The 144,179-nt window shown below is 33.8% G+C and overlaps 2 protein-coding genes across 5 annotated transcripts; both read left to right on the top strand.

Moving 5' to 3' along the window:
• Nucleotides 1–5,899: 5,899 nt before the first annotated feature.
• Nucleotides 5,900–6,978, top strand: LOC146532371 (uncharacterized). Its single transcript, XM_085196481.1, has 2 exons — nt 5,900–6,143; nt 6,666–6,978. The coding sequence occupies exons 1-2, from the start codon at nt 5,955–5,957 to the stop codon at nt 6,804–6,806; spliced, it is 330 nt and encodes a 109-aa protein (XP_085052607.1). The 5' UTR covers nt 5,900–5,954; the 3' UTR covers nt 6,807–6,978.
• A 25,640-nt stretch (nt 6,979–32,618) lies between these two features.
• Nucleotides 32,619–102,221, top strand: LOC146532370 (lachesin-like). 4 transcript variants are annotated; one of them, XM_085196413.1, is made up of 11 exons: nt 32,619–32,770; nt 53,003–53,137; nt 61,681–61,787; nt 75,976–76,183; nt 80,102–80,263; nt 88,298–88,420; nt 91,885–92,059; nt 93,767–93,876; nt 94,401–94,463; nt 97,633–97,752; nt 100,536–102,221. In XM_085196413.1, the coding sequence occupies exons 2-11, from the start codon at nt 53,065–53,067 to the stop codon at nt 100,628–100,630; spliced, it is 1,236 nt and encodes a 411-aa protein (XP_085052539.1). In that variant the 5' UTR covers nt 32,619–32,770; nt 53,003–53,064; the 3' UTR covers nt 100,631–102,221. The 4 variants fall into 4 exon arrangements, with proteins under 4 accessions (XP_085052539.1, XP_085052536.1, XP_085052535.1 ...); XM_085196410.1 differs by having other exon boundaries at nt 88,292–88,420; XM_085196409.1 differs by having other exon boundaries at nt 80,102–80,272; nt 88,292–88,420.
• The last annotated feature ends 41,958 nt before the right edge of the window (nt 102,222–144,179 follow it).

Here is a 144,179-nt window from a genome sequence, read left to right as displayed (position 1 = left end):
AGCGACCCGTTCGAGGCTTCGCCCTCTCTGAGTCTAAATTATTTTCGCACAAATTTATTTGTATTGATATAACTTTTTTGTTTATGAACCTATTTAAATAAGACAAACACTAAATGTTAAAAAACAGTTTGCAAAAATATAATAGTGACAACTGCATTTAAATCAGTTGAGCCGTTTCTAAGATTGGTGTGCTCAAACATAGTACAGTAGTCTGTGGTCACGAGTAGACTGGTCCGGTTTCTAAAAATGTATAAATTCATATATTCCCGCTCTGGTAGAGAAATGTCTTGAAAATTGGGCGGAAAATGCGAAAAGGAGAGTCTTCAGTGTTAATTAGGTTCTTTCAGCCCACCTTGAAGTATAGGGTATAATGTGTTATTTTTTATTTATTTTTCTCATGTAGGAAACATGTGTATATTAATAGTGTAAAGATTCAAATGAACAAAACGTTTCAACTATAATTTATCGCCGGAATACATCTCGAAATGAAATCTAGCAATCGCTCCAGCTGAAAGATTTCATCATCATCGCTCATGCCTGGAGGAGTTTCATTAGTAGAACCATATTTTTCTTATTGCTTCGAATCCACTTCAAGTATAGCACTAAATATCGTATATTAGCTTTGGTTTCAAAGTTTAACTTTTAATAGTTGTGAAATTGTATTTTCTTTCTTATCTTCGTTTATTCGCTCTCGTGTCGAAACAAAGTGCGGAGTTGATTTCCGCCATTCCGCCTTCCACACACACACTTAAGACACATTTTTCGCCGAATTCAGGAGGCGGAAAGTGGGAAACAGTGTGTCTTTACACTAGGTTCCCTCTGCCTATCCCGATATGCGCGTGAAATAAACGAACCTTGAGATAAAACGTATAATTATGGATGTATTTTATCTATTTTTTTATTTCCTCTGTTTCTATGCATGAAATGCAATATAATTTATAAATTTTAGTCATATTTTTCATAAATGGTTTAATTTTAAATAATATAAAAAACTGTTTAATAAAAAATGTCTTACTATTCATATTTAATGGACAACAAGCGCCAAACTCAGGTGTTTTTACAGTGAGTGATCGAGTATTCCAATGAGAAATGGTGATTTTTAGCTCAATTCAATCGCAGATTGCCAATTTAAATCTAAAATATTTGTCATTGAAAAAGATTCCCGCCGAGATGATTAGAAGTAAACAACGAGATACCTATCGTTTATCCAAATTTTAATATATTTATTTCAATTTGATTACTTAGTATAAAAATAAAAGAAAGTTTTTGAGAAAATAATAATGTTGCTTCTTTACACTAGTATTTTGGCCACTCGTGACGCAGCGGCATTAGCGTGCGACTGTAAACGCGACATGGTGTGGATTCGATTCCCCCTCAATGATATGAAAAAAAAATTCCAACAGTGCCTCAGTGAATTTGACGGAAAGTATTGAATGGTAGCGTCTTAATGGGTAAACTAGTCTTTAAAATAAGTACAAACTTTATAGCAAGATAGTAGAGAAATTGGGGAAATATTTTATTGTCATCATAACTTTTAGATTCACCTAACATTGTGACAGAAGAGTATTCTTCTCTCCACTTCCAAATAGACTATTATTATCATCTTCATGTGCCTAACATCATCGGCTTCAGTGTTTTTTAGCTTCACGCTGTATGCTGCATATTGTAGGTAGGTAAAGGGAACATGATAATTTAGTGTTAAGACACTCCGTCCCCATTAAGACACTTCATCAGTGTTTAATTTGTCAATAATTATAAACTTGAGTTCACAGTCTGTCAGTAGTATAACTTGAGCAGCACAGAGCCAGGGCTTCGATGTAATTACAAATGGACGCTACAACAATAATATTTGCGAACGTTTCAGATACTTTGGTCTCCGCGGTTGTGGTTGTTTAATTAATGTGATTATTTTGGTGCATTATGTAGTCCTGAATTTATTAGCATATCAAACTCATTGACTGATGTATTACTGAGAATAGTGTTTCGACTGTAAACGTGAGGCCAATGGGTTCGATTCCCTATAGGGGAGTGAGTTGTTTTTCATTTCTTAATTTACCAAAGTAAATTAGATTTGCACTCAATTCAACATTCTATTCTTTTTTTTAATATGTGTACTCTTTTTAGGCACAGACACTTTTTTTACTCTACAGTAGAGAAAAAAAGTATTTACGCATGAATAAGATCGATTTTAATTTTCTACTAAGTAATGACAAATGTTTCTTTAGTAAGATAAACGGTGGCGTAGATCTCCACCACTCAATAATTAATATCACGGAAAATGAAATAGACACTAAGTTCAATTGACTTTAATATGAACACTTTTCATACCTTGCTTTAGTACAGAAAGTGCGGTATGAGTTCAAGCTGTATCTAGGCATGCCATAAAGCAGGGTATGCAGAGGGAACCTGGGAACCTAGTGTTAAGACATTTTCGTTCCTCTTTTGTACTCAATACAGTATATAATAATTTAACCCACTAATTAATTAGGAGGTCCTGAACGTAACAAAGCTGGAAAGCTTTAATTTATCGCTATTACCGCAATTTTCATAAAAGTTTATAATAAATAAGCTTAAAAGGCCTTATCTTAGGGCGCTGTGAATTTATATTAATTATATGAGGTAAGTCTTGTTAAATTTTATTAATATGTAAATTTGTAAATGGTTTGAAGTACCTACGTTTGTTGGTAAAAGGGTAAACTTTGAGAATTTGTGTATTACAAGATATTTTTTATGACAATGTTAGAGATTCCAAATTCATAATTGTATGTTTAACTCATAGGGAGGTTAAGCATAGATAATCTATTACTAATACGAATATATTTTGTTCTATTTTCACCCGTCTGCGGTGGAGCTCAAAAATAGGGTTATGTTTTCAGCGCGCATGTATACCAAGTCTGTTCCTTTGTTTCCTTAACTGTTAAGCCAGTGAACCGATTTTGATAAATGTTACGTTCATTGGATTTGTCTTGATGGAGCTAATGTTACTGAATATACCAACCAACCAACTGGTTTATACAGTCGGGTTTTTATTTTGTTCATCATTCACTTATTAATTAATGTGTACATTCATAGTATTATTGACACCATCGTGGTGACACAATGTTTGGCGGTAGTTGTGGTTTTGATTTCCACTCGGACGAAAGATAACAGATGTTTTTATTTCTATGCAAGAAGACAACGTGTGGCGTTAAGTTCAACTACTCAACAAGCATTGTCGCGAAAAATGGGGAATGTCTTAAAACTAAGTTCCTCCGCTGACCTTGCTACATGCGAGAATGATTATTTACATACAAATAAAAGAAACTCAAAAATACATACCACAACCAACATAGGATCTATCTTAGAAGGTTTAACATTGAAATTTCCACTGGGACATGTCCAGAACTGAGGGAATATTTAATTCTGGCTATGGAACGTAAGCTTATTCCACAGTTCCTAGATGAATACTTAATGGCTCCGGCGGCGTTGTGTTTTGAATAACTGTTTATTAAGCCGAACTGTTATGCAACTAGTGTTCATGAATACCAATTTTTGAATTACTTATTTGTTTTTTTTTAGAATTAATGTTGTAATATAGTTATTGCTTTTTGATTTTGACTTAAACTCGTATTGAATTTAAGTGTTATTGATTTTTAGTTTGTTGGTCAGTTTGGATAGCAAATTTGGTGTATTCTGTGGTTTTCGCTACAGATTTTATTGTTTAAAAAAAAACTATTTTAAATATTTCACTCCCCCAGTCGGAAACAAACTCACAACCGTCGCTTTTACAGTTGTAAGCGTAAACTAGCTATTGCAAAATATGGACATAAATGTAATTTCGATGACTCCTAGAAAATACAATATATATGCATGCAATAAGTAAGCACAAATCCTTTATAGTTGTAATAAATATAGTACATATATTCTTGTTCCGTGTCACCTGTCAGGTTAGCGGTATCTGGATGATCTAGTTGTAATTAATTCGGCTTTATACGGCCCTCTCCTCGAATGCCTAGTTTAGGGATTACATACAAATAATTTATAATTCTAGTATTGAAAATATTTATATTTGATTTGATAATACAAATCTGATGTTAATTTGATTTGCTTCTTATACTATGTAACGATACATAAGGGTTTATCCTATCTTTATATTAAGCTAAAACACAAAACGTGTTATTAATAATATCTTTGAATTTCACGGTAACACAGCCTTATCAAAGTCTTTAACTCCGATGAAGTCCGACGAAGACGAAAACATGGCGACATGCTGGCACGAAAATTTGGCGGTGTAAGAAAAACGGAATGTTATCACACTAGGTTCACTCTGCCTGCCCTGCTAGGCCAGAAAAACTGTTCGCCAATAAATAATCTAGCACATCTATAAATGGGTCATAGTTTCAAAATATCAAGCTGTCTTCTATTCTATTTACAGATTACTCTCAATGTCAAGACCAGACCGTCTCGTCTGCTGGAAGCAAAGTGTGACACAGTTTTGTGTTGTCAAGTACAATTTCTAGCTGGTTATTTGTCACTTTGTATTATACGACAAGTCCGGAACTTTTGTGTGGACTTTAGGATGTAAATCCGAATTCTTCCCCTTCTCATGGTAATTCGAATAAATCCTGTCTAAGTGGTCCCCTTACTTTTTTTTATTCTTCCTTTTTTTTTCGCTTAACGCTGTATCACGCATACAGGTGGGATACGCAGAGGGATAGTGTTACGGCACTCCCTACAGTATCAATATCCTATAATATAAATAATAGAAATAATGTGTGAAACATAAATATCATCAAGTCGCCTCAGATTTTAATGCTTATTTGAACCCTAATATTAAATGAAGTGATTTTAAGAAGATATAATATGCACATTATATTTATTCAAGCTGCCGCGGCGAAGCTTCAGAAACTGAAGCTGAAAAAAAAACTACTTTATTATAAAGAACCCTTCAAAACGGTGAATTCAGGGACCCGTGATCTACAATATTAATGCATGTTCCAAGCCCGCGAAAGCAATAAAAACAAACAAATAGCACGTAAAATAATACTGTGAGCTTTGCTGGGGCCTTCGGGAATTTATTCTGATGCCTTAAATCCTTATTTATATGATATCGCTATAATTCATCCGAATTTCCAGCCTTGGACTCGGCGTCCTCGAAGGTGAAGCTTATCTAAGATTTAATGTGCAGATATTGTTTATTGAATTGTTTTCTTTTTTATATTTTTTTTAGTTAATGTCGTTTTCTATTTTAATTATTATGTTTATATTTGTTTTTTTGAATACAACCGAATATATGTAACACTTACATGTATGTAGATGGCACGGGAAAGTTATTGTAATATAAGGTTATGAAAACATATTCTTATGCGCTTATGTCTCAAAACGGGAAACTACAAAGTAGCCATAATCGTATATTCCAGGCAGGGGAAACCACGAGAGATATACTAGTATCTATTAAAATTGAGCAACGATTTCTCAGCTTCCACTAAATAATGGAGTGACTCACATGACACTCTCTGCCTACTCACGTCAACGTTGTGGCGCAGGAGTACAAGCGTGCGTCTGTAAACGTGACAAGTATCGATCCCCACTCGAAGAAATCTACTTTTTAATATTTTCATTTCCTCGCTCTTGTAAAGAAGCGAGTGTTAACTTTATAGGAACGAAGTATCACTCTGTGTTAACACTAGCTTTCAAGGTGCCATTTGCCTACCCTGCTGTGTGCGGGATACAGCGTGAAGCTAAAAAAATTAATAATTGCTCAATATTACTTATCTTTGTTTACATTAAAGTAGGTATGCATCATACTTACTAGAATGTACCAACATATCCGTTCATATCAACTCCCAAGATAAATCTCAAGAGTCTGAATCACCTTAATCTTAAGATAAAACTTTTAACTATAAAGAAGATAAAATGAGGTAAATCCATCAGTTTTGCCAGAAATCTTCTATATTCCATTTGGTATCATAAAAATGGCTGCGTTCATAAAATTAGTATTGTTTTTAACAGTGTTTTTTGTTATAGATTATTGTCATTCTGATAGTTTGATAATAGGTAATGTAACGGGGCGGCTAGTTTATGTGGATAATATTAAACGTTCGTCTATACCTATGAAAGTTCGCAGTAAAAGCGTTTTCTACAACGGGGACCAACCAATAAAGGTATGTCTTTTATTCCCATTCATCCCATTCATTTGGTAAGGTGAAGGAAACTCATATCTCCCTTGGTTCTATGTTCTGTCCATTTATACGGTTGGCGTTCTGTATGATTAAGACGAACAAATTTAATAGGAACAACTTTAAAACAAAATATTTCTTAAGTGTGGATTAACATTTTAAAAATGTAAAAAACAAGAAATATATTTCCTAGCCCTCAGGTTATCGACAGAATCATGTTGCTTATTATATATTTTATATTATATTTTTTTCCGCATAGCTCGGTGGGCAGAAGGAATTTACTATTCAGACACTGTTATCCATTTTCTGCTCAAATTAAAGACAGTTAATGTTGAGTGGAAGAGTTAATTGTCGCCTTTGACTAACCAACAGGGTAAAATGAAACAAATAAATCCACTTATTGTAAATCTGATGGTGTTCCTTGATGATATATATTTTATAATTACTCCACAATGCTGCCGGTGTCCTATATACAAAATAATTTTAATATTTTTTTTACAACTACAGGGTATATCTGTAATTGATAAGACGTCGACAAAAGCAAAGGCGTCAGTGACGTCCGGAGGAGTGGGATTCACATCAGTCAATATAAAAATGAAGAGCGTACGCGGTGAAGGACTTAATTACCAAATACAAATATTTGTGTAAATAATAATATTATTATGTCATTATTAATAATAATATTATTTCAAAATGTAAAATTGATTTACTAATTTAATAAAAGTATATGTGAATTATTAAGTCTATATATATTTGTGTGAAAATATTTTTAAAGATGTGGAATTAAATTATTTTATAATAAAAACATTGAAATTGATAACATTTTATAGTTTTATTGAACTGTTCAGTTTATGTATTTTTATTAGCATCACGCTGTCTCTAGCATGTAGTAGGGGAGGAGAGGGTGATTGAGATACTAATGTTAATGTACCCCGTACCACAATGCGTGTTGAGTAGCGGAACTCAAAACCAGTTTTCATCTTGTTACATATAATATGTATTACTTTATGAGCACATTCAGTTCACGGATATGAATTTTGTTTTTTAGTAAAATTTCCTTATTTCCCTATTTTGTACAATAAAATAACATAACATATAAAGTAAGACTTCTAAATATTATCCAGTAGTTATCTATCTAATTTGGATTCAAATCGTTTGTAAATATTTTTTGTTGTGTAGTTAGTTATGTTGCCTCATGGTGTGAGAACGGTACCGGTAAACGCCTAATCAGCGTTCGGCGTATGTAACGCGAATCCCCTCATGCCATGGGAAACAAACGTAGTGTTTTAGTTTTAATTATTATATATTTTATTCCTTAGTCGATTAGAGCATGCACTTCTGCTCGGTCGATTCACTAGTTAAGTTAATTTTAAGTTAGTTATAAGAACAAATACCTCTGTTCTTATTTTAATTAAAGTAAATTTAAATTTAATTTTCTTAGTTATTTTTAAAAGCCCACTCGCGCTCCCGTAAACATGTCTAGTTATTAGGTCTGGGCAGTAAAAAGACATTATTTCATTTTGAAGACGTCCACCGGAGTCACCGGAGCTGCTATAATATAACTGAGTTGACTCTCTACTCTATCGAGCTCATCTCAAATATAAGTAATAAATTAATCTATATTATTATTTTCCATTGTTTCTTAATAAGTAAGTATTTTAACGTTTAATAAAGAAGATATTTACGAATTGCAAAACTATATGATATACCTATCAAAATCGTGATGAGTCAGTTTTGTGCATTTAGCCTTTTGTTTTATAATAAAGTGAGTAGAGGTTGTTGTTTCGAGCACAATATACGCTAAGCTAACACAAAAGTAATTGCCTGTATCGATATTATTGAAAAGCTATGAAGATTGAATGGAAATTCACGTTAGTCGTCGCATATTGGTCAGCGGCGGCGATGCGTAAAACGTGTAGTCCAGGGGACTGATGCTTACTTTTTGTGTTGTAGTTTTAATATCGCTTCGCATATAGTAGAGAAGTTCGTTCTCCACTTACCGCCAAATATTCGAGACAAGACGAGGTGGAATTCAATGCCGCGCTCTTTTTGTACCAGACCGAGGAAGTGGTTGAATACAGTCTCGAATAGAAATCGAATCTTCAACCATTGCGCTTACATAATATTGTGACGCTGCGCTACGATGGTCTGGAAATAAATATAAATATTAGTACAAAATGTCTATCATACAATTCTTCTTACGGCTTTTATTTATTTTTGTCTTAACGAATATTTATTGTACTATGTATAAAAAAAAATCAGCTTCACGCTGTATCCCGCACACAGCGTTGTAGGCAGAGAGACCCTACTAGGGTCTTAAGACACTCCGTTCCCCACTTTCCGCCGAATTCTGGAGGCATTGTGTGTAGAGTAGCGGAACCCAACATCATGTTTTGTTTGGTTACCAGGACCAGATATTGATAACAATTTATTCCCCCGATTGGAAATTGAACCCACAATCGTCGAGTTTACAATCAGACACTGCAGCAGCGCCACAGCACCTATCATTTATTTTTTAAATATATATACATATATCTTAAAAAGTATTTTAGCCTTTCATCTAATTTCAATATTATACATATCATGAATGTACTACCGCCAAACACTTATATTATTATTCAGTCCCCAGGACTACGCTGTTGACTTTGCCCCTACATTGAATATGCGATATGGGCGTGTCTAAAACTCTTGTAAACCTTTGTTTAGCGCCGATATTGGATCTATCGGTTACTTTGTAGTAAATATACTGTTTATACTGGCGAATGATACCGTCACTTCTACGGACTTTAATTATTTCAGGGAAGTTTGGAGCCATACAAAGTGGTTTCAATATTTAGATTATTATTTGAAGTTTACCTCTTCTACCTCTGATAGGTGAACTGTATAGTTGCCGAACTTCATTCTTACTATTTTGGTGTAGATGTAAGCCGTGATTATGTAAGTTTTCGTTATTTGCTTTGTGAAACTAGAGATTAAATGGCTAAACTTATAATTTTCTTATTTATTTTATATCTCAATTATATTTAAATTAAAAAAAAATATAAGTAAAACTATTATGGTTCTAGCGGCCTGCTAGTAACATTTTTTACATTCATTTCATTTTGATAATGTTTTTTTGGATTATCTATATATATAAAAGGACTCGTCCTCACTGACTGAGGTAAGACGGACGCACAGCCGTAACCGCTATGCGTAGAAACGTTAAATTTGGACAAAAGTTTACTTTCGTAATCTGGACATCCAAAAAGAAGGGAATTTGAAAAATTTTAATCCTAAAGGGGTGAAATAGGGGTTCAAAGATTGTATGGAAAAAAAAATAAATCGGCACCGATTTTTATAAAATTTGAAATTTAGATCTTTAAAAGTATTTAATTGAACACGTGTTTCATGGTTTTCTAGAATTCACCCCCTAAGGGTGCAAATAAGTGGTTGAAAGTTTGTATGGAAAAATCTTTAAATCGCTACCGATTTTTATAAAATTTGAAATTTAGACTCTTAAAAATATTTCATTGAACACATGTTTCATGGGTTATTAGAATTCACCCTTAATACGCAAGCGAAGCTGCGCGCGTCCGCTAGTATGATATAATATTTTTTTCTATAATTACTGTTCTTTCTTAAATAATAGTAAATTAGACTAAAACTGGGACTTCTATCTCCAAATATCAGTTTCCTGTAACGACTGAACGCTTGATAGTTACCGATAGGGTTGCCTCAGTCGATTTGTTACTGTGTAATATAACATACAATGTCTATTGATTTTCTTTAAAAAATTATATATATTGACGAATCCTTTTTAAACTATCTAAATAAAATGTACGAAACCCAGCAATGTACAATTTACAATTTGGGAAAAACATTACACAGAACTAGCGTTTACCTGATGGAGTGTTAATAGTTTAGTTTTCTGTCCTTGTCGCACTTACAATAAAGAAATATGTAAGAGAGAGATGAAATAGTGTTGAAAAGTTAGTTCATTGGAGCATCTTCAGAGGACATTAATCGCCTCTTAGCGACTAATTTGTTGTTCAGTCACGACTTCCAAAGGGTTTTTGGTGCAGGTGTATATCACCGATCTGGTGGTGAAGAGGGATAACCAATGTATTACACATTTCAAGACAATACAATATTTTTCTATAGAATTTTGCCAGTATATAACCACGTTGAATGCATTATCTGTTGCCTTAGTCAAATTATCGTATGAGCATGTTAACTGATACATGAGGCAAGTACGCGATGGTAGTCTACTAGACTAGTGCCAAAGTCATAGTTCGTTTGACTCTTCAGAGCGTATCCTGTGCAATCCTTTCACTGAACTGGAATTGGAATAATACAGTGAAGGATTAAAATAAAAGAAAAATTGTCTACAAATATATAATTTCTAAATCATAAATAAAATTATTTTGTATCCAAATTTGTAAGATAAGGGTTGACTGCCTTTACTAGGGAACTGACGATATATATGTACCTTGTAACCTTTATGGTGAAAATTTCAGTTACTGAAGGAAAGTGATGAGAACGTTGTACAAACAAAGGCGAGTAATCACTTGTGTATACTAAATTTAAGTTTGAAATTAGTTTATGTTGTCATAATAATTAAAAGTACCTTTCTAAGATATACATTTTATAATAAGTTACTTTTTAGACAGAGTCACACAACATAGTGTTAAAAAATTCCGTTCATCATTGAGACACATCCGTTCTCCACTTTCCGTCAAAATCTTGAGACATTGCAAATTGAGTAGCGAAATCAACGAAATGAAAATATTCAATATTTAATTCCTCTTAGTAGGAATCGAATCCCCAAATTTGTGCCCCTGCCAAACCAGTCGTGGGGCTGGCGCCTCACGCCTATATTGAACAGATATGCTATAGATATTATAGGTAAACAAAATGACTATTCAAATACAACAATACTGAGGTGTCAAAGCCTATTGTAGCCGCGGGATTAAATATATCTGAACGCCACAGCGGACGGGAATTTAAGATTTACGATCCCAAAGACACCGGAAGTTGCTTACATTTACAGTATTCACGTTCTGTAACGTGACCAGACTGTGTCGAAATGCATTCATAGTTAATGTCTCGACACATTGTCGGTTTTACTAAATATTAGTAGTTATAAAACAAAGAGAGTCTAGTGTTAAAGCACTCTGTTCTCCGTTTTCTTTGCGTATTGAATCAAAAATCCCCATCGTCACACGTTACAACTATGTTATGAAAGGAAGAAAATTAATATTAATAAAAAAACACTCAAAACTTATAAAACATTTAAAACAAATAAAAGATTTTAATTAAAATTTTCGCAATTCATCGATAATTCCAATTGTAATTGTAATATACACAATAAGACTTTCATAGAAGTCGGTAGTGCTCGGTAGGTATCGGTACTTCAGGAATCGTTACCAATATCTCCAATAGACGTTCACGTTATTCAGTGTTCATTTCTACTTTATTTCTTTCGAGTTTTACTCGTCACTTTTATTCCACACTTTAGCTTCTACCTCAATTCAGCCACTCTCATCTTTCCCTGCATCAGAATTTGCTAAAGCTCACCGGCAGGCAGCTTTAAGTTCTATATAGCAGAGCTTAAAGTTCGTTTCAAAATGGCACCGTTTCGTATCTGCAATGTTTTTACTTTTCATAGCGACGACAGAATATGATGCAGAAATGTAAAATGTAAGGACAATTGAGTGGAGTGGGAGCGCAAATGTGTAGGAGCGCTGGTCTTTGTCTCAGCCATGAAATGACATTTTTTTACTATATAGTGCTCTTTTTTTTAATTTGCTTGAGGAAATATGGGATTTTCATTCAGTTCTAATTAGAAAATTTTCTCTGTAAGAGTGTGTGTGTGCAGTGAGTACACGTTTTGATATTCCTTCGTTAGTGTATATTTTTTTTCTATTATTATTTATTGTCACAGTACAGCTTACATATTGTAATGTTGACTTGTATGGGAGCAAAATCAATTATCAATGGTATCTTTTGCATATTTTGTTTCTTTACAATTTCTGTTTCAGCTTCATTCGGTTTTCCGCATATAGCCGAAGTAGTGTACGCAGACAGAATTTAGTTTTAAAATACAAAATATATGTTGAGTGGCAGAACTCTATGCCCTACTTTGTCTATAATAGTATATAAAAATGGCTGGAAAATGTAGCTGGTGGTGAATCTAATCCAGTGTTGCTACCCTTCACAATCATAATTAGAAGACTTCAGTACTGCAGTAATATGATAACAATGGCTAATAAATCTGCATATTCATGAACTTCTGAATAGACTGTAAAATATTTTGAAAAATGTATACATTTCTTTTACATAGCATAATAGGAATTCATTTTTTTATATGGTTTTATTTTTCTATTCTTATTGTGGAATAAAATTAAAAACACATCTAAGAAATAACAAATAAAATTAAAATAATCCCAAACTAAAATAACCAGAAATCCTCTCAACCTCTTCATTTAACAAAATATAGTAGCTCTATACCCTTTTTTAGTTTCACCTTGCGTCCCGCCTAACGCACGGCGGGCAGAGGGAACACTTCATGTGAATGTGGCGTAACTCAACGGCGCACTTTGTCTTGTTGCCAGAGAAGAAGAGATATTAATTAATTCACTCATAATTCATTCCCCCGGATGTGAACCGACACCGTTTGCGCCACTGTGCCGCGACGGCTTTACATTTTACCAAATATATGATATTCTTAAAATATAACCAGTAGCATCCGGAGCATCGCTAGTAGAAGATTAATTTTTAATCGTTTAAAACGTACGAACCGAAGTCGGTCGGTTTAGCGATACCAAGTCACGTATCCTTTTTACAACCGCCTCAGCTGCGGACGAGCCAATTGGGAAAAAACGCGTATACTTCACCCATTTACGATGCTTGTGTAATGAAAATATATTTTAAATTGCAATTTCTAAGTTTTGTTTTATAATTTTTTGTTACAATTTTTTTTGTACAGCGTTGAATTCAATAGGCAATTCAATATGCAATGTCCCGAAAATTGGTTATAAAAAGGAGTATCTTAACAATAAGAATCCTCTGATAGGTATATCTACTCTGTTGTATGTGAGATGCATCGTAAATCTGAAATAAATATATTTTTTTAGTTTCACACTGTATACAGTACATACCAGTATTGGCAGAGGGCACGTGGGAACCTAGTGTTAAGACACTTCGACTCAGAATACCTTAGTTGCCATAATAAAAACACTTAAGTTTCCCACTCTCTGCTGCACGGCGTTGAATGATGGAACTCAACGCGACACGATTAGAATTTTATTACAAAACAATACATCGTTTAAAAAATATGTTTTAAAAATTATATTATCTCATAATTCAGATATTGCGACATATTAACATTTGAATGATTTATTTAAATCTTCAATTAATACATGCACAAACAAAAAGCATAGAACGAAGTGACTCAACACTCTGATCTCATCTCTAGCATAGTGACTTAACACTAAATTCTCTTCATATATTCCGCATCGGAATTTTAGAACAATAACGGCTAACTGGAGGATAGTTATCCGAGTGAGCGGTTCCGAGCGCACGTTGTGGCAGTGTTGTTGCAAGCACGGTCGGACGAACACGCTCATTTGGTATTCACGCACGCATCGACTGTACGTTTAACTGTCTGATAAGCGAACTGAGCTAAATCTCAGCTATATGGACAGTTCTTAATATGTTCGATGTCACTTAATGTCATGTAAAAGCGTAAAACTGTTTTAAAAAAGTTTTTATTTTCAGGTACGGTACCAGTGTCGGTACGGTCTTGGAGCCAAAAAAAATTAAACCTCAAAGACAACGCAATGAAGAGATCAAGCGTTATTTTTGCCCCATCTTGTATTAAATTCTCACCTTAGAGTTCCACCAATCAGCACACAATGTTTCCAAAATGTTGCGTAAAGTGGAGAACGGAGTTTCTTAACACTAGGTTTCCTCTGAAAACGGTAAATCTGCTTTATTATTTTCATAACATCCGCTATATAAAGTATAATTAATTTATATTATCTGTATGTACTTGGTTATAATATAGCCTGCATACAGCACCTGGCCCCCGGTATAGAATGTCGCAAGTACGCTCTAGTGCACGCATTTGTTTGACATTTACGCATCGGCTCTAGTCTAACTGAATGTTTAAAACTATTGTGTTATCATTTATATGTGTCCATATGTATGATTTATTATTATTAGTGAACATAATATTATTTTTATATTTTTGTAGTAAGAAAATTGTAAGTGCATCAGAATCAGAAATCACTTGGAATGAGTAGACCCTATGACAACCATTATATAATTATTAAAGTAATATAACTCACTATTTCACCCCTTCAAGTAAGATAATATGTTGCAAAATCCTTTCTAAGTGGTGATCGTATTATGAAAATCAGTCAGTGGCAACTCTCCGTTTTCCAGAAATCAGTTCCGGAATATGTCATTTGTCTCGTAGACTGTCATTAACCTCTTCTTACTTCTCTGGAGAATTTTCACACTTTTTACGTGACCTACCTCCAATATTATCAATCAATTAATAAAAATTGTACTGCAGTACAGTCTAGTCTGAGTAGAATCTAGACAAAGCGAATCTAGAGAACCTTTTTTGAATGGTGACGACCACTCCAAGAACAGAACAGTTGAAAAGTGAAATCTGACAGCAGTTGCCATTCTCAATGCAAAGGTCACAATTTTGATTCTTAACCATAACACAATGGCAGCTGCCCTGCATGAAATTCTACTAATATTAATTCAAAATTAAACCAAATCCCTTCACTTAAGGAAGGCGTTCTGCATAAGCCAGGCCAAATCTAAAATTCCACACCTATATACATAATAATTATACAAAAGACTATAATAATTATACAAAAGACTATAATAATTATACAAAAGACTCTAATAATTATAATTTTTAATCTAATAATTTCTCTAATAATTATAATATATATTTTTAAAATTAAAAAAAAAAAAAAAAAAAAAAAAGAAAAAAAAAAAATTGTCGGTAGGGGTCTCATCCAACCCCTCTAGTATAAGCTCTAGATATAAGTACAGTTTAAATTGTCCCAAAATTAAGTACGCCACATTAAAAGAACTTTCTTAAAATAAAAAAAGGCACGGGCAACTATGAGCCCGTGGATGTAGTTTTTTAAAATAAAAAAAAAAAAAAAAAACCAAATCCCTTCAAAATCCGAACCAAATCAAACTAGCCAACAAATATGATACATAAAAAACATTTAATTGCAATTCAAATGCATCTTTAAGTCTATTGCTACACTGGGATTACATACAAGTATAATACATACATACATACGAGTATGTCTGGAACGCCACAAAGATTTACGATTCCCCAGTTCATAAGAAGCTTGCACAGCGCTCCGTGACCGGACTGAGAATGCCTCGTGTCTAGTTAAAGTAAAGAACTGAAATTTAAGATGACTGTCTATTTTAAAATACCTGTAGGTTAGGTAGACATGTTGACATAAACAAAAAAAATGTTTGTGTATTCGATCAAATTTCTATAGTATAGGAATGCTTTGCGTTCATTTCGTGGTGCTATTTTATTTTGTTTTGTTTTATAATTTTAGTAGTGCCTCTGGAACTCCTATGGAACTTACTACTATTATATGTTTTTAATAGGCGAACAGATCTGCTACTATTTGCAGAATACCTAGTGTTAAAACAACTTGATAGCTATATACATATTAAATATATAACACAATCTTGATGATAATACCTGTTGGATGAGGTTATAGGACGATCACTAACACGATTTTTGTATAAAATAAGTTTGCTATTTTATTTTACTTCATCTCTTGCATTTTAAAGGAAAAAAGCGCAGAGAGCTTTGATTTTTTTGTAGCTTCACGCTGTATCCTGCATAGGGTGGGCGGAGGTAACCTGAGAACTTAAGGCTAGCACACTTCATGCCCCACTTTCCGGCAAATTCTTGAAGCATTGTGTGTTGAGTAGCGGAACTTAACGCCACACTTTACCACGTTACAGAGCGAAGGAATATAATTGTTAAATATTTCGGTTTTTCGAATGAATGAAGATGAATGAAAATCGAGCTCACAATTATCGCACTTACAGTCGCATGCTTGTGCCCCTCTACCACGACAGCCACAATATAAAAAAATATTTGTACAAAAATATATATGTCATATAAAACCTTTAAACTATATTTATATAGATAGTAGGTTTATAATCGAATAAAATACCATCCACCAGTAAAGTTCCGCTCACGTAAATTGTAAAATACAGCGAAGCCTTATTTCAAACTCAAGGTGGATTATTGCGGTAACTGGAAATTTCTAACAGATGCACGTTGTGATCCAGATGCACTTAGTTCTTGCGGTGCCTTGTATTGGTTTGTACAATAAATTTGTTATTATATTGCACTAGCGACCCACCCACGGCTTCGCTCGCTTTAATTTATTGGTATATTATAGTCAAATTATATAAATTATCTTTAAATAAACTGTAGTCTGTCTGTAGCTTTTGTGTTATTCTGATGTATAAGACATATTTGTGTAAATCTGTTCATGATTTTTTTCGTGAAAGTGGAACAGGCCTCTATCCTCACAAATTTGCACATGTTTAATATTATTAGGACACTAGCGACTGGCTCGCGGGATCACCAGCTTGGCCATTTTAAGGACTATATGTTACTTTGATAATACAGTGATCAGCAAACTTGTTACATGTACAATAATATATTTTATGTTACCTTGCTGTTAAACTAATCGTTTGTTTTGTATGCAGATTATTACTTCTTGGTATACATATACAGTAAATCACTGAGTGCTATCCTGTGTAAGCTTGGGTTGTTTTTGTACTGTGATGATGAAAACGACGTACGACTTCAAGGTGCATACATATAAACGCTATAATTACAATATCACTTAAGTACTTGAAGAAGTACCTAAAAATTAGAATTAAATGATTTCAGAATTAAAATAAATATATATAAGAAATCAGTTAAATTAAGAAAAATAATTTCAAATTTAATATATTTATCTTAATGCGATTATAATTAATACGAAAGTACAAAAAATAAATTAAATAAAACTTGAATCTGCTTCCTTCATCCACATAATATTTTCTATTAAAAGTAAATATTGTTTCACAAAATATAGCTGCTAATATATTGATAAACGACGCCGTCAATACGTCGCTGAGAATAATAGCACCTCACTAAGAAGTGTAGCTTGGAAACTAAAATGTCACTGTATGGAAGTTTATAACTTTGGAAATTTTTATTATTTTTCAATATAATAATAATTTGTTAATATCAATTTAAAGAACTTTTGAATCTGAAGTATGTCTTTTGACAACAATGTCTTTCTCTAAGTCTTACGCTGTACCCACATATGTAGCAATATATACAGGAAGGTATTTGGTACTAAAACATTTTCTGCCCTATTTTCGTGTTGAATGGTAAGAAATAAACAATTGCTAGTTCTAGTTCATGAAATAATCAATATATTTTTAAAATTCATATCAAGTTTTCAAAATTGCATCTGTTTTTAATACATGAAACAGCACCGGCCATGGTGTGAAGTCATACCGTCATGTAAATATTTTACATTATCAACTTTTAAAATTACCAACGCAAAGTTTGTTCATAGATAATTTTTCAACTACTTCAAATATTTCTTATTTATTTACAACACCTATTACATACCAACTCTTTTTCTGAAAATTGCGTAATATTTGAAAATTTACGCGTAAATTTAATGTCACCTATCAATTAAACACACCTTAGAATGGAATTGAGATACTTTAAAAATGAGTAACATTTCATTGAGGCACAATACTGCACCGCATTTAGCGAACAAGAATAGATAAAAGTATGCAACTTTGTAACCTTTTCCAAACCGAGCTCCCACCTCCACCTAAACCTCCAACTAACATATGACAGCTATAAAGGCATCTATTTCTGGATGAATCGCTCATCAAAATTTATTCATCTCATAATTCCGAGCGAGGGCACTGGGTCGCCAGTTATTTCATTTAACGTTCCACAAGCACTTGTACTTAGCATTCCTCTTTTTTTGTACGTAACACTTATAATTTTCTCATTAAAACACATTCTGAACTGCTGCCAAGAGAACTGAACGCGAAATGTCAAAGCAAAACTGAACAAGCAGGTTTGTAGGGTACATTTGCGGGTAGTTTTTAAAGATTTTTTTTCTATAATAATTATACTTTAAGTGGATATTGATTTATATTACTAGTAAACTTTAGTTACAATGATAATTTAGAGCTATTATGTACATATAAATATAGCTTATTAAACTATGACAAAATACCGTACATACTCATTTACTACTCATGGAAGGATGATCGAGTTGGAATTGAACTGACAACAATCAGCCTGATGATTTCTGTTTTCAAAATCTCATAACATTATTACGAAGTAAACACTATTTTTTATTTATACAAAGACCAATATTTTCACCTACAAATAACTATAGATCCACCAACACGTCGCGTCGTACCAAAGACAGTTTCGAAAATTCAAGTCACGTATCGTTTACAATTACACCAGCTGGAGCCAATTGCAAAGAAACGCTAATATTTCATCTCTCTGTCCCCGTTCATAAGGGAATCAATATATTTTAAATTCCAATTGAACTGAATACTCACGAAGACTTTTACAGCGGCGTTCGACTGTCTGAATATAAAGTTGTTCAAGATTGATCCCAAGGCATTTGTAAGGGGAGCTTGATTTAGTTAGTTTTTTATTTAATAGTGAGGGATTTTGTTGAGATTTTTTTAGGAATATAGTTTATTTTCTTGGCATATTCGCTTTGCTACGTAAATAGAATACAATGAAGACGCAATTTAATGGCATCTGCCTTTGAGCCTAAAGTTAAGATATTCCATTTCCAACTTTACGAGGGATTTAGTAGAGTGTATCAATATTCCCACAAAATGTAATCTTTCCTTCAAGTGAGGATCGAACCTACAATAATTGTGTCTATATACTCGTATATCATATAAATACAGTTAAAAAAAGTTAAATCAGATTCAACTTCACGCCCGCACACAGCAATGCAGGTAGAGGGGACCTAGTGTTAAGACTCTAAATTCCCCATTTAGCATTGAATTTGAAATTTAGCGTTGAGTAGCGGAACTCAACGCCCCGTTATGCCTTGACACTAGAGTGAAGAAATGAAAATATAAACGTAAATAAATATTTTTTTTCGTTCGTCGAGGGTATTGAACCCACAACCAGTCGCGTTTACAGTTACACATTTGTACCCCAGCGCGACAACTGGCCTCAAACACCTATAAATCAAAAACATATTTTATATTTTGTACCGTGATTTGGAAATGTAGTTTAAATATAACGCCATCTTTAAGATGCTGCGTTGGTAAAATCAGTTTCCAGAAGTCAAATAACTTTTAAATTCTTATGTTGAGCATTTTGCTGTTAAAGAAGTTGATATGGTTTATAATTGGAAGATTGGCACCAAATTTATGATATTTAAAATAAATTATAGAAATTTTTATATGATATATGATATGATATATATGATATGATATGATATGATATATCATATACCAATTTTCTAATTATAATGGATAAATAATTTGAAACACAACATAAAAATAAATACAAAAAAACTCAAGGATTTTATCTAAAAAACTATAAATTAGTAGTAGGAACACACAAAATACAACTGATGGTATACAGGTACTTGCCGTACCTACGAGTACGCGCAATGCTCTGGTTGTGCAGGTAATACTCATAAAACTGTGTACAGTGGGACCAAGTCTGATTGGAATATTGACCCAATTAATGGTATAATTGGCTAGTCAGTAGCCAGGCTCCGAGGCCTCGCATTATTGAGCCCTAAACGAATTTTGTGAAATATCCATGTATAATTAACGAAACAAAAGGCAAAGGATTCTACTTAATGTCTGGTATATATTATTTTGAATAGAAATTGTACCGCGGTGTTAGAAGCTTAAGTTGTGTGATTTAAAGGAAGTGATATTTTAAAAGGTATTGTTTTATAAAGTTTTGTTTATGGATGGGGTTCAAGTTTTCTGCATCTTCACGGTGTAGGATAGACAGAGGATAAGACCTGAGGCCTTGACTTTAGTATCGGAATAAGGCTTGAGTAACGGAATCCAAAGTCATGCTTTGATTTGAGGAAATAATTTGTTCCTCCGAAGAATCGAACCCACAACTGTCGTTTTTACAGTTAGTGATTACGCAATGAATGTTTATGATAACACTTGGGCTTCTCCCTCTTAATTAACACTTATTAATTGAGGAAGCAGCGGTATGTTAGCGTGGAAGTGGAATTAATTATTTTCACTTCTTCAATGTGTTAACAAAATATATATATATATTCTTTATATATGTTTTACTGTAGCCAAACTAGAAATAAAGTAAACAAGTAGTTCTCGTCATCCTTACTTCTATAACGATGAAGGTAGATTAACAAATGCTCTATTTACATTAGTTTCCTAAACTTTAAGACTTCACAACTAAAACTACACTAACTCTAAAGACTACAAATATTAGACTAATAAACTGTACAATCGGCTTATACAAGATAAATAATTTATAGCAAAATACCTAAACTGGGTAAAATATAAAAAATAATTAAAATTTCAATGACTGTCAAGGCTCTCTCTTTCCCACTTCCCGCTCAAATGGGAGATAATATGTATTGATTGGCGAAACTCCACGCAGCCAATTGTTCGAAGTGTTTTAATTTACACAATCACAAGCAAATAACAGGAAATAAAATAATACGTATCTTCGCTCTCTTTTTTACTGATATAACAAGATAATACTAAAAAAAAAATTACATTTTACACTCTTACGGTGCAGCCTGTATATATCAGGGCAGGCAGAGGGAACTTAATATTAAGACACTCCGCTTGTGAATTTCCGCTTAATTTTCGAGACATTACATTTTGGTTGGCGGTAAACCACGCCATGCTCTGTCTGCTACAAGAACCAGAATTAAAACACTTCATTCCCCTAAGTGAGAATCGAATTCAATATCACCAATTTCCAGCTCTTCGTTGGGCCATGCGGCCTCAAATATTACCTACAGAATAATAACCAAGCCATATTACATTTATTCCATAGTAAACACCCAAAATGAATTTTAACGCGTGCAAAATCACGTTACGGCCATAAATAAAGACCGATCGCGTCAATCACACTCATTAAGTATTAAACTTGCAGTCTACGTACTATACGTATATACCACCTGTATACTGCGTTTTACGTGTACTGTGCTCGATTTTCAGATAATTTTGTGATGATTGTATTGAAAATTTGATATACATTGCTGGTATTTCATGAAAATTGTGTTTATACATAAAATAATACTTTTGTTTCTTTAAGCATTAAGACATGGCGCGGGGTAGAGCTCCGATGATACTGTACATTTTTTTATTATGCTTAAGCAATATATAAATCAATGTATAAATATTATAATAAATGATATCTAGGTAAGTGGTGCTGTAAATTGGTAGTGGTCAGGAACTGCTACCGATTCATTGCGCGGAAGCTGGCGCTGCGCTGGGCTTAAGTCATCAATATCGTTTTATACTAGATATTACTTGTTGTATATACTCGTATTATTGTAGGTTTGTTAAAATGTATGCCTTTTGAAACGTTCTTTATTGCATTTTGTAGCCGACTTACCAAAAATTGAGTTGATCAGCGTGCGTTTCGTTATTTTTAGAAAACGTATAAAAAAATTAACATACTGGGATTTGAAACAATGTCTCTTGAAAACTGTCCAACCGCTCTGACCGCTGTTCTTTCAATTGGTTAATATTTGAATATATCCATTCACTTAATCAGTTTCACGCTGTATCACGCACACAGCAGGGTAAGCGGAGAGAACGTAGTATTAAGACATTCCGTTCCCCACTTTCCTCCAAAATCTGGAGGCATTACGTATTGAGTGGAGAACTCAACGCCACGCTTTGCCTCGACATCAGATCGAGGAAAAGAAAATATAAAGTATTTCATTCCCTCGAGTGGAAATCAAACTTACAATTCCGCCACTGCACCACGACGGCCTGTAAAAGAAAATTGTATAACCCTCATTTTAAAGGCAGCTTAGTAATAGCCATAGCGTAGATAAATCCCCCCGAGCCGGTGGATCATCGGCTTCATATAGATAAATAGTCGGCGTCGTGTCGGCGGATGTGTGATGTATTATTTTCAATTTCCAGTGTACAGTGGGCTGCGACACTGACGGCCGGTTTGTTACCTGCTTCATACTTATTGATACGATTTAGCTTCATGTCACTTGGGAAGCCATTTTTTTGGTAGTTTTGAAACGTTACATATATTATAGTGATCAAATATTTTGGTTTTATGTAATATGGCAATATATTCTCTTTAGGTGGAACGTCTTATATTGCATTATTAACTAGCTTCTGTTTGCGGTTTCACTCGCGTGGTGAAGTGGAAATAACTGAGAGTAGTGTTTGACACATTACGTAGAGTTATATCGCAATGTATTGACTACAGCGTTATTCTATTATTGAGTTATGCAACATGAAAACATTATTTGAACAATGAGTTCTTGGCGCATTTGGATACGACTTCGAAACTTCTCAGTGATTGCCGATACAGATTGCAGTGTAACTGGTCTACTGGATATTTTTTAGCGTTTTTCACTCTATCCTGGAGTGAGATAGCATCACAGCTTTACTATAACTAAGTGCGTGCGAGGTGTGTTATGAGGTTAATCGAATATGAGACCCTAGTTGATACTCAGGTCTTCGTCATCGTATCGCCGTCTACTGTGAAAAAAGTATGCGAAGAGCATCTGACTCAGACTCAGGTATTAATAATATTTAAATTGTTTCCCCGTTTTGTTAGTCAAAGTGTGGCGTTGAATTACACCCTCAACACACAATGTCTTAAAAATGGTGCAGGAAAGGGGAAATTATTGCCTCAATACTACGCTCACTCCTCCTTAAAATATCCGCATTAAAAATGAAGTAAACAAACGTACGCTTAACATGAAATTACAAAATTCGTTTCTGATTGACGCTTGGTCTTTATATGCATATAAGGTGCGATTTCTGAGCGAAAATTATTTTGGGGCGTTCGTGTAATGAATGTTGTAGAGTGCTGAATAACGCTTAAAAATATTTAATTATTCCACGTAAAACTGCACGTTCACTGCAGTTATTTACGTAGTTTTAAACGCATAATTACTTTTACTGTTCGAATTAACTTTACTGTTAAATAATAAACAAAATAATGGTAAGTGAAAATTTAAAGGCATGCTATGTGGGGCTGTCAGTCTGGGAAATACTATACACATGTTTGCGTATACTGTGTATGTATACTATACAGATATTTATTTTACAATAAGATATTTTTGCATTACTGTTTTATAATAATCAGTCCCACAGCGGGGTAGACAGTGAGAACCTAGTATTAAGACACTCTCTTCACACTAGTTTCAATCTGCCTACCTTGCTCTATGCACTATACAGCGTGAAGGTAATAAAAAAATCAAATAATATAAAAAAATAATATTTTAGGTAAATATAAGGTACCTATAAAATATACCTTTATTTAGTGTTTTCTATTAAAAGGTACACAAGCGTTATAATGTAAATGCACTGTTTTATATAACAACAATGCCCCGCTATATTACTAAGTCTGATTGGAAAATTGACCTAATTATCGACGTAATTGGTTAGTTAGCTTTTGAGGTTTCTACGTTATTAAAGTGTAACAAAAATATATTTAAAAACATTAAATATATATAGTATATACAAAAACATTTAGAATACATATGAGTATATAAGAGGCCGCCGAGTAGTGAATTCGATTAAGTAGAGATCACGTGGAGGTATCAAACTGAAATAGTAATATCCTGATCCTGTTGATGTTATAAATTAAGAAATACAAAAGATAATTTTCTAATATTGCATAGGACATTATTATAAAATTCCTCGCTTATACCACGAAACATACTACGAAATCGAAAACCAACGACTGTTCCACTTAAACGATCATTGCTCTATTTTCAAAGATACTTAAACTAAAATAAATATAGAAAACGCAATGTATACCATCCAATAGTAAGTAGCTATTTGAATCCTAGTTTAAATGGCATTATAGTAAACAAGTAAGGGCAAGTATAGACATGCATAATGCAACTAACCAAGATAGAATTACAGCTCCATAGCTTGCATCATCATAAAGTTAGCTTATCTTACACTTAGAGAATTGGTTGCGAGTTTGAACTTGGCTACTTTGTTACTTAGTTTATGTTTTGCTATGAAAATGTTGCCACAAAGTTTTGAATCTACAAATTTGTTTTTAGAGAAATTTATAATTAATCCTAAAAAAAGTCTGCGTAAAATTGACGCATATGTATTATAAATATTGGTATCTCTTTATAAATATCGAGAAACCCTCGTTGTGCTATTAGGGCATATCCTTGCTCGGTACGAACTTTCGTGTAGCGTGTGCGTCATTAAGACAAGTCTCTTCGACTTTGAAATACAAATACCAACGTGAGTCAAATGAGTGAGGCATTTTGTTTAAAAAATTATTGTATTACAAAAAGATACAATAATCTTTTTAAGTGTGCAATAAAGATTTTTATTTATTTATCTGTCTATCAAAACTTTACATGGCTATCTTTTACGTAACTTCTAATATTTTAATTCATGGAGTATGTTTTATTAGTTTTTAAATAATATTTATGTAAATTTTGACCATTAAGCTACTTTACTTAGCTTAATGGGACACAAACATAAATATAAATTATATCTAAAATTACCATGTTTACTCCACAATTTGCAAACTATTTATTAATATTTATATATTCTATACGTCGTATTCAATATTTGAACGATTGCGTTGACTTGATTGAATTTTCTACATGGAACTATGAAACTACTAAATATATTGTACATGGGATATGACAAATGTTTACTACTTTTTTAGAAAACTTATAAAGTAATGTAAAACCGAGGGATTAGAAAGGAGCAGGTTCAAATCCTTCAATTATTTTTTTAGCTTCACATAGCCGGGTAGGCAGAGGAAACCTAGGAGTTGGTACTCCTCGGGTGGGAATCGAGCCCACAACCTGTCGCACATTCGTGACCCTGCACCACGACTGGACTTAACTTACACTATTTAACATTAAATATTAACACATCTGAACATTCCTCGCAACGTAAGTCACGGCATAATTAAGATTAGTTTACGTAACATCAATCCGGGGATTTCTGATAGTAAATCAATGTATATGATTGACTCTCGATATATATTCTACATCAGTGTTAATTTAACTTAGCGTCAAAGTACAGCCTGGAGATACGAATGTATGAGGAACTTAAGTTAACCTTCTAATGTTTGTAGTTATTTAATTTGTTAGCATATTTAGAATTACACATTATTTTAGTATAAAAAAATACATTATTTAATATAATATAAGGTGCACATGATTCTTACTCAACAATAATTGAGTAAGTCTCTTACTATTATACTCGTATAATATTTTTAGGAAAACAAAGCTTTCTAAAATTGTTTCTATAGAAATGTTTCAATCTAAACTTATACAATCGCATAAGAAAAATATTTTAGAAAACGTATAAAACTTTGAACGTGGCAGGATTCAAACCAGTACCTCTTGGAAGCAAGCTTGTCCAAGTGTTTTGACCACTAAGCCATAAGCTGGGTAGGCAGATAGTCAATCGATAGATTTTGATGCGCAACAAAGCGCCACGTAGAGTTCTGCCACGCAACACGCAATGTCTCGGACACTCTGTAGAGAGCGGAGAAAGGAGTGTCTCAGTACTTCGATTTAGCGCGAGCTGGGACTTATCTATATCTAATTTAATTTATTGATTTTCTGAGAAAGAGCTTAATTTTAGGCTCACGCATTTGAGTTCCGGCAAATTGTGGTGTAGGTTGAAACAATTCTAATCAGCGTCGTCCTCAGCCGCATATCGCCGATAAAATAATTCATTTTGGCGCACATTGGAGTCCACAGCCACGTACAATTAATTGAAATGAGCAGTTTCTTCATTTATAGTTCATATTAGACTTTATGTATCGATAACTTGTTATAAAATAATAACAAAAAATGTTTTATCCACTCATTTAGTCATTTTGTACTGAATGTTGGAATACTATACCGAAATTTACCTATATAAGAAGAATATAAGAGAGTCCTATCGATATTATGTTCCACCACCCAGACATACTTGCTATTTGAAATGTGGAACGAAATGTTTTAACAATAAATTAATTTTTAACAAAAACAAAAACCGACTTCTAACAATGAACTAAAAAGTGAAAAATAATTTTACAAAGATTTTATAATTTTGAAGTCGGTGCTCAGTAGAACAAACAGGCTTAGTAATTAAATAGTGTAGTAAAGGTGTTGTAGCATTAGTTTGACACCGACTTCAAAATTATAAAATCTTTGTCAAATTATTTTTCACTTTTTAGTTCATTGTTAGAAGTCGGTTTTTGTTTTTGTTAAAAATTAATTTATTTTACGATTTTAAGTGATGGGTAGATCTTAAAATGATGCTTCTTAAACGAGTGGTGATAGTGGTGGTAGTGGTTTGTCAACGAGTGGTTGTGGTTGTCCCATGTAAAACTTCATTTAATTAGGTATTATTTTTGTGCAAAGTAACATTTTGGTATATTGACAAGAACATACATAAAAAGTATTCGGGCGAATTGGGAATCTCCCTTTTTTGAAGTTGGTTGAAAATGAGAACATCCTCTTTTTTGAGATTGGTTGAAAAGAAATGCAACGATCAGGAATCTCACTTCTGACATCAATTTAAAAAGTTTTTGCTTGTAACTATTACAGTATAATCAATTTTTTACCAAAAAAACAAACTTTCTCAGTTTTCTCCGGATTCCATAATCGAAACCTAATCAAACTTTCACCAAATTATCCTTGAAGTGTATCCTTTCAAATAAAAAAAGAATCATCAAAATCGGTTGGCGCGACATTGAGTTATTCGGCTATTAGTCGCGCACATGCCTAATGCAAATTTAAGACTTTTGTGATTTTCTCATGGATACCATTGTCAGACATGGACAAAAAAAAATGGGACCATTCGGGAAGCTATACCTTTCAAATAAAAAAAAATTTATCAAAATCGGTTCACCCAGTTAAAAGTTATGAGGTAACAAACGTAAAAAAAAAAAAAATACAAACGAATTGATAACCTCCTTTTCTTACAGAAGTCGGTTAAAAAACATCGAAACAGCTTAAAAAAAAAACACGTTTTTATTTTCAACCAAAAATAATAAAGACCAAGAGCCATAGAATGTGCTCATAGCTATTAATTATATGAATCTAAGCTCGAGTGGTTTGCTAGTAACCTCGGATGAGTTATACAATACGGGTCCTAGTTGCATCATCACACCGGCTTGATGATACCATATTATTATATTATCATTCACATATTCATCCAAATTTCATGATAATACAATTATTGTAAGTGAGTTAATATCAATTTTAAGATTTTATTACAAAGTTGATCTAATAATAAAAAAATGTAAAATAATTACATATTGTATAATATATAAGATTATGTATAATTACAACGCCGCAGTGCAACTAGGCGTGGGTAGGCTCCTACAAAGCGGCGTCTCTCGGGACCACGCTGTGCAGATATTCTGCCCCATAATATTAAATAATGCTTCACAAAGCTTCCATAGATGCAATTAGATATGCGGCAGTTTAGAATATTCTTTAACATTTTTACAAATATTAAGTGGTTCTTGAGCATGCCTAGTGCCTACTATACTACACTATAGTGGCTTAGTTTGCCAGAGCCTCAATGAATGCGGTGGTCGTGAGTTGAAATCTTCCTTCAGAAGATGCTTTCTTGGCTTGAGGCCAGTCGTGGTGCCAGGGCACAAACGTGTGAATTTACACGCGTGAAGTAGATGATAGAGTCGATTACCAGTTCGGATTATTCTCATTAAGATTTTTATTTCCTTGCTCTGGTGACGAGAAAATCGCTGGGTTGAGTTTCACCACTCAACACGCCTCCGAAACTAGTGTTAAGATAATTCGTTCCTCACTTTCCATTAAATTTTCTAGTTGAGTTTTCCGTGAATATTAGTTTCCCTTTGCCTATCCTGCTATATGCGGAATACAATGTAAATATAAATCTGTTATTATTTAAATAGCTTAATTAGGCAGTCCAGCTAGTCAATAATGTTAAGAATTTAAGAAGTCTAGGTCTGATGGTAATAGGTACATAGCCGTATATAGTCATAGCGGACTGACGCGGGCAACTAGACGCGGTCCTTAGGGAGTGCCTTGTACAGAAACGTATGCAATTTTGGTAGATAGATAAACAATTGCTAAATTGTATAATTACAGGTCTACGGGAAATACCCAAGAGATTTTGATAACGCAGCGACTAAAGTTGATAGGCTTAAGTTTGCAAGTGTATAAACTCATTTTGCGTGAAATTAACTAAAATAAAAGTTTTTATTATTTCTTTGATGAAATACGTATAATTTTTCACTTTTAAGATTTTACCCAATATTATATTGTAAGTTTTCACTTCGTAGCAAGGTAGGTCCACGGGAAGTAATCTGTAGAATTTAATTATGCAGCTAATCTCATACAAGGGAAAGTACAAATATCGCTGCTATCTTTTGATTCCGTAGACTTAGAAATCTGTACTCCGATGGAACCATAGACACCTACACGCAATATATAAAATAAATGGTTTTGACAGACGAACAACAAGGTGATCCATTAAGAGTTTCGTTTTTTCCTATTTAGATACGGAACGAAACTCTAAAAAAATGGCAAATAGTCCGCAGATAAAAAGAAGACAGAGAGTTTTTTAATCGAAAATCCAACGTTCCATGCCAAAATCAACCATTCCTGAATAATATTTATCTGGTATCAACTGCACAAAAGTTTACAGAATGCGAACTATCCTCCTCGTGTTTGATATACCAAAGGTATCTCTATATAAAACGCTATAAGGTGTAACTTTTGGAACTTGAACTTTTTTGTTATCTATACTCTTGTAAAATATCTATACGCTTGCCAAACGACTTTCAACTCTGTGACTAAAATTCAAGGTTCAATTCTATCTGAAACTTTGATGAATTTCATGAATTTCTCCGGTGTCGGAAGGGTTTACAGAGTTCACTCCTCAGCTGGCTTTATGTTGCTTTTTGCACTTTTGTTTTTATTTAGGCGGTATATTGTTGCTTTGACAATCGAATTCTAATGGACTCATTCTATGAAGCGTTTCATATATATGTTTCTGTTAAGGTACTTTATTATTAACTTTCAGGTGTTTTAGAAATATTTCAAATTAAATTAAGATATATTGTACGTTGTTTAATGAGATCGAGAAATCATAAAAATATTTTAAACTAGATTTTCCTTGCGGCTTTATATACGTTTGGGCATGACCCATGACACTTTATGTGCCCATAATATAGTCTATAGCCTTACTAAATAAATAAATAAAGTTGAACAAACTTTTTTTAAATTTAATGAAACAAACTCTTCAGCTTTTTGAAGATATAATATATGCATATATTATATCAGCAAAGGATATCATTGAGTTATAATAATAAAAAAATATATATTACACCAAAAATATTATAACCTGTACTCTTTATATTATAAATTTTTTTGTATATTCCATACTGAAGATTACCTAAAGAAATTGATATACCTATACTTATACAATGAAATACAAAAACTACTTTCAATGGTCGACCCTTAAGCGTTCAAGTTTTTCTAAACAGGATACCTTTTGGAATATCAAACAGTTCTATAGCGAGGTCTATAGGATAGGACTATAGAAGTGCACTGAAGCTTGCTTATCTCACCCCTATTATATACTGAATAGATAATACGTGTATGTATGAGAAAATGCGTAAGCAATTTTCCTAAATATACCTTTAGGTTTGAAGAAGATGATTGATTTAAGCGGTTAAAATATTAAGTGTGGATTATGGGTTGGATTTGTAGGGTTACCGTACCTTAAAAGAAAAGTATATTATTATTATTATTCAGATTTAATACCTGTATTATTTAGTATTAATAATTACATATTTTTAATTTTTTAATATATCAATTGGGAACAAATTTTATTGGAATCCTATATAAAAGAAAAAATACACTAAAGTTACTTAATAAAAAACTAAATTTATACATTTTTAAAAAATATTCTCTAAAAGGATATTCTCTAAAAAATATTCTCTATATTAAAATTTATTTAATACATAACAAAGTATTTCTTATTTATATATAGAAATTTATATAAGAAGGTCGATTCGAACCTATTTCAATCCTTTAATATGAAGTTTACCACCACTGCACATATATTTATACATATGTATAAATTTAAAATTAAAGTTTTAAAAATCAGTTTCACGCTATATCCCGCACACAGGAATCCCTGGGTTTCTGATCCCCGCTTTTTCGAGGCACTGCATGTTGAGTACCTTGGTGCCAGAGCGAAGAAACGAAAATATTAATAAATAATAATTCATTCCCTGGAGTGGGGATCGAACCCACAACCGTCGCGTTACAGTCACACCCTTGTGCCCCTGCGCCACGAGGGCCTGTAAACTTATTACGTACATAACTAGATCTAGTCTAATATACCTACATTATTGGTATCCCGAGCACGTATTAACGCTCACAATGAAATCGATTATTTGCAGTTGAAATTTCAATTAGACTGCTATAATCAGTAGTAATTTCCGCAATATTAATATAGCGGATAATCGATTTAGCTAACGCCGACTAGCTCTCATTAAGATATAGCACCTCCCGCATACCCAGGGTAAAATAAAAGGACCTCGTGAAGAACAGAATGTCTCAAACATTCTGTTCTTTTTCTCCCGGATTTCGGGAAGTATTTTCATTTCAAGAATTTCTCACAAGAGACTGTATATTCCAAAGACATAATAATTTAATGCCGTCTTGGACGTAGAGGCATGGCGGATGATACAGTCACACAGAACGATTGCAGGTTTGATTCCCACTGGGGTTAACGGAATCATTTTAATTTCTTCATTCTGACGAAGGACGTCATTTAACACTCAATGTCACAAAAATTGGGCGGTAATTGGGCAATGGAGTGTGATAACACTAGTTTTGCTCTGCCTACCCTGCCTACCCTGCCTACGGGAGAAGTGAATACAGTGTGAAGCGAAAAACATAGATTTTTAAACATTAATATAGAATTTAAATTACGTCGATTTTATAATTTGTTGGCAGAACAGCAAGCTTTTGTATAAGCGGCCGTTAGAGAGAAATTCATTAACATGAACAATGTAACGTAATTACAGCATTAACGATTAGACAGATTGTGGCGCGGTCTTGATTGAGCATGCCTCACGCGGATTTATGTTATTATAATATGTGTTCATTTTGATTGGATAGGTAGTCGCGGGTTCAAGTGTTTAATTGCTAAATTATTTATTTAATAGTTCTGTTTCTTTTAGCTTTACGATGTACGCAGAGGGTACCTGGTAAACTAGTGTTAAAACACTCCGTTTACCAATTTCCGTTGAATTCCGGAGGCAGTGGGTGTTGAATGGCGGATCCCAACTTCAGAATCGGAGAGTTACCAGAGTAACACAATGTTGTATTTTGTTTAACTTCCCGCTGTATCCCGGGATTGGCAGAGAAAACACTCTGGACCCAACTATCAGCAGAATTTCTGACACATTGCATGCTGAGTAGCGGTATCCGCAGTGCGTTTAAATTATTTTATTTCCCCGAGGAGAATCAAACTCTAAATCACAAGTAAACATTTTAATCTATACAAACATATGAATTTTCTTATTTCTGTTGTGTTCCGTCGAGTCGAGTCGTACGAACAAAAATAAGAAAATTTGAAGTGATTTGTATGAGACTTTCACTAAAAGATTGTGGAGCAATATATCGATTAATTTGATCCCAGAATTCCCATGATATTAGGATTTACATAGTCATAGGCCGTGCACGGAACCCAACCGCCTAAATAGATAAATAACAATTGTTAATTTAAAAAAAATAATTAAATCAGCTTCACGCTGTACATAGCAGAGTGCCACAGAGAACCTAGTGTTAAGACAAATCAAATCAAATTGTTGATATAAATACACTTAATTCATATTAAATATATCTAGTTCAGGACGAAGCCGCACGGGCGTCGATAGTAATTAATAAAAAAGTGAAAAACAGAGTGTCTAATCACTAACTCTCATTATAATCCGCGTTAGATGAGAAAAGATAAAATTATAACACCATAAAGATACATAGCTTATTAGTGAAAACTTGAAAAGATGCAGTTTCTGTGACGCATGCGTTGCCCGAGGCTGAACAGCCAACGACCTCCTTACATCCTAACTGCGATCAAATTTCGATCTTACCATGTAACGAAATAGATCCTTTTAGGGAAACTTTGGAAGCTTTCGTTGGGCAGCCAGTAGCTCGCCGCCCGCCGCAGAGAGTGCTCGTGCCCGCCGTACAGACACATACGAGACGGGCAAAGTTTATAACTTCACGTGTTTAGTTGTCGTGATCTGAGGATTGCTAGTGAGTGGAGTGTTTGGGATGTGATGGAAGGTAGGTTTGGTTCCCGAGGGGGTTTTTTTTAATGATTTGCTTTTTGGTTTATTTCTTTTTGTATAATAATTACAACTGATTTATAAATTCCTTAATTGTGTTAATTTAATAAAAAAGAAAAAAAGCTTATTATTATAAAAAACGAATTGTTAAAAATAAAAATAATTAATCGGGAATTATAAATGGTAAAATTCCGTTATTTCCCGTTCATTTAAAAAATTTGAGAAATCCTCTCCCGTTGCCTCCAATATTCTGTAAGTCTCTACATGCTTTCAGCGCTTTACTCCGTCTAATGATAATTGTGTACTATAGATTTTTTTTATAAAAAACTATTAATTGATTTAAGAAGCCCAATATATTTCAAAATATTATACTTATTTTTGTCTAAAATATATACTATATGTTTTAATGTTGCTTCAAAAATAATATTTTTTAATTCCAGTTTCAACTGCACACATAATAATTACATAAATTGTACTACAATATCTATTTATATAATAATGAAAGTATTTCATTCAAATTATTGAAAATATTATAAAATGTGAATTAATTTCAATGAAAAATACTATAAAATAAAAAAAAATTAAAATATTTATTTCAGTTTCACAACTATTAGTCTAAACAAATAATAATCTAAGAATAATAAATAATAATTTAAGAAATAATTGCACACACACCTAATAACTCTGAGCACAGGTCCAGTGAGTTACATTCTGTCACATTTTTAACGATAGACGTTACATAGCCTTTAGCCTTCCTCGAAAAGCAGAGAGAGAACTTATATTTGTCATGTTTTTTATTCGTACCAGTAGCACCTTCCGAGTAGCGCCCTCAACCAAGCAACTCTTTAACTCTTCAATATTTCTTTACATAAAATATTCCCATGAATAAATAGATACCCTCGTGGCACTAAGCAGGTAACGTAAATACAACAATTTTAGGTTCGATTTTAGGATGAAGGAAATGTTCAATATTTTAATTTTATAAAGCGCCTAAGATCTAATTAAAATTGACTTTTCTATTACTTAAATTACTATTAATTAAATTGATCTGCTACGCAACGAGTAATGTGCTTAAATATACGATTGTATTCTTTTTCGCGATGAATCCTGCATAAAGAAGTGTTTGTAAGAAGGCTTTATTTAGAATTTGAGACATTGTTGGTTGACTGGCGAAACTCAACACCGCAATAAGCTCTACCATAGATATTTCATTTCTGTCCTCTAATACGGCCGTAGAAAACTCACTATCTACAATAATTGCAATCAAAAAATTGAGCAGTTACAAATAGGAATAGTCAAAAAATATTATATGCATAATCCTAATATAATATATAAAATATAAATACACATATGAAAATAGCATTTACACGTATCTACTCAAGTCGCGATATGTTTTTGGGGCGTGCTTTTAATGTTTTACTCCTCCTTCGATAGCTCCTCCCTAGAACAAAATATGACGCAGGAAATTATATATTAAGTATCTTTTTTGGCTTCACGCCGTATCACATATATTGTAGAGTAGAACGTATAGATAAGTTGTAGAGAGAACATTTAAGACACTTCGTTCCCTACGCACTGCCCTACCTTTAAGACATTTGTGTTGGGCGGTAGAATTCAACGCTGCGCTTTGTCTCGTTACCACAGCGAGGAAATAAAAATATTTCTTTCCACTATCTGGGAATCATACCCCAACCGTTACGTATATAGGCCTCCATGTAAAATACTTTTTAAAACAATTTTATTCTAATGTCGAGATACAGATCATCTAATAATATTTTTTCCTAGACTAATTCATTAATTTATTTAAAGTTTTCAGTTTTCAGTTTTCAAATCATTAGTTTAATTAAAGTTCATCACATAACATCACACACTTAACGCCAAGTGGAGAACGCAGAGTCTCAAACTAGGTTTGGTCTAGCTACTCTACTGTACGGAATAAGACGTGATCCAAAATACACAAAACATTTATTTATATACACACACATTGCACATACACAAGTAGGGGACGTCAAGCCCAGGATGATTCGTACAACAATAATACAATAGTCGCATGTGGCGCTATACAAGATTGATTGAAATACGGTACCGATTAATTTCAGCATGCGTATTGAGGAATAGTTTGTACCTTTCAGTTTTGGGGTTATTTGTAACACACAGACAGTGTTTTGGTCAAAATTGTGGTAGCTTAAATTAAATTTATGAGCTTGAGATTTTTGTAATAAATAAATAAAAATATATTAAGCTCATGAATATTCATATTTATTGTTTTATTCAGCTTAAACATGTGAGTAGTGGGAATAGAGGAAACCTGGAAACCTGGTCTAGTTAAAACATCCGTTTCCGATTAGGACACGTCGCTCAAGTTCATGTTTTCCACTTTTAACTGAATTCTGGAGACACTGGGTTTTGATTTACTGAACTTTATGCCACGTTCTGCCTTGACGCTAGTAAGGACTATATGTACTTTTAAGTATTTAATTTCCTAGAGTGGAAATCAAATCCACAACCTGTCGCGTGTACACTTATACTTACTTATACTTGTGCCTCAAATAACGTAACTACAATAATAACATTTACTTTAACCTGCTCATTAGCAATGCACTTAGATTATATTCTAAAACCTAATTAATCAACATTAGTTACTAATTAACATAAGTCTAGTTAACGTGTCGGCTTTCTAGAATTTATATGAGAAGCTGAACACTTCAGAGGTTTCACTCTTATATATCTTATATCTACGTGGTTGAAATTAATTATTTTTCTTTGCTAAAAATAAACATATAGTTATTTTTGTTATAAGGATAAAGAAGCAACACACCTTTTCCTCAAAGTGGGAAGTTGGTAGAGGGAACCTAACTTTAAAATACTCTGTTCACTTTCCGCCACTTAATAATAATAAAATTTATTTTTCGGTTCATACAAAAAGATTAAATGTTATCATGACTTATTTATATTATATTAAAAATATTGTCTTATATAGTATAGTCTATATACCCGTAATAATTATATTATTGTTAGTACCTTAACCACTTGAGTTTACAACTTGGACTAAACTATCAGAATATTAACACTATATTCTTAATTTTAAATATTTAACTCAATTGTGGCTGCAATAAGAGAGAAAATGCTAATTGTTACTTTAGCCCGAGTTCTGATTCGTAGTCGGTTTTACTATCCACCATCGTTTGTTTGAAACCTATTTGAATAAAATATAGCGCTGCATAGATCGAAATAATTTATTAAAATAAATACTTGCCTTGAAGTGATTTTAAAGGAGATGGGAAACGAGTCTCAAATGGAATTGAACTATGAATTATTAATTGGGCAAGTTCTGAATGTAGTACTAGACTTTGTGTTAGAGATGACACTTCATCAATAAGTCAATTTGAATAGCTGTAATGGCTACGCGGTGGCCTTTTTGAGATGAATGCAGTGGAACGTTAAGCTGTGTTGTAAAATAATAGTTTGAACAACTCGAATAATTTCATGTTTGTACTATCAGTACTGGTTCCCTCGTTATGCGTTATGAAATATAATTCGTTAAAGATGTGTTGTCAGAGACCAATTGAGGTACAGGGTCACAAGCGTGTGATTTTAACAGGTTTCGATTCATTGTAACTTAAAATATACATATTTAAGTTGTAATATTCCAATAATAAGCAAATTTAATACACCGCTCGTTTTATTATCAGATTTCAAACCACTTGCAGAACATGGGTTACATTTTGTTATTTCAACGAACTTTTAATGACAAATGTTCGCTTGTTTAGCTTCTGTATTCCGCATGTAAGCATTGAGTAACTCTTATGAAGACACTCCGTTCCCCTCGCATTGCCCGATTTTCAAGAAATTGCGTTAAGTTACGAAGTACCTTGATAATACGTTATTTTTGCCTACAGAGTCCTATGAGTATAATTAAAATGTATTAAAACTTGGCTATAACAATTTAACATATAACGTAGATTATAATTATTTAAAAACTCCCCAGAAATGTGTCATCCATAGAAAATTACAAAGCCGACTGACTGAGACTCACTAGCTGGCTAGCAGGTACATAAATGCCTGAAATCGCTATTTAAGCCGTCATTTTGTCTCATACTCGCACAAAAAAGTTCACAAACAAAGATTTATCTCATGCTGTACAGTATGTACGTAGTTATGTAGGAGGCTGTATCTACCCTCCCAGCGTTTAATCAAGTCGAGTTACCTCTACGGCTAATAAGTCGCCTTAGGGGTTTGTATATGGGAGAGGTACGCAAATTATGTTGGCATATAATGCAATTACAAATATATGTGGGTAGTTCGTATTTTATTTTTAAATTATACTTGTTAAATATTTGTTTGGTAGTGATGATTGGTGATTCTGAGACAGACGTTCAATTAGGGGTAAAGTCGTGTGTTGTAAAGGGTTTTAAATAGCATATAGTGTAAAAATGTCAGGTGGTAAGTATAAGAAAATACTTAATAACCATAATTTATTGTTCCTCTTTCACATATACACACTTCTAACACTTTACACAGCACACTTAACACTGTTTCTATATAACACTTTACACTTATACACGTTTTAAAACGCATAGTTCCAACAATGACACTGATTTTAAATACTTGAACACTGTCACAATTTTACACCTTACGACAGGCAGTTTAACGACGTACTGACTCAATCCTTCAAAAACGTCACTTTTTATAGCCGTTCCCTTCCTCTTTTATAAATAATTCTGTGGGTATTATTATTTTAAATTCTGTAAAATACCCTCACACTGACAATTGTCTTACAATAGGTAAGTATCAATAACTTTATTTATTATTTTTCAATTTTCTTTGTTTTGAAGTACGTACAATATTATTTTCTACATTATAGTTTTTAAGTTTCTACATATAAGTATACTTTTGAAATTGCTATTTTTTAATAAGTTCGTGACAAAGCTCTTATTTAATAATTATCTCCAGTATTTAAGCACCGTATAATATTACAGTAGTAATATTGCTGCTGGAACTTGTAGAAAGCGTTGGTGTAAATGTGAAGTACTTATGTTAATGCTCCTATATATAGGATTTTGATTTAGTTATAACCTAAGTATGTAACTATACTAGCGCGGCAGTATGATACAGATTGTAAAACATTACACAGATGTCTGTTCTGGACTATTATTCATAAAATATAACATATTTAGGATTTCGTACCTTTTAATGAAAAAATGAACCTTTATAAGATCACTTTGTTGTCCGTCTGTCTGTATCTGTGTCTGTCAAGAGCTTTTATTTCAAGAACGCCTGGAGATATCGAGTTGAAATTCAAACCATATACCTGGATATACAGTCCTATCGCAACTTCCTGGAAGAAAGATGTATTTCTATCATAATTTTTTTTTTAAAATATGGCCTTTTATATAGCAAAAAACGTGTATTTTGACGTTAACCTAGAGTAATGAAATTTAGCAACTCTACATTTGCTGTTAAATCCTAAAAAATAATATACTTAATAGAAGGCAAAATTTGGTACTAAAGCCGCTACTTCAAGTAAGGTATCAGATGAACGGACTCTGGCTAAGCTAAGCCTGAGTTTGAGAAAAAGCTCCAGAAACCAATTATAGTAGTGAACCCCCGGTGTGCAAGCCCGACTCGCACTTGTCCGGTTTTTTTTATTTATTGATATCTAAAAAACTTTTTATTATGAAATGTATTATATCATTTATAAATAGACATTCTACACTATATTTTTTGTGCATAAAAAATGATTCACTTTTACCAGGTTACGTACCTCAAAAAAGGAATATTTTTAATACTTTATATATTAAGTTTATGTAAATCTGTCTGTCTGTTCATTTATTTAATACTAGCTGACCCGGCGAACTTCGTACCGCCTAACAGTCAATCTTTATTTTTTGTTTTTTAATACTTATTCTGCTATTCGGGACACCGGGTCAGCTATTATATAATAATTATACTTTATTGCACTAAAAAACAAAGAAACAATACAGTAACAATATTTACAAAAAGACAATAAAAAAGTGCAATGGAGGGCCTTATCACTAAAAGCGCTTTCTTACATGCAACCATTTGAAAGAAAAAAAGATAGCAGAAAGGTGTAAATAGTAATATTAAATATGATATGATATTATTAAATATAAATAAGTTATTTATCATATAAACATACATACACTGATAAAGACACAACATGCATACATACTATATATATTTTGGTAGAGTAAAGTGATTGCAATTAAACAAACTAAACTAAAAAAAAGTAAATATTACCCTAAATTACGCACTATTTTTATGTGTAAAAGTTATGTAGGTACATTAGTTTTGTACTTTTTACACAATAATTGATTATGTAAATAGAAAAACAGATAAAAATTTTCAAATTATTTTACATAGATTTAAGCATCCTTTAACGCCCTGGCATTTCTTTTTCTAATATTTTCAACAGAAATTGTTCCTCTACAGATTCATTATTTGGGTAAATTAACTAAAACACTTAACATTCAATTATGGTAATCGAAAATATGATGTATTACTAAAGTATTGAGATGATTACTATTCTATTCCGATGTAATAATTTTTTAACAAATAATAATTAATAACGCAACAATATGTTTAGAATTCTGTTTCTATTTTCTCAAATATAAATTTCTTGATATCTTTAAATACATGTTATGTACAATATAGTTAAACGGTCACCGTTCGATCATAGTTAAAACATACCGTTTTCTCAGTATAAATAATCAATAACTATATTTTGCTAGTTTTAAAATTAATAATATTTCTCTCGAAGTAATTAATGCTTAACAAATAATAACTTGTTGAGATATGTTTTATTCGTTATCAAGATTCGTTAGTACTTACTATTTGTTGTCAATAGATCTCCAATATTAACTTCTTGAAAACATTAAATACTTACATCTTTTGATAGAGTGAAGCGATTACAATGAAATAAAAACTAAAACCTGCTCTGATTTACTTGTAATTTTTATATATAAAAGTTGCTTAAATTTGTTATGTACTTTTTACGTGATACCTGTTTACATAAACAGACAAACAGACAAACAGATAAACAGACAAACAGACAAAAATTCCAAAAATGCTGGAAATGGATTCTGTTAATTGTCCTTTAACACTCTAGCTATTTTTTTTTTAAATATTTTCAATGTACAGAAATGACTTCTCTACAGATTTATTATAAGTATAGATAAATGCAACTTCTATTTCGTATTCTAGTCTTCTAGTAGATAAGCGTACACAAACAATTCCTTTTCAATGTTTTATTATGGTATAGATTTTCTACAAAGTTAACTTTAAAAATAAGTATTTAGGAGGTTACACTACAAGGTTCAATTAACTTTTTAGAACACGTGTTTGAAAGTCAAAATTGTCAGATCACCTACATCCATGCTTTGAAATCGGTTTAATTTTTATTTCATTGTGTTCTGATATTCTGTCACAATAGGGTAAAACCGGGATAGATGCCCTACTTTTTGAAATATCCACCTAATTAGATAAAATATATTTTTTATAGGAATAATTTTTATTTATTTAGCTAGCTCAATCCTTTGTGATGAATTACTTATATATTTTTTTAACAAATCAAATATAGATTTTGCAAAAAATAGCTTTTCGTGAAACACTAATTTTGAGGATAGATGCCCACCTATATGGATAGTTGCCCCACTATGAAAATGCTGGGGAGGATAGATGCCTGCAGAGTAAGGTAGGTGCACTTTATACCGATTAAATGAAAAAACCAAACCAATTGTTAAATAATTCTAATTTTAAAACAGCAATTTTGTTTCCAACAAACATAATCATAATAATGAAAAGTATATAGTGTTTTTTAAAATCTTATAATTGCTATTAAATTGTAATATCATAAAAATAGGTAACCATTATTAAAATTTTAAAACATTTGTGTAACTAAAATATTAATTCTTTCAACATCCATTATCATATTTTTTAAGTTAAATTTTACAACAAAATTACAATTCTTAATATTTTTTCCACATTGCACAATTATACATTTTTATATTAAAAAGAACAAAATATAATTTTTAGTTATCTATTCTAATCATCTATTCTAATTCTCTAATTATCTCAAATAATAATTATTCGTTATTCCAATTTAATTAAAATTTAGCCAGATAGCGTTTTTATTTTTCCACATCTTGCGCTATAATTTCTGAAAAGTGTACAGGTTTCATGTAGCCAGTTCTGACATATTACACACTGAATCCAGTCGGATTGCGACTTCGTATTTTCTTCGAATACTTCATTCTAATGAAACAGTCTAACTTAGTTTTCAATTGTTTTTGCTTTCTCTTAGCTATATCTTTCTTGTGTTTAAAAAATGCTAATTTAATAAATACTTTAAAAAATATTTTAAAAATATATACCTAACTCCATATACTGAGTATAAAGGGATAGATGCCCGCCCCTAAGGGCACCTATACCTCGAAAAATCAGGGCAACTATCCTTTGGGATAGAGATAGATGCCAAGGAATTTTTTTAGTAAATTATAAACAAAATAGAATCTATAAGCACCTAGATACAGTCTTAATGAACCAGTACATCAACGTAATAAAAAATATAGCGTAATTGATTACAAATTATAAAGTTATACAACGCAAAATATTAACCTTTAAATCTTTGACGCGTTCACGAATTTCGCCGCGGAGATATTTACTAAAATGTGCTAAACGCGTCCTCATTGCACAAATGTCCGTGAATAACTTTGGTGCGGGAAGACTGTGGCTCCTGCTTGTACAATTATTTTTTTGTCACGAGTTCGGGAAGTTAGGTGTTTTAAAAATGGGGCATCTATCCCACTGCGGCATCTATCCCGGTTTTACCCTATATTATAATAGTAATCATTGATCGTTGAATTTACTTTTTAAAAATATCAACGAATTACATAATAAGCAAAATCTTAATCTAAAATAAACGGTATTCGTTATTTTTTAAATTATTTAAATGGGAATTCACAGCTTTAGTAGAATTGTTGATTTGAATAATTATTCTAGTGACAGTGACTGGGCTAAAGTTAGGCGAGACGTCGAGTTTGACAGTCACTTCCAAACAGACGATTGTATTCAACAAGAAATACTGTATTGTTATTCTATTGTGTTTATATATTCCAGGTATATACAGTATACAAATAGCTTATAACTATATACGGTGTGGAAGTGTATCCTGCAAGGCATAATAAAAGGGAGAATAGGGGAACCTAGGGAGACTAAGACTAACTTAAGAGTTAAAATTTTCGAAAGCCAATATGTGTTACTAGCGGACGCGCGCAGCTTCGCTTGTTTATTGCTTAGGGGTGAATTCTAATAAACTTTGAAACACGTGTTCAATAAAATATTTTTAAGACGCTCAATTTCAAATTTTGTAAAAATCAGTGGCGATTTAAAGATTTTTCTATATAAAATTTTAACCCCTTATTTACACTCCTAGGGGATGAATTAAAATAAACTGCGAAACTTATGTTCAATGAAATATTTTTAAGAGTCTAAATTTCAAATTTTATAAAATTCGGTGGCGTTTTAAAGATTTTTCCATACAAACTTTCAACCCCTTATTTGCACCCTTAGGGGAAGAATTCTAGAAAACCATGAAACATGTGTTCAATTAAATACTTTTAAGAGTCTGAATTTCAAATTTTATAGAAATTGGTGCCGATTTAATTTTTTTTCCATACAAACTTTGAACCCCTATTTCACCCCTTTAGGGTAAAAATTTTTCAAAATCCCTTCTTAGTGGATGTCCAGATTACGAAACTAAATATCTGTCCAAATTTCACGTTTCTACGCACAGCGGTTACGGCTGTGCGTGCGTCTTACCTCAGTCAGTGAGGACAAGTCCTTTTATATATATAGATTACAAGAACAAAAACATAAAAATAATCAGTTGATGGACAGACACTGCTTCACTACGACGATCTTAAATAGGTACATGTAGGGTTATATAATACATTCCATTATTATCATGAATTCTTCTGCAGATATAAAATCAGAGCGGTAACATAATAATTATTTTTTATATCTAATTTTTTTCCAAATAATCAGGATAGAACCCACAATTACCAAGTGTTCAAAGGCTTAGACTTCCCGCTGTCCCGCATACTAACCTACTATGCCTATAGTGTTGATACTTTCCCCACTTTCTACCTGATTTTTGATATATTGTCGTATCTCAATACCGCCACTCAACATGACAATGTCTCAAAAATCAATCAATATATCTGTAGTAGAGCAGAAAAATGAAAATAAATTTAGTATACAAAGGTTTTATGGCGTATTATTTTGTAATTTTTATGTGAAGATATTTTACTATCTGAAGTATCAAATAAAATTACACTAGTAAGATTGCTGCTGGAATTTGCTGCACCTTGCTGCTGACCACGGTCACGTATGAGCACGCGTGAATTAACCAAATTATGCGCAATTAAAACCGTGCAGAATAATTTAATTTAATATGTATAGTAATGATGGAAAATCGGGAAATTATTCAGTATTTATAATTATGACGAACAGGCTTACGCTTTAAAGCTTAGCAGAGTAGGCGGAGAGAACCTATTGTCATGACACTCCGTGGACTCATATCCACATGTGGTATTACGTTCATGAACAAATTACAAAAGTCGAACGTTTAGCAAACTTTAAATAGAAATATGAGATCGAAAATCCTCGACTATCTTAATGGGAATTTCTAGTTGAACCTGATTCACATAAAATTCTCCAAAATTGAAACAGTGAACGTGTTAAATATCTTAATTATTTCTTTGAGTAAGAATGAAACTCAAGAAATTGTCTTTACAATGAGTCGTTATCGCTCGCTGCCGTGATAACTTTAACATACTCGTATAACATATATATATAGTCCAATAATGTCCAATAAATTAATCTTAATATTTCTGTCACTCGTACCGAATAGCGATACGGTCGATGTCTCTATGCGACTACGCACATCACATTCATCTTTCGAAAGCTCTATTACAATAAATGATTAGTTTTATTAAGTCTCGTCCGCACGTTCACGAGCTTCTATGTTTTAGTACCATTATCTTAGTTATTTATTGCCCAACTTGTAACATTGAAACTACAAACTAAATTATAAATATATACTTTAAAATATTCTTGGGAAAAGTTTTGTATTTATATGAAATGTTCCAGCTTTCGGTATTTCAATATTTCATAATAGTCTCTTCGTTTTGGAAAATAAAGTTTAAATTACGACTGCTTTTCGTAAAAATAATCAAAATAATGTGCCTACAGATTAATTCGTTAAAAAGATTAATCTTCAAAAGGTATAAATTCAAATTTTGGTGTATAATTTTGTTGAATAAAATTTTAATAATGTTAAAACATGGCAAAATAATTTAGTACTCTATGAATTTACCATGCAAGTGCCCATCGTGTACACAATGATGAGCCTGGCGCAGTGCCTGAAACTTTGATTTAAATAAAACTCTATATTGTAAAATAGTTGAAAGTAATTAAATTTAATTGAAAGTAATAAATTATTTAAGAAATAAGAGTTATCAATTACTTTATTTTTGGCTTTCACAACTATTGTACTTAAAAAAACACTCGCCAAGTACAAGTTGAATTCGCGCACAAAGGATTTAGTACCATTGTCTGTAAAAACGCCAAAAAAAATATGTTTGTTCTATGGAAGCCCCTTTTGTATTATTCGATTTGTAGTATTAGTTGTTATGGAAAAATCAGTAATACATAATTTGTTAAAATGTCAGCTGTCCGCTTTTCCATATGGGGACGGAACTCTAAAAAATAGCTCTATTGTGAAGGAGTGTCTCTACACTACATTTTCCACTTTCCGGCTGAATACGGGAGAGCGTGTTCCTAGGGAATTTTAAGGTTTCTCTTGTTGCAACGAGGAAACAATAATCTTAATATAATCTTATACCCCCGAATGGGGATCGCACCATGGCGCGATGGGTTTACGTACCATTACCACTCAGGAAATGTAAAATAATGATATTTTCATGTTTCCACTCTGATAACAAAGCAAAGCGTGATGTTGAGTTTCACTACTCAACACGCAATACCTCGAGTGACGGAAAGTAGGGAAAGGAATGTCTTAATATTATATTGCCTCAGCTTACCCACACTTTTTAGGGGATAGAGCGTGTAGCTATTAAATTTAAATATAATTACATCATTCCAACGCTCGCCCACGAAATATACATAAATATCAAATTTTCGCTACTCACCTCCTTAGTCATAAGGAATTGCTAATGTAATTTAACAAAACGAAAGGAAATCTTTGCTCGTTTAATAATAAATAAATATATATATATAATAAAATTTATATAACTGATTACCAATAAATATTGAATTTAAAATATATTATGACGATAGAGAACCTGGTGATGTGAGTCTTTTTTTATTTCACCTCTAGCTTATTTTTTCACTCCTGCCACGTCATTGTGATGATACTCCTTTGTCAGTGTGAGGCCGCACAATTTGTAATTTCATATACCTATTATCATATTAAAATAGCAAATCTGATTTTGAACGTATTTTAATTTTTAGATTGAAATACCCTATCATGCAATTTAGTACCCCTCCCCAATTCCCTCTCATCAAGGAGAAGACTGAGAACAGTGTCACTTATCACCAGGTTTCTCATGCCTACTTTGCAATATGGGGATCTGTATCCCCATATTGCGACTTGAGGCTTTAAAAAATATAAGCATATAATATGTACATAATTAATCCATTTAAGTTAAAATAACAATTCAAAACCAACCGTTTTCAATTACAAAAACAAAAGAATTGACAAACGCAACGGCTAGTGAAAAATTGAACAATCTTATTACGGAAGGAATTGCGAGTAGAAAAGACGAAAAAAAGGGCAGAGCAGATCAAAAGTAAACAAAGTGGTTATACTTTGCAAACGTGATTACACCGTCCCGCAATTACGTTGTAAATAGAGACATTCGATGGGGTGGCCATAACAAATAATCACTCGTCGGCACGTTTAGAGGAAGATGGTTATTTCGTAAGCATATAAAAAGAAATTAAGGGAAAGGATTTAATAATTAAAATATAATTATTTAGAGGCCAGTCGTGGCGCAGGGGCACCTTCACACTGTATCCCACACACAGCAGGGTAGGCAGAGAGTATCTGTTGAGTGGCGGAACTCAACGCCGAGCTTTGCCTCGACCCGGGAGCGAAGAAATGAAAATGTAAAGTTAAATAAATATTTAATTTCCTCCAGCGGAGATCGAACCTTCAACCAATTGCGTTTACAATCACACATATGTGCCCCTGCGCAACGTCCGACCTTAATATATTAGATGTGTATATTAAGATATTACTAAGATATTCTTATTAACATCGGATCGATGAAGTAGCCAAGTTGGCCGATCTTCGTCGGCAAAGAAAATCTCCTAAAATGGAGATATGCTCTGGAGGATCAAGCAACCCACAAACAATGGCACACTTCCTTTCCTGCCCAGACTGTCTGTCTGCTTGCTCATTTGTCGATCGGACTAAGGCAACGGATAATACAATTAGTGTGGCTAAACATTGGCAAACCACAATTTGGGCATCCAATGATATGACACGAAGAAGAAGAATTAACATCAAAATAAAATAAAGTGGAGAAAGAAATGATATATCCCTCCTCTCTCTTCTTACACATTCCACAAAAAGCAAAAACTCAATTTAAACTTCATACTCATAAAAAAACACACACGAACATAAAATAACATTCACACACACTCCGCCAAAGCAATTACGTTGCAAATAGAGCCGTCATTTGGGAACATAAAAAATTATCGCCCCATCCTTCTTCTAAATAAAAGAAGTCTCAAGTAATTTTTCTACAAGCTATACACATAGCGGCAATAAAAACGCGTCGAGTTGAGGACAACCTCGTATATATCATTCCGTTTTCGGACGTTGCGTCTGACGTTGCCGGGAGAAAGTTTTAACGTGGGAAGTACTGGGTATGATGGAGTACAAGTGTTAGACAAAACTTTAGATACACAACTTTTAAAATTTAAATTCTTCTACTATATAGTTACGCTATTTCGTTGTTATTGAGGTATGTATGTTTTTGAGGGTACTGTACCTCCAAAGGTAAAAACGGATCCCTTATAAGATTACTGTGTTGTCAGTCTGTCAACACCGTTTATCTCAACATCGTGTGGAGGTATCAAGCTGAAGTTAATACTAAATAGTCCAGTCTATGGTTCCTTGAAGCACGATAAAATCCAGCTTCTAAGTCAACGCAATAAAAAGATACGAGCATTTATGCATCGATTTTGCTGCATTTTGTATTATGAAATTTGGCATGAAGTGAAATAAATGAGACAACTAATAAAAAAACCTAAAAGTGAAAATTTATAGATATTTCCAGAAAAAAATCATTACAAACTTATATTAGTAGTAATTTCATACACAATGAGTGCATATACCCAAAACCTAAACTTAAATTTGTGTTTTATTTTTTGCTTATAGTACTTTGACCTGGAATTAGTACGGAAACCTCTGTGGGCGCGAGTCCGACTTGCACTAAACCGTTTTTTTTTTATCTTCAGGCTTTATCCCTAGTGGGTTGGGCAGATACCCCAAGTCTCTACGTTCGCCTCGTCTAACCTCTTCATACGTTTCCTACTGGGGATAAGCATATGTTAGAACGGATTCTCTTAACACTAAGTATCCTCTGCCTACCCTGCTACAGTCGAAGTCAAAAATAAAATTCAAATAATTTTATTCAAAATAAGAAGTTACATGCTTGATTTTTTTGAACGTCAAACAATTTACCACCAGTTGACTTAAGTTAATTGAGAACTTGAGAAAAACCAGACCATATAATAAAAAATATATCCATTACATATCTGCAAGACCCATTTAAACAGCTCTAAAACGTTTAATATGGGAAGATGAGGTAAAATTGTCCATAGTCACGCTTCTTATTACCCTCCTAAGGTTGAGATTTTCACTCTAATAGCATTATAGCCTTAGAGCGTTTCATATATTGCCAAAAAAATTGAAAGGCGATATGCGAGGCCCGATTTGGAAAGTAATTTTAAATTATGGCACGGGTTAGGGCGTCTTCTCCTTTTTTATGTGCCAGCGACCCATTCGATAGATAATTTTCAAAATATGGTAATCGTAACTTGCTGATTAGATGTTGAAGACTGTAGATTTGATTTTTTTAAGCAATTATTATTATTTAAGTAGAATTCATTCCCAATTCGGGTGCATCAAAATACTCTTTTAGTCTTAACCTTATGATGGAAAAAATGAGACGTTGACTCCGTCAATCCGTATAGTAAACAACTTTAAGCATTATTCCGGAACATTAGAGCAGAAAATAAGAACTCGTTGTGTTAACACTAGTTCCCTTTGACTGTTTTTTGAGGAATATATATTTTTTAGCTCCACGCTGTATTCCACACATAGCACCTGAGACACTCCATTCTCATTAAAATATTTCCGTTTCCCACTTTCCACCCAATTCTGGAGGCTTTGCGTGTTGAGTCAACTCAACGTCAAATCAGCTTTACCTTGTTACCAAAGCGAGGGCATGATAATATTAAATATTTAATTTCCGGGACTGGGAATTGAACCCACAGCATATTGCGTTTTTGTTCTACGCCCCTGTCACAACTCTTCGGGTTGAAATAATTACTACCCTTACTTTTTGGAAAAAAAGAAAAAAACATTTTAAAATTGTTATAAATAACTACCCTTATCTTTATCAAATTATATAAAATACAAGCTAAAATCACTTATATTTGCATAATATTTAATTATTTATACGCTGTCATTCCTAACGTCAAATTGAAACTTGAACTTACCAACAAATCACCGAGGTGTATTGACCGCGACCGCGACCGCTCGTTACCCGGAAGTGACAAGGAATCATTTGATTCATTAAAGTGAGCCGAACTAAAGTTTACCAGTTTATTATAACTTACAGCTATTCTATTCTATATTTGGATGACTAACTCTGATTCGTAGTTAAGTGTCTGGTTGTGTCATTATTTTGAATTGGATTTGTGGATTTTTAGTCAAATAATAAAACTTCGGGCAAGTGCGAGTCGGTCTTGCCGATGGTACGATGTATGATATACAGGATACAGTCTCCCTGAAGGACCCGGATCTTAAAAAAATCTCTTGAAATTATAAGATGGACAGATAAACAAAAGATTGCATTTTGTTTAGATACGGAACCCTGAAATCGTCATATTTTTTAATAATATTTGCATTTAGCGCAAAATATATATATATTTTATATACAATTGCAAATTGAAAATTCACTGCAAGTGATTTTTTTTACCAATTTCGGTTGTTGGTTTCGATCTGCTAACATGACAAAATGCATTGTTGAGTTTCGTCGTTCAACACGTGATAACGAATTTGGGCGAAACTAAGGAACGGAGTGCCTAGACACTAGATTCCCTTTGCCTACCTTGCTTCGCGCGAGTTGCGGCGTAGTAAATATCAGCTACAATGTTTCGTTATGTATGCGTTTATAATAGACTGGAAATGAGTGCTTTTCTGAAGGATCTTGAATCACATCTTGAAACTTGAATATCACACAACTTTATATCACAATTACAGAAGTACACTCGATGCTGAGCGTCGAAACTCTTATGTAAATAATGTGGAGGACTGTACAAAAATTCAACATTTATAGTTTGAATATTGAAAATATTTGAAACTCTCAGAGTTCGCAACTTCGTTCGTATGAGTAGGATTTTTGCTTACTTACAACTCACTTATAATAGACTAAAAGTAAGATTAAGCCGTAACTTATCATCGAGCTACGGCGAGCTAGAGGGCTTGTATATTACCTACCTTAAAAAATAATATTTTTTTGATAAAAGAAAATTATTCAGGATATAGGTCTCAAAATATAGGTATGTTTTTTTATAAAAAACTTTTGTAGGAACTCTAGTTTATTTTGATATTTCCTTTAGAACTTCCACAAATTTTCCACTTCAAACCACTTTATACTAAACCCACAATCTCTTGCAAGATAAACATAAATTACAAACAACGTCTCACGGACGGTTTGTTTATTTGTTCACAGAAAAACCGACGATTTATTATTCCATATAGCAAAGTAAACGGCCGCCCAACACAAAGCCCGAATTATCCAGAAACATTGACAATTCCGCCGGCGGTGGCGGCCGGGCCAATGTTGAACATCAGATCTAATATAATTCCGAGCATTGAACAAACAACGATATCGTCGACGATAAAAACAATTTTTTTTTGCTAATATTTTGTAAAATTTACCCATTTGTTCCAGATCCGCAAAGGAAATGGAAACGTGGTGCTGCGTAATAGAATTGTAAATGGACGGCCGCCGTGGCTCGCCCCGAGGCGGACGATGTCCGGCTCTAATTCATCTTTATACTGTTATACTTTCGGCCTTTTTTGGACTTTTTGAGTTTAAGTAGCTCCGAAAAGACCCATTTTGTTAAAAGTCCACGTTGGGAACTCCCGTTTCTTTAATACTTACACGACATTGAGCTTTATTGTTATAAAAAAAGGATTGCTTTTTGCGTAACACTCTATACTCTAATATCCCACGTTTAAGTTTAAATTTGTTTTTTCAAGTAATTAAGCCATTTCGCTCGTCTATTTGGCGTTTAAATATTGTAAAATTAGTGAGTTGCAAGCTTTTATGTAAATAGATTTATTTATAAGCGTTACCTGCAGCGTTGTATTTTTAAAATGTTTTAATTGAGACCATTAAGCATTACATAGAAGAAATTAATTTTTAATGATATGAAATTTCATTTCACCATTTGATTTCTATTAAAAATTGATATAAATGAATGTCCTTTTACGTTCACACATGTTTTTATTTAGTAAGCGCGATATTCTACTAATTTAAGCTGGCCTTAAGCTGTAGTGTGTGACTGTAAGCAAGAGGATAATGGGGCAGTCCCCAATTGAGGGAATTAGGTATGTTAGAATAATTATCATATCCCAGCGTAAACAGACTAAAGGTGGCATTGAGTTACGTCTCTCAACACGCAGTGTCTGGAATATGAAGCTATATTAATATTCGAGACACTGCGGTATAGGTCCTAAAATATTGAAAATATTATATACATTTTTAAATATAATATACATTTACCATTGGGATTAGCAGAGTTATTAAAAAAAATCCAAAAAAAACATTCACATCCCCAACAGCTGTAAATTTAAATAAAATCACAGTGGCTACAGTTGAATTTTTAGTCAATTTCTCGTTTGACACAATTGAATTTGATCTTGGGGTAAATCAAGTTTCAAGGCACGGAGAGTGGTCGCCTTTGGACGTATTCTTCGTTAAGTGATAGAAGCTAGCGTGTTTCAAAAGCTTGCTTTATTTATTAAGCTTTTAGACTAAGCTTTCGCTATGTATATGTGTGTTTTATTGTGGCTATATACATTTTGTGGATTTTTGTGGGTGTTAGGAAAATGACTACGTGTTTTATTTGCATTCGGAAATATTTACGAAATTTATGGAAAGAAAAATACATTTTATAGAAACGTATAAAAAATAATGTAACAGGTTTTAAACGCAGCATCTCTCAGGTATAACATAAAAAAGTTGTTTCAAGTATATGTAAATTTTAATGTAATTTGATAAGAACGTATGGTTTAGTGGTCATAATTCCTAGACGATTAAAAAAAACGCGGGTTCAAATCCCGCTACATTCAAATTCTTCTACTACTGTTAAATGGCACGCGCAGTCACACGCTAGTACCCCTGCGCAACGACAGTCACACATAATATAAAAAAGAAGATAAAGCACATATTCATTATTGACATTTCTCCACTTGCACCATCTAACACGGCTTTGTGCCGTCGTCCGTCGCGGGTTCTGATGAATCGTTTGAGGCTACTTAACAAGTCTTTGTACCGAGTTCTGGCGGTCGGAGGCCAATCGGTGCCGCAAATTGACTGCCTCCTGCCTGGTATTCACTTGTTAGTGTCATAACTGGGCTGAAGCGGAACAACTTTTGTTGTTACTATGGACGTTGTAAAGGAATTGTCTTTTTGTTTGTATAGACAGTTTTTAAAATCGAGATACAGTCAATTTCTTTGTTCAAAATTAATGAAGGTACCACAAAGTTCTTGACTATGTAAATGCATTTTGCTTTTTCAATTACTCAGTAGGTTTATTTCTAAAAAATATGGACAATGGAGCGATTTTTACCAAACCACACACTCAATCCTACAAAATTGAGTGAAAACATTTTTTTTGTTTCACAGTGTACCCCTACATGACAGGGAGGCAAAGGGAACTTGGGAATCTATTAGAAGATACTCATTAAAACATTTACATTTTCCACTTTCCACCAAATTATCCAGACTGTACCTGTTGAGTTAGGGAATTCAATGCCGCGCTTTACCTTATTACCAAAGCAAATAAATGACAATAATAAATAGTTCATTTACCGAGAGGGAATAGAACCCACAGCAGTGGGACGCACTGATGCTCGTGCAGCTGCGCCACCGCGTATATAAATGTATTATTTTCTATTTGCACCTACATCGAGTCCTTGAAGTGGATTCCAACAGACTGGTATAGAGCTCCATAAATTCATTTGCCGAAGCTAATTACGAAATTAGAACATTAGTAGCATCTTGTGCTCGTATCTAAATAACGATTATTATTATATTAGGAAGGACAGTCGAGAGAATTTGGGGATTATTAATATGAAGTAACTGCTGGGAAATTTATTCAGTGTTATATTACTTGTAGCAGTAGCAGTGAAGTTGAGAAATATTTCAATATACGTGATGGGTGTGGGTGGGTAATAGTAAATATAGATCTTAATATTTAAAATTATTTTCAATTTCCCACTGTGACATGAATTCACTTGACACATAACACACATTTAACACATAATGTCGGTTTGTGTGTTGAGTGATAGAACTCTCCGTCGCCAACTTTACTACCAAATTCGGGATTTTATTTTAGCTTCAAGTCCCTAGCGGCGTAGGTAGAGAGTACGGAGCTCCAAACGCTAAGATCTCCGCATATCTTTTTCGCCTTGTCCACTGTCATCACCTCTTCATGCGTGCCCTCCGGTTCTTATGTTTTTTACTATGGAATTCAGGACATCAATCGTAAAATTGGGACTAGGTTGTCGCCAAACGGAAAATAAGCCAATATGCGGAAAAGAAAAGTGACATACAACAAGATTTTTTATAATAATATCTCTTCTATATTGTTACAGATGAACTCACATGAAGACATGATTCGATGGGACCTCTGTAAGTGAGAAGACCAGATGTCACCATGAGCGGGAAACGCGGACCGTTCAGGAGTTTTGCTATCAGCCTCATACAGATCATTACTATTATATGCCAAGGTATGATGTACTTATAAATTGATCACAGATCAAGATTTTTTTCAAGATTTTTTTTTTATATATTATAATAATAATAATAATAATAATAATAATAATAAGCCCCCTAAAATCCAACCACACGTCCTGATCGACCACCTGATCACGTAGGGGGCGGACACACGATGAATAAATTACTGGCGTGGCCAACGTGGCGATGGTAACCCATCAAATATGGAGACCAGATTAAGAAAGAAACTGAGAGGGCCGCTTCCCGAGGGCAATCGTCCGGGCGCACCTGGAGCTGACGCTGGGTGTTTCAGCATACGGACCGTCAGTGGTGAGGAGCTGAACAGGCGGGCTCCCACCGGGGATTTACAACCCGAAGAATCGACAGCCGAACACTTACACACATACACAAGTAGAGTCAATAGCCCAAGTGAACCGTACAGTCCGAGTACCGCATCGTATAACCCTTCGGTACATTCATCACCAACATCTTCGGTCTGTAGTAGAGGTTCACCTACACCGCTTTTGGATGTTGCGCAGGAGGCAAATGCCTTTTTACCCGCGTCCACCAAAGCTGGTAAACCTAGAGTGCGTATGCAATGGAGCAAAGATACCTATTTATCATACAGAAAAAAATTACACTAACAATTCTTACTAAATTACCCCCAAATTAAAGTATCAGAACAAAGAATTTCAGATCAAAGAAGAACAATAGAAAGAAATAAATTACTATCTCAAGAAATACTGAATCGATTAAAAGAAGAAGTAAGGATACAACTACAGGAAGAAGAAACAAATAATGTAAATATTACAGAAATATCAAATCACACATATATACAAACAAGAACTTCCTCGCCAACCACATTTCAATATAACGCAAATAGCCAACAAACACAAACTTCTCATAGTTTTACACAAACTGAAACGATAACACAGCTATTAGAGAACGACATTGAAGGCTTTGTAAATGTGCAACCACCTAATGAAGAATACATACGCATCATAATAGACAAATTCCGTACTAATTTGACCTTATACGCAGGCATGGATCCAAAGATGAGACCAAAACTACCAAAGCTCAGATACTGTCGCAAACTTTATCAACTTTCGAACTTATTTAATGAAAATATTCTTATAGAATACATTTCTCCAGATACAAAACTTATAGACCTACATACATTAATATACTGCACTGCGCTAACTATAACAGAAGAATTGAACTACAAAATTACAGGACACTCAAGAATTAATAGTAAAAGCAACAAATATAAACCAGCCTGGCAATATAGATTAGAAAAGGATATACAAAAACTGAGAGCAGATATAGGAAAATTAACACAATTCATCAATAATAATAGATCTAAAAAAATAATAGAAAGAGTAGAATTTTTACTAAAAACTACAAAGGTACATACAAAACATGAAAAGAATAATAAAAGACCGGAAGAAGTTTTAGATACTTTAAAGCAGAAATTAGCACTTAAGTCACATAGATTAAAGAGGTATAATAAAGCGCAAGAGCGAAAAGCTCAAAATAATACATTTGTCAGAAATGAAAAACAATTCTATAGAAATTTACTTAAACCACAAAATTTGATTCAAGATAAAGTAGAAACACCAACTAAAGAAGAACTAGAAAAATATTGGTCAGGTATTTGGGAAGAGCAAACATATCATAATAATCAAGCAGATTGGATAACAAAGGAAGAACAAAGATGGCGTGACCTAGAAGTTATGGATTACAATAAAATAGTAAAAGAAGATATTAAAGAAATTACAGATAAGTTACATAATTGGAAATCACCAGGAATAGATAAAATTCATAACTTTTGGTTTAAAAAACTTACTTTCCTTCATAGTTCATTAGCTAAGAATATATCAGAAATCATCTCTGGACAACAAAACATACCCGAATTTTTAGCTACCGGAATAACTTATATGCTACCCAAAAACAATTTCTCTACACAACCGTCTCAATATCGGCCAATTACGTGTTTACCTACTTTATATAAAATTATCACTTCACTTATTACACAGAAAATTAATAAACATATAGGAGAACAACAACATTATAGCAGAAGAACAAAAAGGCTGTAGGCGGGGCCACGTGGGATGTAGGGAACAACTTATCATAGACTCCACCGTAATCCGGCCCGGCGATTACGTGATTAATGAAATAGATAAAATTACTGCAATGGAACCCAACGAATTTTATAAATACCTAGGACTTCAGCAACTGAAAGGATTAAACCACACAGCTATCAAAGAAACAATAACGAATGAATATAAAAAGAGAATTAACGCCATTTGTAAAAGTCAACTATCAAGTAAACTGTCTAATAAAAGCCTTAAATACATACGCAATACCAATTTTAACCTACACATTTGGAATCGTAAAATGGTCAAATAGTAATATCGAACAAATAGAACGCTTAACACGCACTACACTCACTAAACACAACAATCTACATCCTAAATCCGCAATTGAAAGATTAACTATAAAACGAAAACATGGAGGAAGAGGTCTAATAGATATAAAACATTTATGGCAGAAACAATTACATAATTTATCAAATTTTTTTTATACAAAAGCTCAGTCAAGTGACATACATAAATCAATAGTCCAAAATGATTATAAATATAAAAATAAAATAAAATAAAATCACTCATCGACATAATCAACTAGTAAATATAATACATCAAATCTTAGCACACAAACACAAACTTATACAAGACACAAATATCCCTTATTATAAATATACCCCCCAATCTGTTCTGGAGAATACCTCCCATAAAATATATTATGATCGCGCAATACTCACTGACAAAACCATACACTTCAATAGACCAGATATAACACTAAAAGATAAAATTAATAAAACTGTTTACCTGATAGACGTCGCAGTTCCTAATACTCACAACATTCAAAAAACAATAATTGAAAAAAATTATAAATATGCAGATCTTAAAGAAGAAGTCACTCGTATTTGGAAACAAAACAAAGTCTACGTCGTCCCAATTGTTATATCCACCACTGGCGTCGTACCAAAAGCCATTCACCATTATTTAAAGATAATAGACTTAGAAGACAGTATAATATACACCCTACAAAAAGCTGCTATTTTAAATACGTGTAGGATGGTGAGGAAGTTCTTGCAGATAGAGGAAAATAATATTAACACACAAAATTGAACACACTGCACTCCATAATTACTTGGCGCATGCCCGTTTTTATGGTTCTTTGCCAGTTAAAAGCTGAGAAATTAAAATAAAAAACATAATAATAATATACTTCATTTATTTAAGTGACCAGAGACTCATTATGGTTAGTAAACAATATTTCTTACAGACTAGGTTAGTTACAATTATAATTATATTTTAAACAAATGTTACAATACACATGTATCATCGCTGCACCGTCCCGTTCGCAACGGAACAGCAATGATTCATGTATATACAATCCAGTCTACTGGATGTCATGTTTAGTATTTTGTTGGCACTACCCCGTACCCTACGCACCAGAGACCCGCATCTTTTTCTCATGAGGGCGTAAAAACAGTCAACACGCGAACATGCCTGAGGCACTGCAGTATCGAGGTAGCCTCAACAGCACCCTGAACGCGTTATTGTACTGAATGCGGAGAGCGCTATAAGATTTTTGGGTATATCCTGCCCACAGGCTGCACGTGTAAAAAGATGTACAAAATGCTCTAAATAATGTTATTTTAACATTGGGTGAACTACGTGCAAACCTACGAGCAAGCATATTCGCCCTCACCGACAACGCTCTCCGCTCCCGTTCAATATCAGTATCGTCTTTTAAATCAGAGGTCAAGTAGTGGCCAAGATATTTAAAACTATCCACCCTACCTAAGCTACAATTATTTAGAAAAACTGGTGGTAGTTCTCTCCTACACTTGCCTCTGACATTGAACATCATTATTTGACTCTTATTTACATTATACATTAGTCCATGTGACTTAGCATACGACTCACATAAAGATACTAATTTTCTTATGCCACAGACAGATGCACTCAGCAGCACCATATCGTCAGCATAGCTAATATTGTTAAAACATACATCTTCTATATGACAGCCAACTCTGGTGCTGCTGAGTTCAGCTATCAATTCATTCACATAAATGTTAAAAAGAGTTGGCGAAGTCAAACCCCCTTGTCTCACGCCACACTCCAAGCCGTACGGGCGAGACAACCCGTACGACAATATTAAACTTCATGAACAATTTTTAGGTTTTTTTTTATTTTTTGTTTATTTTTATCTATACTTATATTAAATCTAAAAGAAAAGTCATTTCTGTACATTGCAAATATTTAAAAAAAAATTGCCAGGGTGTTAAAGGATAACTAACAAAATCCATTTCCAGCATTTTAGGAATTTTTGTCAGTTTGTCTGTTTGTAGGTTTGTCTGTTTGTCTGTTTATATGAGCATAAATCACGTAAAAAGTACATAACAAATTTAAGCAACGTTTATACATGAAAATTATAAGTAACTCAGAGAAGGTTTTAGTTTTTATTTCATTGTAATCGCTTCACTCTGTCAAAAGATATAAGTATTTAAGTTTTTAAGAAGTTCATATTTGAGATAGTAGAAACAGACACATGTAACGCTATATATTGTCAACAAACTATTAGTAGGTACTAAAGTATCTTGATAACGCATAAAACATACTGTTGAATTAAACATTAATTTCGTCAGGAGGACTTTTAAACATTCTCATACTTTAGTACAACATAAATCCTCGGGCGAAGCCGTGGGCAGGCCGCTTGTATATAATATAAAAGAAATTTTGAGATAATATTTCATTTCCTCGAGTGGGGATCAAACTCACAACCTGTCACGTTTACATACTTGACGAAGGCCTCTTACGGCATATAAATAGATATAATTTTGTGTATCATTTGCTTAGCAGTAAAAATAGTTAATTTTAATCATAACTCTATGTCGAAAGAATTAAGTAAATAAATCTATTTAAGACATAAGCTAAATTTGACTCTCACATTCGAGAAGACACCGAAACTGAGCTTCAAAATGAAATATTTTGAGACAAACAATAATCTAGAGACCGACACCCCCCGACCCGCCAACCCGCGCACCGACGTGAGCTGACGATCATAAATGTAACTGTTAATGGGCTAACTAACTTTTCCAAATTACATTGAAACTTTTCAAATAAAACGGCTCAAAGTCTTCGGGCGAGATCTTGATGAAGACAATATTTAAAGGGTACCAACTTCGGTAATTAAATCTTACTTCATATCATGTCTTTGATACATCTGTGTTAGATGTGGTGTCAATCAATTTGACTGTAGTTCAGTTTAGTTAAGTTAGTTTATAACTTCGTAGCTTTCTATATTTCTTGTAAACTTCGCTTTGTTTAACACTACAGCGTATGCGAGAAAATTTAATATTTCTTCTATTGTCGCTAGTGTGTTAGTTAGTTCTGAGATACCATTCTGTTTCGAATACAAGTCTGCCTGCTTATTGTATATACGAGTAATAATAAAGTGAAAATAAATATGTTATTAGCTTTACACTCTATAAATGATTTAGATTCAGCAGCAGCATCCCGCATATTCTCGCAGGGTACGCAGATGGGTTCCCTCTAGTGCTAAGATGTCCCGTTCCCCATTTTGCGACATTACGTAGCGTATGATGAAGATAAATATGAATGATGTTGTCACGTGAATTTTATGTTAAATACTGTTAAGCAAATAAATTGACTAGGTTGTGGGTTCAATTCGTATGCGGGGGAGTGAAATACCTATTTAATATTATGATATCTCCGCTCTGGTAAAGAGAAAAAGTGTGGCTTTGAGCTCCGCCAATCAACGGGCAATGTCTCAAGAATTCGGCGGAAAGCGGGCAATCGAAGTGTCTTAGTGTCTTACCACTATTTTCCCCGGTTCCGCTTGCTCTCGTATGCGCTGTGTAAAACCGTAACAAAAGTTATACATATAATATATGCCTATAGAATTTTGTCATTTTAATATGAGGTGGAGTTATAATGTTATTTGATCACGAGCAAAAAGCATTCCTCCGCACATCGATACTTCAATGTGCACAAGAATGCTTTGTTTAGAACTTTTGTATGTGAAATTTTATCAAACCAAGCTACAACGTGATAGCTGCGGTGCGCCAATTAAATTTGATAACTACAGCGTGTTCATAAAAGTTTAAAAGCTACACCTAAATAGCTTATTTTGTGCTCAAATTTTGTGTTTGCCGTTATAAAATACTAGGCTGTGGTATTTGTACTAAGATTTCTCTGCTTATCTTGCTCGACTTGATGGCAGTCGTGGCGTAGGAGTGCTCCTACAAACGTGACAAGTTATAAGTTCATTTACCACTCGAACAAATGAAATATTTAATATTTTCATTTGTGGTGCTGCTGTGTTAATGAGGCAAAGCGCGGCGTTTAATTACACAACTCAATACGCAATGACTTCAGAATTTCTATGGGGGACGAAAGAGTTTTAATGGTAATGAAGTGTCCTAACATTAGGTAAGTCCTAACACATAGTAGACAGAGGGAATCTCTGAGGTTCCTTTACTTATTAAGTTATTAGGTTACCGACCGTAGTATGAAAAATGCATGAGACTAGAAAAACAGATAATAGTTACTTTCTTTAATGTATATAATATTATGAACTAGCTTTATCAGCTACGCGATCTATAGGGAATACAAGGAATCAACTTGTACAAGTCCATACATAATTAAGTATCTGTTTTAACAAAGTTATTAAGATTAAAGTAATCAAAGTTGAGATTTATCCGGGATCAGGAGAGGCGGGCACTTAATTTTTCATTGTTTAATTTCCGTACGGAAAACTGCGATCATTAACAGTGGGTCCTATCTATACCTATCTCTTACAAAGCGCTTATTATCGGCCTATCCGAACTTAATGAAGAATGTCTCGCCTGTCAACTTGGATTATTGTTACGAAAAACCTTGTAATATTACATTTTTAAATTAAATTTGAGGCTGTTATAGCGCAGTGGTGTGAGTGGAAAAGATTGAAAATGATTCATTAACAACGTAAACATCTAGTAATAAGTAATTGTCGATTTCATTGTCGACGTTCTTATAATTAGTTTAAAGCCTAACTCCAAATATTTTCCCTAGCGTGGTCTAATCAAACTATATAATATATGATAATAGAAAATATTTTTACTGTTTCTCCGGATAGCACGGCTATTACGGCGGATAGTTAGAAAATTTTAAAATGTATTATACTATATAATACATTTTAAATTTTAAAAATAATACTCACGCAGATTTTTTAGCTTTACGCTTAATTCTTATTCCTCATAATATGGCAGGGTAGGCAGAGGGACTCTAGTGCTAGGTCACTCAGTAAAGTGGGGAAAAATGCAAAATTTGCAAAATTCATCCTTGAAGAAAGGAACTAATAAAATAGTATACATAAATAACGTCTCTCATTTATACCATTGATAGAAAAAAATACGAAATTAAGCAAAATTGTGCAGCTAAAGTGTGTTTTAAATTTTAAGTTTACTGCAATGCGTTCGTGCTATTGCTTTTTTCTATTAAAATGTACATTTTATATCTGTATTCACCGTGAATGGAGGCATGATAATTATGTATTTATTTAGTACTAGCGACCCTCTTGCGGCTTCGCCCGCTTTATTGGATTATTCATATAATGTATGTTTGCAAAGCACTTAAGATAATGTGAAAATTAATTAAACCCTAATGCAACCCGTATTTTCGTAGTTTCAATAAGGATTTTCCAATTGTTTTACACAGCAAGGATTTTTTAGTAGGTACCGTAATTTTAAATCTGTGCTACTAATCTTTTCAACTACTTATTAAAATATATTTAAATGACTATTTTTAAACGGAAAAAATTATAGACAAAAACCTACCTAATAATAACTACTACAAAAAATATGAAATATGAAATTATCCAATACGTGAAACGCATCTAAATCTTCTTTGCTATAGAGGCAGGCGGGTTTTTTTTTCAAGCTTGTGGTTAATGCTGTTAAAACAGCGACACCGGTTGGGTATGGAAGAGGGCACTCTGTCCCTCATGAAAAGCAAGCACTACGTGGCTGCCTGTGAGGAGAATTAAATAGAATGCATCGGCCAGGAATCGAACCCGGGCCGCCCGCGTGCCTTCTACCACTGAACCACCGATGCGTGTAAGGCAGGCGGGTGCGGCGGACGCATGGAGAGTGGCGAGCCGTTTCGCAGCAAGGATTTTTTGATATTGTAACAACTTCTAAAGTACTTATTAAAATGAAACACAGTAATAAATAAATATGCTGAGAGTAAGGGATAAGTAAAACAGGACTCGATACAGCTGAGGTGTCAACGGCGTGATGTGTCAACAATTAAATGCGTTTTTCTCTAAAACTATTCGCAATTTCGAAATAGTGTAAAAAGCAAATTTTATCTTCCTTTAACGTAGAAAATTAATAAAGTATTTTAAAGGATAAGGACTAATACTTTTTTTCCATAATTTTTTATTCCATTATTTCTAATACATTCAATTATTTTCATTGTTACAGTACTAACGGAGGAGCCGAGGTTTGCGGAGCCGATACCCAATGTGACGGTAGCGCTGGGCCGCGACGCCAGCCTGCCGTGCGTTGTACAGCATCTTGGCACTTACAAGGTTATATTTAGTATATTTTTTAAGTTTTATACAGCTACCGCGTAGAACAAGAAACAACCTCGTATTAAAACGCACCGTTGTCTACTTTCTGTTTAACTTAAAGCAATTGCATTCTAAGTAGCGGAGCGCAGCCACGCTTTATCTTATTGGATCTGAAGAATTATTTAAATAGATAGCACATTCGTGAGTAAGGATCGAATCTACAATGACACAGATTATAGTTAGTACTGTCCTACTGCACTATAATAACTTCATATCTCTATAGCTTTAAAAATTAAACATTGCCATGCATTCATATCCAATAATAAAAAAATAATATGAACACACCAAAGTAGCTATATTATTCTAAAATTGCAACGAACAAAGAAAACACGCTTCTAAAATTCAGTAGGTATTCGACTTCCAGCATATGCATTTTAAATGTAAAAAGTTACCCCTCGTTTATTCGGACGAAAAATGGAGACAAGAGTACTATATCGGTATTTCGAGCTGCAAATTTCCTCGACAAAAAAATATAAAGTGCCGGCACTGTATCTTTCTAATCTCGAGCGAGTGTTTCGGCGTAAGTTACGAGTGGTTTCGAATATAAAGGCGTTTTTATAGAAAATGTATAGAGTACAGAGTTGGATATTGGTAAAGGATGGAGGACAGGAAACAATAGAGAAAAGTCATTAACTCTTCTGTTCGTGTTTTTAGATTTTCACTGTAGCATACAGTGCCTCAGAAAAAATCAGCTTTACGCTTTTTTGTGCACAACAGGATAGTTAGGGAAAACCTAGTTTCAAACACTCCGTTCCCAATTTTCCGCTGAATTTTCTAGACATTGCATGTTGAGTGGCGGAACTCAACGCCGCGTTATATTTATCAGACCAGAGAAATGTAGACAGATCTACAGAGCGCTTACAGCCATAAGCTGCCCCACTGTGCCACACTTGTGACGAAAAGAAAAGGAGATTGAAAAAATCCACTAGGTACATTTTCTCTATCACTTTAACTACTACTACTTTTATTTCCATTCATTATATACTCGTAATACTGTTTGATTTGTGAAACTAAAAATGTACATATAATAAAAAAAATATTTTCTAATTATAAGCCACTCATTTATCCTTTTCGCATAGTAATAGAATTCCCATTAAACTTTCATCTGCATTCCCGCGGGATACGTAGCTTGTTGAGATAAAGTAGTCTATAATACAAAACCATTTTTAAGCTATTATTATACTATTAATAATCTATTAAATTTTCTGATCTGTACATAGATAAAGAGAGGTGCTTTTATATGTACATAAAAAAATGAGCATATCATTTTTTTTAGCTTCACGCTGTATCCTGTACATAGCAGGGTTGTCAGCGGAAACCAGAGAATCCATTATTAAGTCAATCCGTTCCCGTTCCGTATCCGTTAAGACAATTTCGTTCCTCATTTTCTGCCAAATTCTGGAGGCGTAAGGAATGGTGGAATTTAACGGTGGCGGTCTCAAATGAAAATTATTAAAATTTAATTTCCTCGAGTGGGAATCGATCCCTGTTCAAAATCTGTTGCGAGAACTCAAGAAAAAAATCTTCTAAGACACCGAATTATATTAAATTTCAGGAAAGACCAAATTGTCTTAATAAAATTGTCGTAACCTCACATTAGGGAGGTTTCCAGATAAGAAAATTACATTATATTTTAGATTCACATCAACCTATTTCGTTATAGCTTCAGTAGATAGAGGGAACCTGGGGACCTAGTGTAACCTAGTGTTGAGACATTCCGTTTCCATTAAGACATATTCGTTCCCCATTACTCGGTGTTTTTCCGAAGCACTGCATGTTGAGTAGTGGAACTCAACGCCGCGTTTTGAAATAATTTAAATATATCACAACTCATATAGCAAATATATCATAGTTAACTTAGATATAATTTGAACTACATGCATTTTCCCAGTTAGAAATGGTCACGATCTGCCAACAGCGTCTCTTTCACAACTCGGACTACTCCTCCGCACACCTGCGCCCCTATTACTATGAAATATCACACGAGATTGATCGTTCTGCTACTTTCAAATGTCGCTATGAGCTGTAATAAATAGTGGGTAATTTACTAAATTGTAATCATTAATTGAAGCTCTCCTTTGTAAACGTGAGGATTGTGGGTTCGATTTTCACTTGGAGAAATCAATTATTTTAATTTCCGTAGTCTAGGAACAAGTCAAAGCGGCGTTGACATCCGAAACACGTAATGTCTCCATAATTGGGTGGACAGCAACACTAAGTTCTCTGTGCTGTTAGCAGATTACAGTGAGATTATAATTATTGGAAAAATTAATAAAGTAATACTTTGGTTAGAATATTGGCCTTGATTAATTTAATGTAACGTATGTGAGTATAATATAAACATTTTATAAAACATTTTAGAAAAAAATAATAGTAACGGGATTTGAATTCCCGCCTTAACGCGCTCTTAGATCTCGCCTAAGGGCTCTAGCTACTGGCAATAACGCAAAGCGCGGCGTCGAGTTTCACGACGCAATGTCTCGAGAATCGGTTGAAAATTTGGGAAATAGTGTCTTAACACTATATCCAAGTTACATACTGTTACAACGCAAACAACAGGCTACAAATACTCGCACGCTAATTACTTCGCTGCTTTGCGTTCAAAGGGAAAGTACTATAAGTCAGTTTTCAAAATGCTATTTCGTCTATAAGAGAAGATTTCCCGCGGGGCGGCACTTCTCGGCAATTGGTTGAAGATCGACGCAAACTGTAGCTCTGTGCTTATTTTTAACCGTTTGCCGGTTGACATTTTTATTGATTATGTGTATATACTGTTTAGATATTGCCCTGGATTTAACTTGATTGAATGTTAATATAGTATTGTCTCGTTATCATACTGTTTTAGTTTACGAAATTTAATAAGATTTATTTTGTTATGTTCCGCCACTCAAAACGTTAAATCCAAAATTACTTAAAAAATTTGGGGGAAAATGGGGAATGGAAATATCTTAATGAGAACGAAATGTAAACCTTAAATTTTCAGGATACCTCTGCCTACCCTGCTATGTATGGAATATAGCGTAAAGCTAAAAACAAGACACACTTTTGTAGCTTCACGCTGTCTTCTATGAAGCAGACTAGACACAATGAAAATGTTATGACACTCCGTTCCCCACCCACCGTCTACTTTTGTAAGACATTGACATTATAGAGTGTTTACTTATTTATTTAAACCTTGTTGCTAGAAATTAAAAATAATGCACGTCCCGAATGGAAATCGAAAATAAAACGATGTTTTTATTAACTCCAGAAATAATTCCAAAAAACCATGTAAATTTATATTAAATAAGTACCGTCCAGAGGGACCAGGTCAACGATATCCGCGAAATATTCTCAAACGATCCCAAAAGGCGCAACGCAACCTTCTCAAAAGCAAATTAATGTCGTTTAATTAATTATTACCTAATTTGGACCCGTTACGAATTATTAAATTTTAACCCTTATATTATATTATATATTTTGTCGCTTACTTTTATTTAAATGTAGATTTTATTGGGCAAGGCTTTATGTGTCAAAGGTAATAAAGTTTTCAGGGTGTTTACCATTAGGTCTCCAGGTACCCTCTACCCACTCTGCTATGTGTGGGATAGGGCGTGAAAAATGAATATGCGGTCGTCTGAATAGTGATCAAATGGAAACACTCCACACAAGAAGTGATAAACTACACTACACTCCTACCGGCTATGGGTGGCATTCAGTGCCACCTCTCAACACGCGATGTCTACAATCTGTCTTATCATATTTCCGTTACCTACTGCTATACAAAAACAACATATGCAGTTGTAAAAAGAAATGTAAAGTCAAAACAAATTTACTTATATAAGGGCAATGGATTAATTTATTTTCAGTGTACTTTGTCCACGGTGTGGTGTGACGTACGCCGCCCGTTAACCCGTGGACTGCATGCCAATTAAATTATTCATGAGGCAGCTCTCTGTTGTCGTTTAGATAATAATTAGAGATTCTGAGCTTATCTTGCTGTTATAATTTGTGTAACTTCTATTAATACATACGTATAGTTGTAAGTTTAGATTCAGTCTTGATTTAATGTTGTACTTCTCCCTCATATATTTGAATAGGCTGATGAGGCCTAACGTGGAGAACTGAATGTTTACACTAGGATGTCATATGGTGAAACTTAACACCGTGTCTCCTTACCGTAGCGAAGAAATGAAAATAAGATAATTCCACTGAATACATAATGGAACCTATAACTCTAAAGTTTGCAGTCGGATTCGAATCTACCCATATATTCCACATAAAATTGCAAAATTTATATGTATGTCTAACTTAAATGATTTAAATATTTCTCATAGAAAATTCTCAAAGTTTAATAACTTGAAACTATAAAAAATATTAGAACAAATTTATGTTCCGATTTTATAACAAGAGTGTACTTAGCAATCAATACTGCGGTTCTGCAATTGACTCTTTAATTTACTTTAAACAAAAGGAGGCAGTGCTCGAAAAATTCAGCGGAAATTGATGAAAACCGCACAAAGGGTGAATTAAACTTACATTCGTTGCTCTTTGATTTTTTGGTCTGTTCTTAATAAGAGGTCTTTAAATTTTACAGTTAACCTTTTTAGCTTTTCAACAAGGTTTTATTATTGAACACACATATCAGGTCAGGTTCCCAGGTTAATTCAGAAGGTGTATATACTTGACGATTTAAAAGTTCATTTTGATATTATATCAGGTCGACTTGTTATTGTGTATCTACGTAATAAAATCTAATATTATCATTAAAGTTGGCAGTTACATTTAGCTAACGTGGTCACGTTAGCTAATGTATGGTCATACCATATGGTCCAATGACCATATGGTATGGTCACGTTACGTCTTACGTCTTACGTCTACGTTACGTCTTTCAGCACATCAGCTCAATAGCTGATGTGAAAGAGCCATAACCTAAATTGTGGAACTCTTTGGAAAATTCTCCTAAGTCTCTCGAGTGTAGGCTCATATTACTTATATCCCCGAGAATATTTTACTAGTTGTTTTTTTATCTAGTTTTTAACCGACTTCTGTAAGAAAAGGAGGTTATCAATACGACTGTATTTTTTTTATTGTTTGTTATCTGTTATCTCATAATTTTAAACTACATATTCATACATAAAAAATGTGTTAAGACTCGCTTTTCACTTCAAATCTTAAACCCACGCATATAAAGTTGAGAGTGATGATTAGTATAGTATTTAATTAAAATGTATGCAATTAAAATATTTTTATTAGGTTCAGTTAATTCCAATTTGATTGTTGGAATTTGTAATATTTGAATCGCTTATAATGGCGTTTTGATGAGCGTTTTATTTGTAAGTATTGAATGTACACTCAAGTTCATTTCGATTAAATTTTTAATTTTTAAAAACATGAGTCCTATATATTACAAAACACTTTCGTTACTGTATTTGCGAGACAAACCTACGTGGTGCAAAACGTTGAAATTTTACTAATAAAATGTCCCGAACATCAGAAACAATAGGATTTTACACAGCGTAGTTTACGCAAATGAAATGCTGATCATTCCGGTCACTAATTAATGATTATTTTGGAAACGTATCGAAAACAGAATTAATACTTGGAATAAAAATTATCGGTAAATAACCGTTTTTTTTTTCAATTATATATAATCATTTACACGATACCAAAATACGAACAAGTTATATTTTTTTGTCTCTTTTGTCCGCGATTGCCTCCGGAATAGCTGAACAGATTTTTATGGAGCTCTTACTGATTGATAGATGTGGTTATTTGGTAACCTATAAATGGACAAATCACGTTTGCCGCTTGCACCTTTGTTAGTAAAATGAAATAAAATTCATAAAGATTTAAGTAAATATTTATTTTATGTATAACAATATGATAGACATACTAAAATAACCAACCAATTTTCTTTAAATATATTAAACAAAAAATAAGCGAGCGATAATACACAGAGACGAAACTACTAGACTTAGATTAGAAAGTTGAAATTTAGCTTTTACCTAGCTTTCGACTTCCAACTCTCGCGCACTTATACGGGATCACTGAGAGAGATTTTCCCAAAATCCTACGGGAATTGGAGGAGCAGAGGTATTTTATTTTACATCCAAGTCCACGCAAACAAAATCATGAGTGATAATTTCTAAATTCTAAATTTTTCAAAGTTAAATAAAATTAAGAAATATATTCCGTCTTATAAAATTAAATTTTATGTACAAAATTTCGATAACTAACCATTAATTAAAATATTTTAATAGATATTAGTTATACAAATATAATAAGAATTTCTAACCATTTCTGATTAGGCAAACTCGTAACCGCATTTCGCGTTTCGAGCGATGCCATAGCTTTGGTGAATAAACAGCGTGTCAAAATTCAACCCTGCCGTGATTAAACAAGGGTGAGTAAGGCAGCTAAGGGATGATACACACTCGTTTCAGTCATTTTTCAGTGTAAGTTTCAAATTGGGTGCTGTAATCTTTTGTTTTGGATCGTTATTTATATTTACTTAATTAATTATAAAGAAAATAGAATGAGGGAAATAAATTTATCTATAAAAGTGACTCTAAAACAGACCAAGCGGTTTGACACGAAGCCACACGTTACAAATTAGTTACGGTGTTAGTACTTTATATTTAGGGATTTTTACAAAATTTCACTATCCAAACACAATTACATTAAAAGAAATAAAAATAGTAACCAAAATGAGAAACTCTCAATCAAGATTACTATCTTTATGCATTCAAAGACTTCGTATTATCTATAATAAAATCTTTTATTTAACATACTGGCTAATAGCTTTTAGTAGTAGAAATATTATTTCAGATCTAGGCTTTGTAACGCAAAACCTAACCTAACCTAGGTAGACAAATGCAAGATATTCCGTCTCCACTTACCACCTAAATCTAAGACCGAAACCGTTAATGCCAAAACAGTATATTTATCTAGCTAAGCAAGAGAAATGAAAGTAATTTATTGCCCCGAGTGGACATCAAGCCCACGTTTACCAACAGACGCTGTCCCAATAGGCCATGATGGCATTTACTCGTAGCATTCTTAACTACAAAATGTACCTACTTATGCTTTTTATTTTATTTACACACATTTTTTGATGTTTTTTTTACTTATTTAACTTAAAAAAAATCATTTTTATGTCTAAAAATCTTTAACCAAAAGTCATCAGGTTCATTGCCTACAATTTGGCGTCCTTCAAGTTCCCTAGTAGGTAATGTAAAAAATGTTATTGTACAAAAATTTACAAAATATTTAGCTAAATTAATATTCAAACAACGTATTCAGCATACATTAGGCCGACACGACGTGGCCATATGTAATCGTTGTAACCTAACAAGCGGTTGGAACAGATGTGTTGTTATTATGTTATTTATCTATGTGGTTATCTTCACGCATCTCCTGGTTGATTTATAGTACTTTATGCTGATAATAGTGTTGAGACACTCTGTTTTTCATAAAAAAAATAAGAGATATTGCGTTTCTTGAGGTTTCAGAAGATCTGTACTATCTATATTAATATTATTATTTAATTGAATTATAAAATGTAAAATCGTGTTAAATAGTTCATTTATTGAGGTTGGCTAAGGGTTGTAATAAACCATATCGATGTAATCTACTTCTGCCAGTGTGATAAAAACTATTAGTTATTTCCATTTGACGACTCGGGCGAAACCACAGTTAAATACGACTTTGAATATAAATGTGGGTGTCTGGGCATCGAATCCACAACTATCACATTTAAAGTCGGACCCTGTCTGTGTCACGGTCACGTCGTTTATCTGTTTTCTGGTAAAAATTTGATCAAGTAAGAAAAGGAAGGAAGGTGGCTTTTATTTCTGTAATAGCATCGTGTTTTCGTTTCCAATTTGTAAAAGGAATGTAGGTGGCACGGTCATACTTTTATAGCTACCTTTTTCCCTTATGTATACTATTTATTGTTTTTTGATATTTCTTATTTTAAAAGAGGCAAGAAGAGGGAACCTAATGTCTGATCTCTCTGTTCCATACTTTTCACCAATTTTTTGAGATATGACGTGTTTAGTAACAAACTTCAATGCCGACTTTTATCTGGTTAGCAGAGAACTGAAAATTAATACTTATCCCCGAGTGAAAATTGAACCCACAGCCGTCACGATTACAGTCAAACGCTGCGTTGCTACGCAACGACGTTATATTTAAATAATATATATCTGATAAATTTATCACATAACTAATAGCAACAGCTTATAAAAAAATCCTACAAATCTTTTAATATAAAAACCAATGAATTCCAAACAACACCGAACAGAGGCCACTCTCTCTGTAAAGTCTAGCACCAAATTAGTAATTCATGAATTTGCCACGAGTCTAATTATTTATTTCATTTTACGAGACCTATTATCGCGACACTGCCGCCCGTAAATACTTAAGGAGAAGTGGCTCGAATTTTAAAGTAATTTGATGGGTTTTTCTTTTCTAGGTTATGTTTTTTTTAATTATACAGTTTTTATAGAAAAAGAGTTAGTTGTTGTCTATAGAGTGGATGAATCCTTTACCAGATCAGTTACCAGAGAGAGAGTTAAATGAAACTAATTCACTCCCCCGAGTAGATATCGAACTCACAACCGTTTCTTAACAACTAGACACCGTGCCACTGCGCCAAGACACTTACACCTAAATGAAAAAAAAAAACTCAAAGGTACTCAACCCTCCGCCCTCATATTTGCAAATATTGTATGCTCACTCGATCTTATTTATTAAGTAATCATGCAATTGTATAAAGCTTGAAGTACTAAAAGCCAGAACCGTCTGGGCCATTTGAAATAGATTTCATAAAACAAATAAATATGAGCACATGTGGGACTGGGGCGGTGACCCTAATCAAATATACTTTACTCGGTCTCAACCAATTGCTATAGCATGTAATATTATATAATAACTAGGTTATACCTGCGGCTTCGTCCGCGTAGTCGAATAGAAATAACTAAGAATTAAGAATTGTACCAGTATGACACATTCTAGCCACTGGCTATCCAGTATATTTTATTCAATTCGTATCATTAGTTGAGTGGTGGAAATCAACGCCAGACTTTGTCTTGTTACCGGAGCAACGGAATCCAAATAATAAGTTCTCCTGAATAAGACTCGAACCCACAACCGTTACAATTTAACAATCAAATGCAATTGTATCCTATTTTTACATAACAATATTATCCTTGTACCACATTTATGATGCTCAGTGAAAACTCTTTCGGGAACTGGACAATTGTACCACCTGACTGATATTTATTTAGCTGTGTTTTGCCATTTCAAAAGAGCTTACATAATTTTAATCGTATTTAATCCAAATTAAGAAGTGAAACTGCAGAGTTTATACTTTTTATATGAAAAGTATAAACTCGGCAGTTTCAGTCGCACACTTTTGCGCCCGCCAACGACTGGTCTCCCTTTCCTGGATTTAAGTATTTTATATCTATATTTAATATAACAAAACTGGAGTGTTTATTTGATTGAAAACGCTAACCTTAGAAACTTTTGGCTATTTTTGATTAGGTTAATCAATGTTTAGAAAACTTTATAATATCCCATTTATCGTTTCATTTTCATTGACCGCAAGTAAAAGCTAGTTTAGAATATAAAATAATAAGCGATCCGCGTTATTATGGTTATTATTTCAATGATTTTTTATATAAAAATAAAATGTTTCACAATCAAAGAGCAGAACAATCTCTTTTATTATATTAGCTATACGGGCGCAGTCGACGTTGGCGCCCACGTGGTACTTACAAAGCTACAGCGCGCGTAATTGCTTTACGTTCAATAACTTAAACGGGCTGCATACAAATATTGAAAATGGCGCATTCTAGTAGATAGTATCAGAGTTTTATAAAAATAAATATATGACATTGGCTATATCATTTTGCGGAGATTTGCGGAGCACCTTATATAAAAAAAATTGTTACTTGATAATTTACATTAATTTCATATAAAAAATGATCGGTAAATAATTTTTCTTAATTCGTAAAGATAATGATAAAACATTTTTTTTTAAAAATAAAAATCCTCCTCCATATAAAAAATATTAGTGTATTATTATTTCCACCTATCTATTACTATGTTTTTAATCTAGAGTCCTATTTTTTAGCCAATACTTCCATCAACACATTCACATACAGAAAACACTCAGTAAAAGTTCCTACAAATCACTTAATCAGCTTGCAAATATCTAATACAAACAGAAAGAATCGCACGAAACTTGTCTCTCAAAGCCACTAAGCTCCTACCCACCCCCTTCTACGTACTTAACGGCAATTTCGAGTAAACCGCGCGTTATCTTACATATTATTTCAACTTCGCACGAATTTGTTTATTTTATATGCGCGTGCTATGTACGAACATTACGTGGATATTGAGTTAAAAGTTTTCATATAAAATGCGGCGGTAGCTACTAATTTTTGGAAGGCTGATGTATGAAGTCGAGCAAAATAATAGATATTGTTTTGTAAGACAAATTAAAGTTCTTTGTTGGAATGTTGAATTATATTCTGGTTATAAAAAGTTTTATATGAATAATGAACTGTTTTTATTACTTTCATATATTTATGCAATATGTGTGAAGTATAGCGTGGGGGAAGCTCTGATAAGGTAGTCAGAGTTTAGTTTTTTAGCATTTAATGCTAAATAGCGGCATCTGTGGCAGGATACGTTCTGGTAAGGAGACAACATACGGCGTTGAGTTCCGTTACTCAATACCTATTGTCTCGAGAATTCGGCTTAAATTAGGAAACAGGAGTATCTTAATGGGGAAGGGCTGTCTTGATACTAGGTTCCCAGGTTCCTCTGTTCTACTCTGCTATATGCGGATATAGCGTGAACCTATAAAAAGCTAATTCTTAACTTCTCCAGGCAAGTTACATAATAATATTTTAGTTACCTTAATGAAACGTACTAAAATGTAAATTCTTATAAGTAGTTATAAATTCCTGTCTTACACTACTCGGAGATGTTTAATTTTCTTAAAATTCATACTTAAAGTTTGAAAGATGTACAGATTTATTCAAAATTAACTATGCAATGTTAACAGAGAGTATTATGTTATAAAATTTTAATTTTAATATTTACTAAAAATCTGTAGACTTCAATTTCTACTCTACAGAAAGTGAAATTATTATTACTATTTCACTTCAATTTCGTTACTACAATAATTTTGAGAAGTTCTATCTTAGTGCTAAGAAACCGACACGTCCTATTTCAGTGTTCTGTCGCTCAGCTACGGAAGAGCTTTATATATTATACCTACTACTATAGATTGAGTCATTTTCAATTTCATTTTAAAATGTGAATTATACTATTATTGACGTTAACCCTCAGTATAAATGATGAACCCTCACAATACCAACAAAACAGACGGATACTTCATAAATAAAACTATAAAGGGACTTTACTCAATATTTAAAGGTCCAGGTGATGCTAATGGCCCCATAATCGACGGCAAAGCCATTAATACTGTTTCCTGACGTCATAACTCATCTCGTTTGATACCAAAATTTCCGCTTCGGATCTACGAACTTGAGATGGCAGGAGTAAATTAATTTTGAATGGGTACTAAATTTAATAGAAAGTGTATAACTTTAAATGTATTTTGTTTTCTACACTTAGTTAGGTATATTCACATTCAAAATAAAATAATAATACTTAAAAAATCGTGTATATACCGAGTGTACATACGTATATCATTATTATATATTGTAATATTTAAGGCGGTCCAGTGAGGCCGTCGTAGTGCGGGGGCAGAAGTATATGACTGTTATTACGACGATTGCGGGTTCGATTCTCACTCGAGGGAATGAAATATTTACTATTTTCATATCCTCGCTCTAAATACGCTCATAAAATTAAGCAAAATCTAAAGAAATGTAAAGAAGTCTTTTGTGAACATGTTTAAGCTATGCAAGCTAAAATAAAATATCGAACTTTCAAACTAAAAAGAATATTTTCACGTTTAAGGTTAAGTTATATTTTAGTAAAGCTATGAAACAACGTGCTTTATTTCTTTTTTATATTTCTAGTGTTATTAGTCTTTCTAAAATAATAACATTTGAAATTTAAAGATAAAGCACTTGAAGTTGGTAGAGTCTACCATCTATCTACATCTTATTTCAGAAGGAAGCAAAACAAACATGATTAACCTATTTCTTGCATATCCGACTCTACATATGCAGTATGTACAGTAGAGAGTACAGTAGTACTGTATACAGTGCATTTGTACAGTTCTAAAGTAGAGTTAAGTTGAGAACTCATAAAATATGCAACCTATTGACTGCACTGCGCACTGCGGCACCGTACGTCGCGGTCTCCGATACAGTTAACGTGGCTGTGACTCCGTCAAAGTAAACAACGATGCGTGCTCAGTTCAGTTTAAGCTAGTTTTCGAGCTTAACGTTACATACATACTAACATGTACGAATGTACGTTTGTGTGTTTGTTTGTGTTGAGCTTTCCACATTTTGAAATCTCTGTTAATGTTTCAAATAGCTATTTATACGACGTATGCGATTGTTTTGGTTGTAGAGTTTGGAGCTTTGCGGCTGTAATTTGAGCTTTAAGTAGTTGTTAGTTTATTGGATAATGTTAAGTTTGGAGGTACGACGGTAAGGTTTCGATATATATTATAGTAGTATCGGGTTGTACACATTCAGTTACAAAATTAAAATCATAACATTTAAAATTGCCTTAAATGTAGGGTAGAGTGGCTACATTATAAAGCATTAATTTCTAAAAATGATCTTATTAATAATGTAATTTGGCCGTGAAATCAAAAATGCATAAAATATAAACACCCTCATAGTCAGGGGCAGTCAGAGAGAACGGTGCGCCAAACGCTACGTACGTAGCTATTTGTAGCTCCGTCCTCCACCTCCCGCCGTTGATCCCGCAAGGGATACAGCGTGAAGCTATGCATGTGTGTATTACCCTTATAGAAATTGAACCAATAAATAACCATTATATTTATAGTCAACACCTTATAATGGGAATAATTATTACTATTAGTAAAAACAAACACAACTTTCGACTAAATTTTAGAGACACTGCATGTTAGTGAAGTTCAAAGCCACAGAACAGGCAAATGAAAATTAACAAATAATATTTTTTCCCGCACATAACAGAGTAAGCAGAGAAAACCTGTGAACCTAGAACACTAGGTAACAAACACACTCTGTTTCCCATTAAGACATATACTTTCTGCCGAATTCTTAAATTGGTTTCGTGACTTCAAATTATATAAAAAGAATACAATTATTGAAAGAGACACTATCTTTGAATAAAGTTGATATTAGGACGAGGCACAGTTTGCGGAGGCCGTAATGGGACGGCACAATATGTGGTTGAGATTCAATTTCCTATCGAGTTACAACTAAATTTACTGTGGCTCGCTTCATTTCACTTCAATAACTTTAATTTTGATATTTAACGTATTTCGGTATAAATGAGTACGGTAGTTGCGGATTCGAATCTAGGTTGCGAGAATGTCCATCCATATTTTTTTATTTATACGCATAAAAGAAGAGGCAAAGAGAAATGGGTATTAATAAAATCCAGTCCTCAATTTCCGTGTATTTCTGGGGCACTACGTACTGGAATTCAATGCTGCGTTCGATCAAATTAAAATAATTTAATTTTAATAATTAGATTATAAATCTAATTTTGTACAAAATGACGTTCATAATTAGATCCTTTCATTATATACTCTATATACACGAAAGTAAAGTAACCAAATAATTATATAGTTCAAGTGGGCGAAGCCGCGAGCGTATCGCTGTTTCGATGTAAGCACGAATCTGTAAGGAAATTGATAGCAGGTCATTGCCATGATTTATCAACAAATTAAAATCTCATTAGAAAAAATATTATAAAAATGCTTTGTTAGATATTAATAAAAATAAAATTTTGCTCCACTTTGTTTGTATCAAGTAAATGTTGTTGAACAAAAAGTAAATAACGTTTTCTATTAGTTCTGTGAAATAACTTAATAAAGCATCGTTTACATTAAAGAATCCATCGGTAAAATTTAATAACATTAAGCATATACTAATAAAAAAAAATTGCCTACTTTGTTATAGGAGGAAAAGAAGAAGCTACTTTTTTAAACACATAATGTTTTGTACAGGTAGCATGGATACACATTGACAGACAAATGATCCTGACAATCCATCGTCATGTCATCACACGTCTGGCCAGGTTCAGCGTGTCACACGACAACGCGATGACTTGGCTACTCCATGTTAGCCAAGTACAGCAGGAGGACCGAGGGTACTACATGTGCCAAGTTAACACCAACCCTATGATTAGCCAAGTCGGGTATCTACAAGTAGTAGGTGAGTTTCTAGTATAAGTTACATTCTAGTTGTATAATATTTTGTGATGAATGAATATTTCTTGAGTAGGACTTAAGTTATACGGTTAAAACGAAATGTTAATAGCATTATGTAAACATTTTTTTCATTATTATATTTTAGGTGCACACTTTAGCCAAGATGGGCGTAGAGTAGAGAACCCAGTGTTATAACATTCCCTCATCCATTTCTTGACCAGCTTTCGAGACATTTTGTATTCATTAGATATGTCCATGTTGATTAAATCCTTTACGATGTGTGTACTTATTAACGGACATTAATATCTTGTATGAAGGATTTTAGAATAATCTTTTAAAATGATTTTAATCAAAACAATATAGATCAATCAGCTTCACGCTGTGTCCGCAAATAACAACGTAGGCAGAGGGAGTATCTTAACACTAAACCTAATGTTAAGATACTCCCTTCTCCACTTAAAATAATATAGATTAAAGTAAATATTTTTTTATGATCTTAGTTTACATTGTTTTAAAAAAATGGAGGCTGTCAGCTTGACACTTGGTTAGCACGTTACTATTCATAAGAAAAAAGCTTTTCGATAAAAGTCCCAAGAGTTTAAAAAAAATGTATTTTATTATTGGAAATATGTAGATATTTCTATATTGAATGTTAATAGAAACAGTGTTATGTGATACTTTATGAGAGAAACAAAATGCCGACGTGTCAAAAAAACCTTCACATTTGACAAAAAATATATACCCGTCGTGGCGCAGTGGGACAGCGTGGTTGTCTGTAACCACAGTGGTTGTGGCTTCGATCCCGACTTGGACGAATTATGATGATTTGAACCGTTTAAATTACAAAACAAAATTTTTTCTCATTTAGCGGAACAATTTTATTTATAATTTTCTTTTAACTATAAAAGAGCAATATTCGCGGTCATTCAGAAAGTACAGCGTATTCCAAAAACGTAGGCGCTCCCAAGCCGGCGATTTAAAACGTCTTTTTATACGACGAAAGTTTTAAGTGGAAATAAAAAAGGAGGATACCGTTGTCACTCCTTAACCGCAGCACGTCGCAGATACTTTACATCCATTTGGTTACAAAAAGTTGCCGAGCGATTGGGCTTCCGTAAATTATTTATTAACTCGCAAAAGCTTACTCCTTAAATGCTTTGAGAAATATCCTCCAGAATTCAAAAAATTGTCTCATGATTTTTGTTATTAAGTTAGGAACGAGCGCTACTAGTTAGCTGATTTCTTGTTTATTTTAATATCCTATTAAGTTCTATGCTTTTAAAACAGATATGAAAGTAGCGATCTTCTTTTTTAATACATTTTATTTATTGTAAATAATAAAAAAAGTAACATGTAACGTGAATAATATGCGATCGTCCTTAGAACGTTCTATACAAAATAATATTTATAGCAACCAAACTCAAAGTAACTATGCACAAACGCAAAAATTTCAAAAACAAAGTTGTACAAATTGGTACAGAATTCAAAGGTACAAAGTGTACAAGGGTACTTAGACTCACGTTTTAAATTCACCCATTCTTTAGAAATGTACGGCGCCGCAAACTTGCACGACAGTGAGTGCAGTTACGTACGTAGCTACGGTAGTGTAGTACAGTAGTGTAGTACAGTAACTGCTGAAATATCACGTCTCACTGGAATTTAAACTTCTTGAGATTTTCATCCGTAAAACTTTAAGCGGCTATGTAAAGGGAATAAAGGCAAGATTTTATCAACTTTAAAATTTTTCCTGCGCAGCTAGATAGTTCGTGGGTGCATCAAATTGGAATTTATCTGCAGTGGGAGCTCCATTTTGTATCACTTTTGTCTGTATCCTGTTACTGAGCTGAACTAAGCATAATATTGTTTTAATGTACAAAGGAACGAAGTAAGAATTGCATTCGGCCTTCGACGTTATATTTATAATATTTTACAGTTAGTATAATATGTTTATGCTTATTGTTATTGTTAATAGGAAAATTTTACTTAAAGAACTAAAAAGTGTTGAGCGGAGTACCGTACAATGCTCTATTTTTTATTGGCATTCTATACAATAGAATAAAACACGTTACTATTACAAACAATAGTATTTTAAAACTACTTTATGAAAAAGTCAACACTAAATAAAAAAATTTTAAGTTAAACGGTTTTATATTGCAGATAAATGTACTAAAAGCTAAAAAATAATTTCATAGAAATTATGATTACTAAAATTTAATCGTGGGGCACGTCCAATATCTACAATCGAAAGACATAGCGTGAGACTTCACCCACCTAGTGGTAAGTAGCAAGTGTCCCCACGATTTTATTTTAGTAATCATAATTTCTATGAAATTATTTTTTAGCTTTTAGTACATTTATCTGCAATATAAAACCGTTTAACTTAAAATTTTTTTTTTACTTTTTTATTTTTAAGTTTTTAGTTTTTATTTCTCATGCTATTCAATTCGTTGAAATGAGGCTCGATGCCTCATTATTGCAAGGTTAATGGAGAATGTTACGAACGACCCCCCCAGAGGTCCAATAGAGGGACAAGGCTATGTACAACAAGATGTGCCTGAATCTTGAGGGGAAAACGCTAACGACATATCATTTTTATCCACCTAGTGCCATACAGTTCTCGGCGCGCTTTTACCTTTTACCTTGGGTGGTACCCCTAGCGACGTATCATTTTTAGGCACCCTATAGCCACACAGTCCTCGACAGGATACCAGATTTTGACTTAGGTGGGAGATTCATATTGTAATTGTGTATAGTATACTGTATTATACTTACCAAGCCCTTTATTTTGATACCCATATTGATGGGATTGAAAACTACATTATCCGCCATTTTGTAGCAGTGGCCATCTTTGATTTTGATTTTGTATAGTGCACTGAATTCTACTTGACAAGCCCTTTCATTTGATACCCATATTGATGGGATCGAAAAAACTAACTTGTACGCCATCTTGTAGCGGCGGCCATCTTGGATTTTGATTTTGTATAGTCCACTGAATTCTGCTTGACAAGCCCTTTCATTTGATACCCGTATTGATAGGATTGAAAAAAACTAACTTGTCCGCCATCTTATAGTGGCGGCCATCTTGGATTTTGATTTTGTATAGTCCACTGAATTCTACTTGACAAGCCCTTTCATTTGATATCCATATTGATGGGATTGAAAAAAACTAAGTTGTCCGCCATCTTGTAGCGGCGGCCATCTTGGATTCACAATAATATTGAATATGGATAATTGTATTGTCACCAGAATCAAAGGCGTATACCAAATTTCAGATCAATCGGTTAACGGGAAGAGGGTTAAATTTCAATTACTAAATTTGACCCAAACAAACAAACGGGGTGAGCTAAATAAAACCGTTTAATATCCATTAAATACAACTTATAAATAAAATTTATTTTTATTTCCACACACACCTCTCTTTATGAAAGTACTGAATATTGATGGCGCGTCCGCGAGGTTAATCTGAATATTGATGACTAATTTACTAAAATAATTTGGTGCAGTGTTGGAGCGAAGCGCAACTAAAGAGAAGTGGCGCGGGATATGGAGGCCGTAGTAGAGCACATTGGTATAGGATCTAATTGTAAACGATTAATAGTTGTGGTTTCCATTTAAATTTCATTTTCGCGCTCGGATTGATATACTGCGGCGTTGAGTTTCGCCTCTCAACGCGCAATGTCTTGAAAATGGGCAGCGCATGGGGAACAAAGTGTCTTAACAGTAAAAATCTGAAGGTGGTTTATTTAAAATATTATATTGTCTTTACTTTGACTGCTGAATAAGTTGGAGGGTTTGAATCCATTTCAGGGTAATCTTTTTTTAAATGACAAAATCCAGCTGCAGACAAACAAACTCTCCACCTTTATAATATTAACAGTAGATGTAAACTATAAATAATATTAAACATTTCTTTTGTCAACAGTACCACCAAACATATTAGATGAAGACAGTACTCAATCAGCGGTCGCCGTACGCGAGAACCAGAATATAAGCCTAGTATGCAAAGCTGATGGGTTCCCCACACCAAAGATCATGTGGAGACGGGAGGACGGCCAGCCTATCTCTGTTGATAGGAGAAAAAAAGGTAATAATGGTAATATTGACTTTTCTTTACTTATTTTTGGAAGTTCTGTAGCTTAACAACGTAGCGCTTTGTTAAATAAAATAATATTAGTATAATAATAGTAGTTTACATATTCATAATCAATCATTCGAAGTATTTCAAAGCCGTAATTGTATATAAGATTTTACCAAAATTGTATTCTCACTTCCTTTCGTCTTTACTTTCCGCAACTCAACGCCGCGCTTTCTTTTACTAGAAAGACAAAATAATAGTAGCTTGTAAAGTATTATCATTCCCTAATTGTTATTTGTTTATACTCAGTGAAGTAACACATATAAGCGTATGGTATTTTCCAAAATTATACACCTAAAAAATTCATTCAAAAATATTCATTCAATTATACACCTCCAAAATTAATAACATGTACGAAATGAAATATCAAATATTTGCATCATAATTTCTTTGATGCATATTGCCCTAGTATACTCGTAAAACTAAACGCACAGAACCCACTCTCATTATATTACCCATTTAAAGGGGACTCCACCGGCAAATTGCTATTAGAATTGAATTTGTATGAGAATGTTGTTGACACACTAATTAGGTTGAGCGATTTTAAGCCTTAGAAAAGATTTAATATGATAAAATTCGAAGCAGCTGTTGTGGCGCGGGACAGTGATAGTGGGTTCGATTCCATTTGTCGGAATAATATATTATTTATCATCTTTATTACTTTGCCATGAAAAAAGAGCCGAGGCGTTGAGTTCAATTCAATTTCTATATATCCTGCCGTAAACAAGATTTCCCCCCATTATAAAATCAGGACAGTTATGGCGCAAAGGCACAAAGTGTGCTGCAAAATCGACTGGTCGTGGTTCCACTCGAGGAAAGGAAATATTAATGTTCTGATGTCGAGACAAGGCGCGGCGTTGAGTTCCGCCACTCAACACGCAATGTTTCCAGAATTCGGCGAAATGCGGAGAACGGAGTGTCTTAACACGAGGCTTTGCCTACCCCATTGTGTGCGGGATACAACGCGAAGCAATTAATTTGATTGTAAATGAGACGCTTGTAGGTTCAAGTTCTGCTCGGGGGAATTATTTTCATTTCCACGCTCTGCTAATAAGACAATACGCGGTGTTGAGCTCAGTCACTGAACAGGCAATGCCTCGAAAAACAAGGCGGTGCGACGGAATCTTAACACTGAATACCCCCTACCTACCCTGCTATTTCCAGCTATAGCGTGAAGCTCAAAGGACAAAAAATACCCGAAAATTTTCAAAAATTAATTATAATTGAAGTGCCGATCTCCTGGTCGGAATCAACCGGAGCACTTTACTGTATGACCTCTGCCCTCGGACGTCACACGCACCGTTCCCCTCCCCTCCCCCCAATGTTTTAATTACGCGTCCAAAACTGTTCTGTTATCCATTTCAATTCTCAGCGTTAAACCCATTGTTTGTGTTTTAATCGGCGCCGCGGTGGAAAAGGATTGGGTAAAGCGTTTAACTATACGGCACATACCTACATATGTACGAGTATATGTACATGCAAGGCAGAGTGATTTTTATTTTTTGTTTGCAAAAGCTTATGCTAAAACCGTATTGTGAGTGGATATTATGAAGCTTTTAAAACAGTACAGTATTAATTACTTGTATACGGAGGAGGGGTGTTATTAATTAGTTCCTTTCTTATATAGAATACGAGGAATTGATAATTAGAAATAGTTTTTATAAAGAAGAAGGGAAATAAAATATTATTAGATCTTGAACGATAATTAAAAGGTGAAGTATTCTTACAATGAATTCTGTTGCAGAAATAAACACAGGGTTATATTACCGTTCATATAATAAAATTAACATTGAGACAAGTGTATAGCAAAATAGAAATAAAATGAATTAGCTTAAAGTTTTAAACGTTTTATAAAAAAATGTCAAACAAATGAACATCCCATCGCTCGAAGAATCGACCAAATCGTAGACGAAAAGCGAAGCGAAAATAAATAGAACATTTCAACGTGTTGATTCTTTGTAATACTCTACCAGTTTTTTATTGGGAGCGTTAATGGAAACAGTTGGTTCGGAATGTATGGAAAGTGTTTGCGATTTAAGGCACGCCGCGTTTGACGCTGTATCGCTTGGAACAGTCAAGTGTCTGTGCATTTATTTTGGTTTAAAAGTTTTATGTACGTGATATCTTTTATATCATTAGTTTTTTTTTGTTATTATTATTATAATTTTTAATATAATTGGAATTTTAAGTTAGTGGGCAAGTAGAGGGGAACTAGTGTAAAGAAACTCCATTCTTCAATTTCCATCAATATTTGGAGACATTGCATGTTAAGTGGCAGAACTCAACGCCACACTTTGTCTTTTTACTGCAGAGAGGAAAAAACGAATTATAATTAAAATGATATATATAAACTAATTTATCCCTCTGAGCGAGGATCGAACGTACAGCCATCTCGATGCTGTCCCACTTCGCCATTATTGAAACATTTCTAAATAAACAAACAATTAAATCGTATTCCATAAAAAAGTAAAATAAAAACTGCAATATGTTATACATTACGTTTATATTACAAAGCTGCATTCTTCGTTCTCATAAATCTATTGAACTGCAATCTGTCACGAAAGGAAAGAGATCGATGAGCTTGAACTCATTCATGATACGAATGAAAATATTAATAAAATTGTACTCCTACGAAATGCGTGATAAATGGAGAGATTTATCACTTCTTTGTTTAATTTATACGCCCATTGTGGCGCAGTGGGTGCACTCTGAATATATTATATACAGGGTGTCCCAGGCGTCAACGATAAAACGAAACCAGGTGATAGAACAAGTTGTGACAGTTATGGGAAAAATATGAAAAAAAATCTTTGTCATATATTTTTCATATTATATTGATTTTAAAAAATATTGGAAAAACCGACACCCTGTGATGATTTTTAAGGTCCTAAGACTACAAATATTACTCTTTCTTCATTTTTTTTTCTGTAATGTAATCATGAGTAACCCTTCTGTGAATTACAGTTTAAGATTGAAATGCACCTGCATCAGTTTTAAATAAAATGTGGTGTTTTTGCCAAACATTAAATTCAAAATATTTATTACACCCAACTTTAACCGACCGTACTGTAAAAAAAATGTACTACACTGTTTTTGCAAGTAACTTTAAAAGTTGGCGCATTTAATCTGGATTCCGAAATGGTACGACACTTGCTGGATTACTTCTTTGTTGAAGAGAGAAAAATCGAAATACACGATAATCGGGATGAAGTCCAGCGTTTTGGTATCTTTTCCGATACATTCTAGCTGCAGCATTTGCGTTACATAACCACTTTCCATGAATGAAATGCATATTGGCAATGTGTCAAAGACCGAGTATAAGGCCTGCGAGAGCCCGAACTCGAGCACTATCCTTATAAGTCCTGGGCCAGCTCCTAAGTTGGAAAAGTTCAGGTACCTTGGATCCGTCATGCACGAGTCTGGAAGCATCGATTACGATCTCCTTGGCCGGATAAGAATTTGGACGATATCCTGTGATCACAGACCACACCAGTGACCTCCCGCCACTTAGTCCAGGCAACGCTTATCCGACTTAGGGGCTGGCCCAGGACTTATAAGGATTTTTCTCTCTTCAACAAAGAAGTAATCCAGCAAGTGTCGTACCATTTCGGAATCCAGATTAAATGCGCCAACTTTTAAAGTTACTTGCAAAAACAGTGTAGTACATTTTTTTTACAGTACGGTCGGGTAAAGTTGGGTGTAGTAATTATTTTGAATTTAATGTTTGGCAAAAATACGACATTTTATTTAAAACTGATGCAGGTGCGTTTCAATCTTAAACTGTAATTCACAGAAGGGTTACTCATGATTACATTACAGAAAAAAAAATGAAGAAAGAGTAATATTTGTAGTCTTAGGACCTTAAAAATAATCACAGGGTGTCGGCTTTTCCAATATTTTTTAAAATCAATATAATATGAAAAATATATGACAAAGATTTGTTTTCATATTTTTCCCATAACTGTCACGACTTGGTCTATCACCTGGTTTCGTTTTATCGTTGACTCCTGGGACACCCTGTATATATTTTTATTTTCTTCACTCTACTTACAAACATCGGTCGGTCATCGAGGTGGTAAAATCCGTCACTCAGAACGCCATGTCTTAAATATTGGGCTGAAAGCTAGAAGCGAAGTAGCCTAATGTTAAGTCCCTTCTGCCTATGCATGCATACGAGTATACCGACATTTGAAGAATGAACAATGTTTGTAGAAAGAATGTTTTCAAAAAAATTTTTTTAATGACTATTTAATATCAGGAACGGAGTTTTAGGGAACGGAGTGTCTTATACCCCTGTGCGCGGGATACAAAAATACAATCTTATGATTATATTTTCACAATTACTTATATTTAAATACATTTAATATTTTTCTAATTATTTACATTAGACTGTATCTTACTACACTTCGCTACTCTAGTTATATATACAATCATACGATAAGCCATTTAAATGTTTAAATAATTCCGATTATATGGTTAGAGCTAATGGCTTGAAAATGTAGCGTCTAATTCTAAAATAAATAATGGTATGCAAAGCCAACGTAGCTTTGTAATTGCCCTATATATTTAGGGCAGTGGAGGCTTGCTTTACACATCTAATATTAGCTTACCAACTATATAGTCAAGAATGACTATTTCATATGAATTTGATGAATGATTATATATTATTAAAATCATTAAATGTGTGTAAAATAATGACCGTATATTGATGAGTATGTTCAAAGATTTATTAAATCTTTGTTATCAAAAATGTCTTAGAACATGTTCTGGTGAATCATAAAAAACAAAATGGATTTATGTTGAGTTCGGCCACTTAACATATGTGTTAAGTGGTGGGTAGTACCACAAATTCGGACAGAAAAAAGAATCTCTTGATGCACGTTGGAGAAAGCGAAAAAAAGATAAGAGGAAGCAGACCTTCATAAAAAGTACTATTATTCTTTTATTATAAAAAATAAATAGTATTATAAATGAAATCTACGACCACCGTCTTACTACTACGAGTAGGTACTCTCAGTAACACGCTCGGCGCCCTAATATATAACTTACCGCATTTCCGCAGCTATATTCGGTATACTCTGTGTTATGATAGTGTTAGTTAATATTAACTTGCTAATTACTCGTCTTATATACAGATTAATCATTCGAGGCTTTGATTTTCGTCTCACCTTCTAGTTCGTTCAATTCAATTTTACCATAAATTCAAATGTGTTCAAAATTTCAATTTTCTTTTAGCCTTATGTTGTATCCTGCAATAAGTAGGTTACCCACGCATGCCCAATTTTCAGACATTGCGTGTGGAATGTCTGAACTCAATTCTGCCCTTTGTTTCATTACGAGAGACGAAATGAAAATAATTCTTTCCTCCGAGTGAAAGTTAAACCCACAACCGTCGCGTTGTCACGGCACACACTGCGCCAGTGCTGGGGCACTACTACCTCGACCTAATTCACTGAATAAATATAACAAAAAAATTAAGCATTGAGTTATCCAAAGTGCTTTTGACTTAGACTTAAAATATTTCAAATGTTATTCTTACATTTGCAAACATATTGGAATCTTTACGACGCGCATACATCGAAGTCGCTCCCGCGATGCACGTTTGTCTCTCAACACTACGTCACTGGTTTTAGCGTGTTTCATTGTTACATCACATTATGATTAAAGAATCGTTATAAAGAAGGTATATTTGTAAATAATATTGGAGTTGAATAGTTGGAAACATTCCTTCCGTACTATAAATATATTGTATCTCAACACAATCTTCAAATATTAAAAAGGACCGAAAAAAAAAAATACCGAGTGATAGAAAAACAAATTACCCGCGTGTTTACCAAAATGGAAAATAACTAAATAAAAGTTCTTTGTGAATTAAAATTCACAGAACATTTTTAAATCCTACTAAATTCATATTTTTGTACGAATTTTCAATATGAAAGCAAATTGATTTAAATTCCTACACTCTATATTCATATAGACTGTTCAGTGATTTTATAACACTTTTAAAGTGAAATCCTTGAAAGTTTTAGTTTCAGCTTTGTAAAAATTTTCCTTCAGACAGCGTTGAGCAATACGAATTATAACAAGCATATTAAAACTTTGTAATTCTTAAATTGTTAGTATTTGAATGTGAACGCAATTGTTATGGGTTCTGTAAAAATACGGACTCATTTAAGAAATATAATATATTGGTTAATAATTTTGAATAAGTTGAAAAAAAAAATGCACAAATAATGTTTTAAAAAGTTAAAAGAAAAAACCGTTTAAAAAGACTTCATCATCTCTACCTACCTTTCTATCCGACGTAAAGCAGTCCATTATTGCTATAGTTTTGCTTTGTTTTATAATGACTAGAGACTGATGATATCTGGAGAGGAAGTTTATGTTCATAATTTTATGGTTTACGGTGTTAGATTCCGCCACTCAGCACGCCTCGTCGCCACGTCTCTAACATAGACTGCTATAATTTGCGACTTTACTTACTATAAAATTAAGATTAATTGTATGTTAAACGTTAAATAAGATCTCAGAGCGGTTATAAGTAATATATTTTACTGATTGATGTCAATTAATCATGTGGTCGAAATACTACATGGCGTGCGAAGTGAGGTATAATAATTAAGTACAATATTTCAAACGATTATTAACGATTCAAGACGTTAAATGTATGGCACATACATACTTGTATATGTTAATCTCTTTATGGCATGACTGGGTTGAAATGAAATATCCTATTGCATTTTAGTTAACAGTATTTTAAAAAGGACTTTTGAGGTCATCGTGGGACGTTACTCGACACGCAATGTCTTTAAAATTAGACGGAAAATGGAGGACGGAGTGTGTTAACACTATTTCTCTAGGCCGACCCTGCTATATAAGGGATACAGCGTAAGCCTTAATAAAAAATTACTAGTTATTTTTTTTACTAGTTATTTTTTTACTATTTATTTTTATTATACTATTATAAGAGCTTCTTTAGATAATGATGCTGAAATAACTAGTGGAATCAATTAAATTAAATTAATATTTTTAATGTAACTATATTAAATATAATTTTTAATTTATAATATTTTTTCTTATGTCTACGTAGCTCAGTAGAACAGCGTCTGTACACCCGATGAGTGTGTTTTCGATCATCTCACGGGGGTAAAAATTATGCAGACGATAAGAGGGAAAGAAATGAATTAACATTGGGTCCTCTCGGTCTCCTTTGATATGCGGGACCCTGTAGAGTGAGACTCAAATAATATTATAATATTTGGAGTGCTTGAAGAATCCACAACTGTCACGCTTACGGTCACAGGCTGTGCCGCTGCGTCAAGATGACCTCAATTATCCTTACATATGGTCAAAAATCAAAGCAACCTACATATTTTACGGGGTAACTCTGTAAACTCCTTCCGGGAATATCTAGTTTAGCATCGTTGTCTTATTTTCCCGTTCATTTACACGTATTCCCGTTCCCCGGACGCTCCCCGAGCTACTTTAGACATGTTAAGGCTTACTTACCTTCATGGGCAAATAATCGGTCGTAATGTAAAAGTACATTTTGTATTATTTTGCATGTTGCCTTACTTACTTGAGGCAATCATTATATCTAAATACTTTTTTCTACATTCTGGTCAGGTGAAGCGCATTTTTTTTATTAGCTTCACGCTGTTTTTCAAAATTAGCAGGAACCTAGTACTAAAACACTCCGTTCCCATGAAGATATCTGCGTTCCCCACTTTCGGCCGAATTCTGAAGGTATTGTGTTGAGTGGCGGAACAACGATGCGAAAAATAAACATAAAATAAATTCAATATAAAACGTCCCCAATTTAAATGTGGGCTAATAAACATCATACGAGTATTTGCAGTCAGTCAAAAGTATAAATCCCACCATTAATATTATAAGTGTAAAAGTTTGTGAGGATGGATGTTGGTTCCTCTATCCTGGGAACCTATAAGATATATACATAATGAACGTTTGTTTTAGTAACAGTCTACGAAGGAGACTCGCTGAGCTTGCAGCGCATCAGCCGCACTGAGATGGGGGCGTACCTCTGCATCGCGACGAACGCCGTCCCGCCGTCTGTGTCTAAGAGGATCATTGTTGATGTCGAATGTATGTATATAATATACTTTTTAAGTGCAAGATACTATAGCGAAAAGAGAGAACCTGGAAACCCAATGTTAAGACACTTCCCATCCACTACGACACTTCTGTCCCTCACTTTCCGCCGAATTTTAAAGACATAGCATGTTAAGTGGCGAAACTCAACGCCGTACTTTGCTTTTGCTTTATTAGAGCGAAAAAATGAAAATATTTAATATTTCATTTCCTCGTGCGGGAATCAAACCCACAAGCTGTTAGGTTTACAGCTGCAAGCTTGTGCCCCTGGGACACTTATTAACTATTTTTTTTTTGTTGAAAAAATAATTTTGTCTGATTAAGGTGGCTATTAAAGAAAGTTTTTGTAAAAATATATATGAATGTATATTTGAAAGAATTAAATAATTTAAAAGGGCTATCATACTTTTCAAGTTTTATAAAAGGATTCATTATGAAAAATCACTTTTAAATATACAAAATAACAAACTTGTTTTCATTAAAATAATAATCTAAATCTCAGAAAGCGAAATCAAAATTGTATCTAAAAATCATAATAGCAATTCAACGCCATTGAAGCGTCATCATTCTATTAAACTTTTTCAGTCTGTAAGACGGTTATTTCAGTGAGTCCAAGATTCCCCTTTATTTTCGCTTTCTTATTACGACCAGCTGGCTAAATAAGATCGTAGCGAGTGATAATTGAAAGATATTTTTTTAAAAAAGGTGCACGTCGCATGCACGCTGCTGTCGATCTTAGAAAGTTTTTATGCAAAGTCTGTGGATTAAGAAAATAATTTCATTTGTAACTATTACATGTGGATTTATGTTGAGTATACTAGTTGATAATTATATTCTGAATAGACTTATTTGTATGTAATAGCTTTCTTTGGTTTTTAACTATATTAATAAGCCTGTTTAAGATTGGTATCCCATTTGAATAAAACATTAAATTTACAGTAAAAAATGTGAACTTACTAATTAATATTAAACAATTACTCCAATAATCTCAAAAGTATGCTTATAAAATATTTTAATTAAATATCCACACACAAAAAATATATAGGTATTATACCTTGAAATTATGAGAGAATTCAGGAATCCACAAGCTTGATATCAGTCAGCCAGAGCGCTCTTAGGGACAGCCGGAGGAGACTTATCTTTTCTAGCTGAGCTTTTTATTTCTAGATCATTTGCATTTCATAGAATTCGCTTTACGTTCCAAGAGATATATGTATAATCGTATCATATCGTATAAGCTAAAAATACAATAAAATATTTTTAACATTTAAAAAGTATACATACTTAGGAAAAAAAATACTTTCTGAAAAAAACGGATGGACTTGGGTGGTTTCCAAGAGGCGCTGGTTCAAACCCTCCTACGTTCATATTCTTATTTTAGTAATTATATTAAGTTTCGAATTATTATACAAGTTGTGAATCGTTAAAAGTAATACAATAATATACCATGTTTGATAATACCTTTATAACTTAGGAAGCTGTGAAACCACCTTTAATATATCTTTCACAAAATTAAAACGAAACTCAAAGCTCCATAAAATATATTGAAGCAATAAAAAGATGTTATCACGAAAAAAAGCACGAATTTAAAGGAGAAAGCTCAAACTGGTCGGAATAATGGCATCATCTTCCGCGCACATAAAGTAAGAACTTAATAAATATTTTAAAAACATGATAGAATATTAAAACATATCACGAAGCTCGAAGTAATATTCGTCGTGAAAATTGCCGCCATAAAGTTTGGGCAATGTGAGTTATTCTCTCAAAGTGTGGACTTTATTATCCAAGGGAGATGTGACAAATAGTCGGCCTCGTTTGGATGAAGTCAAAATCTATCTATCATTACGAGTACTTATTATAAATAGTTCCGGTTACCAAATAGTTTAATACTTCAATGCACGCGTATACTTTTGCTTTGGATTGACGTGATTTATGTTCGGGCTGTTCGAGCTCAAATTTAGAGTTTGATATAACTTGGCGATATAGGGGATATATAGTAACAAAAGTGAACAAAAATATATGACGAAATAGATTTAAAATCAAACATTATATTTTAACTTAAAAAAAAAATGAAATGTCCTGTTATTTCAAAATAACACTTGGAAGTACCAAGTGCATATAGGTATTTACACAATACAAAAACACAGACAAACAATTTTGAATTTTTTGTCTGTTTGTCTTGGCTAATCTCCAGAACAATTGAATCCGTTTCTATGGGACTACCATTAAAAAGTAGGGGAGGTGTGTAGCAATATGACGTGTGACTACTGGACTTAGAACAATGATATTTAGTATCGAGTATACTCGTGGGTGTGCTCTAAGCAAAGATTTTTAGAAATTCCTACAGGAATGGTACGTACAAGATTTTCCATTTTACGTGTTAAAGTCCACGCAACGTTGAAGTCGACGGCAGGTACTCAGTAAGTAAATAATTTTAAAATCTTCGGATACTTCTATTCTAAATGACTACGTATGGAGCAAAAACATAGTTACAATTTATATTTTTTACACCGCAAATATAAAACAAAAGACGAAAATAATAACTGCTGAAACAAGTAAAATGTTTCCAACAGTGTATTATACTACATGGAGATACTACATCGTAGTAGCTAATAACATGATTGAGACGAGACGAGCTTTGTAGTAAAAGGGAATATTTATTTCCTCTAAAAGCACTATTTATTTTTAATAGTTACAATTTAGAGTACCTATTTTTTTTGTAGCAGGCAGAGGGAACCTAGTAACCTACCGCCAAATTCTGGTCAGCGCAATCTTACACTGCAATATGGAAAATAAACCGAAACATTTTCAATATGTATCTTCCAAAGAACCGAACTTATAACCATCGCTTTAACAAGACTAACAATAACGAATATATAGCGTGATTATTTTATAACTATTGAGATCGTCGTCCGACTGTAAACGCGATGGTTGTATGTTTGATTCTCTCTGTTACTAAAGCGCAGCGTTCAATTGCACCGCATGTCTTGATAACTGGGCAGTGCGTGGGGAACGGAGTGTCGTAGCATTAGCTTCCGTCTGCCTACTCTGCTATACGGGAAAAAACTGTTTTTATATATACACAATGGCTAAATATCTTTGTAGATAGATAGATAGTTTAACGTCAGTGCCTTGCATCTTCACTCGGGTGAGATGACACACTTCCTACCCGATGACTCCGTTGACTTAAATGCCAACGTTTATTCTGATCGAGAAGTCATTATTAATACACTAGCCTGTTAGATCTATCTATTTATGTCTGTTTATAGTTATTTATATTTTCTTTCATGTTATTGTGGTGTATGTGTATTGTCTACAGATATATAGTGTATCTGACTGTATAAATGACGATTGTGGGTTTGGTGGGGCTTGGATGTTTTCCAACAGGCGCAGGTTCAAGTCCCCATAAGAATACACGATAATCAATATTAGAATTACAATCAACATTTTCTTTCCAGTTTCACCCATGATTTGGGTACCAAACCAGCTGGTTGGAGCACCAGCAGGCACTGACGTGACCGTCGACTGTCACACTGAAGCTCATCCCCGAGCTATCTCGTACTGGGTGTATGACAACGTGATGGTACTGCCGACTAAGAAATACGCTATAAATACTGAGGAGAATTCGTACAGGTATTTTTTTTTCATTACATTAATATGTGGGTAGTAATGAAAAAACTATACAGCTTCAACATATAGTAAGGTAGATAGAGGAAATCTGGAAACTAGTGTTAAGAAACTCCGTTCTTCAGTAAGACACTTCCGTTCCCCACTTACCGCCAAATTCTTGAGGCATTGCGAAAATATCTTAATGAGAACAGAGTGTTTTAACACCAGGTTCCTGTAATATGAAAGATGCAGCGTAAAGTTACATTTAAAGATTTTAATTTGGCAGAACATTCACCTATTACTGGAAGTATTAATATGTGAGTTGAGTGTAAGACACAATAACATGGTTCAAGCCTACAGACTTCTAAAATGGACATTGTTAGATACATTCAAATGGAACCACGATGGTACTAAATCCAGCAAAATATATATTCCCCATATTAACTGGTAACCTTCCAGCAGACGTCGCGATATCTGTTATATTAAATTTTCATCTCCAAGAGGATTTTAGAGTAAAATATATTTTATAGTCTCAACCTACTTGTGCAAGAGCGTAACGTATATTGCTGTTAGGAAAGATAATCTTTTCCTTAAACCAAACCTGGATCACTTGGAGTTTTATTATGAAAATTAGCTTTGATGTAAAATTATGTCTATGTACAGACCTTAATATTATTTATATGATTTCTTCACGCTGTAACCAGTAATAAGGATAGTAGGACAGGGAAACCAATTTCATGAAAATTGCTTGTTGATGAAATGAAAATAATTAATTTCCCCAAATCAGAATTGAACCCACAACCAAACGTCATTTACAAGCAAACGCTGTTCCGCTGCGCCATTGTGGCTTCAATGACGGGCTCATTTTATGCTTTTATATAACAATTAATAGATATAAGAATTAATAGATATAAGAATACCTAAGAAATATTTAATATACAAAGAGACAGATAAATAAAATCACATATTATGTTATATGACGTCACACATGTCATGTAAATTAGCTTAACAAGGAGTCGTACTTATATGAGGAAGTTGTGTTACAGGTAATTAATAATAGATCCTGAGCACTCTACGCTTCGTCTGTTTAAGCCTGCGCCTGTATTATGCATTGGCTATTATATAATGGAGCTTTGAACAGAGTAATATGTTTAATGTATCAAATTATTAGGCATAAATATATGTATGTTCGTGTATGGCTCATCTATGTCACTTTAGTTGAATTGTAGTTTGATTAGAAATTTGTTCTAGGTTGAACTAGCTTTCATGTCTAAAGTAAATGGTAAATTTTATGATTATACATAAAAATATATTATTTAAATAATTCATACATTTTTGCTTTTTTAAGTAGATAAAGAGCAACGTCTAACTCTGGGACTCAAATGGATTGTTTCGAAATTCTGGCGGTGCTTGGAGAACGGAAAGTCATTGGACAGTTTCGGACGATGCGGGTTCAAATCCTGCTACATTCAAATTTATATACGTTTTTTAAATAAGTATTTATTATTAAGCTCCCTCTGTTCACCCTTAAGCGACCCTTAAAATGTGTCTAAACATCTATTAATCAGAAAATGCTGCGGTTTATCAGAACTATTCCAAATCTTGATCTTTATATAGAAAAAACATGTTTGCAATTCAAGGAAATTAATTAAATGTTCTTGTTTTAATCCTAGATATTCTATACATAAGTTAGGCTTCATTATAAACAATCTCAAATGTTTTCGTTAACAGAGCACACATGAAGTTAACGGTCCGGAGTCTCCAGACGGGCGACTTTGGCAACTATAGATGTATCTCGAAGAACTCCCTCGGCGAGACTGAAGGCTCTATTAGATTGTACGGTAAGTTATCATACTGTAATAGATGGGAGAGAGAACGAAAAGAGACTTCCGTACATATTTGTCCATTATTTATTTAAATTTATTAAAAACTGTTAAAATTATCAAAATATATACTTTACTATTTAAGAGATAAGATATTTTTTGTTTAAAATGAAGAAAAATATTTTTATTAAAATAAACAATTCTCTTTGGGCTGCCGTACAAGAGTTCAGGCTTTCAGTGGTTAAAGCTCCATATTGAGGACACCTCACAATACGCGCTGGTTCCAGTAACACTTCGTTCTGCATCTAAGCCATAAACTGGAATCACTATCGACACAGTGACAGTCGCTACATGGCAGTTACCTCATGGACTTAATCCAAATATTTTCATGTGTTATTCTATTGAACTAATAAGTACTTAGCAGTGTACACGATGAAATTTGTATAAGTCGAGATAAATTAAAATACTAAACGATATTTTTTTCCATATTACCTACTTAAAAGTGTAAAATTATTTTTTTAAATAATTCTGTTTTTGCACAGAAATTCCAATGCCTTCGACATCACCGAAAGCGACTGAAATGAAAAGTAATGCCCACAAAGAAAGTGAGTATACAATATATTTATTTAATTTTATACATTTTATATGTTATTTATTTAAATTTTAACAGTTATAGAGGACGTGTTCTAGACCTTCACAGCTTATCACGCGTATAGCAGGGTAGGCAGAGAGAGCGTGAAGGTATTTTATTTTTATTTATTGAATTCTAATCTTTATAATATAATCTATAGCTACATAATGGCGTATGTAGCTTTAGATTATTATAATAATAACAATACTTTATTGCACTAAAAACAATAAAGCAACAATATTTACAAAATAACAATAAAAAGTGCAATGGCGGCCTTATCACTATAGGCGATTTCTTACAGACAACCATTTGAAAGGTTTTATTACAGAAAAGATAGCAGAAAGGTGCAAAAGTAATAATCGTTTTATTTTATCTTATAAATATTAATAAAATTTAACTTCGATGGGTAAAGATTGGCGTCTTTAATAAAAGAAATATAAAAAAAAAACATAAAATAACAAGAATATTCGTAATTACAATATTGTAAATATTTCATCTACAAGTCCAATATATTATTTCTTGTAAATACATTTTTTCTTTTTTATTTTAATTATTTTTATATGAAAAATATATAATGATAGTGCCTGACTGTACCTGTACCTTAACAGAAATTACTAAAAATGAACGGTGGAGTGATTTAGCAGTTAATTCTCTCTGCCCATCTTCTTGATATTATGAAAAAAACATAATATAATATTTAGAAACAATAACATTTTAAAAAATATTGAGGTTGTCGGGGCCCAGCGACACAGCGTCAGATTGTAAACGTGATGGTCATAGGTTCGATTTCCACTTGTACGAAATAAATTATTTTAATTTCCTTGCTATATTTAGCAATTCGCGGCGTTGAATTGCGCCACTCGACACGTATTGTCTCGCAAACTGAACGGAAGGCGAGGAACTGAGGAACGTCGTTTCTTCTCCTCTTATATATGGGATACACTTATATTTTTGTACTACACTCATGCATACGTATACTACATACTCGTATCTATAATTGTGTCTCTGACAGATGAATAATTAATTATAATTTTTTTATCCTCGCACATGGTTCTTGACGGGGCGCCATATATAGCTCTTTTTTTTTATTAGACGAACTCATTGCTTTTTAAGTGACTTCTATTATTAAAATTCACTCTGACATGACATTTAAAAATATATATTGCAGAAAAAAAACGACCTCGTTAATTTAACTAATTAAAATATAGGAACTGATAATATTTTAAATTCAAACATTTTCACATATTGATACCACTATTGTGATCTACATATTATAAATATATAATGTGGTTGGTGTTTAGAAATTCAAAATTAAATTATATTTTAGTAGAACTTTACTGGGTATCCACTTAGGCGACTGTACCTCTTAGTCCTAATTATTTATGTATGACTTGGCGAGAACATAACGCTGGGTTACAGTAATATTACTATGTCATATTTATATTTAACAAGTGATAAATATATTAAGCCCGTCGGTTGTGGGTTTCGATTCCCACTCGGAGAATGATATAATTAATGTTTTCAATTCCTCGCTCTAGAAACAATTTACAGCGCGGCGTTAAGTACTGCCTACCCTACTGTGTGCGGGATAAAGCGTCAAGCTGATTTCATTTTAAATAGTCCTATCATTTACTTTGGTGCAAATAAATCTTTATTGGAATATCAATATTCTCTATACAATGTTCCACAACGTTCAAAGATGAACTTCTCTGATTCGCCGATAGATGCTAAACCAGGCCGCGCTTACACTGCAACGCACACACACTTGAGAAGAGCTGCCTCTAATTGCAGCGTCTTGTGGCCTTACATAAACATATAAAACTATTTGTATTAACTTAATTGTAAGAGACTCCGTTTTCCCTTTTTCGACGAACTTAGCATATTGCAGACAGCTTTTTTGGAATTTAACCCAATGTTGTTACTACAGCACGGAAATTAATATGAATATATAAGGTCAGATGATATCGCACTACACCAACCGACCTTAATAAACAATGCCATTTCATTCTCATTGAAATGAAAACGACGCTAATCGCAGCGGCACTCGATGCCTCCAAACTTCGGCGGAATGTGGAGCATGGAGTGTTTTAACACTAGGTTCCTGTGCCTACCCTGCTGTGTGCGGGATACAGCGTAAAGCTGATTATTTGAAATTTTTTTGGAATTTAGTATCTACATACAGACTAAATATAAACTAAATGTGATGTAGCTACGGAACGGAAAACAATACCGTATCGCTAAATTGTAATACGGTAACTACTACGTTAGGCTTAATTTGCACTATTACTTGGTAATTATTCCTCTAAATGCTAACAATAACACGATAGAAATTGAATAAAACCGCGTAATAACCAAAATATTTTTACAAAATATTTTTACAAAATTGTATTTTATAATCACGTCGGTTTACCGAGCGACACCGCGCGCCGCCCTCGTGGTAACATGAACTTGTGTGTGTGTCACATTACTCATTCTGAGTGTCCAAGATAAGAGTCCAAGATAAGATCTCTAACGGAGTACAAGGAAAAATGTAACCAACAAGGGAACCTGATCAACCTGTCGCGTTTCCAGTCGCGCACTCGTGCTCCTGCGCCACAGCTGGTTTCATTTTTGTACCTTAAATACGAATGAACTATAAATATACTTTTTCTGTGGTATGCCGATAAACTTCTAATGTAATATTTATATGAGTGGAAGTTCCCACTGTTTGTTAATTTTCGTAATTTTATGCCAACAGAAAGTACCCCGTAGTCTTTTATTACGCGGCGAATTTCATACAATATACGGTAAAACCGAAACAGGAGCTATTAATAAAAAATGATTACAGCAATATTTTCTGATAATAATTGTATATATGCTAATTTATTTTATTCAGGAAAGATCGATTTCAAAAACATAATATCGATTTTATAATCGATTTTGCTAACATCCTATTACGCAACCTTGTGTTCACAGCGACGCTCGTTCGTGCGGAACGTAACCGCGAACGTACAACTGAGAGAGCTTATAACGTTTTCCTCAAAATATCAAATTATAATTTACTATTAATTTATTATAACAATCTTAGATGCCTGTTAATCATATTTTGGTCTAAAAAAGATTGATATTTTTTCCTATTACACCAACTGCCCGGTCGTTCGCAGCGACGCTACGCGCAAACGTAACGCGCGCAACCGAGCGGCCGAGCGTGGTGCGCGCGCAGCTGGACCGCGCGCCCGACCGCGCGCACGTGTACCGGGCGCCGCACCCGCACCACGCCTCAGGTACGCTACTAATTCATCACTTTTACTTTTTTTTTTACAATTTATGTATGTATATACATTATATTTGTATATATTTGGATAACTTATTAAATCTGACAGTACGCACACTGTTGTGTTAGACCTGTAGAAAATTGTGTATTGTATTCGTAAAGCACATAGAACTTAATTATACATATAATTATAATTGGTTTTTTTATTAACAATCAGTAAGAAATGCTATTTTTAAACTCGTTTGAAAGTAAAAGTATTTTATTAGTAATGTAGAATATCAAATATACAGAGAATATTACTTATCTGTAGGTATGCACATTGTACATATATGACTTCACAGAGTCAGACAACGCACTTATATGGTTGAAATGTAGACACTTAAATAAAATAATGTTGGAGCACTTGCAATAAAAAAAGTATTTTTTATGTCTATTACTATTTGCTTGAAAGAGTGAAATATCTGCACAAGAAATAAAATACCTTCATGTCACCTACTTTCAGTCCCATGTAAGTGACATGTTCATATCATGCAGTGCAGTTGCATCATTAGAATTCCAAATTCCCAATTTCCTAGGCTGAATAAATACAAAGCACTACACATTGTGCTTAACCAAACCTGCAAGTCGAAAACTGTAATAATACCAAAACTATTACAGTCAAAAACTATCCATCTTTACAAATTTCAATAAAACAGGAGACCAATGCAAATACAATACAAATACAAAAGAAAACAAATAATAAAAGGTTAAAAAGAAGTATAACATGCAACTTTAAACAAACGTACGGGTAATACAGCCGCGTTGCCAATTACCAAAGGTAGAGGGAACAACCTCTACATTCTCAATCCCATAGCCGAAGCCAAACCTCGATCCGTAAGGGCTTTACCGCTTTGTATTCTTTGTAACAATATACTGCATTATTAACAGCATCTTCCCCTTGCCGCGTAAAAAATGAACGCGTTGAAAAGTCCAACACCTCAACGCTACTAGATAGGTCGACCGGAATAATATGATTGTACGAAATGCCTTATAAGGATTTGCATTCATTAAAAAATGTATACAATTAACCATTGTTTATTTTCATTATGTGTTATTATCATTATTGATAATATTTGTTCCAAATATATTTAATGCCCCAGCTAGCATTTATGCTTTTTATTTTTAAATGAACATAATATTTTTGTAAAAAAACAGTTGTTTTTTTTATGATTATTTATGTATATATACAAGCAAATATAATATAGAAAAGAAACATCCCAACTTCTAATAAGGAGTTTAAGATGCAATATCTTCCTTTTGGAAATATACGATTGGCGTCTGTGAAACATGAAACAAAACAGGTTCAGGTGAGAGAAGTTCCATTTGATCTAGGCATGCGGTGAGCCTGGGTCGCACTCCTACCGCCAAATACAGATTAAACATTCAACGAGTTCGCATACACACTTAACCCTCATAAATATTCAGTCGAGACCGCGTACAATCAATTCTTTCAGTTCCCAAGCTTGAGGAAAAAATGTTTGAACAGCCAAATAATATGATATCAAATAGAGAAACGTCTTTGAATAAAATATAAGGGAGCTCCATTGTTGAAATTAACTATACCCGTAGTAGTATTATGTAGATTGTATGGAACTACTTTTTTGTTATAACGAAATAAAACGATTAGTGGAATCATTTATACTACCTTTAAATTAAATAAACTAACAAAGTTGAATATATTTTCCAGAATAAATAATATTATCTCAACCAACTCAGAAAGTATTCTTAAAAATATAACTTTATCTAGTTAAAACATAACATTTCTCTTTTAGTAAATATCTAAATTCGAAGATGCGGTCCTTTCTTGGTTTTCCGCACGCTTAAATGCACAAAGCGTTACTTTTGTATTTTATTTCATGTTTCGTTGCTCAGACTCATTTACCTTTCTTACTTTTTGTTTCCCGTTGGCTTTCCCGTTTTGACTTTTATTTTGTTTTCATTTTTACACCTTTTTAGGAATTGTTCAGTTATTTTAAGTTATGCCTCAATTATTGAAATAATATATTTAACGTTGACAATCGTATATTTTATATTAGCATTATGAGCCGTATATTGTATTGTAATCGAATATACACCCATATAATGACCCCAGAGCCAAACCAATTCAGACCTTCGTTATTTTATAAATTGCATCTTATTTACCTGATAACTGCCAAAATATCCACCACCGAAGATCCATATTTCCTAATAGTACTTACCGGTGTTTGGCGAAAGCGCACAGAAACTTTCATATTTTATAAAATAACGAAGGTCTGATTACTATTTGCTCTTTATATAAAGACTAGCGGACGCGCGCAGCTTCGCTTGCTAGCTAACTTAGGGGTGAATTCTAATAACCATGAAACATGTGTTCAATGAAATATTTTTAAGAGTCTAAATTTCAAATTTTATAAAAATCGGTGGCGATTTAAAAAAAATTCCATACAAACTTTGAACCCTTATTTCACCCCTTTAGGGTTAAAATTTTTTAAAATCCCTTCTTAGTGGATGTCCAGATTACGAAAGTAAACATCTGACCAAATTTCACGTTTCTACGCACAGCGGTTACGGCTGTGCGTGCGTCTTACCTCAGTCAGTGAGGACAAGTCCTTTTATATATATAGATTTGATTTTAAAAAAATGTGTTGTTATACAAAAGGGAGAACTGAAACTCGAAGTACATATAACACATTTTTTTAAAAAATCAGAAGCTGCATTGAAATAAAATAAATTAATAGTGAGATAAGTATTTCAAAATGTTTTCTTTTGTTTCAGGCACAAGATCTCTCCAATGCTGGCGTCAATCATTCCTGGCTATAGTAGTGTTAGTTCACATAGATTTCTTATCGGACCTGTTCATTTGTTTCTGAACGTCTAACAAATTGTAATAATGATTTGCAGTTAAATGTTCAAAATTTACAGGTTATTTAAATAATAACATATCATAAAAATATGTAACAACACCATATCCATCGTTAAAAATGAGAGTGAGAATTTTATATTTTAAAGCCCTGGTCAAAGTAAAATACGATAGCTTGTAAGTCTCAACTTGAACTTCCACGTTTTCTTCCTTATTGTTAATGTTTTGGATTCATTATTTTGTATGATTACTCTTTACAAGTTTTCAATGTATGTTATGTTTATTTATTGTTGCATAAGTTTTTTAATCTTAAACATGAAAAATCTAGTGAATATATCACTAATGTTACGACGACTATCTCTGATGTGCAACGGAACCCAATGCCGCACAGTATCGATAAAAATCGAGGAAACTGAGTTACTTATAAATGACCTCTAGTCAAAAGCTATAAATATATATTTGCCATTATGTTTGTATTAAAATTAATTTCATAGTTTTAAGCTCCATATTATTAACGATTCGGGCCCCGAATTTACATTTTACAGCCGATGTACCTACTGTATGATGTTTCAGAGGGTAGAGTAGATGAACTTATATTGTACTATTGTGTCGCCACGCTTCGCATAATATTGTCGTTCTGAAGTGCCAAAACTTTTCACTGTCAATTTATTAATTTACTTGAGGATTATTCGTTTTGATCACTTCACCCAATCGAATTAAAATCATTTTGAATTTAAAATATTCATAATGTTTAGTGAAATTGTTTGATTTAGTTAAATTGTTATCGTCGTTTGGACGAGTGTTCGAACACACAGTGAGGTGGACTTGTTAATTCTTTCACCGTAAATTTGAAGTTAAATATGAGTGGCAGGTCTGAATGTGGTAAGATAAAGTTTAATGTACAATTCCATTTAAAAATGAAGGCCTATTTGATATTATAACGGATATCATAACTACAACATATCAAAAAATTGATTATAAAACTAACCGCTGAGGAGAACAAAATCTGAAAACAGAAGGATTTAAAATTAATATTTTATTTATATTTATTATTTAATTTAAATTAAATATTTAATGTCTTAATTTTCTCGCTCTGGTAACGTAATGCCTGCAAAATTCAGCTGAAAGTGGAGAACGGAAGTGTTTTATTGGGAACGGAGTAACGGAGTAACTCAACACTAGTTTCCCAGGTTCCCCTGCCTACCCTGCTATTTGCGGGATACAGCATCAAGAAAGAACAAAGTAATAAATCATTCCACCCTAACCCACAGTCAACTTGCCACTCTGTACATACAATTAGGAAGCTAGAGACAGCACTTGTAGTAAATGATAACCCAGCTTGCCCTTCACGCTTCTATGTAAATATATATCTAAACAATTATTGCACATAACATTACTTACATTCTAACAAAAAATGTTTATTATGGAAATTGTTAGCCTAAATAGATTATATATCTACGAATGAATGTATAAAATATATCTTTTATTATGAATAAGAGATACGGTTAGAATAAATTTACCTTTACAAAACCTTTATTGTACAGATCATTGTGCGATTTTGATGATGTAAATAAATATGAAAATAAATTAGTATAAAATTATTTTGTTGTTTTATTTATAAAATTCTTTTGAATGTTCTTTCTTAGATTCGATTATACCAAAAACATTACATAAATTTAGTACAATGTACAATTTCCTATGTGAGTGTCTTGTCACTAGATATGCTCCGCCAATCCTCCTTTAACGTCCGATTACGAGACTTAAAAATATGTAAAACGAGAGTGTTATATATAAAGTACCTCTTTCTGTCTACACTTATATAATTTAATAAAAGTTATATTATACTAGAACAATATTTTTTAGTAATATACACGTAAAATTTTATCACTAGCCCTTTATGTTATGGCTGGTGACTAAGACCAGAGGTCTTGAATTTGAATTTGAATATGACTCCTCTCCCGTAGGTATTAAATACAATTATGAGTTGACAATAATATATTGAATTAAATGTCACGGCTGCGTTTAGTTGTATTTCTCAATCTCATTCATTTGATTGGAGTGTATCGACACTCGTTTTCTTCTCTACCCTGCAGTGTGAATTGAAAATTGAAAATTTCCTGTTCTGCTAAAATAAATAGCACATTGGGTTTCGCCTTTTAATCAGTTGTCTTGAATTTTTGAGGAAAATGAAAAACACACAAATAGAAGTACTCTACAATAAACTATATACATATATAGAACAACTATATATATAATTTTAAAAATGACATACAACCCAAACATACACCATAGAAACAATATAGACACAAAGAAAAGCAACGCGTACAACGTATACGAGCGTATATTTAAAAATATTGCCAAAACCGAACATATGAAAAAAAGGAAACACTGTTCGCTGTATATCGAAACAAGTCCGACCAAACGAAATGCTAGAACAAATAAAATTCCCGTTAAAAGTCTAAGTAAACATTTGAAATAGTGGTGGAAATGTTTTTATCAGAGCTCGGTGTAAGCCTCCATAAATAATTATAAAGCTTCCAGTTTCGCGGCCATTTAAAGGCTATTTATTCTTTCACTTTTATCGGATATTCTTTTGAGAAAATTCGTTAGCGCCGTACTGGAACTGAATTTCGATTAGAAAAAGACAAAGGAGCCTGCGAAGGAAATCAATTAAAGCCCATTGATTCAGGAGAACCGATAACGTCTGTCAGTGAGTGAAAATGGCCACTTGATAAAAGCTTGCCCTATCGAAGATCTATTTTTAATTATTTCAAACGACGCGACGCGACAGTGTCCGCTTTCTTTCAATATTGAGCTACTTCATATTTTTCTTGTCGTATTTGATATATTACTTTTCTTCAACGATGGCTAGCCAATAATTTAGTATGGTAGAACTCTTTGGCTCTATCTGAATTTTTTCCCGAATAACGAATATGCTTTAGTAAGTTACACTAGCTAAAATAATTGCACAATAAACACACACGTCAGCACACACTCACAAACACAAATGTACATATACACATATATATAAGTTTGGGATGCATGTTGTACTTTATTAATTAAAATATGAATATGAATCTGAACTAAAATTGGAAATAGGACAGTATATAATACACAACATGCAGGTGCAGATAAAATAATAATGTCCACAAAACTAATTGCAGAATGCTTTGTTTAACAATCACTATCACTGATGAGTGGTATAGATCAGCCTGGCCGATGAGAATCTTCCCCATGCATAGATAAGACGAATCAGATATCAATGTAAAATGACGATATCAACCCTTTGAATGTATGAATTCGAAACGTTTGCATATTGTTTAATTATTATCACCATATTTGTATCGAGTGTATTGGAAGTTCAAATTGGATGACTATTGTTCTCTCCTAGCTTGTGTTGGCGAACTTGGATAAATTTGATTTTGATATAGAATTTATATTTGTTTTAAATATTTATAAAAGTTATAATTCGTAAAAATAAATCAGAAATAAATTCAGCATAATTGGATAAATCTTAATCAAAATCCATAACCTTTTAAATATTGCCAGTTCCACCAGAGCTTGGCGCGTTACCAACTTTTATGTCAGTATGTTTGTGTGGAGCTGAGTATCTCAAATATTTATATTATAAAAGCCTAACGCGAACCGAGAGGAGACGATCCCCATTTTATCTTCACCTAATTCTTGATTCAAATTAAATTTCCTCCCATTAGGTAAACTAATATTTGACACTTCGGAAATTGTAACCTCGATAACAAGTTGGAATTAATGCTCAACTCAATTTACTTTTCCCAATAAAGAAATTTTGTAATGAATTTCTTGAGAGGTCCCCCAATTGTTTGTTTTGTCGTATCGTGGCTGCGTTGTTAACCAATTTTAGAATTCTTCTGTCTTTCAGATGTTGACTGTTCCTTTTTGTTTGGTTTTCTTAGTTTACTTGATAATATGAATGTTTTTACTATAGATAAAATTTCATAGAAAAAAAAAGATATTTTTTACCCTACTTTTGCATATTGGTTCAACTTCCGCTACGTTAATTTTTTTGTACGTTTTCCAAAAAAATAGTATTCTTAATAATTATCGTCGTTTTGTGTAAGAACAGGATTAATCTGTGCAAAATAATGATTATTTATAACTTTCTTTTTTTTTCGACCAATTACAAAATGATGCTGTTGATTTTTTTTATTTACATATTTTTTTATATCATTTATATTGTGCTCAAACTTTTTTTAAAAACAATATTTTTTTATTGATCTATTGTAGCTAGTGTACTTATTGGCGTACCTATTAAATCAGGTACGCCAATAAGATATTCATAATCAAACCCAGGTTGACGTATAGATAAAAATAGTCATCTAACATAATGTATCCTGGAAAACAAAAACAACGCATAAAACTGTCAGCCAGTGCCATAAACAATATTATGCGGAAAGCTAACGCAATTTCACACGCGGGTATTATAAACTCGCACATATTTGATATTTCGTATTGTTGTAACTCACGTCATGGCGGCGCGGTGGGACAGTGTTGTCAGTATATTCAAATCTATATAATTGTGGTTATGGGTTCGATATCCAATCCGGAAAATATTTTTATTTCTTTGGTGTGATACAAAAAATAGCGTCGGTGGGTGCCACTAATGAAATCGCAATTTCTCAATTGTTTTAATAATTAGTTTCGTCACTTTTGTAATTATGAAAATACATATGTAAGCATAAATAACCCTTTAATAATAATATAAGTAAAGTAAAAAAATAATTAAGATTATGTAAGAAATAAAACTCGGTTTCGCACTCAAGATTAGGACTAAACCTTAGTTTTAGAGTGAATATTTAAAATTGTACAATGCTGTAAAATAGAAAATAGCACTATAAAGAAAATATGTCGATAAAAAATAGCAGTAAAAGATCTTAAATAAATATAAAACATTAAATTCTTCCTAGTTCTTATTTACTTTGGTAGCTGTAGTATATAAGAAAGTTGCGTGAAACTACAAATTAAATATGTAATTTACCACAAAGATACTAACATAGGCTTTTAAGAGCTATAAGTCGTCCAGTTCCGCAGTAAATTTGGCACAGACATCGGAAGCGAAACCGCATCTCCAGTACAAGTTTAATTGACAGGAGCTGCCGCAGTCCTCCTCTGTGAATAGTTCAGGCTGCAGCTTGCTACTAAATGTTTTATTGTTATGTCGAACGCTAATTAATTATAGATGGAGTGCTGGAATCCAGACGTATGAGAACGAATAAGTCTTAATTTCCAGAGTAAAAGTTCCAATTAGTAAATATTGATTAATATTTACTGTCATACACTATTCACTTCTGTTCTTTAGCCTCACATTACGCTTCGCCTCCTTACCAGAGCAAGGAAAAGTAAAATATAATGAATATTGTAATGCTATTGTGGATATTTTTCCAGTCTGACCTATATAATAATAGCTTCACGTATAGCAGCAACAGTACCACATATAGCAGGGTTAGCGGATGGTGTCTAGAGTCAAACACTCACCTATATTCCGCCCAATTTTTAAGATAATGCGTGTTGAGTGCAGAAAATAAGAATAATCATCCTATAAGGTAAAATAATAATAAGTAATAAATCTACACTACACTAACATTTTACGGCTAAGTTTAATTTTATAAATTAGGCATCCTTTTAAGTAATTTACATGTAATGTAATGTTAAACTTCAAGAATTTTCAAATGCATGATGGTAAAGTGCCTTTACTCTTTATCTCATCATCGATTTTCAAACTTGATATGCCTCGAGCTGGGTTTTAAATTGAGGCACTATTTTATTTTAAAAAGCTTCCTGATGTCGTCGAATAGATTGAATATATCACCAGTATCTAGTTTAAACTAAAACAAAAATTTCAATCGGAGGAAATAATTATTATTTATTGATATTTTCATTTATTTGCTCTGCCAAGATACCAAGGCAGAAGCGCGGCGTTGAGTTTCGCCCCTGAGAGGTAAGGCCTTGTAAACTCTGCGGAGTGTCTTAACACTAGGTTCCTCCTGCCTACCCTGCTATATGCCGGATACAGCGGAAGCTGAAAAAATACACACAAGAAAATTTTATACAAAGCATCTATAAGCTGTTGAATTTTTACAAAGAACAATTTAGAGAGATCAAGTATGGTCAGTAAAGAAAATTCATAATATGACCGTCCATTCCACACAAATTGGAAAGCATCGATGCGAGCGAATATATAAAAATCTACTTTACCTTCTTTATTTTATAGTTGAATTTACATTGAAAAACTATTTACAAAACTTTTTTAATAATATTACTTAAATTTAGACCTTAAGCATTTTATATTTTGGATTCAAACTTCTATGTTTTTAGTTTGTTAGCATTCATCGGCGTTCTCTAGAGGCGGATGGTCGGAGCCCGTCGACACTTGTAAAATTTCACGCGCAGTTACCCTATATCTGAGATATAATATGAGATAAGGAAGGCCATCGGGTTTCAAGTGTCATATTTTTAGAGCACATTCGTCACGCCTTCACACAGCGAGTGAGAGGTGTCGAGGTACCCTGCCCGGTAAGCTTTCTGATCACGTGGGAGGTGATCTTTCATATAAGTACATAACTAAAATCGAATATTTTGAAGTCGTCATGGTCGAGTAGACAACATGTGACTGTAAGTGGCGGTTGCGTGTGGGATTTCCATTTTGATAAATAAATTAGTGTTTATTAGTGGAAATTGCGGAACGAAGTGTCTTAATATTAGGTTCCGTCTGCGTATCCTAATATGTGGGATACGTAGGCTATGCTACATCGAGGTAAAAAAATATTTTATTTCCTCGACCTAGTGACGACAAGGCGCGGCTTAACGCAACGTTTTATCTACGAAAGAAATAATCGTTATTCCTCCCATTGGGAGTCGAACTCACAACCGTCCCATTAACAAACAGATACACTCCCACTGCGCTACGTTGTATAATGTACCATTTACTGACGTTTAAATATAACAGAATAACGAAAATATTTAAAGAGCGCTGAAACTTAAAGAACAGCAAATATTCATAATTATTAAATTAAGCATTTTAATTTCAGCTCTCACGCTTGAGCTTGTATGAGATGTACTTACTGTGGAAATAAATAAATGTAAAAAAAATTTTTTGTGTTTCACGTAACTAAAGATGAAAGGACTGAAACAATTGAAAAATGTTTCACGCAGATAGTAGACAGAGAGATCTAGTGTATTAACATTCCGTTCTCCGTTTTAAACCCGATTTCGAGTCATTATGTGTTGACTAACGGAACCTAACGTTGCGTTTTGACTTACCATTATTATTTATAATGATTAAAATAAATTTATTTTAATCTTTTTTACCAGATCGAGGCAATGAAAATAATTCTGAAGTGGGAATCAAACCCACAGCGGTTACGTTTACAGACAGGCGCTGCGCCGCTAATGTTATTTTATAAACGGTTGTTATTTGTTCCCCTTCCTTCGCGTCACTACGAATTATCGGATTGTCGTGATTTGGACAACAGCGTGGAAAATGTAAATGAGTTAGGGTCCTTTGTTATTTTCTTATCATTTTCATAATATAAATAGTATGATGAATATTTTTGACGACAGTATCGCTTAAATGGTGAGTTCACAGTGTTAGTGAGTTCGTTCTTCATAATAAGATTAACTGTTTCTGTTTAGACAGAATGCGTTGAATTCCACCACCCAATCAAAAAAAAAGTTTGTTTCTTCAAAATATTATGTTTTTCTTATTTATACTTTATCCTGTGTGTGTTCCTACACATGGAACGATCAGTCAAATCCATCCGTGTGACGTTCATTTTTATTACTTCTTATCTAATTAGCAAAACTCCAAATAAAGAAACAATACGAAAAAAGTATTTAAAATCAACTCAACTTAAATAATGCCCGAAACTAAAAAAAAACAAATAACATTAGGTACTCGATCCACTCACACGGATCTACGAACAAAATCAAGTAAAAGCCTTGTTTGTTTTACAATGGCAGGTACAGGAGGGATACCGCAAGAGTTACCGGCTGTAAACTTTCGCAATAAACATGGTGGTACATAAATTCCTTATGTCTATACATATTTTAATAAAAAACCTCGTGACCCTAACCTAATATTAAATTATGCATAGACTTGGGGGAGCTTCAAACAAAAACTAATATGAATCATAATATATTGCATTATTTATAAAAAAATGTATTTTTATTTTGGATTTTTTATTGACGTCTACCATGGCACTGTTGAGTAGGGTCTGTAAACATGACGAGTGTCGGTTTGATTTCCACTCGGGTAAACGACTATATCTCAATGCGTAAATTCCTCTGCCTGCCTCCTTGTTACGCAGGGATATACAGGGTGGAATTGACAGCACCACTTTAAATGAAACCACAGTTTTAACGACTCTATAAAAGCCTAAAATAATTCAGAAAAAAATTAATTCTCAAAAATGAAAAAGTTATTTTTTGAAACAAAATAAATAATATAATAATCGTTTTAAAATAAAAGGTCATTTGTTAAGAATATCATAAGCATGCACACACTTACCTGTCGGCGCGGCGACGTCGCACACGCTTCATTCAAGAAATCGAGACGCAGCAACTAGCGTAGGTATGTAGGCGACGCGGCGGCGAGCTGATGTTAAATCAACGCAACACTTAGGAATACACTTTACACACACTTTTATTGAACTATTTCTATTAGGTTTTCAAATTTTCGAAGTGTCCCCTTGCTTATCTATACTAATATAATAAAGCGGAAGAGTTTGTTTGTTTGTTTGTTAGAACGCTAAGATCTCTGGATCTACTGGTTCGATTTACTATGTTTTTGTTTTGTATGAAAGCTGCATTCTTCAGAAGTGCTATAGGCTATATAACATTACATTACACATATGTACTAATAAATTAAAATACTTTCTAATTTGACATGCAATTTATTCTGCCATGTTAATAACAACCGTCGTTGCTAAGCAACGGTTTGCAGTTTCTTTGTTGTTTTAAGAAAGCGTCACCCAAAATGAACTTATATTTTGATATTCATCCTTATAAAAATAAAAATATTATATAATATTTAATAAATATTCTTATAGTTCAAGCAGGCGTAGCCGCGTCCGGGTCCACTAGTTAATACATAAATTGCAACTACGTAGCAAATTATGTCTTACTTTACTCAGTAGATCCCCCTGCGCGGCTAAGTTTTTAATTTTATCAAAACCACTCATAATTCTTTGCCGGAGCTCGTCTTCTGTATGGACTTCTGACGCATAAACTTCATTTTTTACTTGCAACCACAAAAAAATCAAGCGGCGTGAGGTCCGGAGAACAGGCAGGCCACCGCCGAGGTCCATACCTTCCGATCCATTGTTCTCCAAATATACTCGCGAGCGTGTTTCTAGCAAGCATTCCAGAGTGTGCAGGTGCTCCATCTAACTGAAACCACATCTTACGATATACGTCTAGGTAGATCTGGTCGACATATTCTGTTACGGGACCGCGTATGAGTTCTAAATATTTCTGAGTATTTAAGTTGCCGTCAATAAAAACTGGCCCTATTATTGCATTTCTGTGAATTCCAGCCCATACATTGACAGCTCGACTTAGATGTAAATTTTGTTCACTCCAATATCTAAAATTTTGCGGGTTCCAAATGCCATTGCCGTAAAGTGGCTAACTTGGAATTGATTGGCTGTTCTGCGTAAACTGGTCGTAGGATTTCTGGATACTCGATATAATTTAAAATTTCCTGTAATATTGGTAATTCTTGTGACGAAACACGCTCTTGGTGTGGCACTAATGGATGGTTTTCTCGGCCCCTTTGTACAGCTTTTACATTTGTACGATAATCTGATGGACATCTATGACTATCACCATACCTTTCTCGGTTTGTTTGTACTGCGAGAGCTCCATTTTGTCCACATTCTCCATAAATTAAAATCATATCCATATACTCCGTAGCAGTAAAATGAGAATACGCCATTTCAAAATAAAAAACACTAAAAGTTTTAAAAAAAGAATTGTCCCAATTCGTAAAGTAAATATCACAAAAACAGAAATAATAATAATACAATTAGTAATAAAAACACGATATACACAAGAAAAAAACGAAATAATTTAACAAAGACAAGCCGACAGTCACGTATAGGCACTTTAGCTTAGGGAAGCCCTGATGATCATCGGTGTTAACAGTTCAAATAAGGATGTTACATTAAATAAAACATAACATCGATGTCAGCAGGGAAACATAATCGATATTTAGTCGCCTACACAAGCTTTCAATGTTATTATTTTATAATAATAATAATAATAAATTTATTTATTTAAGACATTAGTCCACTTGTTAGTAACAATTAAAACTTACCCTATGTTAATACAAACACAAACACACACATATACAAACAAAAACTGGCCTCCGTTGAGACTCCTACACTATTGACTGTAGCTGGTAGCAGGAGCATGAAGATTAGCCCAGCGACTAAGCAATGGGGAGTCCCATCGGTCAGCCAACGTGCTCAGGATGGTGTTCGATGCTCCGCGCACTCGCGCCCACAGCGAAGCGCACCGCTTTCTAATAATCGCGGGGAAACAATCGGTACGCGACTCGGCAAACATCAACGACGCGCTACAAAAGCGCGGCAGATCGAACAACATCCTGAAAGCATTATTATATTGAACGCGTAGTGCGCCGTATGTCCGCTGCGTAAAGTTGACCCACGGACTGCACGTGTAGAACGTTTGACAGTAGGCTTTGAAAAGCGTCAGTTTGACCTGTTGGCTACAACGCGCAAATCTGTGAATCAACATGTTACAGCGGACAGACAGCGCCCTACGCTCTCTTTCTATATCCACCGTGTCTGACAAAGTCTCAGTGACCCAGTGACCTAGATATTTAAATCGGTCAACTCTTTTTAACTGAGTGCCCCCCAGATCAACACTAGTTACTGTCCGTTGACTCCTCAGGACCTTCGCCTGAAAAACCATGAACTCACTTTTAGATGCATTATATCTAAGCCCATGGGCCACCGCGTACTCTTCACACATGTGAAGCAACTTATTCAAAGCACCGATCGACGGGCTCAGCAGCACCATATCGTCTGCATAGCTGATGTTGTTGATGCACGTCCCTCCTACATGACATCCTATGTAGGTGCTGCTGAGCCCCTCGATCAGCTTGTTAACATAAAAGTTAAAAAGCATGGGTGAGGACAATCCCCCCTGCCTCACTCCACATTCCAAACTGTAATCATTCGACTGCTTTCCAGCCCATTTGACACAATTCCTCTGGTTGTCATACCAATATTTAAATATTGATATAACATCGAGAGGCAGATCGGTTTCACACTGTAGCTTATTCCACAATAAATTGTAAGAAACTAAATCGAATGCCTTCGACAAGTCCAAAAGGCAAGCATACACCGGAGTTTTTCGAGCTGTGTAGTACTGCACAGTCTGCTTGAGACAGAAAATGGCACTCTCTGTAGACAGACCAGGCTTAAAACCAAACTGTAAGTCATGGAGTTTGATACTGTCGGCCAATCTTCTGTCAAGCAAACCGTCCAGCACCTTAGCTATAATCGTAGCCAAGGATATAGGTCTATAATTGGATAAGTCGGAGGCATCCCCCGTTCTATTCTTTACAACAGGTACAACAAGAGTGTACATTAACTTATCCGGTAAATAACAATGACTCATACATAAGTTAAAGAACATTGTAAGAACTCACGGCAAGTGCAATCCTGCGTACTTCAGATGCTCGACACTGAGATCGTCGTGCCCGGGGGACTTACCCCTAACCATTTCTTTAATAACTGAGGCAACCTCACACTCCGAAAACCCTACAGTGAAGTCCCCGTCACGACATCCAGCATCGAACACCTGCGACTGCGGAAGGAGAGGAGACACTACTTTAAAGTGTTTACGGAAAGCATTCGCTATATCAGTCGGATTAAATTTACCATCTACACTCACGGGAAGGCTCGATTTTGGATTCAGTTTATTAGTGTTATTCCAAAATTTATTAAAATCTTTATTAGCATAATTTTGGGCAATAATATCCAATTTTATTTGTTTTTCATTATTTTGACAATATTTTATTTTACTTTTAAATAATTTTCTCGACTCGTGCATTTTATCGTAAATGAATATGGGACATTTAATGTGTTTTAACGCCTAAATTTTATTTTTATTTTAATTAAAATGTCGTGTGATATTTTAGTTGTTAGGGTTCCGTACCTTTAGGAACCCTTATTAGATCACTTTGTTGCCCATTCGTCGGTCTGTCAAGAGTTATATTTCAATGTTTACTTAAAAAGAGGTATGGCCGGTTACAAAAACGCATATTTCATCACTATAAAATGGATCAAAACTAATAAGATACTTTTGGTTAACCTAAAATTATGAATTTTGACAGCTAGCATCTACAGGTAATACTTGTTTAGGAAAAAAATTTAAAACTATACATTTGTAGTTAAACCCTAAAAAATAATAGACTTAAAAGGGGGGCAAGATTTGGTATTAAAGCCGCTAGTTCAAGTGAGGCTCCGGCTAAGCTAAGCTTGAATTTCAGAATAAGTTCGATACCTCCAATCTTTGTATGTAACCCAACTTTAGTTTCAAAGCAAAACAGGTAGACACGCAAAAAGTATCGATACTTTGTGGTATCGAGTACATTGCCTATAATTTTGTATTCGATACTTGTACTAATCAAGTACTTTTTAATAGGTATCTTATCGATTAAATTACCCAACTAACTTGGCCTTTCGGCTCATATTTATGATAGCAACATCTCACAGACACGCAATCTTCCTTTGGAGTCCTCTGTATGCGAGGATCGTAAATCGTAATTAGAGAATATTTGTAACATTCTAAATTATTCTATAATTACTATTTGATAATAATCATAATAATAGTAATGAGTACATAAATTAGTTACACTACTACTAATACCTACTCTGAAAAAAAATCCCGAAAGAGCCTATCACTGAAACGGCTCGAATGTTTTTTATTATTTAACGATTGTAAGGAATGGGATTTATATATTTTTTTTTATTTTTGTTACTTACTTACTGACTGACTTTGATTTTCTAACGCATGCGCATTAGTTCTTAAGAAAAGTACTCGATACTTCAAAAAATCGATACTTTTGTGTTGATAGTTTTATGAGTAAGTGGCTTAAAAAAAATATTTTGTTATTTTTTTACAAAGACGTTACTTACTAACTGACATTGACGTGCTACATATTCGCATTAGGCTCTAAAAAAGTACTCGATACTTCAAAGTATCGATACTTTTGAGGGTACGATACTTTTTTTCGATACTACTCATGACTACAGTATCGATACTTTCTATTCAATACCGTGTCATTAAAACTACGAAATTACAAGTACCACTTACTGAAACTGTCAATTTCTTAATATGTTATAAAATTATCATTACTATTTCCGCTAAACATGTAAATGCTTAGATATATGAATTACTATTTGATTAAATCAAAAACCAATTCCGATTTTATAAAAAAAATATTTTACCTCAAAATCTGAATACTAGTTTTCACTTAAGATTTATGTTTTAATAATTATGTTTATAGTAATAATTAATAAAAGAAAAAAGACATAACATGAACATTATAAAACTCGTTTCTATTTAATTTTTATACGATTTTGTATCAAAATAATTAAACAAATATAAATAATAATGAAAATCTTAATAAAAAATTTTAAAGTATGTTCGAGAAGTATTTTAGTTAGTGGCAACTATTACAATGTTTTTAATTATCTGTGTAAGAACAGAACATAGCCGCGGAACGGCTAAGTTCTGTTGTATTTACATTATTTTGTTCGATTTTAGACGTTGAATAATTATTAAGTGTTTTAAATTATTTGGATGTTGTTTAATATTAATTTTATCATTAATCGGATTCCTAAAATCGTGATGAATGTTTCGTGATCGTGATGATGTGATTTCTAAGTATTTTTCTCAAATGTGAAACTATTGTGTGTTAGTATTTGAGTGTAGGTACTATCAAAACATACATTCTTTTAAGACATTTCAAACAAATGTTAAGTGTTTAATATTACTTATGATGTAAATATTAGTGCTAGTAAAAGGACAATGCGACAACGACGATGAAACACTAATGTTAAATGTAAGTACCTATCTATCGTAGAATATAATTTTGTGGGTGGTGCAATAATCATGCATTATTTCTAAATAATTTCATAATAAAGGATATATAATAAATTGCCTTAAAGTAGGATTCTATTAAACAATTTTAATAAGCGCCTTGAACGTTGTTTAGATTTGTTATATGTAGTATATTTTTTGTGTTATTATTTACCCCACTGCACTGGTATCTAATTGAAATTCGAATTAACTTTGTTAAGATGATTTTCTTTATAGATACCCAGATGCGTTTTGCTTGTATTTTACTTGTTTAAAACGACGAAGACTATTAAAAATATATTAACATTTTACTTAACATATTCCTTAAAACGTCCTGGGTAATGGCGAAGTGTATTATCGCAGTAGGTATTCCTAAAAGACCATGGAAATAAAATATTTTAAAGAAACTTTTGCCCAAATGAGGAATGATGATTCACGGGGAAAAGTTCCGGCAACTTTAGTACAGGACAGCCTTTCAGGTGATCTCTACATTCCAATCAATTTATGTGTTGCCGTGCTAATAATGCACTTATAACTTATGTTAAATAAATAATAAGAAAGATACAGTGGCAATAAAAGTCATTAGGTAAGCAGAAAGACTAAACTGACAGCCGCGTTTTATTTACCAGAGCAGTGAAATATCCCCAATCGGGAAACGATCGTATTTTAACATAATCATTGCCCCGAATGAGAATCGAATCCATAACCCTAACGTTTACAATCAGCTGTCATTGTGCCACGACAGCTACCTTTTAATTTAACTAACTACGACAATAATTAACTGGTAACAACAAATAACCAGTAGTAAGCTATAAACAATGTCGGGTCGACATATTTAACCGGTTTATAAATACCTAAGTTTAATTAAGTGGAGGAACGGCGAGTACAATGCGTTCCCGGGATCCGCTCGCCAGATATTCGCGATTCCAGACCGCACAACTGATAACGTGATTTATACCGTGCGATCAGTGATAACGGGGCACAGTAGCTGTTTAATGTAGTACCGGCTGAATTTAGTGTTGACTAATTTTAATTATTTTATGTATTGCCAATATTTTTATATTTAACTAGCGGACGCGCGCAGCTTCGCTAGCTTATTTAGGGGTGAATTCTAATAAACCATGAAACATGTGTTCAATGAAATATTTTTAAGTCTAAATTTCAAATTTTATAAAAATCGGTGGCGATTTGAAGATTTTTCCATACAAACTTTCAACCCCTTATTTACATCCTTAGGGGGTGAATTCTAGAAAACCATGAAACACATGTTCAATTAAATATTTTTAAGAGTCTAAATTTCAAATTTTATAAAAATCTGTGGCTATTGAAGAGTTTTTCCATAAATAGTAATAATAGTTTTTGTTTTTCTTAGGGGAAGAATTCTAGAAAACGATGAAACACGTATTCAATTAAATACTTTTAAAAATCTAAATTTCAAATTTTATAAAAATCGGTGCCGATTTAATTTTTTTTCCATACAAACTTTCAACCCCTATTTCTCCCCTTTAGGGTTAAAATTTTTCAAAATCCCTTCTTAGTGGATGTCCAGATTACAAAATAGTGATTTTGAAATTAATTCCATTAATAAAAAATATAGAATCCGTGAATTATCCCTTTTTGTTGAATTCCCAATAAAATTCAAATAGGCCAGTTTAAATAATGTCGTATCGTAACAATAAATGACACTCCGTCATACATCTGTGCCTACAGTACTATCGATCAGCTCAAATTCGACAAATTCAACTGGTAATTTCACATTGATCTGTTACAATTGTTACTTTGGAATGCTGTTAATAAAGATCATCTTAAGCCTTATTCAGAATGTATCTTTAAAAAAAAAGATCAGCTTCACACTGTACACAGCACCCGCACACAGCAGGATAGGCAGAGGGAACCTAGTGCGTGCGTGTTGAGTGGCAGAACTCAACGCCGCGCTTTGCCTCAACATCAGAGCGAAGAAATGGAAATAACTTTAAAGAAATGGAAGTATCTTTTTACATTAAGTATATCTATATTGAAAAATAATTTATTCTTGCAATTATTTACTCTTATGCTTTTTTCGTCAGCGGGGTAAACAGAGGAGGCTTAACGCTAGGACACTCTATTCCCTTTTTCTGTCCGAATTTCAAATATTGCGTGGTAGAACTGAATAGTGCACTTTGTCAACCAGAGCGGGCCCACTACCGGACGGGAAAATACTACGGCCCTATGTGGATCCAAATATATTTTTTTTAAAGTATAGATAATGTATATACACTTAATAATATTGACTTTCAACAATTATATTTTTTTATTATAAAAGTCGAACCAACCTAGAGTTTTCATTCTATAATTTAAAATGAAGTTAGGAAAAAAATTAATAAGCGAAGTTCTTATATTTTTTTATGGAACATTAAAAAAATACTATTTTGCTAAACTCTATGAACTCGTATAGATTTGTGTACGGGAATGATAAAACAAGACTTTACGTTTTATAGTTACAAAGTTACAGTCAGTGACACTAGTGTTCATTATATAGAAATATTGTAGTGACAAAACACTATCACAGCCAATATTAAGAACTGTTCAGCTTAATCCAAAGAACATACAGTTAAGTCATTTTATTTACTATTTTCCGCCTAATTTCTAAATATTTTATCAAGGCCTGAGATCTTATCTATTTACTACAAATATAATCAGACTGCGCCAAGAATTGCAAATAGCAAAAAAACACGAACCCAAAAACCCTAAAGAAAAAATATGATATTGCTTTTAAATATGAAATATTACTCGAAGTGTTCGCCTTATGAAGAAAAAGGGTTTACCCGTGTCACGCGCTGGAGGGCGGCGCGATGTGTCTTCATTGGCAAAACAATGAATTGGTATTAGCATCGCCGTGTTATTAGTTATTGTATACTCAGATTTAGGACGCGATCGTGCGGGGTCTTTTCAAGATTATACGAGTATATACTTTGGGTGTATGAAAATTATTATTAATGTTCATATTATGTATTACAATACGCTTTTTGCCGCGCAACAGAGAGTCAGAGATAAGAAGTGTGAGGGTTTTGTGTATTGAGATGCGGAACTCAACGTCGAACATATACAATCATATGCTGTCTTATATGTTTATATTTACATAATAATATGTGAAACTACACTCACTCCACCATTATTAGCCTAGAAATAAAACAGTAACTTAAACACTTAAAACAGTTAACAAAAAACAAAACCCAATTAACACTAACAATTAACAATTAACTTAAAAAAGTTCAACAAAAACACTTAGCGAAAGCTCACCAAAAGTGAAATATTTAAACCGCTTACTATAAAGGAGCTTTCAGCTCTCACTACAACTTTTAACCTAACGGCAAAATATCCTATTATAACTTTTACGGTGTAACAATAAAAATTAGTCTTCACTTCATGGATATAAATTTGGTGTAGAAGTTAGGCGTTTTAACTTCTAGCGCCACTGCTAGTGGCGCAGTAGTTCTACAAGGGTTTTTAATAATGTGCGGGAGATGTAAATTCGGCTAAGTTTTCCAATAAAAGTTGCAATGCACGAACGCGGGCTGCGGCGTCGCGCGCTTAAGTATTCAACACTAGTTGTTTATACGTTTAAGCCGCTTAACATTGCTTGGATTAATATGTTTTTCATATTTATTTTATTGGGGTCAGTCGTGGTTCAAAGGCATAAGCGTGCGTGCAACGATTGTAGGTTTGATCCCATTCAAGGAAATGAAATATTTAATATTTTCATTTTCTTGCTCTGGTGGAGGCAATGTGCTGCGTTAAATTCTGCCACTCAACACGCACTGTCTCCAGATTTTGACGGGAAGTGTGGCACAATGCCAACGGAACAGGGCTCACTCACAAGCTCCCTTTGCCTACCTTGCTATGTGAGGGATAGACGCGGAAACGAGATATTTTCATTTAGATTAAAATATATTCGAGTAGGAATCGAACCCGCAATTATTGCATTTAGAGCCAAATTCTGTCGCGCTATGCCACTAAGGCATTCAACATAATGATTACCAACTACTGTTAATTAAAATCATTTTATTGAAAATATCAAAAATTAATCGAACACGGAAAATGCATTTTCAACTAAAATATATTCTTAAGAACAGTGCACGTACAAATTTTAAATGTAGACACAAGTAAGACTCGCGTACGAGCAGGTAAGGTGAGGTCGCGATAACTACTTTTGAATAGAGTTGCCTCTAACTACGAATAAAATAGTTTAGGCGAGACGGTGTAAACTCGAGGACGTGCGTCGACTGCCGAGCTACAATATCGAGGCATGCGAGAATACGCAAATAAATAGATGGGTCTACTTTACACACGGGATGTTTTGTTTTTTAAGTGTTCTTTCATATTAAGGAAAGGAGAATAGGACTTTGCCTTTTTATCTTATTACTTCAATATGGTAAATATCTCATTTTGCAGCTTTTGTATTAGAAAAATTCTCGTGCTTAATATTTTTATGTAAAAGGCGTTCAGTTTTTATGTACTTTTTTTCAGCTTCCCGCTGTAGCCCGCGTGGAGCAAGGTAGGTAGGGAGAACCTATTGTCAAAACACATGGAATGAAACCAATGGAAATTAAATTTAGCGTGATAGAAGTCAACGTCGCGGCTTATACTGCCAGAAAGAGTTTGGATTGAACCAACAACCATCACGCCGCGACAAACATTGTTAGTACCATACAAAATAACGAAACTACCTGTAACCGTCTAGTTTGTTAAACATGGAGCCACTTTGTACCCCAGATCACGCTCTGCATATGCTCAGACAAGTTTCAATAAATAATGTACATTTTGTATGTACGGGGCCGTTTTGCAATATAAATTGGAAGTTCTTTCGTTAGACTGATGTAAAAGTATCTCTTTCTAATGCTGATGTATCCTATTTCGGATTTCATACTCGTATCCTTGTATTGGGAGGCACGTATGCTATGTAAGTAGAGTTGTTTAGACTACTTTATTTGAAATTTAGTCTTTTGTATAGATTTCTGCGTCCATTTTAGAGGAACACTTGTGGGGTGGCGGATCTTAACACTGCCCACTCTTACCAGATATAGATCTATATCACAATAAAGACGTTCGTCCCGTTCAATAAACAAATTGGGCTTTATTATTTATCCCCCATTAACCATGATAGGCACAAAAATCTTGGCGTAGGCAGAGGGAACCTAGTGTTAAGTCACTCCGTTCCCCACTTTCTGCCGAATTCTGGAGGCATTGCGTATTGAGTAATCCATATTGTGATAAAATATTTAAACTACTTTTCTTTTGAATTTTTATAATAACATTTACATATATATGAATGGAATTATGCATACATTAGGAGCTGCAACACCGCATTACGTATTAACTTGTAAAAGGGTCTCATGATAATGCGTCACTTCCGGTTAGAGGATGCGGATGCACTACGAGACTCCTGGTTGCTTGTTTGGTTATAAGATGGAAAATATAAAATACATTATTATTCTTTTGTTGGTTTACCTTAAAATGTAATTACGTCATAAGTTTCTTTTTTCAGCTTCATGCTGTATCTCGCATATAGAATGCGTGTAGGCAGGAAACCTAATGCTAGAACACTTTGTTCCCCACGCACGGGTACCTAGCGGAAATCGAATCTATAACCATCGGGAGATCCTTACGCATTACGCAATGACGGCAACGAAGGCGATTGTTTTCTAATGTCGATAGGTTGACTAGAACAACCTAACGCCACATTTTATCTATTCAAATCTAGAAAACGCTATTTTATTTTCAATATTTTTTTTACCTTGCGTAAAAAACGATTCTAGAACCACTGTATGTAGTTAAATAAAAAACATTACACCTTTGTCAAACTTACTTAAATTTCTAAAGGCTTTATAATACAAAAATGCTGGCTAATTAGATACACTTTCCCTGCATTCACCCTCTTTCGAAAGAACTTATTAAATTATAATACTAATTGAAAGAACGAGAGTGGGACAGACGGAGTGACATACATTTTTTATGCAAATTTTTCGTACTAAATTCACCTCCCCGACAGTGTGAAGTAAATTTTTAAAAGTAACGAGGCCTTCACGGTAATTAACAAAAGGAAATTTGTAATTAAGAGACGATTTGCATAGGATTAGACTTGACTAATAGATGGACTTTAGATATTAATGGGGGCTTCAAATTTAAGAGAGCGCGCTTGTGACGTCACGTTAACAACAACATTTGTGTCTTTTTTATCTCTTCGTAGGTCGTGAATTCATATTCGACTTAGGTCAGGGCAAAGGGGTTTCAACGGCAACGAATCATGACACTCAGTAAATTATTTTTTTGTTACTAAGGGAGTATGGAATGTTTTTTCTAATTAAAATAGTAAAATAGTTAAAATACATCGCTGGCTCAGGAGGCGATCTCGTGAGAAGAGCTGAATAGAAACTCAATAATTCCTTGAAATGACGTAATTTTTGCCCCATAAGTATTTGAACCCAGAGCCTTCGTGTAAATGAATGAGCAGATACTGTTCCGCTTCACCACAATTACCTACCTCATGATGCCACGGGAAACTTTCTAAATCCGTAATGTTCTCAGGTGAGTCTATCCAGCGTTTTTTGACAGGCAATAAGTAAGACTGCAAAGTTTACCAACTTCGCCTCGGGTTAGTGCTGTAGTTTGCACTTCCGAACTCAACTAATATTTCAGGTATCGATGCATCGTTATTAAGTTGCCCGTGTTCTGCTCCGCTCTGCGCTGTAACAGCCAGTTTAAGGTTTTCTGTTTATGTTGTAATATAATTTACATCTAGGGTTGCTAGGGCAGTTGTTACACCGTGATCCTTGTCACCAAAGTGAGAGGACCCACAACCCACAAGCTGCTGTAACACGACGGGTATCCCGTCTTCTTATATTGTGAATAAATGTAAGAGTATATATTAGTGAAGAAAAAAAGTTTACATAAACTATTAAAAATAACATTATGCACCGTTTAAACAAAATTTTGTAGTAAAACATTCACTCAAGGTCTTTTTCAACGATATAAAAGATAACCACCTAAAAATATCCTAATTTGATTAATTCAAAAACGATATATTTCCGGGCGCGACGGTGACGGTACAAACCGCAAACATTACTAACGAAATAAAAACTAAATAAACATTTCTAATTAATTGGTATCAATTAGGCTAAATCGAAGCCATCGCGGCACAGTGTCTGACTGTAAGCGTGACGGTTGTACATTCGATGTTCAGTTGGGGAATCATTATATCTTAATTTCCCCCTTCTGGAAGACACAGCGCAGCGTTGACTTCTGCCATTTAATACGCAGTGATCAAGTCATAAATTAAGCAAAAAATGGAGAACAGAATGTCTTAACACTATGCTCCCTCTGTCTCTGCGAGGAGCAAATTACCATTAAATAATAATAGCAAATTTTAAATTAATAGATTTTAGTATATTTACGGTATTAACAAAGGTCGACCCGTTCAAATTGGATAGCAATTTTAGAGGAATCTAAAATGCATACATAGCTGTGCTCTCCTGCTAATCACGGCCGAAACAGAGCAAAGCCGTTGGACTGCATACAAGCATGATTGTACGCCATTGATACAAATTAATTTTAGTTTTATATATAGATTTACTATAGTAAAAGTGAATTGTACGAATTATATTCTACATGGGGTTTGTAGGTTTATTTTCACTGGAATAGTAAAATATTTATTTTTAATAAGAAATATTTTATTTATATTAATTTAATTTTTAAATTTTTATTACTCATTAAAGGAAACTTATTGTTAAGTTAAGTTGCCCTGAGTGGCGGAACACAACGCCGCGCTTTTTCTTCGTAACAGACCGAGGTGTGAAAATAATTCATTGCCTCTAGTCGCACTCTCGGACGTACTACAAACACGACGCCCTCAATCAAGTTGTCACACAAAAAATCCCAAAAAAATAATAATTATTGTACTAACGAATATGCTAGCAGTTCATCGTGCTTTCATCTCGGTTGCTCGCCGGCATTACGCCGTCCGTCGGCCACTTGACGAGGGTAAATCCCCTTTCTTCATATTCTGCACGTACAGTGGTTTTTATGTCCATCCGCGAATATGACGCGAGACACCGAGTTCCGATTCACTGACAGCCGAAAATGTTTACTGGAACAATTGCTGGTAACTTACTTGGGACGAAATATCTAAATCTATACTAATATTATACAGCTGGAGAGTTTGTTTGTATAAACGAGCTAATCCCAGGAACTACTGGTTCGTGTAGAAAGAATATTTTTGTGTTGTATTGTCCATTTCTCGGAGAAGACAATATTAAATTACGTTAATTATTTCAATTTAATAATTACTTTTACTGGTGCTATTGACCAAAGACTGCACCACTGGCGAGCTAGTGATGTACCTACTTATATAAAACCTTTATTTGGTTATTTTATCGTAATAGAAAGAAAGTCAAGGTACTTTACCCATCTATTTCATATTACTATATCAGCTTCTCGCTGTTAGTTAATTTTTAGATATACAAAGCCTGTCCACACATAAACATAGTAGGCAAAGGGAACCTGGGACACTGAGAAAATGAATATATTAAATATTTCATCCCACCAAATGGCAATCGCACGCATGTATCCCTGCGCCTCGACAGCCTCACTATTGTACTATTTACCAGATTCGAAAGTAAATACAATAAACCCACGACCAAAACAAACAGCCGCTCATAATTTATGATTAGAAATAGATAAAGTTCTAGCGGAGATCGGGAAAAAACTAAACCGTCAGTTTGTGCTACGGTTTAAATTATACAAAGTCGGGACATCTGCCGCCCAACCCATGTCACGCGATGGAGGGGCGAGGATTATAATATTGTGTAACCCTCACTTGACGTCGTTTTCTAACCTCTAAAGCTTTCTTGGACTTATGTGTGTAGTGGTAGTACTCGTATCTTTCTATCTATCTATCTTTAGTTTTAGGTATCTGTATTGTAAGTAGTTTATTAGTAAAATAATATGTTGATATTTGTACAATTATATTGGAGAACCAATTTTTTTGTGTCTTTTGTGTGGTCTTTCTCGAGAAATGGACTGTTACAAAATTATTTTTTCATTTTAAACCAATAGTTCCTGAGATATAGCGCCCTACTACAAAATTCTCAGTTTTATAATATTAGCAGTTATACTTATCAAATAGATGAATATTCCCCTGAGTGCTAATTCTGCAAATATAGAAATACTTATTCATTTCTAGTAGAATCAGACATTTTTCAGCTTCACGTATCCTGCACTTAGTAGGATAGGCAGAGAGAAACTAATGTTAAGACACTGCTACTAATGTTTTACACTTTCCGCCAAATACTCGAGGCGTGCGAGGCGAGGCGAGGAATGGCGGAACTCAACGCCGCGCTTTGTCAGCTTACCAGAAGAAAAAGCAAACATTAAATATTTTACTTCCTCGAGTCCTCGTTGACAGCCGCACGCTTGTGCCCCTGGATCATAATTAAACCTTAAAATATCGATAACGACACGCAACATCGCCTTTTGTTTTACCAAATATAGAAAAATATTTGAAATATATTTTTTATCACGACTGGATATTGAATCCATAACCCTGCTATCAAATATTTTCCCACACGACGATATATCGAAAACAACAATGTCTAATACGATAATGTTTCAGTAATAGAGTATACATGAGTTTACTCGGTGCGATTTTACCAGCGTATTTGGTTGGCTTTATCGTCCCTATATTTCATCGATGTCAACATCGTGTCTGCAGTAATTGAATTATATCACCGTGCTTCGAATATGAAAGTGTTTTAAGTTACAGAGGCCGTAGTGGCGCTCTGACTGTAAACTTGACTGTTGTGCGTTCAATACACAGTCGAAAGAATTATTTTAACTTTTTTTAGCTGTATGCCTCGTACCGCAGAGTTGACAGAGGGAACCTCGTGCTGAGACACGCGTGTGCCCCTGTTAGCACTGCGACTGGCGTCAATGGGACCTCTTAATTTGACTATAACATTCAAATAATTCACTTACTTCAAATAAATTATCCAAATACATATACCCACTATCAACTTAATCGTAGCAACTTTATTTGCCTTACCCGACTATACATCCCAGGTAGCAAAATTATAAAGGTCCCCCTCTATGTACACGGTGCAAGTGTAGCTAGTTCCTCCCGATTTGGATACTACGCCTCTTATATTTACCCAATTAGGAAGGTGTGCTTCTCAACTGGGAAGTTTGCCGCGAAGTTGCGCTTGCATTGCCCGCTTTGAGTTTGGGTGTGTAGCGTGTGGTCTAAGTTATGGGACGTTTGTTGGCAGCATTTTAGTAACAAGTTTTTTTTTTAGTTGAGTAATTTAAAGAAGAGAGTACAGTTCGGTTCTTTATTTATGGCGCTTCGAGCGTGCATTATATTACACAATAGGAGAATACCTAGAGAGTATTAGTAGGGAATGGAGTGATTTGTCACCATCAACTCAACATTTGTGTACATATGCAAACTTATACTAACGTAGCAATCTTTTTATCTACGCAAATAGATTTTTCTCGTTTTTAATATTTTGTAGATATTAAAGTGATTCTATAAGTTTTTAAAATACACAAACTACATAGTGTATTCAGCATATATTAGAATAGGCAGAGGGCACCGGCTGTTCTGTTTTGTCAGAACAAAATTTAAAACGTCCTCGAATGGGAATCGAACCCACAACCAGTCGATTTTACAGTCAGTTTGTGCCCCTGCACCACGACTCTCCTCAAACTTAATATCTCGCTTATTATTGTATAATAAATTCGAATTTAAATTCATAATCATAAAGTATAAATAGTGTGAACGAGCCAGGTGCTACAAAAGTTGTAATAATTAATATTTTAAAAGTTTACTCTTAAAACTTGTCCCATCAATAACAGATATTACATTTCTCGCTGCAAGTTTTATTGTAACTCGAAAGCAAGTCAATTGAGCTTTGCGAATACTGTAGCACGTAATATATACGAGTAGGTAGTTGTGCGAGACGATTCATTCCACAGTTCTTAGGCCGACTGAAGTATACAAATGTACAAATCTTTCCCTTTTTCATTATAAAATATTTTATTATTTTGCTACGTTTTAATGCAGGCAAAGTTTATATCTGTAGTAACCTCAACTCAATTATGATGGGAAAAATGTTCAATGTTTCAAAACCACAATAGAGGCCGTCGTGACTCGTCAATACGGTATTTCTTATTTTACGTGTTAAACCCCAAATAGAGTTGCAGACAACTAGTAATTTATTAAAAGTATTATATTTATACGACCGAGTAGCCTCGTACTGTATGTTGGAAATTGTTAAAAGTTACCGCATTGTAAACCATTTCAATAAAAACCCATAAATACTATGAAGTGTTTGAATAAAAACTTTCCTCTCGAAATTTGAACGCCAGAATGATATAGAAGCAACGTTGTTAATGCTAGTATAGCTTTGGGTTTGCCAAGAATTTGTTGTATAAATAAAAAACCGGTTAAGTGCGAATCATACCGCCCACTGAGAGTTCTATACGAATTTCAGGTAAGTTGAAATTATAAAAGTTGACAAATTTAATGTTGAGGCTGTCTGCACTCATTTTGTATCAAATGAACTAAAATTATAAGTTTGTAATATTTTTATCGTATTGAAGTCACACCTTCATATTCGATAAAATAACCATCAGACCAGGAAGGTAGGTGGGCTACCACACAGGCGCTGTAAGTCAAATATACCACTCACAATAACGCATGAGACAATGTATTGTAAAAAATTATTACGTAAAAAATGGTTTCCTATAAAAAAGAAAAAGAATTTCATCGGCGTGTTATATCTGTCTATATATCCCAACTCGATTTACATAAAAATTACTACATCGTAACATAGTAAAATATACCCTATTGCTTGTCCCCATATCGGAGGGTCGATCGGGAGAAATGTATAATTTTGTAGTCCAGGGGCGCTCAAATATTCTTTTGTAAACTAAAAACATATATTTTTAATTCATGGAATACCTACTAATCTTCTTTAATTATCGCACGGTAAGATGAGGCTGATTAGAAGTACCCGGAGTAACACACATTAATGACACATTAATAATAAATGGACTATCCAACACAAATATTTTTTACCAGTAGTTCCTGAGATTAACGCGTTCATCCAAATAAACTCTTGCATTCAAATTCAGTATTACAAAGTTTAATATTATTTCAATCATCAAAAGTGAAGTTTTCAAATCAATTTTGTTTATTATATTAAAAAGCCACAAAAGAAAAACCAGGGTAAAGTAAAAAATATCTGCAACTATCTCATAAAATAAAATTGACGATTGTGACTGCAAAAACACAACGGTTGCGGACCCGACTCCCACTTGGGGGAATGAAATATTGAATGTTTTAATTTCCTCTCTTTGGTTACAAAGCGAAGCGCGACGTTGAGTCCACCACTCGGCGGAAAGTGGGGAACGGAAGTGTTTTAATGGGGACAGAGTGTCTTATTACTAAGTTTCCCGGTTCCCTCAACCTACTCTGTTTTGCGCCCCACAAAGCAGGATATAGTAGGCAGGCATACAGCGGGAAAAGAAAAAATATATATATTTGGGCGCCCCTGCAATAGACAATATAAGAAAAAGCGTGAAAGCGACGATATAATTTTATTATGTGAGATTAAGAGGCTCTCAATCGCAGCAATATTGCGTACTACACGGCTACTTTGTTACGGTACTGATTACGAGGATAAAGTGCTAATGGAGGGAAGTGGGCCCTCAGTGGATCATATCACTTTATTGCTTAATTATCTATATATATAAAATCGAAAGGTCACTCACTCATCACGAAATCTCAGAAACTACAAGTGCTAGGAATCTCAAATTTTGCATAGGAGTTACTTATAGGACGTAGGTGCTCGCTAAGACGGGAATTTGCAATATTCGACTTCTAAGGGGTTGTTTTTGGGGTCGAAAGTTTGTATGAAACTTCGTTACTACAAATGCTAAGAGTCTCAAATTTTGCATAGACCTCACTAGGACGTAGTCATGGAGACAGAAATTAATAATAACATAGTTCACGCGGGGAAAACCGCGAGCGGGCCGCTAGTAATACATATAAGTAATATGGTATAAGTTATTAAAAGCTTAACACTGAATCCCGCAAACATCAACGTAGGCAGAGCGAACCTAGTGTTAAAACACTCCGTTCCCCACTTTCCGTGCTGATTGCGTGTAGAAGTTGCCTCTGCTTACCCTGCTGTGGGCGGGATCGTTTGTGTTCTTTTCCATAAAAAAAAAAATAAAAACTTCATCGGTCCAATTAAAAATTAAACTTTTAATAGTTCTTTTTTTAGTCTAAATCAAAATAGTTTAATCGATTCTATTCGACGAGTGGTCGGGGCGTTGCTAAATTTAGGTGTTATAGAAGACCTGTACCTATCTACTTTTGTAAAAATTTGTGTTATATTTAAATGGTTAAATCACAGGTCATAAATTATTAGTTTATATTATTTTTTTGGCTTTACGCTGTATCTCGCACATAGCAGTGTAGGCAGAGGGAACTTGGGATTTCATACCTATAAATATAGTGTTAAAACACTTCCAATCCCCACTTTCCACCGAATTCCAAGGAATTACGTGTTGCAATGCCGCGCCTTGCCTCGTTATAAGAGCGAAAAATTGAAAATATTAGATATTTCATTTCATTCAATAAGAAAAAACAATAATTCACTAAGATGGGGAGAGAGATGGACACTGCGCCACGATGGCTTCTTGAATTAAAAACATTAGTGATATTTGACTACTCAACGTGTACTTAGAATAGAGTGAGTTCCACTTCCGCCCATTGATAACGTGTTAAACAAACAAGAGGCGCGCTCTCGCGAACAATAAAACCAGCAAAGTATTTTGTTTCCGCGTGTTTTTTGTTTGGCGCTGTATTTTATTCTCTGCGGTACAAACGATTCCAATTCCAATCTGCCTTTAAAAATTCAGCTGGTTTTTAACAGATTTAAACGAAAAAAGATTTTTTTAGATCAGTTTGTCGAGGATAATACCCATCTTTTATAAGAAAATTAGATATCAACAACAACTTCCATCTATGCTTATTAAGAAAATGAATAAATATTTGAATAAAGCGGGATTTAAACCCGCGCCTCTTGAAAACCGTCCAAGCGCTCTGAACAACTAAGCCATACGTTCTCATGGAGCTACGTCGAAATACTTAAATGCTTGTTGTAATAAGTCACTCAATAAGTTGTAACTTACTTATGTTGTTAGCATCTCTGTAGGGAGATTTTGATCTTAAGTGGAAAATAACACAGTGAAGAACGACAATTTATATTATATGTATATTGTTGTATAAACATATGAAGTAGATTTTTTCACACAAAATCAGTGAGCAATATTTCTAAATGCAATATTTCATACGAGTAGGTCGCTCGTGTCCATCATTGCGGCTTACACGGTTAATCTGTCCGTCCGACGTAACATGGGTACGCTCTATCAAATTGCGTTTTTACTTAGTGTTTTAGCTTTTTTATTATTATATTATTGTTTTGTAAATCCTGCTATTACGTAAAAATGGCTTTTTAAGTTACTTGTAGTGAATAAATTGTGTGATTTGATTTAAGTCGATCTAAGAGATCTTACTCAAACACTTTTTAAATAATTATTGTATTGATTTTGTCACTTTTTTCAGAATTTATTCATTTATTTCTAATTTTAACAAACAAAGAATGTCACAACCAATCCAGGTATCCTCTAATCCGTATGTGAACCGGCACCTCATCGAATACATTAAGAAGAGACTCGGCTATTGCGCACCACAGTGATAAATAAAAGCCAACATTTATAGACTCGCAATGCACCATGTACGAGTGAGTCTACGTACTCGGCTCTCAATAGTATAATTCCAAGTAGTTTATTGCAACATATGTTTCGTTATCTTCCACGCAACGAAGGTCTCCTCGAATTTATATATTTTGCAATTTTTAAATGTTCACGTTATATGTCTATTTATTTTGTTATTTTATTAGTAACAAATAATGTAATTTAGGTCGTTGTGGTCACTGAGCAGCGGCCTAGAGCTCTCTCTGACTGCAAAAGCAATAGTTGTCAGTTCTATTCTTCGATTTGATAGTCTATATATCATTCATGATACATTCACTGTATTATAATATATGATAGCACTCACTCTATGCGCGGTTGTTACGCTCTCACATTATGCCATACACAAATATTAGTCATGTCGTCTAGACCACGCGAAAGAAGCCGTGGGTAAGAACTAGTAGTAGCAAGTTTTGTTTTCGGGTAGGTATTTGATACATCGTAACGTATATGAGCGGATGTTCATATAGCCGCGGGTGATATTCCAAATGTACCGCGGTTATGTCCTTATAATCAATATTTATTGTTATTGAACGTTGTTCGTTCGGACGTTATCTAAAAGGCCCGAAATGTTCTGTAATACATTGAATGTGAAACACAAATATGTTATTACTGATAAGTTTTTTTTTGTGTCGATTTCTTTATATACTCGTAAGTAGGCAATCGAAAATGGGTCTCGAGGGAAATTATAAGACTTGGTTCTAAATTAGTACCTAATAATGATTAAGTAACGTTTTCTGACCATAAGTTTATTTATTTTTAACCACATGCCTTATTCTTCATAGCCGAGTGTATAGGAAAAATCTGGTGTCAAAACATTGTTTAGTCCATTTTTCGCTTTAATTGGAGATATTATTTGTTGATGAATCAAACTCAACGCCCCGCCGGCGCTACCAGAGCGATAATTAAGAATAATTTATATCTCCTAGTGAGAATCGAACCCACAATAATGTAGCTTATAGCCTATTCTATCACAGCCACACGTTGTCGTCACGATGATTAAGCCTTAAAATTGTACTCAGGGTGAATTTTGAAATAATTGTATCCTATTATATATTATGTAGATTAAAATTGATGGTCTGGATTTGGATTATTGACCGTTATTAATTTACGTACCATTTGGCGCCCCGTTCTCTCTGACTACCCCGCTAGGGATAAAGCGTGAACTTAAGTAAGTTATTAATTTTTAAATAAACCTACTATTTTTTTAAATACGCAAGGCAAATGTTATATTTCCTATATTTTATATTATGTACCTGTATATATATAATTAATAATCAATATGAATAAAATAATCGATGTAATGAGCGACCCCGCAACTTGAAGTCCTCCTCGAGGTGTAATCTCTCGTCAAATGCCACTCATTTATTGCTTAAAGTCACCGAGTGGATACATTATGGTGTAAGAAGCGAATTGATAGTAAATTAGGTGTAAAATTAAATAAATAATTAGAGTAGGCAGAAGAAAAATTAACGAGATTAATAGTTTTTAATAAGTATATTTAAATATACGTTTACTATTTATATTTATATCGGATTTATATTTATATCCGACATATTCATATTATGTTATTAATATTAATTTAACTATTACTTTAGAGTGTAGAAGAAATCATAGAAATATGCATTTTCAAAGACACTGTTGTTATGTTATTTTCTATAACACCTATTTCTAAACATTAACTTTAAAGAACACACACACACACAAAAAAACGATCTATCTTATCGTGGCGTACGTAGGCGGCGTTGAATTCCACAACTCAACAATGCTTTCACAATTCGGCGGATAACGGGAAAAGCAGTGTCTTAGTGCTACAACACCATCTGCCTACCCTGCTACGTGAGAGATACAGCGTGAAGCAGAAAAACAAAAACTATCTGCTCCCGCTTCCGCTTCATTACATAACCTACCTTTTATCACTTGGGAATAGTAGTTGGACTCACGCAGTCAACTCGAGCCACGTTTGACGCCGTCCCCCCTCCCCCCCACACACACTTTACGTAGGGTGTGTTACGTTTTGTTTACGACCAGAATAAGTTTATTTTTATGTTTTAACGTGTCATATTATATGACGTGCGGGGACCTGGGGCTGGACTTGGGCACTATGCATATAGGTCCTGAATCTACCGTTGAATCAGAAAGGTTCAGGTACCTGGAACTGGAATGCACGAATCCGGAGACATCGATCACAATACTGAATCCAATTGTATTTTTAAATAATCCAGTAGTCTACCAAAATACGAAGGTATAGTATACTGACAAAACGTAATTTAAATTAATTCTTCTTGATTAAAATTATAACAAACATACTTACAGAAATAAATAAGACATAGTAATATATGTCTAGTATTACTCATAACGTCTCAAGAGGATCATTTCCCCGGAACACAATAATGCCTTTTGTAGCAATTACAAGGTAAGCCGCTTGCACGTTGCAGCGCAGCGCTACGATTGAGTGGCACTCCTAGATTGAGGTTTCTTCATATTATTCTGAGAGTTATGGGGATTTGAAATTACATCATACATTTTATCAACTTTTATCAAATGTATTTTTAGTAGTAGTAAGTAGAAATGCTTTTAATTCTTTTTAGAAATTTCAAATATTGAAATCAAGTGATTTGTACAAAGTTAAATAAATTAGGAACTAAATACTTTTTTATCTCTTTTTTTAGTGTCACGCTGCTGTATCTTGCATGTCAGAGTAGGCAAAAGTGATATCTAGGGCCAGGACACTGCGTTCTCAATTTTTTTAGTTACGCCTATTTTTTTTGTGCCGGAACTCGATGCCGCGCTGTTGAGCAGAGTGCGAAAATCAAAATAATTTATTCTCGAGTGCAAATCTCGAACCCACAAACATCGTATTTACTCCAGACGGTCTTCAAATATTGTTATTTTTATAAACAAACTTATTTGTAATTACAAAATTAATAATATTTTTTTCTTTCAAATAGTAGTAGTAGTAGTTATATTTAACAAAGATGCCAGTTACAACACACAGCAAACATTTTTTTAATTTAAATTGGTATAAGCATGTAAATAAAAGCTCAGAGAGATGGTGACGTGAAGCTTCACACTCGACGTGACAGCCGACCTGCTTCTACCGACCTAAGTCTACTTGTCTTCTAACTAGGTTTTGTCTTACGTTTATACTTGAGATTGAGTGACTTTGGGATTGTTGAGAAGTATCTATCTAATTGCGGCAATAGGAAATGGAAAATTTATTAGTAGCATCATAATTATTGCTTAATGTTTAGAGTTCATTCACTTTATATGGTCACTATCAAGTAGGCGCTTCAGTTCCTTTTCATTTTCTGCCTTCTTTGATATATGCAGAATACAGCAGCATAAAACTAAAATTTAATCAGCGAATTGATTATTTGTATAACTGTTATATGTGACAGTTCCTTTTTTGATTTAGCTAAGAAAGTTGATTGCTCTTTCCTAAGTTAGGAAGAAAATATATCACACTGTTAATATAATACAAAAATTTACAATTTCCAAATTAATAAGCTATTCTTTAGCTTTAGAAAAAGGTTAAGATTCTTGAAACGTGGTCTTTTAAGACAATATAATTGTACGAATATTTTTACTTTTCGAAATTCTATTATTCTATATGAAATTAAACATATATATAAAAGAGACAAATACGTGAAATTGTGATTTAATTGCATAAAAGATTAATAAATTTATCTAAATTCTTATATTTCATAGTTAAGACTACACTAGTTAATGTTACTTACTAAACAGGCACGTTTTATAGAAACACACGAACACACATACATACACACGAGCACGTCGCGCATCGGTTATTTGTCTAGTGCATCCTCTGGTGTAGGTGTACGTCTAAAGCACAACATATCGTGCATCAAGTTTGTTCAGTGAACTAATTAGGACGGCTGCTCAGTTTGTCAATCATGCAAGCTCGGAGCGCCCTCCTCCTGCTACCACTCCTCCTCCTACTCCTCCTCCTACTGCTGCTCCTACTCCTACTACACTAATTATTTAACTTCGTTCCGCTTTGTGCGCTACTCGAGGATTTACTTTAATTGGATAACGGTAATTTTGTTCATACGTCGCGGGGAGGTGATACTGAGATGGAGTTTCAGGTTGTTATTCTGATGAGGGAGCAACTTCGATATGGTTCACTTTTAAACTAAGGCCTCGTACTTTGTTGGGCTTCGTTATTTGTTTCTTAATTATAACATGTAAGAAACAATGTTTCATACAAGTTAGCTTTAAAATATATTTATGACTTCACTTTGAGGATTTAATTACCCATACGTACTGTCCGCGTGGTCTAAGCCAAGTTCTGCGTTTATGGGAGTGTTCGTAATTATATACAAGTATGTACTCGTAGTATAGGGAGACATGACGCGGTACGATAGCCCTCACCGACTTATTCTGCTTTTTGATAACCGTCCTACACCTCTTAAACTGATAGCAAAATAACATATAAAGTTTTCAATATGTTTTGTGGTGTGTTTATTTAAAACCGAAAGATAAAGTTGGCTCTACCACTGTACAAAAATGGAAAAATGTATTGTAAAAATAAATCGTAGACACAACGTTGTTCTGGAATGAATTAAAACTAAAGTAAAAATTATGAGAATGCTCTGGTCGGATTTTTGTTTTGTTCGAATATTTTCATTGGTTTCTAATAAACTTTATTTTAAAAGTTTTCTCTGTATTTTTTATTTGCGTTTGGACCCCAGCTTTAACCTCGCGAACGGTATTTGCCAATATTTTTTTTGTACCTTCATGATTTTTCTGTCTGTATGTTGTTAGCGTTTCACCCTAAAACTACTAAAAGAATATTGATGTAACTTTTTTGTTATATATATTTATAGCTATTAGTCCTCAGCTATATATAGCAAAAAGTGATTCGGACATAGAAGGATAAAACCCATTCCCACACTACTCTGTTAAAGTCCATAAAACCCTCTACAACGTCACAGTTGTCCACCTCGTCCGCCAGTGGCCGAGGCTATAGCTGCCATGGGAGTCTAAAAGTTATTTCTTAGCAGCTGATGTGGAATCCATCATGCTAAACACTTGCTGTGAAATAACAGAATATCGAGGGAAACTACGGAAGCTTATTAAAAAATATTAATTTCAAAAAAATCACAGAAAGTAGGAAAATAGTAAGTGAAGAAACTCATATATTTCATAGAAAATTAAAAAAAAAAACTTTTTTCCCTAGCGTATTTTTTTTGTTGGAATTACTGATGTAAAAGAGTGGTAAATTAATGTATCATAAGAAAGGCGATCAATATCTATATAATACAAGTCAAAATTTAGTCCATAGCCACCAATAACAATAAACAAAAATTAATGTTTAAATAAAATTTAATCATAAATATATAAAATTTGTATTTTAGTTGCGATTTATGCCAAATTGTAGGGAATGAATATCTCCCTCGCCTGTCTAGCGCTAGCGGCTTATACTTTGCGGTGTAATCCATGCCTCGTTTACAAATATACCTCTATGCCGGTTATAGTGTCTGCTTCATTTTGATATTAAATTGTTATTAATGTTACCTACATTATTATTTTGACATGTCAAGGCATCAGCAGACTGCAAACATATTGGTTGTGGGTTCGATAACCAATCGGGGGAATTATTTATTTAATATATTTTTATAAATAATCAATCATTCATTCCCCCGGGTGTAAATCGGACGCACAAGCATAAAACTTGTAATAAACAGCAGACACTTCCCCTCAATTTTAAGAACTGTGTGTTGAGAGGTGGAACTCAACGCCGCAGTTTATCTAACAGCGGAGGCAAATAATTTAAGCATTATCATTCCTTTCCGGGTTCCCGGATGCGAACTGAGAAGTTCATGGGTTTAAGAAAAATAAAATAAAGCAATATAACTTAAAACATAAACAATTAGATGCCCGTAATGTATTAGTTAAGCGGCAGTTAATTACAAGATAACGTGAACAGAACGTTGAACGCCGCACTAGCGTAACACTTCTCACTAATTTCCCCCCGGACGGATAAATTTTACACAAAATTTTGTGAGAATTCTGCAGTGCCTAGTAACTTTTAATATGCTTAAAATGCGACAAATTGCTACAACGGTACCTAACGCTTGATGCTTAACTGTTAGATAATTTTAACTCTTATGTTAAATAGCCGCCGTTAAACTAACTGGCGCTTAGGTGTTAGCTTTTTTTATCTATTTTGCAAATAAAAAGAGTTTGTTTTGCTTTACGCATTTTGTACAAATTTTGTAGACTGTAGGAATTTACCTCAAGACTACTGTATAAAGTAAGCAGTAAATGACAGTACAGAATAGAATCATGTTTATTAACCATGTCCTTATCTTTTCTCTCGTTCTGTTAACAATACACGCCGCGGCGTTATGTTCCACCACTCACCTGTACATTATAATGTCTTTGAATCACGAAGTCTTTTAACACTTAGATTTCTCTTCCTATACTGCTATAAGCGAGATACTATATGAAGCAGAAATATTTTTTCAGATGGAATTTACAAAATAACATTCTGTGAAATATATCGTAAGTCCAGCTACGATACCATCTACCTCTACATATATATAAACACCGAAATCTCAATAAATATCCAATATAACAGTATTGGTAGGCAGAAATACGAAAAAGGTCGGTTTTTTGCTAGTACGTACACATAAACCATAACTTTGCGTCGCAACTTATTTTAAAACTTTTCATAAAATAGTTGAAAACTTACAAAATATGGCCATATAAATAAAAATGAATCCAGCCAGTGAGCTAGCCACTTCGTTTTTAAATAGTTTGTAGGTATATATGTACCACACGCCGTACTGGCATAGAGGCATTGTAGACAAGATACTTGTGAATTCTCACTAGGGGGAATGAATTGTTTTCATTTCCTCGTCTTAATAACAAGAAAAAACGCGGCGTTATCTTCCGCTACTTAACACACAATATCTTGAAAATCGGCCGATGCGTGGGAAACGGAGTGTCTTGTCACTAGGTCCCTCTTACATACCCTTCCACATGCGAGATACAGCGTGAAATTATTTATAATCAGTATGTATGAGTATTAAAATGTTGGTTCATAGAAAAAAAATCCTTGGTGTAAACAAAAGCTAAATGTTGTCAGCAGCTAATATAAAAATATGAAAAAATCAAGCTTACAAGAGATTAAGAGGATTAGCCTCAGGAAAATAAGAAAAAAATCGAATTATTCGTATCTTTCATACGTCGAGTCAAAAATCTAATCAAATTTTCCATTTCGGATCCTCGCTAGATCTGAATGAATGGTAAATTTGCATCTTTACCCAAAACTCATTTGACTTTTCATTTAACTTTAATATTCTGCAGTGCAGTGCTGAAAATATATCAAAACAAACACAACAAATAACTAGTTATGGCCCGTGTGTTCTGTCATATTAAAAATATTTTTTCTCGAAGCATTGTCATTATCCACATATTAGAAATTTTACGTCGGTGTAAATCTTATCAAAAGAATCTTTCAATATTTATATAACCTGGTCCTCAAGTTTGTAGTTGGTGGTTATGTTATTACTAAACGACAGTAACTCTTTTTTCTTCTTATTTTTAAAGCTTAATGGCAGAACTCAACGCTGCGTTTGTCTTATACTAGACTAACTAAATAAAAAAGGCATGCAAATTGAATCCAAAATTGTTCATTTACATTCGGACTGGCCGCCGTACCGCAAGAGCTTTATAAAAATTAAATTATTAATAATAAAAAAATACCTCTCTATGTCAAAATGACTTTTACATTTTATTTAGTTACAAACAGTAATAAAATAGTATCGATCAACAATAACAACATTTCCACAACAAGTAGTGACGAGTAGATCAAGGGCCGGGGAACTTTGTTAAGCGAATTAAGCACTCGCCCTCGAGCGACTCGAGACAATCAGCGCGCTGAGATTACACACGTAACTGGGAAAAAATGCTACGCAAGGAACACGATGAATGGACGATTTAATGTTATCATACCTGTTAGGCTGGCCGCGGGGAGGACGGCTTTTGTCAGAACCTGTGTTTCTTGATAAATATTTTGAATATTGATTTAAGATTTTTGTGAAATAGAAAATATGCATTTTTATACTTAAACTAATACTAAAATTAATAACGAATTAGTATCCTCTCGTTTATGCAAATTTTTGTAAAAGAACGCAAATTTCACATATACCTACATCTTCTTCTTCGTGGCATTAATCCCGGCTATTACCAGGGTCTGCCTTCCTACTTAACCTACTCCACTTTGCACGATCTTTTGCGTCCTCGGTGGTTAGACCATTGGCTCTCATGTCCTGCATCACGATATCCAACAAGCGCTTCCTTGGGCGTCCGGGAGGTGGCGCCCCAGGAACTGGTATACCTACATATAATGCATATTTTAACTTTTTACTGAGAATAACCCAAACCGGTGAAATTTTTGTCTAAGCCTATATAATTGTTTTAATTAGATAATATACCCGATTCTGTAAATATATATTTAAATTCCATGATTTAATTTAATATTATGCTTCCTTACTTCCTTAGTCTAGTTAAACTAAGAGATTGGTCTATACATCAAGTAAAGTAAAAAATGTGATCCACTTGTCTGTGTATCTAAAAGTACAATTAAAAAATTTAGTATTATTTACAGAATTTTATAAGCACTTGTTTATAAAATTCTAAGACTGCAATTAAATGTACTTACGTTTAATAGCAGAGTTTTAAAGCGTAGCGTGCGGGCGCCCTGTTTGTTAACCTCCCAGTCACGTGCGCGGCGCATAGATGTAGGAATATAATATGAGGTGCTACTCCGAGTTACTAACACGCCGCTCGTGCCATAAAACTTTACTGCTAGTTATCTACACTTTTTGGTACATTCGCTTTTTCTTCAAGTAACTATTTTTTTGTGTGACTTGTGGATTCGATTTTTACTTTCGGGGAGTTTCAACTATTTTTATTTATTGGCTTTGATAACAAGACAATATGCGGTGATGAGTTCCGCCACTTACTTCCGACACACATTGTCTCGAAAATTGTTATGTAGGAAGTGGGAAAATTGAGTTTTCAGTAGGTTGTCGGTCTGATTTAATTAAGAGAATGCCCTATTGATACAAAGTGACATAGCACTAACTCATTTACTCTGCAAATATCTGGAACAGGAAAAGATAAAATAAATGTAGAACATATCAATAATAAATGTCAAGATCATATTTTCATCGTTCTATTGAGTTTGTCGGTCTTGCGGGAGTGGTTGTAAGGAAAGTTATTGAGAATCACTTACTTATCTTAATATATTTAATAGGTAGTTATGACAACGATGTTTGTTAATATTCTTAAAATAATTTTATTTTAGCTCGGCGCTTTGTTTTGCACAAAGCCCACCCTGGGCAGCGGAGTCGTAGTGTAAAGAAACAACCAATTTATAATTTAATCTTTTAAAGAATATAAAAATCGCGTCATGGATACCTAGTGTTTTTATTTGTTATTTTTAAGATGAACATATAAAACTTTATGAAGCCTTATTAATATTTTTTTCAAGTCCTCTGTACCTAACCGAGTTTGATTATTTTTACATTTCATCTTGAAATGAAGAATTAGATCTTACCAAATACATGAAATATTTGGAGGAACCCATTTAGTGTTATCAATATTACATAGTATGATTACTAACTCAAAACTATTTCAAGTAGTCAGTTACAGAGGCCGCCGTGACTGGGCTCCCTATGTATGGGACACAACGTAAACGTAAAAAACGTATTTATTCAAACTGCGTCGCAATATCAATTCAACGTTCCTTTTCTACCTCTCTATATACATGTATACAAAAAGAAAGAAAACGTATTGTCATTTTATACGCGCGCCTCGCAAGTCGCAGCCGTACGTTAAATAACTTTGTAATATGATCATTGTTTTCACGCGGCGTCCCCTGGGGGGGCGGGGAGGGGGGGTATCCTCATTTGAATACTCTCCCACTGTTTATTGTTGGCTTTCTCTGCCGTCGCCAGAATTATCGAATAATATTTGCGTCCTAAGCGCGGTGTTTGGTATTATCTCGGGATTCCGTGTGAATACGCGCGATCGACGCCTCTACGAATAATACTTGCTGTAATGATATTGTTTTGACTTCATTTGTTTTGTTGTGATTTTTATGTGACTAATGTATTATGTTATATTTCATTATCAATATTTATTTGTATGGCGTTAAGCATCGCCATTCAGACTTCTAATGTTTCTTTAATGAGCGGGAACTTGATCTAATTTTAAGTCAACTACAATATGAGGTAAATATGAATTTAATTTGTTGTATGTAATGAATTGAATAAGCTAATATGAGTTTTTATTTTTCTTCTTAGCTTCACGCTGTATCCCGCGCATAGCACTCGAGATTAGGGATAGGGAGAATTACTCGAGAACATAGGAACCTAGTGCTAAGACTCTCCATCACCCGCCTAATTTTCGAGACATTGCGTGTTGAGTGGTGGAAATCAACACCGCACTTTGTCTTGTTACTGCGCCACGATCACAGCAAATATGATTTATAAATGTAATAACATCTATAACTTAAATCAAACATAAAACCATTATAAGTGATAAACAACTGTCTAACGTCGTCTTTAATAGCGGCGCGTCAACGCTTAACGGCCGTTCACTATGAAATAGCACTGAGTTCCTTTGTACTTAGAAATGTAGGTGATTTTTATGTTTACATTCTGTATTTTTTTATTAATATTTTCTTCGCTTCACATTGCATCTCGCAAATAGAAGAGTAAGCAAAGGGAACTCAAAATGAGTCCAGTCGATTTTGTGATGGAACCCAACATGATTTTTCTTGTTACCAGAGCAAGGAAATAAAAAAACTCATCCCACCGAGTGGGAATTAAGCCCACAAGCATCAATCGCTGTGTATGGCCTCACTTACTATGTATATATGTACATCTGGCAAAACTGTCTGAATTATACCTGTAGTCATAGTAAAACCAATCAGACACTCCATATAGCAACTATCAATATAATGTATATCAGTCTAAGACAGACTATTTCAAAACAATTCACAGCGAAACCGACGCAAACGGAAACTATGCAATTAGTTTAGGTGTTGTTTGAGCGATAGGCGCCTCCAGTTAGCTTAAACCTGGGATCTGGTGTGTTCTGCTGACTGTCGGGGAGCTGCTCCAAGTGGTGTATTGATTGTTTGATATTTATAAGACTGAGGTTATTGCGGTTGTTGGCTCGCGCGTGGTTATGTTACTTTTGGTGAATAAAAATCTATAAAATGTTATGACTGCTTGTAATTAACACGGATGAAATATTAAATGAAGTCTAACATCAAAATACGACTGTGCGCTGTGTTCATCATAATAATCAGAGGGAACTTATTGTTCGGACATACGGTTCTTTACTTTTCGCCAATCAAATGCTGGTACTCCTCTAAGCCAGTGATAGATTCCTGTAGAACTGGCACTACCAAAATTTTCTTATAATTTGACAATTCAAAAGTGCTTGTAATGGCCTCATAAAATTAAATATGTTTTGATTTCGGTTGTTTGGACCATTAATAAATTTAAATTCCAGAGATTAGCGTCGTTCCACACATTATGCAGCCCCCGCATATCGAGCAACATCATAGCCAAAGGTAATACAGAGTAATCAAAACAACTTCATCCAAGCGGAAATCGAACCCGGAACCCCGAGCCGGAGGCAGATTTGATCCAAGTAGGTCACATTCACAAATACGATTGCGTATTCATGAGGCACAAGCGATGCCTAGCACCGACTATTACGTACAACCATCATTTACTTCGATAATATATGTTTTGAATGTATTATAATATTAGAAAATGTTATATTTAAATTGTTTATATTGGATATATGAGACTATTGGATAGTCATATTCCTTATATATGTACATTTATTATGAATGTTTGATTATTTTCTTTATACGATAAAAAATACGACGCGGCGTTGAGTTACGCTAATAAGCATGCATTTTTTTCGAAAATAGACCAATCAATGAGGGTATATAAGGAATTTATAACATCCGGTTATTATATGTCATAGTTTACGTTTACCTACACTATTATATGTGTAATAAAGCGAGAAGTTAATAAAAAATTAAATATAAAAATTGAGAGTAGAATGACTTATAAAATCAAAACCTAAAAATAATATCTGTGATACCGCATTTGTATCTAAATAGAGAGAAAACAAAGAACAAAGTGTATAATCACTAAGTCGTATCTATCTAACTAAATAATCCACAACTGTTTCCTTATACAGGTAAACTCTAAAGTGTGCGAACACACATGAGCGCCAGGGGACTGTCCACTTGCGTTTGTATCAGCAGGCCACACACGATGTCACGCTGTGCGCGTTAGAGTCGATGGGAGGTGTCACTTACGAGTACTGTCCTGCCTTTATAAGTTTCATCAATGATCAAACATTCGTATGTAACGTGCTTATCAAACTCACGAGATGACCTTTACACTTTAAATGTCATACCTATATCAATTTTATGGTATGTAGATTTCCCTTTTTTAAGTTTCACGCCGTATTCATAATTATATATGTGTAGATATGTATGTATGTATGACACCGTGTTTCCCGTTTTGAGTGGGAATTGAACTCACGACCGCCGCGTGTACAGTCAACCGCCGTGACGCTGCGCTACGTATCAAAGTTAACCAATTGTAAACAATCGCCAACGATTGCAAGCTGCATCTATCCGCTATCGGGTGAGCGAGTGCACGCACCTGCATATATTTGCATAAATACATGATTCATGTCGGTTGTTGTCAACTCTCTGACCATACTGAGGCAAAATGACTAAGTGATTTTAACTAGTGACTTTCATCTTTTACTTTACCTTTTATATGATTATTTTAAGCCAAGTACCTAAACAATTATTTGAGTTTTGACAGATTTTTGTTTCCTTTACTAAGTTTTAGCTTCAGAAATGACTAATATTTATAGTTTCAAATTGATAAAAATGTAAAGTTATATATTTATACACATACACGTTACCATAATTAATTTTATCTGGTATCTCTAAATAAGAAGCGTAATAACGTTTTCTAAGAATTTTAGGTACTATATTTAATTTATTATGTCGAGTAACATATTTTATTCGTTACCTACTTTATTTTTGTTTTATTATTTACATAAAACGAAAACGTGAAGCTATGTATGTACTATACTTCATATTATAGTGTAAATATACATCAAGTAATTGCTACGCGGAAACGTAGTGCTAAGCTACATTAGTTCTACGAGTGCTACGAAAATTCTACAATCAGTTAGTTATGTTCGTTGTGTTCACACACATTTTTTTTTAAATACATAACGAGGAAGATTTGAAGGGAAAGATAATAAACACTAACAAAACTATAATATCAGCATAGTATAAACAAAATAGGAGGTTGGTGCTTTTTCTTGTACAGCAAGGTAGGCAGTTGGAACCCAATGTTAAAACAATATCCAGTCTATTTTCAAGATATTGAGAGTTGAGGGATAGAATTCATTTTTATTTTACTCGCAGCGGAGAAATAAAAATAATTTAACTACGAGAATTCTTTCAAGTAGGAATCGAACCCACAATCATCGCATTTAAATTCAGACACGTAAACACAATGAAAATGTATTCTACTATTTTACTATTCATATAATATTTATGTAGTATAATATTAATTTGTTATTTAGCTGTTTGCTGTTGAATGCAGCTTTGTTCATTTAAATTTTAAATTGAAGATTTTCGCAGTAGCAATAAGCAGATAAGGATAAGAAAGGAAATACTAAAGTATTTATTTAAACTTATATTTGTATAATTATTTTATTTATAACAGTTTTAAAGAATATTTAAAAATACAACTATATTTGATTTTCTTAAACATTATATTAAGATTTAACTCATGAGTATCATTGGTGAAGTGTTAAGTGCTATATTGGCACGTAAATAATACTCTACTCCACATAAAACATTCGGTGTTAACCAACAAAAAGACTCCGAATATGACCACACCAGCAAAGATAAACAAAAAAAGCAACAAGTGGGAATCGAACTTATAACAAACATCACGATCAGACACACAATAAATGCCGACGACAAACATTCATAAATTGAGTGTAGGTGAGCTCGAAATGTGACCGTATATTTACAGCGAGCAGTAAAATGTGGAATTTTAATATGGCTTAATTAAAATGAGAAGTAACCTCTACGAGGACGCGAGCTCGAGGAGGGCCATCACCGCCGTCATCACAAATAAACTTGCGCATTGTGTTTGCATGCCAAATTTAATTTCGTACTTACCCCCGTTTAGGCGCAAACAGTGGATACGTAATGAATAAAACATGCCTTGCTCATATATCGCTCTAGCTCCGGTGTGGGGCCATCAGCTATGCCATTGACAGCTCATACTGACTGTGTTTGACGTGATAGCGTCTTACAAATTACAACTACAGTGGCTGCACGCATGAAAAGTGATATCTTATTGTAACGTTGCGGCTCTTGCGAGCGTGCAAGCGAGGCCGCGGAAGAAGCGTTAGAGAGGCACGATCGTTCCTAAACGTTC

Source organism: Heliconius melpomene, chromosome 13 (genome assembly GCF_056956725.1).
Source record: "Heliconius melpomene rosina isolate 202511_hmr_F chromosome 13, ASM5695672v1, whole genome shotgun sequence".
Taxonomy (NCBI): Eukaryota; Metazoa; Arthropoda; class Insecta; order Lepidoptera; family Nymphalidae; genus Heliconius; species Heliconius melpomene.
This window is presented reverse-complemented; position numbering and strand designations above follow the sequence as displayed.

Coding starts and splice junctions, on each gene's coding strand:
- LOC146532370 (XM_085196409.1), top strand. CDS start 53,065: ATGAGCGGGAAACGCGGACCGTTCAGGAGTTTTGCTATCAGCCTCATA. Junction 61,788..75,975: donor AGCATCTTGGCACTTACAAG/GTTATATTTAGT, acceptor TGTTTTGTACAG/GTAGCATGGATACACATTGA. Junction 97,753..100,535: donor GCACCCGCACCACGCCTCAG/GTACGCTACTAA, acceptor CTTTTGTTTCAG/GCACAAGATCTCTCCAATGC.
- LOC146532371 (XM_085196481.1), top strand. CDS start 5,955: ATGGCTGCGTTCATAAAATTAGTATTGTTTTTAACAGTGTTTTTTGTT. Junction 6,144..6,665: donor ACGGGGACCAACCAATAAAG/GTATGTCTTTTA, acceptor TTACAACTACAG/GGTATATCTGTAATTGATAA.